The sequence below is a fragment of the Haliotis rubra genome, unplaced genomic scaffold (assembly GCF_003918875.1).
Source record: "Haliotis rubra isolate DU_JTF1 unplaced genomic scaffold, ASM391887v1 Scf104, whole genome shotgun sequence".
Taxonomy (NCBI): Eukaryota; Metazoa; Mollusca; class Gastropoda; order Lepetellida; family Haliotidae; genus Haliotis; species Haliotis rubra.
The window spans coordinates 425,032-549,905 of record NW_025764937.1 but is presented as its reverse complement, the minus strand read 5'-3'; the positions used below and the strand labels follow the sequence as shown (position 1 = coordinate 549,905).

General features: G+C 40.9%; 3 protein-coding genes across 7 annotated transcripts; 1 reads left to right on the top strand and 2 right to left on the bottom strand.

Annotated features, from left to right (window-relative positions):
• The first annotated feature begins 7,575 nt into the window (after positions 1-7,575).
• On the top strand, positions 7,576-33,054 carry LOC124274510. The gene is made up of 14 exons (XM_046709880.1): positions 7,576-7,736; positions 8,731-8,818; positions 10,025-10,170; positions 11,268-11,358; positions 11,599-11,684; positions 12,957-13,083; positions 18,196-18,282; positions 21,654-21,661; positions 24,342-24,429; positions 27,309-27,457; positions 28,742-28,829; positions 29,571-29,665; positions 31,680-31,806; positions 32,690-33,054. The coding sequence occupies exons 1-14, from the start codon at positions 7,576-7,578 to the stop codon at positions 32,744-32,746; spliced, it is 1,398 nt and encodes a 465-aa protein (XP_046565836.1). The 3' UTR covers positions 32,747-33,054.
• Positions 33,055-46,336: 13,282 nt separating this feature from the next.
• LOC124274109 (tetraspanin-18-like) lies at positions 46,337-74,058 on the bottom strand. 2 transcript variants are annotated; one of them, XM_046709431.1, is made up of 9 exons: positions 73,962-74,058; positions 63,665-63,755; positions 60,681-60,947; positions 54,556-54,630; positions 52,695-52,802; positions 51,823-52,014; positions 48,565-48,645; positions 47,880-47,954; positions 46,337-46,789 (listed from the first exon to the last, which is right to left on the bottom strand). In XM_046709431.1, exons 2-8 carry the CDS (start codon positions 63,725-63,727, stop codon positions 47,883-47,885), a joined length of 858 nt encoding a protein of 285 aa, XP_046565387.1. In that variant the 5' UTR covers positions 63,728-63,755; positions 73,962-74,058; the 3' UTR covers positions 46,337-46,789; positions 47,880-47,882. The 2 variants fall into 2 exon arrangements, with proteins under 2 accessions (XP_046565387.1, XP_046565391.1); XM_046709435.1 differs by lacking the exon at positions 73,962-74,058 and adding an exon at positions 71,073-71,173.
• Positions 74,059-80,380: 6,322 nt separating this feature from the next.
• LOC124274079 (tetraspanin-18-like) lies at positions 80,381-107,301 on the bottom strand. Of its 4 annotated transcripts, none has more exons than XM_046709407.1 (9): positions 107,187-107,301; positions 86,932-87,017; positions 85,304-85,576; positions 84,344-84,418; positions 84,034-84,141; positions 83,298-83,483; positions 82,078-82,158; positions 81,225-81,320; positions 80,381-80,600 (listed from the first exon to the last, which is right to left on the bottom strand). In XM_046709407.1, the coding sequence occupies exons 2-8, from the start codon at positions 86,992-86,994 to the stop codon at positions 81,246-81,248; spliced, it is 861 nt and encodes a 286-aa protein (XP_046565363.1). In that variant the 5' UTR covers positions 86,995-87,017; positions 107,187-107,301; the 3' UTR covers positions 80,381-80,600; positions 81,225-81,245. The 4 variants fall into 4 exon arrangements, with proteins under 4 accessions (XP_046565363.1, XP_046565357.1, XP_046565375.1 ...); XM_046709401.1 differs by having other exon boundaries at positions 107,183-107,290; XM_046709419.1 differs by having other exon boundaries at positions 86,932-87,012; positions 107,184-107,290.
• Positions 107,302-124,874: the final 17,573 nt, after the last annotated feature.

Below are 124,874 nucleotides of genomic sequence, written 5' to 3'. Positions count from 1 at the left end.
ATAATCACGTGAGTGTGTACCAATGACCTGATAGCGTGTGATTGACAGGTCAAAGGTTTCATGCGGTCTGATACACAGGTCCGTTATCTGGCGAGAGATTAGCTGAGTCACGTAGCGTCTTGCAGTTTAGTGAGAAGGAAACTTCTGGTATTCTAAAATACCACCACGAAAATACCACTACTGGGTCCCCAACACCTGAGGCGCCCATTTATAGAATGGAATGAACCGTGATTTCTTGTCGTCTGCTTATGCAATGTTCTCTCTCTCTCTGATTACACAAAGCCATTTAGAAAGTGGTCAAATGTAACATACGTTATATTTGGGATTACACTTTCTTAGTAAAGAGCAGATTCTAGTACATTTGTTGGGTTGAGATCCGGGATTCGAATCCACACCCACAGAGGTGCCGGCTTCTGGAGATTCATGAGTGTGTAAGGTAGTGAGACAGAAGGCTATTGAATGTGTAAGGTGTGTGTGTGTGTGTGTGTGTGTGTGTGTGTGTGTGTGTGTGTGTGTGTGTGTGTGTGTGTGTGTGTGTGTGTGTGTGTGTGTGGGTGTGGGTGTGTGTGTTTAAGACCTATGAGTGTGTAAAGAAACAGGAGATTACAGAGGGTGTGTCAAAGCCATGTGTCAAAGAGGATCTCAAGACCTTTACAACACCCACATCCCTTCATAATGAAAATGTTTTATGTCTTTTTGACTTTACTGACATCGATACAAGAAACATTTCAGTGTCATTAAAGCAGATGTGTGTTACTTTTTATGGTTTTGGAAGGTCATTAGATAGTTTACCATTACGTTTCGCAACACCACCCATGGCAACATGTCAATAACGGTCAATAAATTCCATCACAGAGTCACTTCTTACAGATTTAATTCAACCGACCACTTAAAAGGATGTAACCTTATCGAGCGTTGGGCTTTCGTAACACATTCAATAGGTCAATATCTCTCGTTACGTTCAAACGAGGTGCTGCTGTACCAGGATATGAGTACTGCCGAATGCCCCACACATCTGATGAAGCCTGTCAATACAATTCTAAGATGGTATCAAGCACCGAGTCATGTTGGCGAAGGGGTAGCTTATTTGTTACAGCACCGGCTCTTTGAGACTGACATGCTGTTGATCACTGGGTTGTCTGGTCCAGACTAGATTATTTACAGTTAGATGGAATATTGCTGAGAGCGGCGTAAAACCAAACTCACTCACTATGTGACTAATCCAGTTACATAATAATATGGCGTGAACACTTTTTTTCTCTTGGTTCAGTGCCACCGTTGGAATAATGCAATGCGTAATTACTGATACACTCACTCACTCACTCTCTCTCACTCAGTGCCTGTTCCCAGGTTACAGTGAACGAGTGAGTTTATTTAGTTTTACGCCGCTTTTAGCAGTATTCCATCAAAGGGCTTCACCAGAAATGGGCTTCATACATTTTACCCATGTGGGGAATCGAACCCGGGTCTTTGGTGGAACGAGCGAAAGCTTTAACTGCTAGGCTACCCCACCGCCTCCGGGTTAGAATGGGTCCATATTTATCTGTATTGACAGAACCGTGATGACCCGGTTTAGAATTAATCTTCATCAGTCCATCCTTGCCGCAAGAAGCGACTAACGGCATCGGGTGGTCAGACTTGAGTGATGCATGTCTTCGTGTCCCAATTGTGTAGATTGTTGCTCATTGCTTCAATCACTGGATCGTCTGGTCCAAATTCTAACATTTACAGACCGCCGTCTGTTAAGTTGCTGAGTGCGGCGTTAAATAACAACGCACACACACACATATAGACGTGAACGGCAAGAAATTGCATCGGGTGCTCAGGCTCGGCGACTTGACCGTTCAGCCAATGGCTTCGAGAACTGCTCATACCTTCAATCACCGAATTGTCTGGCCCAGACTTTATTACCAATAGCCCACCATCATAAGACTGGGGTGTTGCTGCAAGATGTGTCAAGCAACAAATCATACAGTCTATCTGAAGTACATGAAATCCTTCTCCAAATCAACCTACATGTATTTGAGCCTCATCAACGTATTGTTGGAAATGGAAATGAATTTCGTCAAGAAGGTTAGAATGTTAAATATTCCAGACATCCTAACAAGTAAAACTTGTCAACAACTGAATGGTGCCAATACGCCATCAGAATATGGATCAGAATATCGCAGTGACACGAACGTCACGTTTGTGGAGAGCTTTGTTTCTTTCAAACCAACGTCACAACACAACTGAGCTCAAAATTTTTTATTGCCTGTACTCCGATACACAAGTGCATTCCAACTCACTACAAGGGTCCCCAAATACCAATCATTCAAAGTCTAGTAGACGTAAATATCAATGGGTACACATGTGAAACTTACGTGGTGGGCTATATTATATATAACTATTTAAAAAATCGCTTGACACGAAGACGCATGTCCGGATGCTGAATTCACCAACATCCGGTATACACTGAAGATTGTACCATACTTCGCTCAGAAGAACTTTGTCAAATTTAGTGGGAGATTAATGATGATTTTATGTACGCTGCCATTGGATGTATTTACGTAAGGTTAAACATATCATCAATACATTACTTAAAACGAAAATTTTGTTTCAGTCATATTTATGTTAAACTAATCGGTGCTACGTACCCACACGCTTCATAACCAAATATTCTGTGTTGAGAATAACATCACACTAAACTTCAAGACAAGCAATTGGTTATTCAAACTAAGAGAGTCTACGACCTCAGAAGATTCAGGTGAGAATTGATCTTCAGTAGCCCATGCTAGTCGTAAGGGACGACTAACGGGATCGGGTGGTAAGGCTCGCTGACTTGGTTGACACATGTCATCGTATCCCAATCGATGCTCATGCTGTTGATCACGGGATTGTCTGGTCCAGACTCGATTGTTTACATACCTTCGCAATATAGCTGGAATATAGTTGAGTGCGGCGTTAAACAACAAACCAACCAACCATTTTGAATCTATCATGAACATATCCTCATGGCCATCTCCTCTCTTCGCCCGAAAGGAAATACACACTCTTCCGCTGCTTAAAGATCACATATACTCTACGGGGATACAAATACATAAATCACTAACTGGCATCGCTATAAATGAAACCCTGTCATTAAAACTACTCACTTCGGTCTTTAATTAACTTAAATCGACCTTTTTGACAACAGTGCACAATTCTCACCCGCGAACGAAATTTCAACCAATCAGAGCGGGGCGTCTCTGTGACGTCATATGAGGAATAGATATGAGGGCCGATGCAGAATTCATCTACGTTTCAGGGGGTAAATTATCTTGTTTACAGGTTTGTATAAACCTGAAATCGTGACAACTGTTGTGGAAAATGAAAGCTATATGTTCTCACAATCTACTGTCATTTAATTTTGTCTCCTGCTTTGCCTAGTTTCCGAGTTACTTCTTGTTTTCATAGACGATTCTGTCAAAATCGCTTGGTGTCGTTAGGCCTTATTTGTATAATGACTGATCCAAATTGATCCTATTTCTGTGTTTTTTTTACCTCGATATTTAAGCATGTCATGTAAAAATCTGTTTGTATTCTCAAAACAGTGTCGGCCCATATGTTTTCACATGCAATACAGCAATTAATACTCCCTTGTTGTAACCCGTGTTAGGGGGTATAAACCTACACATGTTATTTGTCATCATTCACTTGATGGTCAGTTAATGAATTTATAACAGGTATAATTAATGGTAACACACTTCAATTACCCGACAAAGGTTCCCATTTGGCATTTCTTGTGTCTGGAGTAAATACTCAACATTATAAACATCGGTCAAAGGATTAACCGATAACACACTGATTGATTAATTACTTTTATCTTACACAGCGGATTTATCAAAAGGTAGTGTTTATGTATGTAGATTTACTAATCTATACTTAATACACTCTGTCGTGTCGGTGTCTGCGTACAAACAACGTCCTTCTTTCAAAGGATTACCCGCCAATACATTGATTGATTGCCCAGTATTGGCTAACTAAATTACTGTTTTTAAAGAAAGGCGGACATTATGCAATTAGTTGCCAGGTGTGCTATCTTGGGTGACCAATGAGACTATACACCAATGTGACATACCTGAAACGATATATCACTTTTTCGTATACTAGACTGTTAAAAGACACATTACCTGGAACAGCTGCAGATGAATGGCATATCACTCGTTTTTGTGGATATTAATGGATACATTCCTCGAGCAAGGTAATAGCCTGACATTGTTCCTATAAATTTAATCTGTTTTAATTTTAATATTTGCATTTTGTTTTTATTCATTTGTCGTAGCATTCAACAGAATCATTGTTTTCGCCGTGAAGTGTATTGAGACAGACAACATACACTAGGGTGTGTGTGTGCGAATTATGATTCACATTGGCAAACTATAAAATGTCTAGATATTACAGTTCTGTTATAAATTCACTATAAGTATCAGCAGATCGTCTGCTTTTTATTTAGTTTCAAAATGCATACAAGTATGATAATAAACTAATTAGGATTATAAGACCAAATATAAAGACGCACATTGACTAGTATCTACATACTGGTGAGTGGACATTAACCATGTGAATGTAACTTTATCGCGCAGTATTGTGACTTCGACCCCCACCTCGCTTCCGTGGAAGAAATCGTTATGTTATAAGTTGTGTCATGCAAAATCCTTTTGGTTATGATTCCAATACATATTTAACTACGAGTAGAAAGTAGTTTTGATTTTCTAACTTGATGAAAACAAACAATAATCTCATTAATTCTAACAGACTTTAGCCCGTCACTTTACGATTTTCAAAAATGGCGGCGCCCTGTCGCGAACATCTGCCAGTCTGAGGATAAATGCTAATTTAGGTTTGTTTTCACCGAGTTACAAAATCAAAACTACTTTCTACTGGTAGTAAAATATGTATTTGATTGATGGCCAATAGGATTTTGCATGACATAGCTTATAACATAACAATTTCTCTCGTGGCAGCGAGGTGGGTGTCAATATAATACTACTTACAATATTATTGTTACTTCGATCACAACCTCGCTTCCGAGGAAGACATCGTTATGTTACAAGTTGTGTCATGGAAAATCTTTATGGTCATCAATCATATACATATTTGACTACAACTAGTAAGTAGTTTTGATTCTTTACCTTCCGTGAAGCGATCTGAACACAAGTAAGATATCGTTTCAGGCTTCCACAACGGTCGCTTCGCACTCACAAACATAACCCATTTAGCACGAACTGCGGGGTCCTGTGGAAATCTGTGCATGGTGACACCATCGCCCGACCCCTAGGAGCAATTGACGACAAAGCAACGATTCGGCATGTCGTCGTTGATGTCGAGAAATCATCAAAATGATGAGCGTGCTGCACACTTTCTATACAACTAACTGAAAATCGTTCCTCATATGACGTCACTGCAGTGCTCTGGCGACAGAGTTACGTAACCTGTCTGTGGTTTCGTTGGCGGGCGAGAGTGAAGCAGGCGACTTTTTGGCAACTTTTAATTAACCACAAGTTTTTTAAGAATAAATTTGGTGTTCCGCATAAGTCTAACCACAAATCTTTCATATGTAATAGTTAAAAGAGTACAAAAAAACAAAGTTTATTTGTTCTTTAAGCATCACTATCATATACTGTTGCTCACTCTACGCATAAGACCCGTGAAGATCCGGGGTAGAATAGGTCTTCAGCAACCCATGTGCTTGCCATAAAAAGGCGACTATCTTGTCGTAAGAGGCGACTAACGGGATCGGGTGGTCAGTTTCGCTGACTTGGTTGACACATGTCATCGGTTCCCAATTGCGCAGATCGATGCTCATGCTGTTGATCACTGGATTGTCTGGTCCAGACTCGATTATTTACAGACCGCCGCCATATAGCTGGAATATTGCTGAGTGCGGCGTAAAACTAAACTCACTCACTCACTCACTCTACGCATAACTTCCACATATTTCTGTAACCTACATTCTTCTACTATAACGGTTCAGTGTCTGTGTTTCCGTTTACAGAGTCCAAACCTATCACGACATTGTCGTAAAAGGGCTTCATCGGGCTAACAGATTTTGCTGATGCGTTTGTGTCATTGAACATAAACAAAACCAACTGTTATCTACTACAATATTCCAATCTCCATTGTATTAGCATCATGATCAACCTTCCAAAACGTTGTGCAATAACTGGAGACAGCATGCAAAGAATGAAATCAATTAAAGGAGATATACAGTAATTGAATCACTTATAAGGCATATCAAAACTAGTAACGTGAAGAACATTTGTTTTCTCAAAAGTCAATATTAATTGAAAAAACTGTTACAAAATACTTGCATTCCGGAAACTACCGAGAGGTAATGAGAATTGTAATCGACTTGTAACAGATCGCTCATTACGTGTAGAATTTGCCTTTACATTTTAGAATACAATGGAAGCACATATGACTTTTGTGTGTGTAAATGTATACTTTGTTTTGATCCTTTATAACACATTTCAAAAAGTAATTATTCAATATGTCTCCTTTAAGGATTAAAATTAGAAACTCATTTTTGCAGGTATGGGTTGTTTTTCAATTTTTGCAATTTCACAAAGAATGTTCCACTTCAACAAGCTACGTCCGGTTTTATCTATCGCCCACCAGGCATGCTGACTGTTCTGGAATCTGTGAATATGTGGGAGTAACTATTGTTTTACGCCGCTTTAATTCCTGTTATACGGTGTCGTGGGACACAAGACATGAGTTTCATACATTGTTAAAGTGTTAGGGATCGAACCCGGGCCTCCGACGTGACGAGAGAACGCTTCCTCAGCAAAGCTACTCCACCGCAACCGTCCTAACTATATATAACTGGACACATACAGATTCAGCGTTTGAATGTTCTTCGGCAACCCATGCTTGTAACGGGATCTGCTGACTTTATTGATGTGTGTCATAATGTCCCATATTATGTCAATCACTAGATTGTCGGGCCCAGACTCGATATTTACAACCGCCGACAACAACGTACAAACATACTCACGTACACACGCAGTCAAGCAATCATATACATATTATATAACTACACACCAACGCACTGGCAGATACACCTGCACACACACGTATACATATGTGATAAAATACACACACGCATACATACACACACAGACGCAGCCACACACGCGCGCACACACACATACATACATACACACACACACACATAATACATACATACATACATACATACATACATACATACATACATACATACATACATACATACATACATACATACATACATACATACATACATACATACATACATACATACATACATACATACATACATACATACATACATACATACATACATACATACAATGGGGGATGGGTTGCGTGGGCCCTGTCCTAATCCTCTGTTGTAATTGATACATTGATACAACTGAAATCAATGCGGCATGCCCATCTCAGTTCATCATCATTAAACCATTCAACTAACAGCCGGTATCAATTCCCATGTGTGAAACTCAAGCCACCTGCTACACACCTCCATCACATGACTCGAACCCTAGGACAGGTCGTTTCAATACCTCTCCCAACATGGCGACTCGTTATCAAGTGATCCTGGCGATTTCATTAACAGTCCTACCCCTGGTCTCGTTCGGAGAAATTACAAAATGTGACAAACTAACATCTTGTTCCTGTAAAACCGACAAAGGTGTGGTGGACTTGACTCCTCTCACAGGCACAAATGGACCCAGGTAATAAACCACTCCTTTACATTCGCCTCGCTTAATACAACCCATGTTCTCAAATCACTGTCTGTGTGCATTTTGTGAATCTCACACTTTAACTATATACGTGATATTTTGCATTAGAGTCAATGGAATTTTCAATCTAATTGTTTTGTTCTTGATAGCTACGTATTTAGAAAGGACGTTTCTTGTAGATTTGAGAGGGTGATAAAATTGAAAGATGCCTGAACCTCTGGAAAGACCCTATTAACAAACAGGTTCAGATATTGTTTGTCAATTCAGTGAACGGGAGTTGAATGTCATTGTACGGACAGTGCTATATCATATAAACAGTGCTGTAACAAGATATACAATCCCACGTCTAGTGTTTACAACCGTCTGCACATTCACATGTCTAGTGTTTACAGTCGTCTCCACATTCACACGTCTAGTGTTTATAGTCGTCTGCACATTCACACGTCTAGTGTTTACAGTCGTCTGCACATTCACACGTCTAGTATTTACAGTCGTCTGCACATTCACACGTCTAGTATTTGCAATAGTCAGCACATTCACACGTCTAGTGTTTACAGTCGTCTGCATATTCACACGTCTAGTGTTTACAGTCGTCTAGTATTTGCATTAGTCAGCACATTCACACGTCTAGTGTTTATAGTCGTCTGCATATTCACACATCTAGTATTTACAGTCGTCTGCACATTCACACGTCTAGTATTTGCATTAGTCAGCACATTCACACGTCTAGTGTTTACAGTCGTCTGCATATTCACACGTCTAGTATTTGCAATAGTCAGCACATTCACACGTCTAGTGTTTACAGTCGTCTGCATATTCACACATCTAGTGTTTACAGTCGTCTGCATATTCACACGTCTAGTATTTACAGTTGTCTGCATATTCACACGTCTAGTGTTAATAGTGATCTGCACATGCCCGCGTCTAGTTTTTCGGTGACACCACCACCACCTTGAACTTGTCCTCATGCATTCCACTGTTGCAGATTTAAAGACTTTCCAGCACCCAGCGGGGACAAGTTCTCCTGGAATCCCTGCAAGCCATTCTCAGAAGGAAAGTGCAAGGGTGTAGCGGTCAGTCACGCTTTTTACGTTTATTAGACTCACCTCATCCAATTTCAACCCCGTGAAACGGCATTGATTGTCGGTACAATCTCCATGAAATGTTAATGCAGCCTCATATATCTGTCCATCAGTTGTAGTAAAATGCAAGTGAGATTTAAACTTACTGACCCATTCCGTGTCACTAACGGGATCGGGGGGTCAAGCTCGCTGACTTGGTTGACACATGGCATCGTATCGTAACTGCGCAGATCGATGCTCATACTGTTGAAGACTGGCTTGTCTGGACCAGATTCGATTATTTACGGACCACCGGCATATAGCTGGAATATTGCTGAGTGCGGCGTAAAACTAAACTTTTTCGCCATTGTGACTGAAGAAGACATGATTTGTTTGTTTCTTTGTTTGCTAGACCGCATCCGTGGTTTAGAGGTAAGAGCGTCCGCCGTGAGAGCGGAAGGTCTCAGGTTCGATCCCCGGCCGCGTACTACCAAAAGACGATAAATATGTTGCTCGTTAGTCCCTGCCTGACGCTCGGCAGTAATGGGTACAACAAGGACTGGTCGGCTCGGGGTATTCATGCTTCACTGCGGCATGGTATCTCAGTGGGCTAGCACTATAAAACCAGCTTCAGTCTGGGCTAGTACAAGCAGCCGCACATACACACACGTATGCACGTCGTCATATGAGCGAAATGTACGACGTTAAATCCCATTTCACCTCACCTCTTTGTTTGTTTGAGGGCAGTCTGTAAATATTCGAGTGATTGACATCATATTATTGATCTGCCCAATTGGGATACGATGACATGTGTTAACCAAGCCTGACCACCTCATTTGGTGGTATTTTGGATAAAAGTATAACTAGAAAACAAATCGCCCGCCGTCTTGCGAATGTGTCCACTGCCATATATTGAACAGACATATAGTGAAGAATAACATGATTTGATTTAGACTTTGACACGGGCGAGTGTACATCCTTGCCTTGCGAAGCGGCTAAATGCGTGTACGGAGTTTCCAACGGTTGGGAGGTTGGGGGGTAGCCTGGTGGTTAAAGCGTTCGCTCGTTACGCCAACCTGGGTTCGATTCCCCACATGGGTACAATATGTGAATCCCATTTCTGGTGTAACCCGCCCTGATATTGCTGGAATATTTCTAAAAGCGGCGCAAAACCTTTCTCACTCACTCACTCCAACGTTTGTGTTGTTTGTCTTTCAGGCTTGTCAAATACAGAATCTCATCCCCCCGTCCTATTTCAACATTGGGTCCCAAGACAGCGCAACCTTCAGTATTGATCAGGGTCTGAAGCTCACCTACAATGCTGACACATTCTTTGATCAACCTGGGGCCCCAAACACAGCCAGGTGAGTATAAACGTAATGCACAATAGGGGCTGTAAAGTCTCGCGAGGCACTACTTCCGGTACTAAGCTGGTTCCCGGCTCCCTTTGCTCGCGCCAACTTGCGATATGCGAGACGGGGCCCAGCTTACTTCCGGTACAAGATTTCTGGTGACAAGCGTATATTCAAGAAGCAGTTCAGGGCCTAGATTTTCGAAGCTCTCTTAGCGCTAAGATAGTCGTAAGTGCCATACCCTAACATTAACTTACGACTATCTTAGCGCTAAGAGAGCTTCGAAAATTTAGGCCCTGGTTCCAAATTGCGCGACCGCCAAATATGACTCTACTAGACCGGACGAAGTGTACAACCATGCTTGGCTGTCACAGCTGTTGACAGTCGTAAGCTATAGTTGGCTAATTTGGGAATGGTTAGATCGGAAATTTGTTATTCCTGCAAGGATTAACGGTTCCTTACTGTCTACTGACAAGCCTGAGACAATTCGAATGGTATGAAACGATGTTTGTCACCGGAAGAACTAAGGTCTCGCGAAGTGCCGTGTCCTTCTTACGGGCCCTATATACGCCGGCAAAGCGAATGACTGCTCTCAGGTTAACCATGCGGTGTGGCTTATTAAAGCTAGCGGCAAAGAGTAGCTGAATGGGTGATGCCCTCGGCAAGCAGACCTACTGATGCCTTCAGTCCCCTTCCGTGATATTGCTGAAATATTGCTTAAAGCGGCGTAAAACTAAACTCACTCACACACTCAATCACTGATGCCCGCAGATTGTATCGCACTTTCTCACATTGAACGAAAGGTAATACAGGATGCCAGCTCCTTTACCCGCTACCCGGGTTCGATTCCCCACATGGGTACAATGTGTCAAGACTATTCCTGGTGTTCCCCGCCGTGATATTGCTGGAATATTGCTAAAAGAACGTGTAAAACCATACTGAGACACGAGCTGTCAATTCGTGGAGAATCCACACTAAGACACGCACGTTTGCCCCTCTGTTTTCGGGAGTCTTAATGAGTGGGCTGCTTTTACTTTAACACCTTAGTTTATGCAGCATAAATCATTTCTTTTGCAGACAATTCTAAATATATACTTCTGCTATTCCAGAACCACCAAAGTATCATTAGTCTGTGACGAAAGCAATGATCCAGGGGAGCTAACCGTTGATGGAGAGACACCAGCCGGAAGTGCAGTTTATGTGAGTTAACGTTAAGTCAATGCACATCGATTTTTGCTTTGAAACATAATATTACTGTGGAACAATATGATGTAATTTGGAATTAAAAGAAAGCGGGGTGGTATTTAAGCGAAAAATTTAGCTTATCCCAGAAAACAAATCGTCCGTGCGGGAACATGCCCATTTTGACCATGATGTTCTCACACAAATCCCTAACCTCTAACGGACCTCTAACGGACCACCACACATTCTTCACTCCAGCTGATGACCCTGACCAGCAAGTACGCATGTGAGGCCATCCCTTCCTCTGAAGGAGGTATCTCTGTCGGCACCGTCCTGGACATCATGTGAGCACCATGAGCTGCGCGGCAGTAGGCGTGGTTACTATACTCAGCGACTTTACTAGGGGGTGTATGTGTGTGTGTGTGTGTGAGGGGGTTGCACGGGAGTGGGGAGGGTACAGGCAAACAAACAGAAAGTGAGAGAGGGAGGGAGACGTACAGAGGAAGATGTAGAGAGAATGGCAGCAAGGTGGATAGGGTGTGAGAGAGAGAAGGAGAGAGAAGGAAATTGAGTCAGAAACACGCGGAAGAGTGGAGAGATAGATAGTGAGACATATAATAGGTCGAAGAGGGAGAGAGAGAAAAAAATTAAGACGGGTAGAGACAATGGGTAGGGCGAGGGAGAGTGAGAGAGGCAGAGAAAGACAGAGTGGGGGAGGGATTTAGAGAAAGGGAGATCGGGTATTGGGAGAGAAGGGAAGACAGAAACGTGAGAGACAGAAGGAGAGAAACAAAATGAGCGGCAGAAAGAGTGAGTGAGTGAGTGAATTCAGCAATTTTCCAGTCTGGAGGCATAAAGAGACAAAGGCGGATAAAGAGGAAAGAGCGGGACAGGGAGAGATCCTAGACCTATTTATCTTGGTTTGTCATCATTTACCCCTGCCGGTGAATTTCACCGCAGTCGTAACTTCGGGCGTTCCTCCCACATGAAGCAGACACGTTGTAATATACCTAGATGAAGCGCAGTCCAAATCGGCGCTAAAATCAACTCAAGACCACACCAACTTACTACACATACATGATCATAATAACAGTTTGTCATCGTGTAATTTAACTTTTAACACGTCACGAGATATCTTGTATAACGCAGCATATCCTCAAACCCTACCCTCACCATCTGACCATGACCAGGGACAGCTTCGCATCAAATGTGTCTTAAATAAGCGTCATTGTTTATTAAAAACAACAAATATACAAGGACTAGGCTCTTGACAAATGGTATGTTTCATTCTGTCCCACATGGTTCGTCGTGACGTGGAGCGGTGGGGTTAACGGTTAAAGCGTTCACACTTCACGCCGAAGGCCCTAGTTCGATTCCCTACATGGGTACAATGTGTGAAGCCCATTTCAGGTGTCCCCCGACGAGAAATTGCTGGAGTTTAAAGCGGTGTAAAACTTAATTCACGCACAACCAAGTGACGAATAATAATTGTGGAGTAAGATTTCTGAAATACGCGCGTCAGTTTGGCGATCTCAAAATACTTTGTTAAGGCCTGTACTACGCTTGAAAGGCAAGCGTGAGGGTCACTCACTAGTAATGCCAATCCTTTGTTGCAGTCTGTTAGTGGGTGCAGCTCTCTATATCTGTGTGGGGGTTGGCTTCCAGAAATACGCGAGGAAGGCAGAAGGGAGAGAGATCTTCCCCAACTATTCGTTCTGGGTAGGTCTACCTGGACTTATCAGGGTGAGTATATAACGGTATTAGCAATGATATATAATGCTGTATACACTGTATACGAATCTCTGATGTACCAGTGAGTGGGTTTAGTTTCACGCCACACCCAGCAACATTCCAGCTATATGGCGGCGGCCTTTAAATAATCGAGTCTGGACCAGACAATCCAGTGATCAAAAGCATGAGCATGATACGATGACATGTATCAACCAAGTCAGCGAGTCGATCCCCTTAGTCGGTTCCTTACAAGCTTGTGTTACTGAAGACCAATTCTAACCCGGATCTTCACTGGTCCTCTCATATACCAAGTGATAGACACCTCACCATGTATTTGGGGCGTTAGGGTGGCCTAGTGGTTTCCAAGCGATCACTCATCATGCAGAAGGCACATTGGTAGACATATGAAGCTCTTCTAAGTGTCCACTGCTGTGATATTGCTGGAATATTGTACCGTAAAATCCTACTCATGCTTGCTTGTCATTAAACCTGGGTGAGACTGAGCTCCTGTCCACATAAATGAGTGGACAATGGGTAGCCGATTTCTCAAAGGTTTCTTTTGGACAACACTTAACACACATTGGTCATTGGTGGTGAAGAAAGAGAAAAGCAGATGAAGTGACATTGGTTTGTGAACTGACATTGTTAGGCAGTAACCCATGCTTGTCGTAAGAGGCGACTAACGGGATCGGGTGACCAGACTCGCTCGTTGACACATGCCATCTATCCCAGATCGATGCTCATGATGTTGATCTCTGGATTGTCTGGTCCAGACTTGATTATTTACACACCGCCGCCATACAGCTGGATATTGCTGAGAACGGCGTAATACTAAACTCACTCATAGCTTTTTCTCTATTATGACAACTGCTTGTCATGACGAGGGTGAATACATTCGACCAGGCACACAATAAGACATGATTTCTTTGTTTCTTTGCTTGACTCGATTATTTACAGACTGTCGCCTTATACCTGGAATATTGTTTGCAACAAACAAACAAACTCCGGCGTAATGTTAAAAGGTGGATGGATTTTGCATGTTTTTCGCCATCACGTCTAAGTGAGTGAGTGAGTTTAGTTTTACACCGCACTCAGCAATATTCCAGCTATATGGCGGCGGTCTGTAAATAATCGAGTCTGGACCAGACAATCCAGTGATCAACAGCATGACCATCGATCTGCGCAATTGGGAACCGATGACATGTGTCAACCAAGTCAGCGAGCCTGACCACCCGATCCGGTTAGTCGCCTCTTACGACAAGCATGGGTTGCTGAAGACCTATTCTACCCCGGATCTCCACTGGCCCCATCACGTCTGAGGCAAAATCATGATGTTGATCACAGGATTGTCTGGCCCTGACTCGATTATTTACAGATCGACATATAGCTGGAATATAGCTGTGTGCGGCGTTACACAACAAACAAACAAATATGCTCATCTGTCGCCTTCAATTGTTTGTACGTGCTTGGTGGATAACAGCTGGACATTAGCACAAACACACTTGACAATTGAAGTCTTTGTGATATCCATGACTCTTAAAATATTTAATTTTGATTGCAGTGTAACATGAAGTTAGTGAACGTTTGGATAATATTATTTTTAGTATTATACAACATGGATAAATAGATTTCTCTTTCTCCTTTAAAGGAAGGTCAGATTTTGTGCAACTCTTGTCAGAATTGTTCCAGTGGCCGATCTCCAAAGATAATAAATAACCTCTGCTCCGTATACGTTTTAGATAACGTACATCGGCAAATATCAACATAACTTTCTCAACGAATATGGGTCATCATGCAACTACAATGTACCATATATTCTATATTTAAAAAGATTCAGAACATCCTCTGATTTTAGGATGGTGCGTTATTCACGGTCAGCCTTTGTGGACGGCGGTCAACCAGCAAGACGTACGACAACATCTAGCTCCTGGCTCCACCCATTGCTCCATTGCTGGCTCCATCTGGGCGCACGGATGCAGCCAATTCCGCGAAATTCGTACCGCTATTTAGGGAACATGGGTTTGAAATTTGACATTTAATCCGACAATGATTACATGGATACTCGTCATACCATCTATAAGAGAGTGAATGGTTTGGTTTTACGCCGCTTTTAGCAATATTCCAGCCAATATCACGGCGGGGAACGCCAGAAATGGGCGTTACACATTGCACCCATGTGGGGAATCGGTGTGACAAGCGAACGCTTTAACCACTAGGCTACCCCGCAGCCTCCTTATATATAAACGGAGTTATTTTGGGGCTCATATGTGATTGGAGGAAAGTGAAGGACAGATCCGTGACCCCCACCTCCACGCAACCAACCACCCAAGCTTGAGTCGACCGCTATTCTAATGTGTATGGGCTAGTCAAATTCTTCGGAGATACTGATGTCAGCTTGTTAATGTTAACTGATGCAGAAATGAGGAAAAGTGTCGGGGAAGGGATAGAAAGGGTCAAAGGGCGTTAACGGTCATACACGCATGGAGACAACACAAATAATTTATTTGAATTTTTCTTAAATACATTTTTCCCCACTTTCTTGGATGTATTTATTACAATGGTAACGCTGGTCACAATACGTCATATTCGCAAGCTGTTGTAGCGGTATAAGCCGTGGTTTTGTTGCCATTACATTTATTTTCATGAGCGAAAGTGTATTTGATCAAGCACAAGAGGTACACGAGAGTCAATACTATTTTCATAGGCATGTAAGCAAAAACCAAAACTATAAAATACCACCGCCCCATAACCAACCAGCTTTACAATAAGTCACAAGAAACTGGAACGTTTTTATCCGGATTATGGGGTTTGTTTGTTTGGTTTTCTGTTGTACTATTTGTTGTACTATTGTTTTCTGTTGTACTATTTGTTGTACTATTGTTTTCTGTTGTACTATTTGTTGTACTATTGTTTTCTGTTGTACTATTTGTTGTACTATTGTTTTCTGTTGCACTATTTTGGGTTTTGGGTTTTGTTTGTTTTGTTGTATTTAATGTGAGCTTCAGGCTAATTCTTGAGACAGTGTCATTGTCACGTTTCCCCGTATGAAAACGTGAAATAAAACAAAGTTTTACATACATTATGTCTTCGTTTCATTGGGGTTTGATCTCTGAGTGAGTGAATATTGTTTTATGTCATGTATCCCTACATCATATCACATCTGTGTGATGGAACCTCACCAGAAAGCCGGAGGCAGAAAATATGTGAGAGTCTGATGAATTACTACACGGAATGGGCACTGGGCCAACGGTCACTTTCACCACACGAAGACCGTTTTTCCCAAATTAACCATGTTTGGAAATGAACGTATCATCCGAGGCCCAAATGATTAACGTTTGGCCGCCCATTTCAACATTTTGGCCGTCATGAAATATCTAACCCGGATCTTCATGGGTTGGGAGACTATGAACAGATATGACAAGGTGTGTTTATATGGCCATCGTTTTTATATATTAATAACATCTGAAATAATTGTAAATGGTGTTCATTTATGACTCTTCTTTAAATACCCTTGAAAATCGTATGACCATGTTTAGATGTATCCCATGTTTTACTCTCTCCTAAATGTTCGGACATAGGTAAATGGGTTATTACTAGTGTTGGGAATTGGTTAAAATCTTATAATTGATGATTGGTTCATTACATCCGATCAATCATCGAAAATAGTTGGTTAGCGTTATTTATCAAATTGACTTGGTTATATTTGTTAATGCACACAAAATGAAGAAAAAAACATGTAGTGCTTTCTGTTGTTTTGGCAAATTTCGTGTCTTTAAAGGATAACTAATATGTTAGGAACATAAATTTCCTGGAGTCTTCAAGATAAATTGTAACCATGACTTGGATCGAGCTTGTAGTGCTTATGAAACGCAACAAACAAAACCAACCTTGTGATAAATATTGTCAATGCAAACAAAGGTTCCAAAATTGTTTGTGTTCGATTATGACAAAAATGTGATCGATTGCTTGGTCGTTTAGTCATTACGACCAATCTTCAATCAATTGGACCACCACTAATTATTACCATATTGACAGAAACTAGCATGTATTTCGGTGGTTTGGTAATGTAACTGCATTATGTTACCAGCAGTGGCTCGTTAGCGTGCAGCGTCCACGTCAGTGACGTAATGACGTAATTGGTAACATATCACGGAGATCCAAGTTTCCACGTACAGTAGAACACGGATATAGCGAACACGGATATAGCGTACAAACGGATATAGCGAACAAATTTAAAAGTCCTGTCAACAGTCCTTTATAATATCATTAAAATTATACGCGAATAACGAACTCGTGAGTAGCGAATTAACGGCTATAGCGTCTCACGACGCCGACCTTTTCGATTTTCCACTAGTCTCAGGACGCCGACCTGCGGTTTTCTTTGAAGTTTAGGTTCTGATTAGGCTTAGGGTAATCTACTCTAGATGTTTTGATAAGGTGAACTCGTCGCACATGCACGGGTCACTTGAGGGTGAACTCATGTCACTTGAAAAGTTTACAATAACACTTAGCAGAGTGCCAATATTGAACAATGTTCATATCTTTGGTATAAATATCTATGGAACGGCCAAAGGATTCACATTCGATTTCGAAATGGCAAATGCACAGCTAGATCAGAGATTCATCCCTACAGCCCGCGGCGGTCGTTACTTGGTTGTTGGCGGGTTCATGTACAGAGTCAGCAAGAGAAAACGAGACTGGATATCTTGGATATGTACTGCAAAAGGCTGCAAATCCACAGCATCAACAACGAATGACATCGTCACCATGGTGAACGATGAACACAATCATCAAGCTGTCACGCGTGATATTAAGGTAAGAGTTTAAATTCTTATATATGTATAAATTTTGTTATTGCCACAGATTTTTATAACAGATGCTTAATAAATGGAAAAGTTTGGAATTTTATAACAGATGCTTAATAAATGGTTAATAATTCTTTGCTTTTTGATGACGAGATCAAGAGGTTCGTCCGGAGATGTGCCGTCTTGCCTTTGGTGCCAGCACAGGAGGTAAGTTATGTTAAAACAAATAGTTAACTCCACCCCAATAGGTTGTGTAACAAAGGTGTTATTTTGCCCTGTATATTCAGTAACATTAATTTATGTATCTTTTCTTCTTCAGGTAGAGGACCTGTGGCTGGATACCTTGGCGACGATGCCAGATGATGACCGGTGCCGACAGCTCGGGGACTACATGACCAACTTCTGGGTGGAGGGAGATCTGCACATGACGCAATGGAACCACCACAACTCAGATGGGCCAAGAACAAACAACCACCTAGAAGGATGGCATTCACGCCTGAAGAAATACGTCGGCAAGGCTCATCCAAACATTTTCGAGATTGTGTCCTTCTTGTCACGTGAACAGACCAACACCGAAAACAAGCTAGTCCAGTATGCTGCTGGCCAGAAGCGTCCCTCCAAAAAGAGGAAATACAGGGATTTGGAGCGACGACTGGATAACATCTGTCACCAGCTTGAACAAGGAACACTGTCCGTGGGGCAGTTTGCTGATTCAGCATCCCACCTATTGCATTTAGGTTAAAATCTTTGAAAAAATGTATGCTATATGAATTTACGATGTATTTATTAAAAATGCTAAAATCTGTCAACTAATAAAAATCTGTCATCTGTTGTCATCTTCTCATTAGGTGCGCTCTCATCCGCATAATCCGGATTATCCTCCTCTAACAACACTTTGATCCTGCATTGTCCTCGTAATCCATTATTAAGTGGCAAAGTGAAACTAGTCTCAGGACGTCGACCTTCAGATTGCACCCAACCGTAAAGTTGAGTCGAAAGGTCGGCGTCGTGAGCCTGAACCAACTGATTTACTACCCCCAAGCCCCAATTAACAACGTGATTAGCGAACTCACTCAGTGTCAGCTCAGTGTCAGCTCAGCAACTTAGCGGTATACATCAACCTTGTTGGCGGCGAATCAACATTGTTCGATGGTCATTAACGTGTTTAACAAAACAAACATGTCGTGTTTAAAAGCTTGACTGGTGTACAGGTCTTCGTTCAGATTGTTGTGATTGTTAAACATGTTCTAGCTAATGTCTGTGAATGATAAATTCAGAATTGTAATGTTATGTCAATGTACATGTACAAGAATAAAGATTTGTAGCCTCAGCATATACGTGTCTCTACATCTCTACAATTCAAAATTGCGAGTTCCAAATATATCATGACGTGACCTTTATCATTATTACAGCTAATTATTAGGAATATGACATCATATCTGTCTTTATATTAGAATCGGGTATTTAATAATCTCCCCTGAAAAATGACTCTACAAAAGAGAATACTCGTCGAAAATTATAAACGCGTTTTGATGCCTTAAAATATTTGAATCCAAAACTTGTTTGAAATTGTTTTCTACTGATAAGGTTTTAGACAAAGTGTATCGAAGCACACTGATGCCATACACAGATAAGCAAGTACAGTTTGTGTCTAAATGTGTTTGCGTTGGGCATTTTTATCATTTTGTTATTAAATATATTATGGAAATGACCATAAAGTAGATATTGAAGCAAGTTACAATGTAGTTCATGAAATGTAATGTGATAACTGTGTCTACCAAACATCACTCATTCTTATTGACAAAAACAACGATTTTAAACAAAGTTGGTATAGATGTAAATGCATTCATTTCCAAGTAATCCACGTCATTGGATTATACTCACATGTTTGCTTTGGATGTATATGTTTGGAAATGTTGCAGAAATGCGCACGTTTACATCAGTATCCTGGCAGGTGTGGTATGTCGTATATGCCAGGGGGTAGCGACATTAAACCAAATTATTGATATTTAATATATATAAATTATTGACATACCATTTGGACTGATTTGGATGGAGACTTAAATTGGGTGACGCATGTGAAATTGTTATTGCTTCAAACTGGATTTTAATACTTCTTTGATTGGCATTCTAGAAGTTGGGTAGATGAGTGAATGAGTGAGTTTAGTTTTACACCGCACTCAGCAATATTCCAGCTATATGGCGGCGGCGGTTTGTAAATAATCGAGTCTGGACAAGACAATCCAGTGCTCAACAGCATGAGCATCGATCTGCGCAATTGGGAACCGATGACATGTGTCAACCAAGTTAGTGAGCCTGACCACCCTAAACCCGTTAGTCGCCTCTTACGACAAGCATAGTCGCCTTTTGTGGCAAACATGAGTTGCTGAAGACCTATTCTACCCCGGATCCTCACGGGTAGTAGGGTAGATGAAGAATTAGGACTATTTTTATGGATATACAACTTCTTTATTCTGTATAGGCGACGTTTCGACATAGATTCTAATGTCGTTGTCAAACAAGTGGTACATGAGAGGTATTATTAGGTGATATATGTACATGAGATATCCCCAAGGCCTATCATCACTTGCTGAATTAATTACATGTAAACCTACTCAGCCATTGTACATTTTCCCTTGTCTAACACTGTACATTATCCATTGTGTAAGCATCACTTCACCACTGGCTTTCCAATAGTCCCTTTATCACTTATGTAAACAACCTATGTACATCATTCACTACTGGCCACCCATCAACATCCTTAATCTCTCATGTAATATACAACCATGTTCATCTCCTTTACTGGCTTCCTATATACCTACTTTATCCTGTGTTATCAACCTCTTCTATTATAAAAACAACTCAATTTCGACTCATCCCTCATCTATTGTTCAAACATATCTCATGTATATATATATATATATCACCCAATATTAACTCTCATGTACCACTTGCTTGACAACGACATTAGAATCTATGTCGAAACGTCGCCTATACAGAATAAAGAAGTTGTATATCCATAAAATAGTCCTCATTCTTCTTCTGGATTTAATATGCATGGGTAGCCACAGAATATGCTGATGAGTTATCATATGAATAATAAGTCATATTACTCGGCAGATACATTGATATTCAAATCCAGACTTGGAATAAAATAATAGATACTCCTGCATTTCACAGATATTCTAGATCATATAAATCATTACTGAGAACGTGGATTATACATTATGTGTAATTTTGAGAAAGATCCAGCCAAATCACGTGGTTTAAACATACAGGTGAAACACTTCAGTAAAACATATGATCCAAAATGCCTAATCTGCGATAAATGTAATTTGATCGAGGACGGATTTAAGTTTGCATAAGTACGTCCTCACTATAAGTCAAGCACAGAGATGTTGTTACTCATATACTATCATCAATATCCATAAAGGCTGAAATTCTGCAAACAAAAAACTTGCCACCTCTGAGCAGTTACCACTTGAGGAGGCCCATGGTTGCTTGTCATGTATGTTTGTGTGTTTCTGTGTATGTGCAGGTAAGACTATATATATAGATGCATACACAGGATAACTTTTGAGACATAATAATTTGAAAACCACACGCCTCACCTCCTACCTTGATAGATCGTGGATCAGACTGACCATGTCTGTACACTGTACCTGTTGATGTGTAACCACCTTTACTTGTCATCTTATGTGAACAACAAGGAGTATGTACAAGCGTTCATATGCATTCTTTATCATGATAGAGACACTCCGGTTTGATTCCCTACAGGGTTCAATGTGAGAACTCGTGAGGATCCGGGTTAGAATTGGCCTTCAGCAACCCATGCTTGTCGTAAGAGGCTACTAACGGATCGGATGGTCAGGCTCGCTGACTTGGTTGACACAAGTCATCGTATCCCATCGTATTCAACACTGAAAGTGGATATTACTGTGAGTTCACTCTTTAATTAACCGTTTAGTACATACCAGTAACAACAACATGAAACATAATCAAAGTCAACTGTATTAGTTATTGTTTCAGGTAAATAATGTATATTAATTTACAAAGCATTTAGTGTAAGTCTAGAACGTTCTGCAAGCGAAGCTAACTCTTCTAAAAAGGATTTTCAGAGGCAGTCAAGGCTAATACATGCACTTACTAGACCCATTTGCCCAAAGGTTGATCGTCTCCCATACTCTAACATAGACATAAGACGGTCTTAAGCGATAAGATCGCTCTGTGCATCTGGGTCCAGATTTACACTTCTCATTATATGCAGAACTTCGAGAAGAACTTCGAGTAGTTCGTAAATATAAACTTACGAAAAAAATATAGCTGCACACTGCCAAATGAAATTAATTTCGTCATTGTCACAAACTAGGTGAAATTATCGATATCTCTTGAAATGTAATATTTCGTATTCAACTATGGTGATGACGTCAAAGTAATTGTGTTACAGTTAATTCACATTTGGACGTTCATTTCAAACAAGTAAAATTGAAGCAAGAAGAGAACAAAATGTAAAATTATTGAGAATTATGTTTCAAACGCAACATGGTGTAGGTCTGAGAGATAAATCCAAACTTGATTCCAGAAGAGATTCCAGAAGTGATTCCGGGAATTGAATCGACAGAAATACATGATTTCTCCAAGACAGAAGTGGATCAGTACGGTATTACGCCGCACTATTCCAGCAATATCATCCGGGGACACCAGAAATGGTCTACACACGTGGCACCAAATGTAGGGAATCGAACCCAGGTCTTCGGCGTGACGAATGAATGCTTCAACCACTAGGCTACCACTGTTCCATAACACAGCTGAATGACTGATTTACGACTCAATGTTGACGGTGTGGTTGATAGCGATCATAAAAGAACAATAGATTTACAGTTTGAGATGATTTCGAAACAAACAATTTCACCTCAATATTATCTAAAAATAGGGGCGGTGGGGTAGCCTAGAGGTTAAGACATTTGCTCGCCGAAGACACGGGTTCGATTCCCACACGGGTACAATGTGTGAAGCCCATTTCTGGTGTCCCCCGCTGTAATATAGCTGGAATATTGCTAAAGGGCGGCGTGAAACTAAACTCACTCACTCACATATAAATATAACTGTTCGGCGACGTTCAGATCCGCCGATAATATTAAAGGTCGTTTTCTAACACGTTAGTAACACCCAGCTCAATGTGAGCGACAAGAATGTACCCGAAATGAACTGTAGCTGTAACCCGAACCTAGTGTTAAGCTATAATCGTCTCAAGTACACTCCCAATTATATGCACTGTAACACGACTCCCAATCATGTACTGCACGTGATCACGTGATCACGTGATCTCACACACCCGCCATCACCTCGAGTGCTAGTCTGGACATCTAACCATGAAACGAGGAATTACCTTTCTCATTGCTATCATACTTTACGTACTTCAAGTTGAATGTATAAAGTCTTGTGCTAAGACGAGCGCATGTTCTTGTATGGGAGACAATGGCATGGTAGACTTATCTCCCTTGGCGAAAAAACGGAGGTCCACAGTGAGTACTCATTCCGCAAATGTGAAACTGTGAATGTCGTTTTACGCCGTTTTAGGAATATTCCCGCTAATTACATGACTGGAAGATGACCACGGTAAGTACTCGCGCCACTAAAGTGAAAGTTTTACGGTTTCAGAAATAGGGCCCGTAAGTAGGTCACGGTAGTTCGCGAGACCTTAGTACTCACGGTGACGAACAACGTACATTTGGCCCGTTCTAGCGGTCGCGCAATTTGGAACGAGAACTGGTTCTTGAATGTATGCTTGTCACCGGAAATCTGGTACCGGAAGTAAGCTGGGCCCCGTCTCGCATGTCGCAAGTTGGCGTGCACAAAGGGAGCCGGGAACCACTAGCAGCGCCTCGCGAGACTTACAGGCCGTATATACCCAGATTGAATCACTCTGCAGGACACCCAAATGTGATTTCACTGTACTCTTATATGGAATCGAAACCGGTCTCCAGTTTGGAGAGCCGACACACCAACTTCTAAGCTACCCAGCCGCCCCTGTGATGAACTGCGGTTGTACTGTATGACATTCTTTGTGAGGGGTGTGGCGTATAAAAGAGAAGCGTTTTATCCTTATAAGAAACCCAAGAGATATTCTCCAGAACTATTCTTATCGGGGAACGGGTGGTCCAGTAGTTTAAGGAGTCGGTTTTCTGAGTAAAGACTTGCGCCCCTTGACGTCCCAGAACCTTATAATCTTGGACTTGAATCCCAGATTCGTCCTCAATTTGTTTCTTGGTTTGTAAGTGGCAGACTGTCCTTGCGGGGTTCATTCACAATATTGGCAAACATGTAAGTCCCGCATCATCTAGAGTTTGATCTACATCACCTGGAACTTACCTCATTAAGCTGCCAGAAAATACATTTCAACTTGTATCAAAACAGTGATAAACTTCCCATATCCGCCAACTAACTCTTGATTCCTGCTGACAGGTTTAAAGACATATCGGCCACGACTGGAGACCAATTTTCCTGGAACCCATGTAAACCGTTCACAGAGGGTGGCTGTAAGAATGTGGCAGTGAGTATCTTATGTTGTTAGCAATCAACCCACAGACAAGCTGGAATACTGTTTCATCCAGCTTGCAGTAGTTTCTGTAATACATGGGTTGGTATATTTTACGTGTGAATAAACTGATGTGTACACTGACTTTCTTACTTAACTGAAAGGTGAAGCAGACTCAATCAACTGTTGTCAGAATATTTCTATTTATCCATCACTCATTCCTGCAACAGATTGTAAAAGGTATTGGGGTCTAAATAGCAGTAAACATAAATGGATTCAATGAAGACTGTGGTAAGAAATTAATCTCCAACCACATGATTCTTACCATGTTAAAAATGTAGCCAATTTGTGAATCAAAAAGCAAATTTATTTATTTTCAAGGGTAACATGTCTGTGGTACCCATCATCAGTGCTGTAAAGGTTGACATATAATTTTTAAAACTAAACAATTGGAAGCATTCATTGAGTGATGACTATGCGTACAGTTTAATATCTGTATAACATGATAGATTTTCTCAAATGAAAATCACATGGGATATAATTATCTTAGAGGTATAAAAAAATTATTTTCCCCTTAGTTCATGTTAAACCATTCTGAGATGCCTTAAGGTGTTTAACGGTTACATTCCAGTAACGGGCATATTTTAACACAAGGTGCGAGGATGACATCCTTCGAATGACATATCAAGAGTATAAATGACATCCGATGTGTCTCCCGATGGTTTGTGTAAGAGTGGTCTTTACGAGAGCAAGACATGATAGTGTCTGACCTGACAAACCACCAACCACCAAAGCCGTAAAGGTGAAGAGCATTAAATGAAAGTTAGCATATGTCACACACAGGATGCAAACCACCTTCAGACTCCGACTACTCTTACCACAAGGATACCAACGGGCATGACATGTGTGTCTGGAATACACAAGGATGATTTGAAACCTCTAAGCCTAACTGTAAACGACGGACGGGGCATGGATTTCGTTGCTTTAGGTTTCCAACCCTTCTAAAGTCCTCACACAATGCTGGATTGGTTGGACTGACATCGTGTGGAAGGCGTCCCCCTGGTGGCTTAAACAGTCCTCCGTCGCAGGGATTTGCATAATGCTTACCAAGTACGTCTTTATTCAAGGTGGGGAGAGGTCGAAACTTGACGATTCCAAATATTGTAAATGCTGAGTGAGTGAGTTTGGTTTTACGCCGCTTTTAGCTATATTCCAGCAAAATCACGGCGGGGGACACCAGAAATGGGCTTCACACATTGTACCCACGTGGTGAATCGAATCCGGGTCCTTGGCGTGACGAGCGAACGCCTTAACCACTAGGCTACCCCACCGCCCCTTGTAAATGCTGAAGATGTTCAAGCAACAATCATGCATTGGCGAGTTGCCTTAGCAGATAAACATGAAATTGATCAGTAATGGTCAGGACTTTCAGAGGGGTTTCCCTCCGGTAGGATTCATTCAGAATTCAAAATCACCGACGCCACCACCTTGACAGCTGATGGACCAAACATTGACTTCGTCGAAGATAGTTCTCCTGCTGTGATTCCCTTTGTCTTTGACACAATCGTGGTTAAAAATCGCTGGCTTAGCTTCAAAACGACGTTACATCTCGTTAGAGATTATGACATTGGAGCGGTTGTGATAAGGAGTCAGACGCCTTGGAACCTAGCCTTCTAAAACCAGTGTCACGCCTAGTTCATTCCTCTAGAACATCCTGAGAGAAGCGGTCACCATGGAGACATAACTGGTTCCACCTACGATACGCACATTCTGCCTTTCGCTATTGCACAAATGGAGAACACATTTAAGGGAGACACCTTTCTGCTGATCTAGCTGCCAACCCTGTCGTCAAGTGAAATACACCGTAGTGTGTTACTGTAGCATGCAAGAATGTCTTCCAAGTGAAGTCTTTTATTTTGTTTGTTAGCAAAACAATCAGTTCCTATTTCTGTTGTATTGATCACTACGATAGTATGCTGCGGTGTTGCATGTCCGACTAGGCCGTGATATTGCTGGAATATTGCTAAAAGCGGCGTAAAACTAAACTCAGTCAGTCAGTCAGTCAGACTAGAAAGCAGCCTGTGAGCATGAACAGTAGCGTACTTAATAAATTCTAAGAGGATGTACTGGATATTCTCCTTCTCATCATTGTGAGCAACCTTAATAGTTCAAACGTCATAAGTGAGTCAGTGAGTGTGTTTAGTTTTAAGCCGCTTTTAGCAATATTGCAGCAATATCACGGCGAAATAGGCTTCACACATTGTAAGGTGAGGTGAGGTGAAATTGGGTTTAACGTCGTGCTTGAGAATATTTCGCTCATATAACGACGTGCATGCGTGTGTATGTGTATGTGCGGCTGCTTGTACTAGCCCAGACTGAAGCTGGTATTATAGTGCTAGCCCACTGAGATACCATGCCGCAGTGAAGCACGAATACCCCACTCAGACACATTATACTGATTCCGAATCGACCAGTCCTTGTTGTACCCATTAATGCCGAGCGCCAGGCAGGGACCATATTTTAACGTCATTTTGGTATGACGCGGTCGTGGAACGAACCCGCGACCTTCAGCTCTCCGGGCGGACGCTCTAACCACTACACCACGGATGCGGTCTTCACACATTGTACCTATGTGGGGAATCGAACCCCGGTCTTTGGCGTGACCAGCGAACGGTTGAACCACGAGGCTACCCCACCGCCCATCAAACGTCATAAGTAGCCATCTGTCCATTAGCAGGCATAACGTATCAAAGATCTTCATACTCAGTATTCACTTCACATTCACCTGATGAAGCAGAATGAATTAGCTCTGAATCGTCGTATAAAGACTAAAAAAAGTTGCTATCCATAAAACGTGTCATGTATTCACAACAAAGATCCGCTTTCCTTCCTAGGCGTGTCAAATCCAGAACGCCAATCCACCTGCCTACTTTAACATCGGCACGCAGGACAGCGCCAAGTTCCAAGTGAAGAATGGAGCGTTGACCTTGACCTACACGGCAACGACGTTCCTTGGATCAGAACTTGAAGCTGGTTTTCTCAGGTACATCTCCGCTTTATACTGTTTGGTAACATGTGTTCTTCCGACAGACGTAAATTTCACTATTGCTTCTTCCTATATGATTGTTTACAAATCTCAGCTCTGATTAATTGGTGTAGGGCGTTTTTGCCTGTTATCCCTACATTTCGTCAAAAACGTGCAGGGATCGGATTCTGTTCGAAAAAAGTTATACTGCTACAATAGTTGTGACTTGAATGAATCAATTTGAATAATTATTGTTATATACCTCATTAGCAATTAGACCGCCTCGGTGGTGTAGTGGTTAGAGCGTCCGCCCGGAGTGCGGAAGGTCGCGGGGTCGACCCCCGACCGCGTCATACCAAAAAAAGACGTTAAAATATGGTACTTGTTGGTACAACAAGGACTGGTCGGCTCGGAGTCAGTATAATGTGTCTGCGTGGGGTATTCATGCTTCGCTGCGGCATGGTATCTCAGTGGGCTAGCACTATAAAACCAGCTTCAGTCTGGGCTAGTACAAGCAGCCGCACATACACATACACACGCATGCACGTCGTCATATGAGCGAAATATTCTCAAGCACGGCGTTGAACCCAATTCCACCACCACCACCATCAGCAATTATAAATTGATCCTTCTGAATCACAAGTAAGTGAGCAGCACGTGAATGAAAGAAGGCATACCAGGCAATATTCCAGCTACATAACTGTGGCCTGTGAAATTAATGATCCAGTGATCAACATTATGAGCATCAACCGGGATACGATGACATGTTTCCACCAAGTCTACGAGCCTGACCATCCGATCCCTTTAGTCACCTACAGCAAGCATGGGTTACTGAAGATTAATTCTAACCCGGATCTTGAGGGGTTCAGCTATATTGACTGTATCTAGGGACCATTTGTGATTCCGGGTTTGGTCAGAAGCAACCTTTTTTCTTGTAACGTGTGCCGCCATGATATTTCTGGAATACTGCTGAGAGCGGCATAAAACTAAAGTCACTCATTTTTGTTGAGGGTGCTAGCGTGATCCCCAGGGATTATTGCTGATAACAGCATTCACAGGATTCTGTTCTGCAATATTGCAGAACCAGAGTCGGTCACATACAGGCCGTTGGTTTAATATCCCATTTGCGTAGATGGATGCTGTTGATCACTGCATTGTCTGGCCCAGATTATTTACAGGTTGCCGTCATATAGCTGGAATATTGCTGAGTGCGACCTTAACTCACAAACAACAAACGCGCACACCGCACACCGTGCAACGCACAACGCATAATGCACACCGTTACATCAAGTCGTCTTGCAGGACTGCCATCATTACCCTGGTGTGTGACAAGACGGTGGAGGGAACACTAAAGGCTACTGGGGAAAAACCAGCCAGTAGCGGAAAATATGTAAGTTCTTCTCAGTAATGTAGAACATGTTTGAACATTCATGTCTCAAAAAAGTATTTCAGTGCCCAGTATATATTGTGTATTTAGTGTTTTGGGTGTTTTTTGGTGTTTTTTGTTTGTTTTTTTGTTTTGTTTTTGTTTTGTTTTTGTTTTTGTTTTGTTTTTGTTGTTTTTTTTGTTTTCTGGGGTGGTGGAGGGTTTTGGGTTTTTTTCGTTATATTCGGGGGGGGGTGTTTTTCTTGTTCTTGTTCTGTTATTTTTTTAGTTAAATCTTTCTGTTTAAGAGTGGAACTTCTTTGATACAACTAAAATAATGGTAAAACATATTCGTTAAAGACCTATTCTAGCGTAATTATTACCAGCTATTCACCTTATATTTCCAAACATCTATATTTCCATATATATCTTAACATGGTTTAAGAATCATGAAATGGATTTATTTTATTGAATATGCAAATAAAATAAATTTTGTTCAGCTACATTAAATCCCAAGGCAGATAGTCAAAAAATTACTTTGAAATATTTCTCTCTCTGAACAGCAGTGTAACTTTGCTGCCATACCCCCAGTGGAATTTTTAAATAATTACGCTGAAAAACATACAAAGGGTCCCAGAAACGTCAGACTAAAATATTTTGTAACTGTCGCGTGAATCACTGGCTGTTTGGAATTATTGCTTATAAGCATTTTAAGAGCAGGTGAACTGCAGTACCTTTATGTCCTCATTAAATATGTTGAAACAGCTCATGACACTTACAAGCAAGTACGCCTGTGAATCATCCGGCTCGGACGTAACGGTAACCTACAGTCTGTCTGTAGGAAGCATCCTCGTTATAACGTGAGTATACAGTTAGGGGGGAAGTCCCTTCCTTCACAATAACAACGTCAATGTGTATTAACGTATACGTGCAAGCATTGGGATTTATCAATCTCTTTGTAGGAAGAAGTGCTAGTTCTTTACGATGTGAAAGATGTCTTGTATTTGTTTCGATCGTGTTGAGCTCGTCAGAAATGAGAAGCACTCGGCATCACTCGGCCCTTTCCGTAACCAGCAACAAGACAAATACAACTGTCGATGAACGTTATGTGCCAACATACGACAAATAATCACAATGAGCATATGACTTATCCTAATCCTTATGTCGTTCCTACCCGTGAAGATCCGGGTTAGAATTAATCTTCAGTAACCCATGCTTGTCGAAAGAGGCGACTAACGGGATCGGGTGGTCAGGCTCGCTGACTTAGTTAACTTCGCATCGTATGATGCTGATGATCACTGGATTGTCTGGTCCATCAGATTTTTTCCAGACCGCCGCCAGTTGGGATATTGTGGCGTCAAAATCAAACAAACCAACGGTAAAAACTCTTGCAGGAATATTTTGTAATGACAAATGTTTGTACTTTAAGTTACTGACGATAAAGTAAAGTGCGTTCAGTCATATTGTATGTCCACTTAAGTCAGATGTGTTATAAAAAACACTTGCAATATATGGCATTTGGGAATGATACAAGAGTATCAATACACACGATTTGGGGTGAGTGAGTTTAATTTTACGCCGCTTTTGGGAATATTCCAGCAATATCACGAAATAGGCTTCACATATTGTGCCCATGTGGGGAATCGAACCCTGCTCTTCGGCGTATTTGTAGCTTTGCTTTTTTTACGCTAAGGCGAAACAACAAATCTTGGGTACGATGGAATGGGGTCGCAGTATCCCAAATGTTTTTACTGTTTGGCAAACGAAAAGTGAAATATATGAAGGTCTGTGTCGCTGTAACAAACTTGTTTCCCCATTTTGCCTGTGCATTAAGCACTCAGACAAGTAACCATTATGACTCCCTTATCACCAGGGGCATCCTCCGTACCTGGGCAAACCAATACCAAGACTGTTCCACAAGGGAATTGATAAAAGCGATGAAACCCGTGAAGATCCGGGTTAGAAATGGTCGTCATCAACTCATGCTTGTCGTAAGAGGCGCCTAAAGGGACCGGGTGATCAGGCTCGCTGACTTGATTGACATGTCATCGTATCCCAGTTGCATAGATCGATGCTCATGCGGTTTGCCACTGGATTGTCTGGTCCAGACACGAGATGTTGCTGTTGATCACTGGATTGTCTGGTCCAGACTCGAGATATTGCTGTTGATCACTGGATTGTCTGGTCCAGGCTCGAGATATTGCTGTTGATCAGTGGATTGTCTGGTCCAGACTCGAGATGTTGATGTTGACCACTAGATTGTCTGGTCCAGACTCGAGATATTGCTGTTGATCACTGGATTGTCTGGTCCAGACTCGAGATATTGATGTTGATCACTGGATTGTCTGGTCCAGACTCGAGATATTGCTGTTGATCACTGGATTGTCTGGTCCAGACTCGAGATGTTGATGTTGATCACTGGATTGTCTGGTCCAGACTCGAGATATTGCTGTTGATCACTGGACTGTCTGGTCCAGACTCGAGATATTGCTGTTGATCACTGGATTGCCTGGTCCAGACTCGAGATATTGCCAAGTGCGGCGTTCAACAACAAGCAAGCAATAGAAAATAGAGTTTTTCGGAGCTGTGTTCTATGGCTTTTGTGACCAACTCGTGTTATTCCGGGAAAAGCCGAATAGGGTTAATGCACTTTACGGAAAGTGGTGGCGAGTGGCGAGTGGTGACGAATGAGTTCTTTTGGGTAGGCCAGAAGAGCTGTACGATTTGCCTTTTTACGAATTAGCAGCCAAGCGGGATGTTTACATCTGTGTCTTCTAGACATGTTCATAATAATGTGTTTGTTTTAGCTTGGCTGGATGAACCCGCACCCGTCTCCAGTGCACTTACTATATATACGATGTGCTGGTGTTCCAGGTTTGTGTCGCTGCTTGTGGTGTACGTTGCTGTCGGTGTCTCTGTGCAGAAGTTCGTGAGGAAAGCGGAGGGCAAGGAGGTTATCCCCAATCTCAATCTGTGGTCCAGCCTCCCAGGTCTCATCAAGGTAGACCCCACACCAAGTACAGTCATGACAAGCTCAGAGCAGTTGTTTGGTTCTTTGTTGTTTGACGCCGCACACAGCAATATTCCAGCTATAAGACGACGGTGTGTAATTAATCGAGTCCAGGCCATACAACCTGGTGATCAACGGCATGAGCATCGATCTACACGTCATCGTATCTTAACTGCGTAGATTGGTGCTCATGATGTTTATCGCTGGTTTGTCTGGTCCAGACTCGATTATTTACAGACCGCCGCCATATAGCTGGAATATTGCTGAGTGCGGCGTCAACAACAAACCAACTAGGGCTGGGACGGGTCCAAATTTTCTACCTGAGTATCCCACCCCTATTATCCTACCCTACCCGGATGCCCGTTATGTTAATTCCTGACATCAAATTTGTAAGAAATGGCAACATATTCTTCAGATCGGAAGCTAAAATTTCGAGTTTTTGCAATATCTTAACCATGTGTTATATTCATAAGAAGTGACTGTAATTACGTCTTAATCTTCATAGCCAATACAACCTTTTAATCATGAAAGAATAACATATTGCATTGTTTGATCTATTAGTCACATGATCACAACGGGTCCGGGTACTGAGACGGGTACCCGGGTCCAACTCATTACCCAGGTATCCGGGTTACCCGTCCCAGCCCTACAACCAACCATTTGTTTTTCGAAGATTATTACAAAATTACCATGATTAGATTTCATCTAATTTACATAATATAATGAAGTGCACTATTTTGGCGTGGCTCTAGCAGAATCTCTGCTGTTTTGTTTAGATTTTCTTGAATAAAAAACATGATTGTGCAGAATGATGTTTTGCAATCCCACACGCATGTGCGATAGCGACCCATGAATTATCTCCCTTGCATTGCAGGCCGGTTTTCTCTTCACTGTAAAGTGTGGTAAAGGAGGTCAGTATGACAATATCTGAGATTTGTGACAGCTTTGGTCGTCATCACGTCACGTCACGTCGGTCATTCTCGTGTCTACAATCACGTGACAGTGTGACGAAATATGGAGCATGACATTCCAAAACTCAATGACGTTCCACCAACAGAAACCACTACGGCATCAAGTCGAGGCTGCCTCGTTTTCAAGCGGACATGAATATTAATTTAGAAGAACCTTCTTGTCTGCTGTTGACGGTGAAGCAGTTTGTTATGTGGGTGATTTAGCAATGCGGTTAATTGTTATAAGTATAAATAATATGTATTGTTTATAAAAAAATTCTAAAAAAGTATGTTGTTTGTCATATGTCTTCCCACAATAATATTTGTGTACAGCTGAGTGATAGTAAATGGATTTGTACGCGACTCATGTTTACATCAAATCAGATTCTTCAAATATTTTAAAATTACATTTTGTTTGTGATTTGTTTCAGTGGATGAAAGTTTTGAGTGGATAAAACGTATGAAGATTACATGATATAGTCTATATAAGAATGTATATTGTGTGTTGTACACAGTCTTCATCATCATGTAATAGCGGTGTATGTAGTAATGGTAGCCGTAGTGGTTGTGGTGGTAGTGATAGTAGTAATGGTAGCCGTAGTAGTTGTGGTGGTAGTGACAGTAGTAATGGTAGCCGTAGTGGTTGTGGTGGTAGTGATAGTAGTAATGGTAGCCATAGTAGTTGTGGTGGTAGTGATAGTAGTAATGGTAGCCGTAGTAGTTGTGGTGGTAGTCATAGTAGTAATGGTAGCCATAGTAGTTGTGGTGGTAGTGATAGTAGTAATGGTAGCCATAGTAGTTGTGGTGGTAGTGATAGTAGTAATGGTAGCCGTAGTGGTTGTGGTGGTAGTGATAGTAGTGATGGTAGCCATAGTAGTTGTGGTGGTAGTGATAGTAGTAATGGTAGCCGTAGTGGTTGTGGTGGTAGTGATAGTAGTAATGGTAGCCGTAGTGGTTGTGGTGGTAGTGATAGTAGTAATGGTACCCGTAGTAGTTGTGGTGGTAGTGATAGTAGTAATGGTAGCCGTAGTGGTTGTGGTGGTAGTGATAGTAGTAATGGTAGCCGTAGTAGTTGTGGTGGTAGTGATAGTAGTAATGGTAGCCGTAGTGGTTGTGGTGGTAGTGATAGTAGTAATGGTAGCCATAGTAGTTGTGGTGGTAGTGATAGTAGTAATGGTAGCCGTAGTAGTTGTGGTGGTAGTCATAGTAGTAATGGTAGCCATAGTAGTTGTGGTGGTAGTGATAGTAGTAATGGTAGCCATAGTAGTTGTGGTGGTAGTGATAGTAGTAATGGTAGCCGTAGTGGTTGTGGTGGTAGTGATAGTAGTGATGGTACCCGTAGTAGTTGTGGTGGTAGTGATAGTAGTAATGGTAGCCGTAGTGGTTGTGGTGGTAGTGATAGTAGTAATGGTAGCCGTAGTGGTTGTGGTGGTAGTGATAGTAGTAATGGTAGCCGTAGTGGTTGTGGTGGTAGTGATAGTAGTAATGGTAGCCGTAGTGGTTGTGGTGGTAGTGATAGTAGTAATGGTAGCCGTAGTAGTTGTGGTGGTAGTGATAGTCATAGTAGTAATGGTAGCCGTAGTAGTTGTGGTGGTAGTGATAGTAGTAATGGTAGCCGTAGTGGTTGTGGTGGTAGTGATAGTAGTAATGGTAGCCGTAGTGGTTGTGGTGGTAGTGATAGTAGTGATGGTAGCCGTAGTAGTTGTGGTGGTAGTGATAGTAGTAATGGTAGCCATAGTGGTTGTGGTGGTAGTGATAGTAGTAATGGTAGCCGTAGTGGTTGTGGTGGTAGTGATAGTAGTAATGGTAGCCGTAGTGTAGTTGTGGTGGTAGTGATAGTAGTAATGGTAGCCGTAGTGGTTGTGGTGGTAGTGATAGTAGTAATGGTAGCCATGAAGTGGTTGTGGCGGTAGTGATAGTAGTGAAGGGTAGCCATAGTGGTTGTGTGGTGGTAGTGATAGTAGTAATGGTAGCCGTAGTGGTTGTGGTGGTAGTGATAGTAGTGATGGTAGCCATAGTAGTTGTGGTGGTAGTGATAGTAGTAATGGTAGCCGTAGTGGTTGTGGTGGTAGTGATAGTAGTAATGGTAGCCGTAGTGGTTGTGGTGGTAGTGATAAGTAGTTATGGTACCCGTAGTAGTTGTGGTGGTAGTGATAAGTAGTAATGGTAGCCGTAGTGGTTGTGGTGGTAGTGATAAAGTAGTAATGGTAGCCGTAGTGGTTGTGGTGGTAGTGATAGTGATAAGTAGTAATGGTAGCCAGAAGAAGTGGTTGTGGTGGTAGTGATATAGTAGTAATGGTAGCCGTAGTGGTTGTGGTGGTAGTGACAGTAGTAAATGGTAGCCGTAGTGGTTGTGGTGGTAGTGATGAAGTAGTAATGGTAGCCGTAGTGATTGTGGTAGTAGTGATGATAGTAGTAATGGTAGCCATAGTAGTTGTGGTTAGTAGTGATAGTAGTAATGGTAGCCGTAGTAGTTGTGGTGGTAGTGATAGTAGTAATGGTAGCCGTAGTGGTTGTGGTGGTAGTGATAGTAGTAATGGTAGCTGTAGTGGTTGTGGTGGTAGTGACAGTAGTAATGGTAGCCGTAGTGGTTGTGGTGGTAGTGATAGTAGTAATGGTAGCATAGTACTTGTGGTGGTAGTGATAGTAGTAATGGTAGCCGTAGTGGTTGTGGTGGTAGTGATAGTAGTAATGGTAGCCGAAGTGGTTGTGGTGGTAGTGACAGTAGTAATGGTAGCCGTAGTGGTTGTGGTGGTAGTGATAAAGTAGTAATGGTAGCCAAGAAGTGGTGTGGTGGTAGTGATAGTAGTAATGGTAGCCGTAGTAGTTGTGCGGTAGTGATAGTAACAATGGTAGCCGTTTGTGGTTGTGGTGGTGAGTGATAGTAACAATGGTAGCCGTAGTGGTTGTAGTGTGGTAGTGATAGAAAGTAGTTATGGTAGCCGTAGTAGTTGTGGTGGTAGTCATAGTAGTAATGGTAGCCATAGTAGTTGTGGTGGTAGTGATAGTAGTAATGGTAGCCATAGTAGTTGTGGTGGTAGTGATAGTAGTAATGGTAGCCGTAGTGGTTGTGGTGGTAGTGATAGTAGTAATGGTAGCCATAGTAGTTGTGGTGGTAGTGATAGTAGTAATGGTAGCCGTAGTGGTTGTGGTGGTAGTGATAGTAGTAATGGTAGCTGTAGTGGTTGTGGTGGTAGTGATAGTAGTAATGGTACCCGTAGTAGTTGTGGTGGTAGTGATAGTAGTAATGGTAGCCGTAGTGGTTGTGGTGGTAGTGATAGTAGTAATGGTAGCCAGGGAAGTGGTTGTGGCGGTAGTGACAGTAGTAATGGTAGCCGTAGTGGTTGTGGTGGTAGTGATAGTAGTAATGGTAGCCGAAGTGGTTGTGGTGGTAGTGATAGTAGTAATGGTAGCCGTAGTAGTTGTGGCGGTAGTGATAGTAACAATGGTAGCCGTTGTGGTTGTGGTGGTAGTGATAGTAACAATGGTAGCCGTAGTGGTTGTGGTGGTAGTGATAGTAGTTATGGTAGCCGTAGTGGTTGTGGTGGTAGTGATAGTAACAATGGTACCCGTAGTGGTTGTGGTGGTAGTGATAGTAACAATGGTAGCCGTTGTGGTTGTGGTGGTAGTGATAGTAACAATGGTAGCCGTTGTGGTTGTGGTGGTAGTGATAGTAACAATGGTAGCCGTTGTGGTTGTAATGGTAGTGATAGTAGTAATGGTAGCCGTAGTAGTTCTGGCGGTAGTGATAGTAACAATGGTAGCCGTTGTGGTTGTGGTGGTAGTGATGGTAGTTATGGTAGCCGTAGTGGTTGTGGTGGCAGTGATAGTAACAATGGTAGCCGTAGCAGTTCTGGCGGTAGTGATAGTAACAATGCTAGCCGTTGTGGTTGTGGTGGTAGTGATAGTAGTTATGGTATCCGTAGTGGTTGTGGTGGTAGTGATAGTAACAATGGTAGCCGTTGTGGTTGTGGTGGTAGTGATGGTAGTTATGGTAGCCGTAGTGGTTGTGGTGGCAGTGATAGTAACAATGGTAGCCGTAGTGGTTGTGGTGGTAGTGATAGTAACAATGGTACCCGTAGTGGTTGTGGTGGTAGTGATAGTAACAATGGTAGCCGAAGTGGTTGTGGTGGTAGTGATAGTAGTAATGGTAGCCGTAGTGGTTGTGGTGGTAGTGATAGTAGTGATGGTAGCCATAGTAGTTGTGGTGGCAGTGATAGTAGTAATGGTAGCCGTAGTGGTTGTGGTGGTAGTGATAGTAGTAATGGTAGCCGTAGTGGTTGTGGTGGTAGTGATAGTAGTAATGGTACCCGTAGTAGTTGTGGTGGTAGTGATAGTAGTAATGGTAGCCGTAGTGGTTGTGGTGGTAGTGATAGTAGTAATGGTAGCCGAAGTGGTTGTGGCGGTAGTGATAGTAGTGATGGTAGCCATAGTAGTTGTGGTGGTAGTGATAGTAGTAATGGTAGCCGTAGTGGTTGTGGTGGTAGTGATAGTAGTGATGGTAGCCATAGTAGTTGTGGTGGTAGTGATAGTACTAATGGTAGCCGTAGTGGTTGTGGTGGTAGTGATAGTAGTAATGGTAGCCGTAGTGGTTGTGGTGGTAGTGATAGTAGTTATGGTAGCCGTAGTAGTTGTGGTGGTAGTGATAGTAGTAATGGTAGCCGTAGTGGTTGTGGTGGTAGTGATAGTAGTAATGGTAGCCGTAGTGGTTGTGGTGGTAGTGATAGTGATAGTAGTAATGGTAGCCGAAGTGGTTGTGGTGGTAGTGATAGTAGTAATGGTAGCCGTAGTGGTTGTGGTGGTAGTGACAGTAGTAATGGTAGCCGTAGTGGTTGTGGTGGTAGTGATAGTAGTAATGGTAGCCGTAGTGGTTGTGGTGGTAGTGATGGTAGTAGTAATGGTAGCCATAGTGGTTGTAATTGGTAGTGATAGTAGTAATGGTATGCGTAGTGGTTGTAGTGGTGGTAGTGATAGTAGTAATGGTAGCCCTAGTGGTTTGTGGTGGTAGTGATAGTAGTAATGGTAGCTGTAGTGGTTGTGGTGGTAGTGACAGTAGTAATGGTGGCTATGTAGTGGTTGTGCTGGTAGTGATGGTAGTAGTAATGGTAGCCATAGTACTTGTGTGAGTGGTAGTGATGAGTAGTAATGGTATGCCGTAGTGGTTGTGGTGGTAGTGATGGTAGTAATGGTAGCCGAAGTGGTTGTGGTGGTAGTGACGAGTAGTAATGGTATGCATGTAGTGGTTGTGGTGGTAGTGATATTAGTAATGGTATCAGAAGACGTGGTTGTGGTGGTAGTGATAGTAGTAATGGTAGCCGTAGTAGTTGTGGCAGTGAGTGATAGTAACAAGTAGCCGTTGTGTGGTTGTGGTGGTAGTGATGGCATCAGTAACAATGGTAGCCGTAGTGGTTGTGGTGGTAGTGATAGTAAGTAATTATGGTAGCCGTAGTAGTTGTGGTGGTAGTCATAGTAGTAATGGTAGCCATAGTAGTTGTAATTTAGTAGTGATAGTAGTAATATAGGTAGCCATAGTAGTTGTGGTGGTAGTGATAGTAGTAATGGTAGCCGTAGTGGTTGTGGTGGTAGTGATAAAGTAGTAATGGTAGCCATAGTAGTTGTGGTGGTAGTGATAGTAGTAATGGTAGCCGTAGTGGTTATTGGTGGTAGTGATAGTAGTAATGGTAGCTAGTGGTTGTGGTGGTAGTGATAGTAGTAATGGTACCCGTAGTAGTTGTGGTGAGTAGTGATAGTAGTAATGGTAGCCATGAGTGTGGTTGTGGTGGTAGTGATGAAGTAGTAATGGTAGCCAGAGTGGTTGTGGCGGTAGTGACAGAGTAGTAATGGTAACCGTAGTGGTTGTGGTGGTAGTGATGAAGTAGTAATGGTAGCCAGGGAAGTGGTTGTGGTGGTAGTGATAGTAGTAATGGTAGCCGTAGTAGTTGTGGCGGTAGTGATAGTAACAATGGTAGCCGTTGTGGTTGTGGTGGTAGTGATAGTAACAATGGTAGCCGTAGTGGTTGTGGTGGTAGTGATAGTAGTTATGGTAGCCGTAGTGGTTGAGGTGGTAGTGATAGTAACAATGGTACCCGTAGTGGTTGTGGTGGTAGTGATAGTAACAATGGTAGCCGTTGTGGTTGTGGTGGTAGTGATAGTAACAATGGTAGCCGTTCTGGTTGTGGTGGTAGTGATAGTAACAATGGTAGCCGTTGTGGTTGTAATGGTAGTGATAGTAAGTAATGAGTATGCGTAGTAGTTCTGGCGGTAGTGATAGTAGTAACAATGGTAGCCGTTGTGGTTGTGGTGTAGTAGTGATGGTAGTTATGGTAGCCGTAGTGGTTGTGGTGGCAGTGATAAGTAACAATGGTAGCCATGTAACAGTTCTGGCGGTAATGATGTAAGTAATGAAATGCTGGCCAGCCGTTGTGGTTGTAATTGGTAGTGATAGTAGTTATGGTATCCGTAGTGGTTGTGGTGGTAGTGATAGTAACAATGGTAGCCGTTGTGGTTGTGGTGGTGAAGTGATGGTAGTTATGGTAGCCGTAGTGGTTGTGGTGGCGATGTGATAAGTAACAATGGTAGCCGTAGTGGTTGTGGTGGTAGTGATAGTAACAATGGGTACGGCACCCGTAGTGGTTGTGGTGGTAGTGATAAAACGAGTAACAATGGTAGCCAGAAGTGGTTGTGGTGGTGGTAGTGATGAAGTAGTAATGGTAGCCGTAGTGGTTGTGGTGTAGTGATATGATAGTAGTGATGGTAGCCATAGTAGTTGTGGTGGCGGTGATGGTAGTAATGGTAGCCATAGTGGTTATTGGTGGTAGTGATAGTAGTGATGGTAGCCATAGTAGTTGTGGTGGTAGTGATGAGTAGTAATGGTAGCCGTAGTGGTTGTGGTGGTAGTGATAGTAGTGATGGTAGCCATAGTAGTTGTGTGGTGGTAGTGATAGTAGTAATGGTAGCCGTAGTGTGGTTGTGGTGGTAGTGATGATAAGTAGTAATGGTAGCCGTAGTGGTTGTGGTGGTAGTGATAGTAGTGATGGGTACCCGTAGTAGTTGTGGTGGTAGTGATAGTAGTAATGGTAGCCGTAGTGGTTTGGTGGTGGTAGTGATAGTGGTAATGGTAGCCGTAGTGGTTGTGGTGGTAGTGATGGTGTAGTGATGGTAGCCATAGTAGTTGTGGTGGCAGTGGTGATAGTAGTAATGGTAGCCGTAGTGGTTGTGGTGGTAGTGATGAGTAGTGATGGTATCCATAGTAGTTGTGGTGGTAGTGATAAAGTAGTAATGGTAGCCGTAGTGGTTGTGGTGGTAGTGATATAGTAGTGATGGTATCCATAGTAGTTGTGGTTGGTAAGTGATAAAGTAGTAATGGTAGCCGTAGTGGTTGTGGTGGTAGTGATAGTGAAAGTAATGGTAGCCGTAGTGTGGTTGTGGTGGTAGTGATAGATAGTAAGTGATGGTAGCCATAGTAGTTGTGAAGTGGTGGTAAGTGATAGTAGTAATGGTAGCCGTAGTGGTTGTGGTGGTAGTGATATGAAGTAAGTGATGGTACCCATAGTAGTTGTGGTGGTAGTGATAAGTAGTAATGGTATGCGTAGTGGTTGTGGTGGTAGTGATAGTAATAATGCGGTATGCGTAGTGGTTGTGGTGGTAGTGATAGTAGTAATGGTACCCGTAGTAGTTGTGGTGGTAGTGAAATGATAGTAGTAATGGTAGCCGTAGTGGTTGTGGTGGTGAGTGATAGTAATAATGGTAGCCGTAGTGGTTTGTGGTAGTAGTGATAGTGATAGTAGTAGTAATGGTAGCCAAGTGGTTGTGGTGGTAGTGATAGTAGTAATGGTAGCTGTGAGTGGTTGTGGTGGTAGTGATAGTAGTAATGGTACCCGTAGTAGTTGTGGTGGTAGTGATAGTAGTAATGGTAGCCATGTAGTGGTTGTGGTGGTAGGTAGTGATAGTAGTAATGGTAGCCAGAAGTGGTTGTGGCGGTAGTGACAGTAGTAATGGTAGCCGTAGTGGTTTGTGGTGGTAGTGATAGTGTAGTAATGGTAGCCAGAAGTGGTTGTGGTGGTAGTGATAGTAGTAATGGTAGCCGTAGTAGTTGTGGCGGTAGTGATAGTAACAATGGTAGCCGTTGTGGTTGTGGTGGTGGTAGTAAATGGTAACAATGGTATGCGTAGTGGTTGTGGTGGTAGTGATAGTAGTTATGGTAGCCGTAGTGGTTGTGGTGGTAGTGATGATAGTAACAATGTTACCCGTAGTGGTTGTGGTGGTAGTGATGAAGTAACAATGGTGCCGTAGTGGTTGTGGTGGTAGTGATGTAAAAGTAACAATGGTAGCCGTTGTGGTTGTGGTGAGTGGTGATAGTAACAATGGTAGCCGTTGTGGTTGTAATGGTAGTGATGAAGTAGTAATGGTAGCCGTAGTAGTTCTGGCGGTAGTGATAGTAACAATGGTAGCCGTTGTGGTTGTGGTGGTAGTGATGGTAGTTATGGTAGCCGTAGTGGTGTGGTGGTGGCGGTGAGTAAGTAACAATGGTAGCCATGGTAGCAGTTCTGGCGGTAATTGATGGTAACAATGCTATGCGTTGTGGTTTGTAATTGGTAGTGATGGTAGTTATGGTATCCGTAGTGGTTGTGGTGGTAGTGATAGTAACAATGGTAGCCGTTGTGGTTGTGGTGGTAGTGAAGGTAGTTATATGGTAGCCGTAGTGGTTTGTGGTGGCGGTGATAGTAACAATGGTAGCCGTAGTGGTTGTGGTGGTGATTGATAAAGTAACAATGGGTACCAAATAGTGGTTGTAATTGGTAGTAGATAGTAACAATGGTAGCCAGAGTGGTTGTAGTGGTGAGTGATAAGTAGTAGTAATGGTAGCCGTAGTGGTTGTGGTGGTAGTGATGAAGTAGTGATGGTAGCCATAGTAGTTGTGGTGGCAGTGATGAAGTAGTAATGGTAGCCGTAGTGGTTGTGGTGGTGAGTGATGATAATGAGTACTGGTAGCCGTAGTGGTTATTAATTGGTAGTGATAGTAATAATGGTACCCGTAGTAGTTGTGGTGGTAGTGATAGTAGTAGTAATGGTAGCCGTGAGTGGTTGTGGTGGTAGTGGTAGTAGTAATGGTAGCCGAAGTGGTTTGTGGCGGTAGTGATAGTAGTGATGGTAGCCATAGTAGTAGTTGTGAATTGGTAGTGATAGTAGTAATGGTAGCCGTAGTGGTTGTGGTGGTAGTGATAGTAGTGATGGTAGCCATAGTAGTTGTGGTGGTAGTGATGAAGTAGTAATGGTAGCCGTAGTGGTTGTGGTGGTAGTAGTGATAGTAGTAATGGTAGCCGTAGTGGTTGTGAAGTGAGTAGTGAGTAGTAGTAATGGGTACCCGTAGTAGTTGTGGTGGTAGTGATGAAAGTAGTAATGGTAGCCGTAGTGGTTGTGGTGGTAGTGATAGTAGTAATGGTAGCCGTAGTGGTTGTGGTGGTAGTGATAGTGATAGTAGTAATGGTAGCCGAAGTGGTTGTGGTGGTAGTGATAGTAGTAATGGTAGCTGTAGTGGTTGTGGTGGTAGTGACAGTAGTAATGGTAGCCGTAGTGGTTGTGGTGGTAGTGATAGTAGTAATGGTAGCCGTAGTGGTTGTGGTGGTAGTGATAGTAGTAATGGTAGCCATAGTAGTTGTGGTGGTAGTGATAGTAGTAATGGTAGCCGTAGTGGTTGTGGTGGTAGTGATAGTAGTAATGGTAGCCGTAGTGGTTGTGGTGGTAGTGATAGTAGTAATGGTAGCTGTAGTGGTTGTGGTGGTAGTGACAGTAGTAATGGTAGCCGTAGTGGTTGTGATGGTAGTGATAGTAGTAATGGTAGCCATAGTACTTGTGGTGGTAGTGATAGTAGTAATGGTAGCCGTAGTGGTTGTGGTGGTAGTGATAGTAGTAATGGTAGCCGAAGTGGTTTGTGGTGGTAGTGACAGTAAGTAATGGTAGCCGTAGTGGTTGTGGTGGTAGTGATGAGTAGTAATGGTAGCCAGAAGTGGTTGTGGTGGTAGTGATAGTAACAATGGTAGCCGTTGTGGTTGTGGTGGTAGTGATAAAGTAACAATGGTAGCCGAAGTAGTGGTTGTGGTGGTGGTGATGAAGTAGTTATGGTAGCCGTAGTAGTTGTGGTGGTAGTCATGAAGTAGTAATTGTAGCCATAGTAGTTGTGTGGTGGTAGTGATGAAGTAGTAATGGTAGCCATAGTAGTTGTGGTGGTAGTGATAGTAGTAATGGTAGCCGTAGTGGTTGTGGTGGTAGTGATAGTAGTAATGGTAGCCATAGTAGTTGTGGTGGTAGTGATAATAGTAATGGTAGCCGTAGTGGTTGTGGTGGTAGTGATAGTAGTAATGGTAGCTGTAGTGGTTGTGGTGGTAGTGATAGTAGTAATGGTACCCGTAGTAGTTGTGGTGGTAGTGATAGTAGTAATGGTAGCCGTAGTGGTTGTGGTGGTAGTGATAGTAGTAATGGTAGCCATAGTAGTTGTGGTGGTAGTGATAGTAGTAATGGTAGCCATAGTAGTTGTGGTGGTAGTGATAGTAGTAATGGTAGCCGTAGTGGTTGTGGTGGTAGTGATAGTAGTGATGGAAGCCATAGTAGTTGTGGTGGTAGTGATAGTAGTAATGGTAGCCGAAGTGGTTGTGGCGGTAGTGATGGTAGTAATGGTAGCCGTAGTGGTTGTGGTGGTAGTGATAGTAGTAATGGTAGCCGAAGTGGTTGTGGTGGTAGTGATAGTAGTAATGGTAGCCGTAGTAGTTGTGGCGGTAGTGATAGTAACAATGGTAGCCGTTGTGGTTGTGGTGGTAGTGATAGTAACAATGGTAGCCGTAGTGGTTGTGGTGGTAGTGATAGTAGTTATGGTAGCCGTAGTGGTTGTGGTGGTAGTGATAGTAACAATGGTACCCGTAGTGGTTGTGGTGGTAGTGATAGTAACAATGGTAGCCGTTGTGGTTGTGGTGGTAGTGATAGTAACAATGGTAGCCGTTGTGGTTGTGGTGGTAGTGATAGTAACAATGGTAGCCGTTGTGGTTGTAATGGTAGTGATAGTAGTAATGGTAGCCGTAGTAGTTCTGGCGGTAGTGATAGTAACAATGGTAGCCGTTGTGGTTGTGGTGGTAGTGATGGTAGTTATGGTAGCCGTAGTGGTTGTGGTGGCAGTGATAGTAGTAATGGTAGCTGTAGTGGTTGTGGTGGTAGTGATAGAAGTAATGGTACCCGTAGTGGTTGTGGTGGTAGTGATAGTAGTAATGGTAGCCGTAGTGGTTGTGGTGGTAGTGATAGTAGTAATGGTAGCTGTAGTGGTTGTGGTGGTAGTGATAGTAGTAATGGTACCCGTAGTGGTTGTGGTGGTAGTGATAGTAGTAATGGTAGCCGTAGTGGTTGTGGTGGTAGTGATAGTAGTAATGGTAGCCGTAGCAGTTCTGGCGGTAGTGTTAGTAACAATGCTAGCCGTTGTGGTTGTGGTGGTAGTGATAGTAGTTATGGTATCCGTAGTGGTTGTGGTGGTAGTGATAGTAACAATGGTAGCCGTTGTGGTTGTGGTGGTAGTGATGGTAGTTATGGTAGCCGTAGTGGTTGTGGTGGCAGTGATAGTAACAATGGTAGCCGTAGCAGTTCTGGCGGTAGTGTTAGTAACAATGCTAGCCGTTGTGGTTGTGGTGGTAGTGATAGTAGTTATGGTATCCGTAGTGGTTGTGGTGGTAGTGATAGTAACAATGGTAGCCGTTGTGGTTGTGGTGGTAGTGATGGTAGTTATGGTAGCCGTAGTGGTTGTGGTGGCAGTGATAGTAACAATGGTAGCCGTAGTGGTTGTGGTGGTAGTGATAGTAACAATGGTACCCGTAGTGGTTGTGGTGGTAGTGATAGTAACAATGGTAGCCGAAGTGGTTGTGGTGGTAGTGATAGTAGTAATGGTAGCCGTAGTAGTTGTGGCGGAAGTGATAGTAACAATGGTAGCCGTAGCAGTTCTGGCGGTAGTGATAGTAACAATGGTAGCCGTTGTGGTTGTGGTGGTAGTGATGGCTAGTTATGGTAGCCGTAGTGGTTGTGGTGGCAGTGATAGTAACAATGGTAGCCGTAGTGGTTGTGGTGGTAGTGATAGTAGTAATGGTACCCGTAGTAGTTGTGGTGGTAGTGATGGTAGTAATGGTAGCCGTAGTGGTTGTGGTGGTAGTGATAGTAGTAATGGTACCCGTAGTAGTTGTGGTGGTAGTGATAGTAACAATGGTAGCCGTTGTGGTTGTGGTGGTAGTGATAGTAGTTATGGTAGCCGTAGTGGTTGTGGTGGTAGTGATAGTAGTAATGGTACCCGTAGTAGTTGTGGTGGTAGTGATGGTAGTAATGGTAGCCGTAGTGGTTGTGGTGGTAGTGATAGTAGTAATGGTACCCGTAGTAGTTGTGGTGGTAGTGATGGTAGTAATGGTAGCCGTAGTGGTTGTGGTGGTAGTGATAGTAACAATGGTAGCCGTAGTGGTTGTGGTGGTAGTGATAGTAGTAATGGTACCCGTAGTAGCTGTGGTGGTAGTGATAGGTGGTGGTCGATGTGGTGTTTAAAAATGTGAAACATATAGGTCTTGCCATGCCCATATAAATGACTATGACTGCCACGTCAGTCTGACTAATGAGAAAACAAGTAACAGAGCAAATAGCATGAGTTGTTTGTTTCTGTCAACAAATATTTGATTCTCGTATACATGAGATATTCTATTCCCAATCATTAACACAGCCATGACAGATGAGATAACTCCTCAGACCAGTTATGACTATTATATTCATGATTCTTCTTCTTGCACTTTTGTATTGAGGATTCAGGTAAGCATATCGACAACACTTCATAATATACGTTCCAAAATAAATAATAATGTCTTTTATGTGCCTTTTGATAAATATGTCATCAGTTACATAACAGCCATGTATACGCTCAGATATAAAAGTAAAGCGAGAAAAGAACAAATATACACCATACGTAATATATAAAGTCACACAAAGAAAACATTATTTATCATACAAGTGTCAAATAAATATATGTACAACGAGTCTGTGCTATAATCTGATTGGTTGACGAAAACATCTCAAAAATCACATGCACAAATCACACTTTTCTTGATAAGGATGGTTTGTCTGTTCAAAGTATGAAAAATGTGCAATTCTGATTGGTGAAATGAATACCGCATTGATTAAATTAAAGTTTACACAATATTTACCATCAAACACCTTTGGACAATTTCGGATGTTTTGCAGTCTCGAAGGTTTTGATTGTATTAAAACAACTTCGATTTTGGTCGATTCTGCCAGAACAATGTTATTCGCTTTCTAAAACGTATTTTCTGCAAATTATATACATACAGACAAGATCTTTTAAAGTTCCATGAATTCACTTCAAAATGTAGAGTCGTATTTACGTCGAAAATAGCTCTCTAAATTAATATCAAATATATAATACATAAATATTTTGCATTCCACCGGTTCTTTGTTGAAGGGGCTTGTTCATGGTTTCAAAAAATGTATTACTCAATCTGCAAACTATCAGTTATCAAATAAAATCCAGTTATAAATTAAACTGGTTTTTAGATTTGCGTATTCTCAACAAAAAAAGTATGAACTAGGTAACATATACTCATGCCAATAATGGTTGTCACCAACTTAATTTTTTAAATTGAGAGGGGGTGTGGGGTGGGGTTGTGAGGTGGGGGTGGGGGTGCGGGGTGGGTTTTTGGGGGTTGACAACCATTATTGGCATGAGTATATTTTAAACAACAGGTCGGTTTTCAACTATACAAATATAATCTAATCCCAAAGTCACTGATTTTCAACATTTCTTCAAAACATGTTAGTTTTTTCGAATACTGTAAAGACTCAAAGACTTAATACTATTTGAAAACAAACTATCTGACAAAACGGTTAGCGCTATTTACATGAAAAATGAACACTCCTTCCTCCTGAGCCTATGGAAGGAGCGTAAAGAATAACCACCTTGAGCATCTTGAGATCACAGATACAGCAGTTCGCCTGGGAATCTGAAATATGTAGCAATACAGCGATTTTAATTAAACTTGGCTTCCAAGTTGAAACTGACAACAGATGCCTAGTTTACACATGTGAGCGACAAATGATATTCTCCAAATTCAGTGAGTTTGTCCTTGTGCTGAAAACTGTTGTATGCCAGAAGGTAGGTCGTAAAGCCCCACCCTGACGCCCCCTGGCCAATGATCGTGTCTCTCTGCTGTGACTGCCCCACAGGATCAATTCATTGCACTCACATCCTTCTTTATGTCCCACAAGGCCGCACAGCTTAATACACCCTGAACTTCGACCCCAACCGCCCCTCGTTGATAATGATGATAATTTGATAATTTTACGTGCGCTTTCTGACATGATACGTATTTTACACACCCGCCAGGCCAGTGAACGATCATACCCATTAACTTGCCTTATGCCCCTTTCACCACTGCAACCATCTCTTCCTCTGCCTCCATCCCTCACCACTCACCAATAACCCACCTCTCCACTCACCAATACCCCACCTCACCAATAACCCCACCTCTCCACTCACCAATACCCAGCCTCACCACTCACCAATACCCAACCTCACCACTCACCAATACCCAACCTTACCACTCACCAATACCCAACCTCACCACTCACCAATACCCAACCTCACCAATACCCCACCTCTCCATTCACCAATACCCAACCTCACCACTCACCAATACCCCACCTCACCACTCACCAATACCCAACCTCTCCACTCACCAATACCCAGCCTCACCACTCACCAATACCCAACCTCACCACTCACTAATACCCAACCTTACCACTCACCAATACCCAACCTCACCACTCACCAATACCCAACCTCGCCAACACCCCACCTTTCCATTCACCAATACCCAACCTCACCACTCACTAATACCCAACCTTACCACTCACCAATACCCCACCTCTCCACTCACCAATACCCAACCTCACCATTCACCAATACCCAGCCTCACCACTCACTAATACCCAACCTTACCACTCACCAATACCCAACCTCACCACTCACCAATACCCAACCTCGCCAACACCCCACCTCTCCATTAACCAATACCCAACCTTACCACTCACCTCCTATGGCCACACTTTGTTTTCCTTCTTGATAATCTCGTGGAGCATGACGGCCGAGAAGAACACCAGTAGGAACTACAACGAGATTCAAGCAGCCTTCACTCGATCTGTATGAGATGCAATGTTGCTTCATTTTCGAAGACGAACAGCTTTGCTACTTTCAGATGAAAAGGTTTACCACAGCTACACGAACAAGACTCGAATCAATGTTACTCGGAGTGTTTGTTTCGTATTCTTTGTTGTTTAACGCAACAAGCAGCATTATTGAATCTACTGAGGTCTGTAAGTAATCATCTGCATCTGCACAAATGGTATACGACTGCTGCAGCAACCAAGTCAGCGAGCCTAAGCATCAAATCTCGTTAGTCGCCTGTTACGACAAGAATTATCTTCGCTAGTGCTGTTGGCATCATCTGGTGCAATCATTATGGAATCAGCCCCCCTGTACCAAATGATCGATTTTACTTCATTAATTTGCAATCAAGTAAAGTCTGTTTAATCGAGAACTGATAATGATACAAAAAACAAAGTAAACACATATTTAACATCATTATACCTGCCGCAAAGCAATCAAAGACCCTATTGACGTAAAGATTTATTTGTAACAAAACCAAACATTGCTCGTGTTCTCTTAACAGCCCTCTTTATCATTGTTACGTTGGTGCAACTGATGACTGATACTCACCAAACCACCAACATCAACACATGCGAAGATGATGAAGGTGTCCCCCTTAAGAACGAAATCCAGGATTGAGTCATAGCATCCCTGGAGAGACAGAAAGCAAACGAAGAACCGTTAAGACGCAATAACAACATTGCGGTGTATACGTACTTGCTTTACAATTGTTCATGAGGATAATTAAACCTAAGAGGCATCGCCAAACTCTAAAAGTCGTGTTGTTGACTAGTCTGCCTCACAGTCCCTGAACTACATTTTTCCCCTTCCGCTTAACCCTTTTTGCATTGCCAAAGCCTTAAATGAAGCAAGTCTAGACTTGCTCTGGTTCAGAATCTCCCTTCTCTCTGGAGCTGCCTTTCAATTTAATTATAATGTGTTTTCTATCAAACTTATATATAGTCAGAGACTAAGCGTAATTTATATGGTAGACGTGTGAAGGTCATTCCCAAATCTGACACATCAGCGACATAAAAACTATGTTTTGACTTGTATCATATTCTCTGTGTTGTTGTATTCTTTTCTAGGGAGAACTATTGACTTGAATTTGATGGGCGCAACCCTAACTGGATTCTGCATTCAGGAGAGATTTGTGGAAACTGCTTTGTCGTATGTATTTGCAATTCTAATTTTGACAGTATCCCCCTTTAAAGGAGAAATCCATTGATTTAAACATATTTATTCAAGAGAATGGATTGGGTACAAGTTATGCCAACTTAGTGAAACCCTCTCCTAATCCATGTTTTTTCACAGTTATGAAGGCTAAATAAAGCAGCACATTGAGCTTCCCACTTGGAGTTGTATCTACCAAAAAAAGGTATACAATACTTCACAGAAGACAGAGACATAACATGTGTATCAATGCGCCTTCAGCACAGGGTATTGAACACAGTATCTGGGTTTCCTGCGTGACACAGACACATGTTATATTGAACACAGTATCTGGGTTTCCGGCGTGACACAGACACATGGTGTATTGAACACAGTATCTGGGTTTCCGGCGTGACACAGACACATGGTGTATTGAACACAGTATCTGGGTTTCCTGCGTGACACAGACACATGTTGTATTGAACACAGTATCTGGGTTTCCGGCGTGACACAGACACATGTTGTATTGAACACAGTATCTTGGTTTCCGGCGTGACACAGACACATGTTGTATTGAACACAGTATCTGGGTTTCCGGTGTGACACAGACACATGGTGTATTGAACACAGTATCTTGGTTTCCGGCGTGACACAGACACATGTTGTATTGAACACAGTATCTGGGTTTCCGGCGTGACACAGACACATGTTGTATTGAACACAGTATCTGGGTTTCCGGCGTGATTGAACACAGTATCTGGGTTTCCGGCGTGACACAGACACATGGTGTTTTGAACACAGTATCTGGCTTTCCGGCGTGACACAAACACATGGTGTATTGAACACAGTATCTGGGTTTCTTGAGTGACACAGACACACAGTGTATTGAATACAGTATCTGGGTTTCCTGCATGACACAGACACACAGTGTATTGAACACAGTATCTGGGTTTCCGGCATGACACAGACACACAGTGTATTGAACACAGTATCTGGGTTTCCGGCGTGACACAGACACACAGTGTATTGAACACAGTATCTGGGTTTCCTGCGTGAGACAAACACACAGTGTATTGAACACAATATCTGGGTTTCCGGCATGACACAGACACATGGTGTATTGAACACAGTACCTGGGTTTCCTGCGTGACACAGACACATGTTGTATTGAACACAGTTTCTGGGTTGCAGGCATGACACAGACACACAGTGTATTGAACACAGTTTCTGGGTTTCAGGCATGACACACAGACACACAGTGTATTGAACACAACATCTCGGTTTCCGGCATGACACAGACACACAGTGTATTGAATACAGTACCTTGTTTTCCTGCATGACACAGTCAGTCAGTGTATTGAACACAACATCTGGGTTTCCGGCATGACACAGACACACAGTGTATTGAACACAGTATCTGGGTTTCCAGCATGACACAGACATACAGTGTATTGAACACAGTATCTGGGTTTCCGGCATGACACAGACACACAGTGTATTGAACACAGTATCTGGGTCCCTGCGTGACACAGACACATGGTGTATTGAACACAGTATCTGGGTTTCCGGCGTGACACAGACACACTGTGTATTGAACACAGTATCTGGGTTCCCGGCGTGACACAGACACACAGTGTATTGAACACAGTATCTGGGTCCCTGCGTGACACAGACACACAGTGTATTGAACACAGTATCTGGGTCCCTGCGTGACACAGACACATGGTGTATTGAACACTGTATTTGGGTTTCCGGCGTGACACAGACACACAGTGTATTGAATACAGTATCTGGGTTTCCGGCGTGACATAGTCACACAGTGTATTGAACACAGTATCTGGGTCCCTGCATGACACAGAGACATGGTTCATTGAACACGGTATCTGGGTCCCTGCGTGACACAGACACACAGTGTATTGAACACAGTATCTGGGTTTCCGGCATGACACTGACACACTGTGTATTGAACACTGTATCTGGGTTTCCGGCGTGACACAGATACACAGTGTATTGAACACAGTATCTGGGTCCCTGCGTGACACAGTAAGTCAGTGTATTGAACACTGTATCTGGGTTTCCGGCGTGACACAGACACACAGTGTATTGAACACAGTATCTGGGTCCCTGCGTGACACAGACACATGGTTCATTGAACACAGTATCTGGGTTTCCGGCATGACACAGACACACAGTGTATTGGTTTCTGACATGACACAGACACACAGTGTATTGAACACAGTATCTGGGTTCCCGGCATGACACAGACACACAGTGTATTGAACACAGTATCTGGGTCCCTGCGTGACACAGAGACATGGTTCATTGAACACAGTATCTGGGTTTCCTGCGTGACACAGACACACAGTGTATTGAACACAGTATCTGGGTCCCAGCGTGACACAGACACATGGTGTATTGAACACAGTATCTGGGTCCCTGCGTGACACAGACACACATTGTATTGAACACAGTATCTGGGTTCCCGGCGTGACACAGACACACAGTGTATTGAACACAGTATCTGGGTCCCTGCGTGACACAGGCACTCATTCTGTATAAGTACACCTTATAACACATTTAATCAGAACCCTCCGAACGCAGCAGGTACAATCAAACTAGGGCTAGTTTTTTTCATAATGAATTGGTCACATCTAAACATATCTTTCACATGACTACCTTGTTAAAATTGCTGTTTACGTCGGTAGGAAGTTTTGCACAGTCATCTCCCGTGGGCGGGCCTGTGTACTTCCCTGCCTTACAGCATGCAACAGGTGTCATGTACAAGATCGGAGACGACATCCCAAAAGTGGTCTGCCACTTCGTGGCAGCATCAAAGTCGCTGCCGTTATTGATGCCGCAACATTCCAGCTGAAACACCAATCTTAAGAATTGTAGAATTATGCTTTCCTGATTAAAGTTTCACTTTAAATTAAAGTTAACATGTACATTTACATTTTATCTTTTGGGGTTCCATTTAGATTATGAATTCTTTTAATGGCCTTAACATGATGATTTCTGGCAGAAACTATTTTTTAGAAACTCAGTACACCGTACAACTTCATGTCTACTGCATTTAGATAACGGTTTCACGATATGAGCATATTCTTTGTGAACAAACATGGCTGAAATTGTATGTGATCAGATCACAAACGAAGCAGGTCAATCATCTGAATCATAAGTGGTTTGAAAATATATCACAGTGAAGGAAAACTTCGATGTAAAGAAGTACATTATGTGTTATCATTATCCGGATTATACTCTCGTGCCTCCGCATCTTATCTATCTCTAAGAAAGATGCTGATGGGTAGAATATTCTCCAAAGACCACTCTCGTCTCATAACCTCTATTTATAACCAGGTTTGGGGAGTGGGGTAGCCTAGTGGTCAAAGTGTTCGCTCGTCACGACGAAGACCCCGGTTCGATTCCCCACATGGGTACAATGCGCGAAGTCCATTTCTGGCGTCACCCGTCGTAATATTGTTGGGATACTGCTAAAAGCGGCGTAAACCAAACTCACTCAGTTACTCTATTTATAATCAGTCATCTACCTGAACCATCAACACATTCAAGGCCAGTGACGTCACATCTGTTCCATTGACGCCTTGGTACTCTTGCTGCAGTGTCGTCTTCAGGGTGTTTCGAGGATAATCTACAATCTGCAGGGACGAAATTAAATATAGAAATGCTGAATTTCGCATCCTCTCAATATCATTTAACGGTAATATAATATCATCGATGACGACAATACATGCTACAATGTCATTCAACAAATTTACATTGGAGTGTCTTCCCGCAACAAATTTACAACAGTCGTGCGATGCTCCCATTCTGCATTTAAAATAGGAATAAATCCTCGTCATATTTACTTATTAAACCTCTCTTGATAATTATTAGATCTACTGATAGCGATAATTACTCAACTGACTTCTATTGATAATGATAATTACTTACAAGACAGCTACTGATAGTGATAATTACTCAACTGACTTCTGTTAATATTGATAATTACTTACAAGACCGCTACTGATAGTGATAATTACTCAACTGACTTTTGTCAATAATGATAATTACTTACAAGACCGCTACTGATAGTGATAATTACTCAACTGACTTCTGTTAATAATGATAATTCCTTACAAGACCGCTACTGATAGTGATAATTACTCAACTGACTTCTGTTAATAATGATACAAATTACTGATAGTGATAATTACTCAACCGACTACTGTTAATAATGATAATTCCTTACAAGACCGCTACTGATAGTGATAATTACTCAACTGACTTCTGTTAATAATGATAATTCCTTACAAGACCGCTACTGATAGTGATAATTACTCAACTGACTTCTGTTAATAATGATAGTTACTAACAAGACCCATACTGATAGAAATAGTTACTTACAAAATTTATATTTATAATTTCTTACAGAGCCTCTATTGATAATGGTAAATATTTACATGGCCTCTACCTACAGTGATGATTGCTTTTATCGCGATAATTACGTACATGACCTATGCTGATAATTGCTTACAGGACCTCTGCCGATAACGATAATTACACACATAACTTATATTGACAGTGATAATTACCCACAGGACCTCTGTTGATACTGATAATTACTTACATAACATATACCGACAGTGACAATTACTTCTTATAATTACCCACAGGACCTCTACTGATAGTGATAATTACTTATATGACATACACCGACACTGACAATTACTTCTCTATAATTACCTACAGACCCCTATTGATAGCAATAATTACTTCCATAACATTTACCGACACTGACAATTACTTCTCTATAATTACCTACAGACCCTATAATTTCCTACAGACCTCTATCGATAGTAATAATTACTTACATAACATTTACCGACAGTGACAGTAACTTCTCTATAATTACCTACAGACCCTATAATTACCTACAGACCTCTATCGATAGCAATAATTACTTACACAACATTTACCGACAGTGACAGTAACTTCTCTATAATTACCTACAGACCCTATAATTACCTACAGACCTCTATTGATAGCAATAATTACTTACATAACATTTCCCGACAGTGACAATTACTTCTCTATAAATACCTACAGACCCTATAATTACCTACATACCTCTATTGATAGCAATAATTACTTACATAACATTTACCGACAGTGACAATTACTTCTCTATAAATACCTACAGACCCTATAATTACCTACATACCTCTGTTGATAGCAATACTTACCAACATAACATATACCGACAATGACAATTACTGCTCTATAATTACCTGCAGGCCTCTATTGATAGTAATAATTACTTACGAAGACCCTATTTATGGTGATAATTACCTACAGAACTTCTATTGATGTTGACAAGTACTTACTCTGTTAATAGTGCGGATTACTTACCAGACCTCTGTTTATGACCAAGATGAGTATCAGGGTGAGCTGGCTGACAAACAGCAGGCTGACTATCACCAGGTACTATAATCAGACACAATAATAATGACTGAATTTATAAAGCGCTAAAATACTCCAGGCACTAAGTGTCTGCTCTAAGCGTTATGATGAATATATGCCCAGTATTCAAAACGAGTAGGAACACGGAAAAGGAATGTGTTTAAATGAGATTTGAAGCTGTCTAGGGTTGATGACAGTCTGATATCATTGGGAAGAAAGTTCCAGAGAGAAGGAGCAGCATAGCTGAATGAGCGGTAGCCAAATGACGTCAGACTTGGTGTCTTCAGAAGATCAAGATTTGATGATCTTAATGTTTTCACAGGATTGTGTTTGGAGAGGTGAGGTGAGGTGAAATTGAGTTTAACGTCGTACTTGAGAATATTTCGCTCATATGACGACGTGCATGCGTGTGTATGTGTATGTGCGGCTGCTTGTACTAGCCCAGACTGAAGCTGGTTTTATAGTGCTAGCCCACTGGGATACCATGCCGCAGTGAAACATGAATACCCCAACTCAGACACATTATACTAACTCTGAGCCGACCAGTCCTTGTTGTACCCATTAATGCCGAGCGCCAGGCAGGGAGCAACAAGTACCATATTTTAGCGTCTTTTGGTATGACGCGGTCGGGGATCGAACCCGCGACCTTCCGCTCTCCGGGCGGACGCTCTAACCACTACACCACAGAGGCGGTTCTTGTTTGGAGAGTATTTGACTTAGGTAACATGGAGCATCGAACACATGGACTACTTAATGCCACAGAAACATCTTCAGTCTGATTTACACCAGTCTAAGTAAACTTAGGCTCAGTATTATTCGTTACACTGCTAAACTGAGTCTAACAAAACCTTGTTAAAGGTCGCGTGAGCTAACCTTTTGGACTGACCAGTCAGAACACAGCTTACCAAATCACGAAAGTTAACATTCGCACATACCTTTTGAACCTTTACCTAAAAAACTCGAACGATTCCGAATGCTATTTTCCGCACGATCGCTTCCGAATGATACACGCAATGAGTAAACAGTCGCTGAAAATAGCGTTTTGTCAATATTCAAGGATGTCATCTTGCGAAAATATAAGCAAATAGTAACCATGTCATTAGAAACCCATAAGCGTATACTAGTATATATTACAGGATATATGTATAATCAGTAAAAATGTATAATTACTGAAAATTTTAGTAATTATGTATAATGTCTGATTCACTCAGGAATTATGTATATTTACTGAACGTTTCAGTAATTATACATAATTCCTGAAATTTGAGAAACATAATTATACATATTTACTGAGATCATTTTGAGTTACTGAAATATTGATATTACTTTTAAAGTCAATCAGACTTTCATAGATATGTCATCTTATGGTATATAAAATACAGCAGGATCAAAGGTTGAGTGTAGTTCAGTCACAACATAATTATACTTATTTATCGAAAAGCATCGTCTTCACGGTATTTAAACAATAAAGGGTTTCAAGCATTTTTAGTAAGAAATACATGTTAAATTATTGAAACCATGGCCTGTGAATACATTACAGCAGCATCAAAGGTTAAGTGCAGTACAGTCACAACATAATTAATTATTGAGTCACATAAATTAATTATTGGTCCTCACGGTATTCATTAACAAGCCGCTGAGGTCCCTAGACGAAGGATATGGACAATGCTAACAGCCTTTAAACAATACAGTTTTGAATCATTTTTGTAAGAAATACATGTTAACTTATTGAAACCATGGCCTGTAAAATCACAGCAGGATCAAATTAATTATTGAGTCACACATAATTAATTAATCACATAAATTAATTATTGGTCCTCACGGTATTCATTAACAAGCCGCTGACGTCCCTAGACGAAGGATATGGACAATGCTAACAGCCTTTAAACAATACAGGGTTTTGAAGCAATTTTTGTAAGAAATACATGTTAACTTATTGAAACCATGGCCTGTAAAATACATTACAGCAGGATCAAAGGTAAACACATCACAACAGGGTTTGAGTCACATAAAAGCACGGTATTCATTTGTCCCTAGACGAAGGATATGGACAAAACAGCCTTTAAACAATACAGGGTTTTGAAGCAATTTTTGTAAGAAATACATGTTAACTTATTAAAAACACGGTCTGTAAATACAATACAGCAGGGTCAAAATGCAGCACAGTCACAACATAATAATAGTTAATTATTGAAAACAAATTAACATAATTAGCACCAGACCAGTATAAATGTTGGTAAATTTGGATCTGCTTCACTTTCCAAACATGGATCAAGAGAAGATTTTCCGAGGAGGACTTTTCATGATTTATGAGACGAACAAACGGGTTCTGATACCAAAGGAAGAATACTACAAGATCATCAGCGACCTCCTAGAAGCATCCAAGACCTCCAAGAAGACTCCCCATCAGTACTATCTTCTTAAGAAGTATGAAGTTCTTCAGTGTGGTGACATTAACAGGCTGATAAGAAGACGTCAGCACGAAGAAGAAACACCCCTGTACTTCATTTCCATAGAAGAGACCCATGAAGTTGTCAAACGGGGTCACATTGCGACGGGCCATGGGGGACGGGACAAAATGGTTCATGAACTGTCCAAGAAGTACGCAAACATAACCATTGAAGCATTGACCCTCTTCGAGAACTTGTGTGTTGAATGCCAGCGGAAGCATAAGAGAGCTACAACAAAAGGGACCGTAGTAAAGCCAATCTTCTCCAAAGACTTCATCTCCAGAGCACGAGTCGATCTTCTCGACATGCAATCCATGACTCCAGGACAGCTCAAATGCATCATGGTATATCCAGACCTTCTGACTAAGTTTTGTGTATTGCGGCCCCTGACTTCTTAACGCGCAGCAGAAGTGGCGTATCAGCTTCTTGACGTCTTCCTCCTCTTCAAAGTGACAATGGATTTGAATTTACTCTGGGCTGAAGATTATTGGTGATGGTACATGGAAAACCAAGACACCTCCAAAGTATGGTGGCTGATTAGGGCCATCGCTTTCTCGCCTTAAAATTCGGAGGCGAGAAAGCGAGAAAGCGATATCACGAGACGAGAAAGCGATAACACGAGACGAGAAAGCGATAACACGAGACGAGAAAGCGATGGCAAGAGACGAGAAAGCGATAACGCGAGACGAGAAAGCGATAACGCGAGACGAGAAAGCGATAGCACGAGACGAGAAAGCGATAGCACGAGACGAGAAAGCGATACCATTACGCGAGAAAGCGATACAGCGAGAAAGCGATAAACCGAGAAAGCGATACAGCGAGAAAGCGATATACCAAGGCGAGAAAGCGATGGCCCTAATCAGCCACCATACCAAAGTCAAGGTTCTGTAGAAAGGGCAAATTGTAACATCAAGGATATGCTTGTTGCTTGGATTGGTGATAATGATACAAGTGATTGGATTGTTGGACTAAAGTTCGTTCAATTTCAGAAGACCTCCAGTCTCCATACCGGAATCAAGCGATCTCCATTTGCGGCGCTGTAAGGGTCTGACGCTGGATTGACATCAACCAGCTTGCCCACTGACATTCTGAAGACTACTGCAGAGATCAGTCAACTAAATGCCATTTTATCCAACCAAGAAGCCATTCAGCTGCAGAGGAAAAGAGCGTGTGAACCTCAAACTGAACAGGCAGAGCGTATGGTACAGAGGAGGTGTACTATAACAGTGAAATGTGTACTATAGCAGTGAAACTACTATAGCAGTGAAATATGTACTATAACAGTGAAATGTGTACTATAGCAGTGAAACTACTATAGCAGTGAAATGTGTACTATAGCAGTGAAATATTGTACTATAGCAGTGAAATGTGTACTATAGCAGTGAAACTACTATAGCAGTGAAATGTGTACTATAACAGTGAAATGTGTACTATAGCAGTGAAATGTGTACTATAGCGGTGAAATGTGTACAATAACAGCGAAATGTGTACTATAATAGTGAAATGTGTACTGTAGCAGTGAAATGTGTACTATAGCAGTGAAATGTTTACTATAGCAGTGAAATGTGTACTATAGCAGTGAAACTACTATAGCAGTGAAATGTGTACTATAGCAGTGAAATGTGTACTATAGCAGTGAAATGTGTACTATAGCAGTGAAATGTGTACTATAGCAGTGAAATGTGTACTATAGCAGTGAAATGTGTACTATAGCAGTGAAATGTGTACTATAGCAGTGAAATGTGTACTATAGCAGTGAAATGTGTACTATAGCAGTGAAATGTTTACTATAGCAGTGAAATGTGTACTATAGCAGTAAAACTACTATAGCAGTGAAATGTTTACTATAGCAGTGGAATGTGTACTATAGCAGTGAAATGTGTACTATAGCAGTTAAAGGTGGTGTAGCAGTATGATATTAGGAAGTATGCTCGTAACCAATTCGACGTGTGTGCTACGAGACTGTACTCTGCAGATGATTTCAACACGGAGAAAACCATTTCCCTTCGGCAAGCTGTTCACCAACGCTCTTACTGTAGTGGACAAGGTTTCACTAAATGCAACTGTGCTGGCTCAAAGCTTTGTGTTACAAGGCAAAGATTGAATGTAGTTCCAGGTGTCACTGAACACTCCCATGTTCAAATAAAAATTCATGAACACAATGAAATAAAATTCATGAAAATCAATGTGCTGTACCTTGTTCCTAAAAATGAAGACATATCTATGAAAATTTGACTGACTGACTGAAAAGTAATATCAATATTTCAGTAATTCAAATGATATCAGTAAATATGTATAATTTTGTTTTTAAATATCAGGAATTATGTATAATGACTGAAAATTTCAGTAAATATACATACTTCCTGAGTGAATCAGACATTATACATAATTACTGAAATTTTCAGTAATTATACATATTTACTTATTATACATATTTCCTGTAACATATACAGCAGGTCAAATATCTGTGTTTTATGCGGATTTTCGATTGTTGGTAGATCGGTTTCAGCGACCAGGGAAAAGAAAATCCAAAAACCGTTTTGTAAGTCCCGCCGAACCCTAACAAGTAGCCGTTGTCTGATTGGTTAAATCCGTTCAGCCGTCTCGCGTTTGATTGGACGGTCATAGGTCCCTCAAAGGTTAGCTGAAGCGACCTTCTACAAGGTTTTGTTAGACTCAGTATAGCAGTGTAACGAATAATACTGAGCCTAAGTTTTTTTAGACTGGATTTACTCCAGCTTTGTTGACATGTAGGAAATGTGAATGATACATATGTACATAGGAAACACATGTACGATTGCAAGCAATGAATCAAAGTCACTTAGTGAATTCTCCTGAGAGGGTATCCGTGAACATCCGGGTTAGAATTGATCTTTAGTAACCCATGCTTGCCGTAAGAGGCGACTAACGGGATCAGGTGGTCAGGCTCGCTGAATAGGTTCCCAATTGCGCAGATCGAATCTCATGATGTTGATCACTGGATTTTCTGGTGCAGACTCGATTATTTACAGACCGCCGCCAGTTTTACGCCGCACTCAGCAATATTCCACCTATATGGCGGCGGTCTATAAATAATCGAGTCTGAACCAGACATCCAGTGCTGCATGAGCATCGATCTAATTGGGAACCGATGACATGTTTCAACCTCAGGCAGCCCGACCGACCCGATCCCGTTAGTCGCCTCTTACGACAAGTTTGGGTTACTGAAGGCTCATTCTAACCCGGACCTTCACGGGTGCAAAGGTGCTGTAAGTCCCCATGGCCCCTAGTAGGATGATCCTCTACCTTCTGGCGATCTGCTGGCGATCTATAGCCCATTTTTATGTTGTAATGTCCTAAATAGTGTATAATTTTGAGTTACATGCTAGTTGTAAATTTGTAACTGTGATATACTAAACGTAGTTGTTTTACTGTTCTTTGGCGACAGATTTTATACAATTATAAAGAATTTACTGTTTCAGTCAAGATTAAAATGTATACATTTTAAGTTATTTGTGTGTGTGCATACATGTGTGTGTGCGTCTGCGTGTGCGTGTGTGTACGCGCGTCTGCGTGTGTATGAACGTGAAAGACAATTATTCAAGGATTTCTGGACAATACATCAACGTTATTGAAACTACTCACACAGATGACCACGCATTTGACCATACAGCAAGCTCCAACGAGGCCGAATATCCCGATGGCCATCATTACCACTCCGAGGACAATAAAGGCAGTAGCTAGACCGCCGAGCAGCTCACTGAGATCGATTTCTGGGAAGGTTGTTGAAGAACCTGTAGCCGTGGAGGCCTGTTGTTCAGCAGCTGCAGTTGCAGACTCCAATAAACCGGATATGTATGGTGATTGCACCTTGACCATGACGCCAGCTGCCAAGATAGCCAAGCCTATGATCTGAAAACAGGAATGTGGAAAAGTTGAGAAAGAAATCTGAACGACCTTTCTGTATGTTACATTATGCTTTTATTTTATTATATTTTTAAGGGTGAAATACTGTAAATATTGGTGAAAATGAAAATGGTATTTTCACTGAGTAGAATAACATGTTATTTCACTGAGTAGAATATCACTTTTGTCTGGAACTACTTTCTGATTAAAGAGTTACCTCCCTTGCGACAGAGTTGGGTTGCGTGATAAAATGCAGACTTACTCGATGCCTCGGTCATTGATAAACAATGATCAAAATATAATAAATAGAATATTTTGCTGATGTTGTCACTCGATGAAATATACATGTTATTTGACAACATTAACAAAAAAAATCCTCTATGTATTTGATGGTAATATGGCGTTTTGTACTCTATTTCATCAGAACTGTGGCCCACTGACTGACTGAGTGAGTTTAGTTTTACGACGCACTCGGCAATATTCCAGCTATATGGCGGCGGTCCGTAAATAATCGAGTCTGGATCAGACAACCCAGTGATCAACAGCTGAGCACCGAACTACACAATTGGGAAGGCTACCATGTCACGACAAGCATGGGTTACTGAAGATCAATTCACGGGATCTTCATGGGTCCAATGGTACAGCTTGACATAATGAGACATTCCATACCACTCAACCTTGCACAGGAGGACTTGTTGATGGTATCAGAAATACTATCTTGCTTTTTGGAACAGGCAGTTTTAGAACAACAGACAAATCATTAGTTTCTGCAGGCGTACTACAGTCCGTTTGAGTCAGAAACGGACCGATGAATTGCAAATGATATCATTGTACAAAATTGCCACATAAATATAAATAGTACACATGTTTATCATTTACTAATACACAACAGCTTTCTCATATTTGAAAATTTTCCGGACTCCACCCAAAAAGTTCTTTAAGAAACTATCATTAAAATTTTGACACAGTTCACTATTTGTTACGAGGGAGGAGTGCAGAGAAAGGGACAGCCAGGTGTTAGAGAAGCACGTGCACAAGTGCCCACCAAGTTATTGATTCATTAGCCTGTGCTGTGCCGTCTCCGTCCTTTCTCGCACACCTGGCTGTCCCTTTCTCTGCACTCCTCCCTCGTAACAAATAGTGAACTGTGTCAAAATTTTAATGATAGTTTCTTAAAGAACTTTTATGTGGCAATTTTGTACAATGATAACATTTGCAATTCATCGATCCGTTTCTGACTCAAACGGACTGTAGTTGATTGTATTTTGAAGAGGAACTTAATCAGCACTTCATTGGTACAGTGGGCGGTGGGGTAGTCTAGTGGTTAAGGCGTTCGCTCGTCACGTCGTAGACCCGAGTTCGATTCCCCACATGGGTACAATGTGTGAAGCCCATTTCTGATGTCCCCCGCCGTCATATTGCTGGAATATTGCTATTGTTAGTTAGTAGGTTGGGCTTACGTAGATTTTGTCATTGTAAGCGATGTCTCGGTGTCGTCCGAAGCGATCTTACTGCCAGGGTCATTATAACTCCCTTGCCTTAACACAGCGCTAAGGATCGTAGAGCTAAGGTGAACTTGTACAACGGCACCCGGCTCGCATTAGTTTAGAGAAAAGATACCACTTGCGACACACATTCCGCTAACATTCTATTGTACTATTAACAACATTAATTCCACGAATTGCTAAATAATTAATGTTTCTTTTAAAATTAAGGACATTAGCAGACTAAAACAGTCTTCATATTCAGGATCTTTTGGAAATGGCGAAACAAGTATTCCTACAAAGATCTCAGAAAAGTAGTTCAAGTAATAATTATTGAAAAACGATAAGTCAATGAATATGTTTAATTTTGATAGAAACATATATTTTCTTAACTCGAAAAGGAGAAGGGAGATTCAGAAATCTAGACTTGCTTCATTTGGGGTCTATAGCATTGCACAAAGCACTGAGAGGAAGAGGAGATGATGCGGCTCAGGGACTGTGAAACAAGCTATTCAAATAACTGACAAGACCTCGACCTTGTTGGGTAGAGAGACCAACGATGATAAACAGCTGAGTGGCTAGCAAATATTCAGTCACGTGATCACTCATCAAGCAAACACCGGTGGGTCGTTTCAGCTCACAATAGGGATCTCTATGGCCTTTTAACAGAGTCATAAATTGCCATACAAGATCTCTTAAACTCCTTTTAGTATCTCCCTTGGATAAACTTGTAAAGTCTTCAGTTTTGCAGTTGTTGTCATTGTTAGGTTGGTGTGTTGTTTAAAGCCGAAGTCAGCAGTATTCCAGCTATATGGCGGCGGTCTGTAAATAATAGAGTCTGGACCAGACAATCCAGCGATCAGCATCATGAGCATCGATCTACGCAATTGGGAACCGATGACATGTGTCAACCAAGTCAGCGAGTCTGACCACCCGATCACGTTAGTCGCCTCTTACGACAAGCATGGGTTGCTGAACACCAATTCTAACCCGGATGTTCACGGGTATGATGTCACTGTTAGGGTATATAGTACCACGATGCACGGGGATGGGTAAGGGGTTCAGTGGACTAGGATGCTGAAACTCCGCGTGCATAGATGCGCCCCTTTGTCCTGTCAAGATCCGCTGCTTCCAATCCAATGCTTGTCATGATTATGATTCTTGGTCACGACCATGCTCGTGGGTCTCACTCACTCACTCACTCCCCCACTCACATACTCACTCACTCGCTGTACGTACCGTGAACACGAGGCTGAGTAACCCAATAAGGATCCGGCCTATGACTGAAAGTACCTGACACATGGTGCCGCTGTAGTTGTAAAACCCGTATCTGCAAATAAAAGTTGTAATTTAATGGCATATATTTAAAACTGAAGAGCTGTTTAAATGCTCCGCAAGTTTCTGTGAAAGGCTGCCCAAAGGATATTTATATTGTTCTGTGGGAAACATTTGTGGGAAAATATAAGGACGGTATACATGTACATTACTCGAACAAAATACAACTTCTATCCCCATCCGCCCTAGAAGTTCAAGGTCATAATTATTGGTACAATGACTGGGTCATGTCTCAAGGTTGTAAACGAAACTACGTACATAACGAACTAACGGATATCTCGAACTGTTTGTGTCTGTGATTATTTGTCCCTGTCACTTGATTTGTATTTTACTCTATATGCGTATAACGAACATTGGCTATAACGAACTGAGATTAGTGTTCCCATCATGTTCGCTGTAACGAACTGAGATTAGTCTTCCTCGTTATAACTGAGATTAGTGTTCCCTCGTTATAACTGAGATTAGTGTTCCCTCGTTATAACTGAGATTAGTGTTACCTCGTTATAACTGAGATAAGTGTTACCTCGTTATAACTGAGATTAGTGTTACCTCGTTATAACTGAGATTAGTGTTACCTCGTTATAACTGAGATTAGTGTTCCCTCGTTATAACTGAGATTAGTGTTCCCTCGTTATAACTGAGATTAGTGTTCCCTCGTTATAACTGAGATTAGTGTTCCCCTCGTTATAACTGAGATTAGTGTTACCCTCGTTATAACTGAGATTAGTGTTGCCTCGTTATAACTGAGGATTAGTGTTACCTCGTTATAACTGAGATTAGTGTTCCCTCGTTATTACTGAGATAAGTGTTCCCCTCGTTATAACTGAGATTAGTGTTACCTCGTTATAACTGAGATTAGTGTTACCTCGTTATAACTGAGATTAGTGTTACCTCGTTATAACTGAGATTAGTGTTCCCTCGTTATAACTGAGATTAGTGTTCCCTCGTTATAACTGAGATTAGTGTTCCCTCGTTATAACTGAGATTAGTGTTACCTCGTTATAACTGAGATTAGTGTTACCTCGTTATAACTGAGATTAGTGTTACCTCGTTATAACTGAGATTAGTGTTCCCTCGTTATTACTGAGATAAGTGTTCCCCTCGTTATAACTGAGATTAGTGTTACCTCGTTATAACTGAGATTAGTGTTACCTCGTTATAACTGAGATTAGTGTTACCTCGTTATAACTGAGATTAGTGTTACCTAGTTATAACTGAGATTAGTGTTCCCTCGTTACAACTGAGATTAGTGTTCCTCGTTATAACTGAGATAGTGTTCCCTCGTTATAACTGAGATTAGTGCTACCTCGTTATAACTGAGATTAGTGTTCCTTCGTTATAACTGAGATTAGTGTTCCTCGTTAGTGTTCCTCGTTAACTGAGATAGTGTTCCTCGTTATAACTGAGAGATTAGTGCTACCTCGTTATAACTGAGATTAGTGCTACATCGTTATAACTGAGATTAGTGTTCCCCTCGTTATAACTGAAATTAGTGTTACCTCGTTATAACTGAGATTAGTGTTACCTCGTTATAACTGAGATTAGTGTTCCCTCGTTATAACTGAGGTTAGTGTTCCTCGTTACAACTGATATTAGTGTTCCCTCGTTATAACTGAGATTAGTGTTACCTCGTTATAACTGAGATTAGTGTTACCTAGTTATAACTGAGATTAGTGTTCCCTCGTTACAACTGAGATTAGTGTTCCTCGTTATAACTGAGATAGTGTTCCCTCGTTATAACTGAGATTAGTGCTACCTCGTTATAACTGAGATTAGTGTTCCTTCGTTATAACTGAGATTAGTGTTCCCTAGTTATAACTGAGATTAGTGTTCCCTCGTTACAACTGAGATTAGTGTTCCTCGTTATAACTGAGATAGTGTTCCCTCGTTATAACTGAGATTAGTGCTACCTCGTTATAACTGAGATTAGTGCTACATCGTTATAACTGAGATTAGTGTTCCTCGTTATAACTGAAATTAGTGTTACCTCGTTATAACTGAGATTAGTGTTACCTCGTTATAACTGAGATTAGTGTTCCCTCGTTATAACTGAGATTAGTGTTCCCTCGTTACAACTGAGATTAGTGTTCCCTCGTTATAACTGAGATTAGTGTTACCTCGTTATAAGCGAAGTTTACTGCATACCAAACACGTGGCCCTTCTGTTCCCACTACTGCTACTTATACTGCTACTGCTACTGCTACTGCTGAATACAATAGTAAGGACGAATTTGTCCATTGAAATCGTGATCTCTTTCGTTTTACAGAATTACACATTCACACAAAAAAACACACCGACAAACACACACAAAAACATATTTAAACAAACATACACACACAGACGCAACCACATATACAAATACACAAACACACATAACACACACGCGCACGCACACATACACACACATACAAACGCACGCACACACACACACAAAACACACAAAGAGTGTGTAGACAGATGTTGATCCTTGGGACCTGTTGGTTACTGACAAGCGACAGTAAGCGCGCGCACGCAGACACACGAACACCCACAACACCGCACACACACGAACACCGTACACACCTACACACTCAGTGTGCAGACATATTGTAATCCTTGTCACCTGACGGTGATTTAACAAGCGACAGCAAGCACGCACACGCACACGCAGACACAGACACACACGCACACACACACACAGACACAGACACACACACACACAGTGTGCAGACATTGTAATCCTTGTCACCTGTCGGTGATTAACAAGCGACAGCAAGCACGCACACGCACACACACACACACACACACACACACACACACACACACAGTGTGCAGACATTGTAATCCTTGTCACCTGTCGGTGATTAACAAGCGACAGCAAGCACGCACACGCACACGCAGACACAGACACACACACACACAGTGTGCAGACATTGTAATCCTTGTCACCTGACAGTGATTAACAAGCGACAGCAAGCACGCGACAACACGCAGACAACCACACACTCACAGTGTGCAGACAGATGGTAATCCTTGTCACCTGTCGGTGATTAACAAGCGACAGCAAGCACGCACACGCAGACACAGACACACAGTGTGCAGACAAGCGACAGTAAAACGGCCGATCCAGGACAGCATGAAAAACACGAGCCAACTGGTTGTTTACTCAATATATTTTGTGAGTATTATATCCCACTTCCTAGCTACGCAACAACACAACCTTCACAGGTAGGTAATAAACTATCCGTTGGACAAGTCACGATTGTCAACAGTGTTGACACTTCCAAGAAAGTTGATCCCTTCTCAGAACACAACCATTGTTCAGGACCTCAAAGGCTGGGTAAATACCCATTAACACAGGTATTCGTCATAACGGGGCAACCATAGGAACGTCACCAGTGTCTATGTGCATACATGAACGGTAGGCTAGCGCTTAGTGTCTGAATATATACAACTCAAAAGAACCCAAGGAACACCTAGGTTTTTTTATTATAAAGAAAACACATATGATACGACGAAATTTTATTGTTGGTTAAGTTCAATGCAGAAACAAAGTCTTCTCGCCGCCTCACGTATGGCAATACCCTCCTGGATCCACCCAATAGCTCTCCCCCTTTCAGCAATGCTTATACGGCGACGTTTTCAACATGTGATTCATCTGTGCTCCAAACGTTGCTTATAAGGGAAATTTGTGCATGATGTTCAGGGAGATTTGCCTTATAACGTGCACTGGCAGGTTTGGGTGTATTCGGGAGAATAAGACCTTTGGAAGCCTCAAATTGCAACTCAAAAATGCGTGAAAATGTCTAATTTCCAACTTGAAACCCTTCAAAATTCTATCGGTTTATCTTCCTAACATAATGTGACCTTTAAACCATTACCAGTTGTCGATCAAATGACATCATTATTTTGCACCCAATCTCTGTGAAGTTTCCAGCATATTATCTAAAACCTTTTGACCCAAAATTACCACTGTTCCTTCGATTCTATTGAGTAGTTTTCTAATTTTGATAGAAACAAACAATTTCTTTCACATTAAAAAGGGGCCCCGGTGAAAAGGGTGATGTAGTACCTGAGGAAATCTAGACTTGCCTGGGGCTCTAGCTTGGCAGAAAGGGCAAGGCAGTAGGGAATATAATGTGGTTCAAGGTATGTGTGACAGCCTAATGAACGGGTTGTAACGTACGTTGTAGCATTACGTGTGGTTTGTATACCCAAAAGCCACTTATGCGTTCGCAAGTTACAAAGAAGCAATATCTCATGTTGAATAATACGCTTATGGTAAACATGTTTATGCACCAAATGAAAACAGCAATGACATCATCAACTATTCATAAGTTTCACATATTTTTAATCTGTGTTTTAGCCTTTTAACAATCGATTTCGTTTTTCACTGTACAACTGCTATGGACGTTCTCCATTCTAGTGAAAACATTGTAAGCATATTGTGTGAAATATATATGTATTGCTGAGTGAAAGTTCGTGTGGGATCCTACAGGGTCAATTCGCATTGCCGCGATGTCAAATTATATTTGTACCCCTTACAAATACCAACAAATATTTCCGTGAGGACCGGGTTTGAATTGGTCTTCAGTAACCCATACTTGTCGTTAGGGGAGACTAACGGGATCGGGTAGCTAGGCTCACTGACTTGGTTGACACATGTCATCGGTTCCAAAATGGGTAGATCAATTCTCATGATGTTGATCACAAGATTGTCTGGTCCAAACTCTATTATGTTCAGAACGCCGCCATATAGCTGGACTATTGCCGTGTGCAGCGTTAGACAACTAATAGTGAGTGAGTGAGTGAGTGAGTGAGTGAGTGAGTGAGTGAGTGAGTGAGTGAGTGGGTGGGTGGGTGTTGAGTGAGTGAGTGAGTGAGTGAGGTGAGTTTAGTTTAGTTTAGTTTTAGTTTGGCCCCGCACTCAGCCTGACCACCCGATCCCTTTAGTCGCCTCTTAGTACAGAACAATCAAAGACACAAACACACTAGCAAAGAGTGTTTTAAATCAGAGCCCAACAACCCAAGGCAACGACAATGCCCCTTAAAGGATTCCATATCTTCGTGTTAGGGTAGGCTATTTAAGGATCTGTACAACCAATACCTCATGACCAGCACGTTCATGGTTGTACTGTGATATATTTAGGTTGGTTTACTTTCAACGTCGGGGTCTGAATAAACAGTAGATTTTGTCATTACTTCCTCGGGGTTATCTGTGACATGTTGAAGACAATCAAATAATCAGATCTAAGTTTAAGACCTAGAGCCAAGACTTAAATCATACTGAAGTTAATATCTGTATACATGCCTCCAAGCAAAATGGGAACCTATGACAACTGTGCTACACTACCGGCCAAAGACGTTTACTGTATTTTTATAGCTACTAATTTAAAAAACTAATTTAAACGACATATTTGCAGCACAGCCTATAATAGCAAACATTTGCGTTTCATCGTTTATTTGATCGGATCTAATAACCGCATACTAATATATAACCTGTCATAAACACATGCAAAGGTTAGTCAATTATTCACACAAAATAACACTAAACCATGTGGTACAGGTCAACAGACATCATTTAGTCACTGGCGCTAAAGTTTTGAAATGTCTTTCACATGTGAACCAAAAACCCATTGAGATATCTTGTTAAGGCTTTGAATGTAATAATCCTTATCATATAACCTTTAGCAAGAGTCTTATCTAAAATATTTAAAATCTTCGTGGAAAGCTCATGCTCGGTTTTTTTCTCAAACGCTGTGAAATGAAGACATATGAAATATGGCTCTCATAAAAGTTGACGTATGGAAAATTAAATATATATATTTTGCAATATAAACTTGTGGAACATTTGTGTCACTGAATCAGCCCTAAGCATGAAACAGACAATGAAAAGCGAATTTGTAATCCGATCAGAAATTCCCTCTGCACATAGACACAACACAGCAAGGAAGGGTGCAGAACGAATGGCCACAGAGAAGCCCGATTCCTGTCAAAATGTCCTAATTACCATATTCCAAACTTACAAATAAATATATATTCAGTAAATATTTAAGGTTTACTTCTATTCGGTAATACAAAACATTCTTTCGAGGTCAATCCTGATAGTTTTCCATCAGTTATAACTGACTGACTGAGTTTGGTTTTACGCCGCTTTTAGCAATATTCCAGCAACATCACGGCGGGGGACACCAGAAAACCATCAGTTATAAATGTTTTCGAATGTCGAATCCATTGTTCTATATCTTTCTTAAAAGAAGAAATGCTTTAACGAAATCTGGCTTTCGTAATTAGATAAATGCTTTCATTACTGTCTGGTGAAATGCTCTAATTCCTATATTTTTATTGATCTTCACATGTATCGATACAGTTGGGGAAACATCGATATATTGATTGAAGCCTTATCACTACTGAGATTAAAGAACACACAAGGCTCATCGAGATAATTCTCAGTGTGATGTATGATCGGAAATAGCAAGCTTGCTACGACCAGATGGCACGTATCCGCCCACGACCACGTTCCACGGTGAGCACCTACACATCAGTAGGAACGTCGTTCATGAAAGCGTTCGTGGAGCTGCAACTGTCCAATTAATGTTACAGTCGTTGTAACTGGACCATTTGCTAGCCAATGTATCTATTATCCCGACCTGGCTTCCTGTCAGTTACGTGAGATCACATGATATCTCCCAGAGGATTGAATCTGTGTCGTAATGCTGTTTCTGACCTCAAGATAATGACATCTTTATCTCTCTGCCGCTGAAGATAGTTAGCTACACTCAAGACACTGGTTATTACTATTATAAATTTCAAAGAATAATTTTGGATGACAAATCCAATTCAACTGCATGTACTTTTTTATATCAAGTCAAGTCGACGAAAGTTAAATATACTCAACAGAATACGTTCCAACTGACCATGAGACGGCCAGTGGGCATCCTAGACACGTCCTCTACCAGATGTCATGTGAAGTTGTGAAGGGAAACATTTAGATCCTCACACCATTTTCCCATTTTCTTACTTTAGACGTGTTCTATATGTTGTTTTCGGTTTCACCGTTAAATCAAATATTTGATATTTCTGAAAAAACACAAGCTCAAATTTGACCATCCCTTTGGTCAATAAATGACTAAAGAACGCCCAACATTTTGGTCGACAACACTCTTTTCACGTTTTTCCCAGCCTCGTATGAAGAGTTAAAGCTACGTTACTTCACGAGACTCAATGTTGTATTCTCCACTATTGCTCTCGTTTACGACATAGGACGAAAAATTGATTTATAGGGAATTCGCAATGTTCATTATACCACAGTCACATTAAATCAGATCGTTACCTTGATACAATATCACTCCGTGTGAAGATCAGACGACGTCTCCACGGGGGGTCGTGGCTGGTGACTTTCGTATCAGTCAATCGGGGAGGCTTCTAAACTCTCGGATCGAGTGGGCCAAGTGTTTATATAAGCATATCAGATTTCTCGCTATGGAAAACAAATGTAAACGGAGATATCCGATAGCAAAATAATAACGCCGAGATATGTTTGCGTATAAATTTTATGCACCCCCTCATTTCAGTTGGGTCTGAAATGTATAGCCTGAGGGTGTGCTAAGAAGGGAGGTGTTTGATTAAAAATATATGTAAAAAAAAGAATGGAGGTGTTTGTGTTTTGGGGCGGGTTTTTTGTGTTTTGTGTTTGTTGTAGTTGTTGTTTTTTTTGGGTTTTTTGTTTTTGGTTTTGTTCTTTTTCAAAGACCGCGATTTCTTAACCGAGGTGGAAGAGAAATAAAGCCGAATTGTTTCTAAAGTTGATTGGCTCCAGAACCTACAGTAATCGTTTGCACAAATCCTCATTTTGAAAGTACACTCAGTGTTCACCAAAGACTGGGAATATTTTCGAGTTCAATTATAGGCATGAAACGTCAATGACGGAACACAGACAGTCTCGACAAGTTTTAAAAAACCAAAGTTTTTTTCTTATATATATAATTATATGATGCTGAGATACTGTTGCCAGAAACGTAACGGACATGATTCTTGTAATTATCTTCATATGGGGGCTGACATACTAGCGGTAAGAACATTAAGTGATTCTGCGTGTCACCATGCTTCTGCGAAGCTAAGTAAGAGTTGAAAAGAATCCTTGGTATTTCCAACCACAAAGCAGGTGTGAGTGAGTTTAGTTTTACGCCGCACTCAGGTATATGACGGCAGGCTGTAAATAAGTCTGCACCAGACAATCCAGTGATCAACAATATGACCATCGTTCTACGCAATTGGGATGCGATGACATGTGCAAGTCAAAACATTGATTACACAACAGTCTCGTTTCCTGCTGACTGCGTTCTGTCCCATTGCGCAACTTCGTACAATAACCAGTCCAAAATTTTGAGACCAACTCATTCAACTGGATATATAAATATTAATCAGTATTATTTGATACATCTAAACACTTGTATATTGCAACACCAGGCTCCTTCTAATCCTTGCAAACACGTCGTGCAGCGTGCTCTGTCATAGAGCCTGCTCTGACAAACGGAAATAGTGGAAATCTCAAAACGAGGCTCGGCCGCTAGAAAGGTTTGGCGGTCTGGTACGGACTTGATATTATATCGATCTTATTATACGTTACAAGAATACACTTAATATGCGCATAGAACACATAACATGTGTAACCAGTGAGCCAGATGAATTGTGAACCATTGAACGACCTCTTCAAACAGGGGCAGTCTGTGACGTCTTAGTTAACGAAATGCTGCCTAAACCTCGACATAGAATATAGAAATACGATTGTTTAAAACTTTGAAATTTAATATTAATTGTAAATACCATTTTGTTATGAAACAAGGAAGAGGAATTCAGTATAACCATAGTTGTTTGTAGTGTCTCTTTTCACTTTCACACGAGAAAATTCGGGTCACAAATCAGTTGAAGTTAAGCAACGTTAAGCAACGTTGAGCGCGGAGAGTTCTTGGATGGGTGACCGTGTTTGGCAGCTTGACTCCTGAGAGTTTCTGAGACTTCAGTCCTCACCCACAACGAAACATGTTGGCACCTTAGGCAAGTGAGTTCACCCAGCAGAAAATAGGTACCCGGTGGGATATGTCATATGACTAAGCTCAGGTTATCCGAGGTAGTAACGTCCATCATGTTATATACAGGTAGAGCATGTCCCAGCGGTGTGGAGTTCAGCGCTATATAAGTGGCCTTATTATCATTATCCATCCAATCCAATGATCTTCACCTCACGAAATATTTTCATGAATTCAAATAAGCTTACGGTAAAAACTATAACATACATCTTTGAAAATTCACCTTTAATTTTTTTCAGTAATGACCCCCATGTCCCCATGGGACCTCATTTACTCATCGGCTGTTTTAAGATACTCATTGAGATGGCGTTGGAAATATCACCTGCGATACCATATACCCTACTGTCCAATAACTATTTCTTGATTGTATCCAATGTAGCTACCGTCAAACACTGTGTATCATTTTTTGTACGACAGTGTAGAACGATATCAACGATATCATATCCAACCAGCTCTAATGACCATAATGTACATATGTCTAGGATGATTTCTAGAATTACGTGTGCCTCTGCAATATGTCTTGTATGTTCTCCGTTTTACTTGCCTTGCCTTTCCATGTGTTGGTTACGAGTTCCGCCGAGGGGAAGGATATGCTCATCTGGTATGATCACTGTATGATAGTGATACACAATTCTTATGATTTAGTTAAAATCGTTCATTGGGCGATTTCCTATGATTATGGAGATGGCTTGTCGGGTTTACCTACCCTGTTCCACAGAGCATAATGACTTAATTAAGAACACACGTTTTTTCATGACATTTAAGTTCCGTACAACGTGAATGTATAAAGAATATTAACTATACTCATGCCAATAATGGTTGTCACCCCCTTCAATTTTTGTTATTGGAGAGGGGGTGTGGGGTGGGGTTGTGGGGTGTGTGTGGGGTTGGGGTGGGGGGGGTGGCAACCATTTATGGCATGAGTATATTTACCCTTAATATTAGAATAATTAAATCCCTTGTCAAACACAACCAGACCTTCACAATTCCCGATTCAATGGCGGCATATTGACGAGCCTGATTTCTGAGCTTCCATTTTCAGTCTTATAAAATCACGATAAACATGACACCGTAACAGGTACCTCAGCGTCATGTAAGACACGGTAAAAGCAAATCTATATAGTAATACTTACCACAATTTAGAATTACTCCGTGTACTAGCGTTACGTCCTGACTTCACGGTATCCACCCGGAGACAGCTTACCTACCCGGATGTTAAAGACCTGTACATTAGCAATTAGACACCCGTCACCAAGGAGTAAGTTGTGAGCGTACGAGAACTTTTGTTCAATTCAGCCATTTGTGAGGCCCGCCCTGCCAAGCAGGGTACATGCTCTTTATAAAGGATTTGAATTGTAATGACATACAAACATTGTGTAGGGGGATTTAATGAATATTCTACACGTTACGACAGTAGCCACTGACATGATATTCGGAATCGTACCAAGGACTTCAAGTTTCCACAAAGCCGTTATGTTGGATTTTCTGTGCAAGAATCAATTTAACTACACGCGGAGCATTTTTAAGGGAAGAATGACAATACAATTTCATGAACGTATCAACCTTTGAAATATTCTATTTCTCGTATTCTAAATCGAACCGAATATTTCAAAGGTTGGTACGTTCATGAAATTGTACTTTCAGTCTTCCCTTAAAAATGCTCCGAAAATATTTCTGATCTCTAACTTGTTTTGTTTGATCATTGCACCCCTGGAATATGGAAGCCATTATGACATTCATTATCTCTGTTATGACATGAAACGTTAAACGTTTTAAGCGTAGCCTATTCCACACACTACAGTATTGGCAGATTATGCGTAACTTTTGTGAAAATAGTCAATAAATGTTATTTCGGAACATGGGCTTTTTACAGTCTCTGTCTTTTCCTTTGACATTACCAAAGAAAATCTATTCTTGTCGTGTTCACATAATGACCTTCTCAGATGAAAAATAACATCAGCAGGTGGTTGAATTTTACACTTGATTGAATGAGTGAGTTTAGTTTTACGCCGCACTCGGCAAAATTCCAGTTATATGGAGGTGGTTACGCTTGATGACAACATATTGTTTTGTTTGTGTTGTGTAACGCCGCACTCAGCAGTATTCCAGATGTATGGCAGCGGTCTGTAAATAATCGAGCCTAGGTCAGACAATCCAGTGATCAACGGCATGAGCACTGATCTACGCAAATGGGATATTGCTGGAAGCGACTTAAAACCCAACTCACTCTGATACTGTAAGGGGCACTGTCCTGATTTACATATTTTAATGGTCTGTTATACTGTAATGTTCGATTACAATAGTTGATGACTTTAATAGGCCGTGCTGTCATGTTTTACTTTTACTGTAACGTTTGCTTACGGAATGGGTTACTGTGCTATAATGATATATAGTTATTGTTTACTGCAGAAACCCAGTATGCTCTAATAGTGTACAGTATTTTCACACTGTAATGCTTTGTTATACTGCTTTTCTTCAATTATGTAATAAAATAATAATGTGTAATAGAAATATTAATATTGTATTTGGTCACTATACTGTAATGTTTGCTTACCGTAATAGGTCGCTTTAGTGCGCTGTTTAATTACTGCAACGATGACTAGACTGTAATGTTTGTAATCATTGTCTGCAATGATGACCAAGTGTAATGTTTGTATTAGTAATTATTTTCCCCAATGATAACCATATGTAATGTTCATAATTACTTCAACCAGTGATGACCAAATGTAATGTTTATAATTACTTCCTCCAATGATGACCAAATGTAATGTTCATAATTACTTCCTCCAATGATGACCATATGTAATGTTTATAATTACTTTCTCCAATGATAACCAAATGTAATGTTTATAATTACTTCCACCAATGATGACCAAATGTTATGTTTATAATTACTTTCTCCAATGATAACCAAATGTAATGTTTATAATTACTTCCACCAATGATGACCAAATGTTATGTTTATAATTACTTTCTACAATGATGACCAAATGTAATGTTTATAATTACTTTCTACAATGATGACCAAATGTAATGTTTGTGATTATTTTCTACAATGATGACCAAATGTAATGTTTATAATTACTCCCTCTAATGATGACCAAATGTAATGTTTATAATTATTTTCTACAATGATGACCATATGTAATGTTTGTGATTATTTTCTACAATGATGACCAAATGTAATGTTTATAATTACTTCCTCAAATGATGACCAAATGTAATGTTTATAATTATTTTCTACAATGATGACCAAATGTAATGTTTGTGATTATTTTCTACAATGATGACCAAATGTAAGGTTTGTGATTATTTTCTACAATGATGACAAAATGTAATGTTTACAATTACTTTGTGCAATGATGACCAAATGTAATGTTTGTGATTATTTTCTACAGAGATGACCAAATGTAATGTTTGTGATTATTTTCTACAATGATGACCAAATGTAATGTTTGTGATTATTTTCTACAATGATGACCAAATGTAATGTTTGTGATTATTTTCTACAATGATGACCAAATGTAATGTTTGTGATTATTTTCTACAATGATGACCAAATGTAATGTTTGTGATTATTTTCTACAATGATGACCAAATGTAATGTTTGTGATTATTTTCTACAATGATGACCAAATGTAATGTTTGTGATTATTTTCTACAGAGATGACCAAATGTAATGTTTGTGATTATTTTCTACAATGATGACCAAATGTAATGTTTACAATTATTTTTTGCAATGATGACCACATGTAATGTTTATAATTACTTTCTGCAATGATGACCAATGTATGTTTTATTTACTTTCTGCAATATTAAGTAGCTGTAAATGTATTCTTGATTTAACATGTAATATATGTTTACTGTACAGCAATTGTTTGCAATAATAATAATGATATTATTTGTATGTGCACTTATACTGCGCCAAACTACAGGCACGGAATGCGTGCTCATGGCGCTACAAACCAAATGGTGTTACGTTTCTTTGCTATCATGTATCGTTTACTATTATGTAACATGCCACTGTATTATTTACTATTTGTTCAAATGATGAGCCAACAATAAGGAGAAATATTGTATTTATTACGACAGCAGGTAAATAGAGTAATCAGATCAACTGTTTACATCTCTAAAGAATCACAACAGGTTCAAAAATGAACAAGAATAAACAGAATATATCAATACAAATCTGGTCAACAGCAAGTTTTCATAATATACTCATGCCAGTATTGGTTGTCACCCCTCCCCACCCCAACCCCACACACACCTCACACACCCCACCCCACACCCCATCTCCTATTAAAAAAATTGAAGGGGGTGACAACCATTATTGGCATGAGTATAGATACAAAAATATACGTCTAAAGGAACGGACGGATAGATTAAATGGACATTTGGACGGAATCTCATGCATTCAGAGACAAGGAAACCCCGTTAATGCACATGGTTTCTCTTTATATATATATCACTTGTGAGCACAATCTGTTTTAACGGGGTTCATTGTCCTGTACCGCCGTGTATATTGGAAGGAACAAGACCTGTTTATTATTCAGAAACATATTCAATATTTTGAACGTTTTCATTCAATTATAGAACATATAGAATTGTCCTTTTGTAACCCAGACAATGTGGTCTTGTCCTCAAAATCTGACGTCAACAAACACGTCATCAATTACGTCAACAAACAAGAGACAGGAAGGAAATAAAATACATATTTTACATTTGTAAACATTTATGACTCCAAGCAAAAGGAAAGCAGTTGATGATGGTGTTTTGTTGGGAAATACTACTTCGTTATGAAATACTAACAGTGCTTCACAAACATGTTCAGTTGTGTGTGGATGTTCATCATGTTGTCAGCCAACATGGGAACAACCATTTAGCAACGTTGTTAACCTAACTCTACAACGTCCTTGCAACATCTCCGACAAGATGTTAACCTAACTCGACAACGTCCTTTCAACATCTCCTACAAGAACACCGTGACACTTCCTTACAGCAACCACGCTGTCAGTTTTCTATGTACAGCCCACAACATACATAATATATGAATGTAATATAAAGTTGCAAATCGGGTTGTTCAACAGTTAAAGTCAGCCGTTGTAATACAGTCATTCTGATAGTTCCTGTTTCACTTGTACTATGTTTCGAGTTAATGGTAAAGTTCAGAGAATTTGAAATTTCAATTTCGGATGAATATGTTAATTAGAATTTAGAATTGTTTTACTACCAAACAAAAATGTTTTCAATGCATTTATTGTTCAAATTTATGCCTTGTTGCGTCCCATTTGTCAGGGTAGCAGGAAGTGTTGAAACATCTATCAAATACGAGATAGATTCGTGACAGTACAAACTTTAGGGCTATATTATTTCTGAAGCCCTTTAGTCTCGATACGACCTTCGTTCAATATCGGTATGTGTCATCACTTTGAAGATGCCACTATTTTAACAAAAGGTGAGGGGATACATCTCAAGATTTTTATCCGACAAATTGTAAACGCCATCTTTAAAACATGTACATTAACCAAGAAACGGCCATGACATTACAGTTACATAACAATTCTGTCAGTCATGAAATAATTCCTCTGAAATTCGAGACAACCATACATATCAGCATACCGAAATTCATCAATATAATTGTGTGATCTATTTCATATACAATGTTGCCCTTCTTAGGTAATATGTACATAGTGTCAACAAAGGAGAGCAAATTATCCAACAGGTGTCTTTCTCAGCTTATAAATTATCCTCGGTACAAAACTGGCACTTCTCCAAAACAGATGGCACGACATCGAAACAAATAGATCACAGTACATAGTAATATATAATATATATATATACAAATTTTATGGTATAATATACAAGATAATACTGAAATATCTGTATTCACTAGAACTTGCCTCCTGGTATTTGAAGAAATTTATTCCAATATAGACCCTAGGGGAACATGCTATAACGGGGACGAATATTTGATATTTTTTAGTGCCGTTAAAAGCATGCATTGTACTTTACTGGTTAATATATTTTAGTGGTTTGTTGATTACAGTATTTTGTCACTTCAATAAATCCCTGTACTGTTATTGTTTAGTATAACTGTCACGTTTACGTATGTAATGGTTTACTTTCTATAATGTTTGTTTACTGCAGTAACCCTGTGTGCTCTAATAATATATTGTATTTCAACACTGTCACAGACACGTTATAACGGGGGCGTATATTTGATACATTTTAGTATCGTATTGCAAAGGACTGGGCACAAAGGCATGTATTGTACTTCAATTGTATAACGTAGTTATCATAAATCATCATTCAACCATAGTGTGAATACAATGAACCCCGTTAAACCGGACACTCGAATTCCGGGCAACTATTCCGTAATCCAGGTAACCCCTTCTACTCTTTGTGCATCGGTCCGGATTAACGAGGTTCTACTGTATGCAGTGTATATATCTTATATTGAAACTATACTGAAACGGTTATGTTATGTACAAACAATCGGACTTACTGTTATAAGGTTTATATACACTCACAAATTCCTTATGAACATTCGAACAATAAGAACTGCCATCAGCTACGAACAACCTACATCTTAATGTTTTCATTCATATTCATATTTTAGGGTCCTTATGTGATTTGGAAAGGTATGGAATGTGATAGAAACAGATACGTTAAAACCCTTTTCACATCCGTCAAAAACTCTAAAAGCGGAGTCGATTGTACAATTGTGAATATATCATGAGTATGTGTTTGTTTCACATCGCGTTCAGCAGTATTACAGTGAGTGAGTGAGTTAGATTTTACGCTGATTTAAGCAATATTCCAGCAATATCACGGCGGGGGACACTAGAAATGGGCTTCACACATTGTACCCATGTGGGGAATCGAACCCGGGTCTTAAGCGTGACGAGCAAACGCCTTAACCACTAGGCTACCCCGCCGCCCCAGTATTACAGCTGTATGTGAACAATTGAGTCTGCACAAGACAATACACTGATTGACAGAATGAGATACGATTGCAGAGCACGTGTTTATGAATCACTTTCAAATAGTGATGATACCAGGGCCCAATTTCTCGAAACTAACTTAAGTTTTTACTCAAATTCCAAACTGAATTTGACAATTTGAAACAGCTAAGTTTCCAACTCAGTCGCATTTCTAAAACCAAAAAGACAAAACAACTCATGTAACCCGTCTACCTAACTCAAATTGTCTACTAAGTTGGAGTTTTATATCCATTTCAGTTTATTCTGGGAAATGAATGTTCCTGATTTTGCTCTAAAAACTGCACCTAAAGTCAAAACCCAGACTTAAGTTTGTTTCGAGAAATCGGGGCCAGGTGTTCGCATCTAGGTGAGCGTATCCTGCCTCACCGGTGGCACCAGTAACCAGTCATAAACACACGCAAAGACTAGTCAATTGTTCACCTGAAACATCGGGAATTAATGGTACAAGTCAAATTAGGGAATTGTATCGGATATCAGTTTTGTTACTGACGCATCAAATTTTGAAATGTCCTCCACATATCTACCATAAAACATTCTGAAAACTTTCCTTGGGGCTGTGAATGTTGATTGTGATGGAAACCATGGCATCCCTTTCCCTATATCTGTAAATGATGTCAGGATTGGAATGTCTTGGAATATCTCCCAACAATAATCAAGAGTCATTTTTAACATAATGTACAATAAAAATACTTCTTCACGTTAATACAGCAAGATTCTACAGACTTCCGCCTCGGAGGTAGATCACAGCATTGCTCAGGGTGTGGGTTTCTGCAAGATTAACACATGGAGATTAACACATATTCTTGTGCTGGTGGGTGGTTGATAAAGTATAGGGATTGGTAATGATGGTAGTCAGTAACTTCAATTCTATCAATAACTTCAATTCAACGATCATCATAGGTCTGCTTCTGAAACTGTCATGTACATTTAGACAGATCTAATCTTAATATGCCGAAATAATGACAAGGTGTAACAACGATAAACCTCATTTTATCTCATCTCACCTTGTAAATATCTAGCCAAATTTATGTTTAACCTCGACTATGGAATGTCTCATCTCAGACTAGATGTAACAACGATAAACCTCAAATTATCTCCTCTCACCTTGTAAATATCTAGCCAAATTTATGTTTAACCTCGACTATGGAATGTCTCATCTCAGACTAGATGTAACAACGATCAACCTCAAATTATCTCCTCTCACCTTGTAAATATCTAGCCAAATTTATGTTTAACCTCGACTATGGAATTTCTCATCTCTGACTAGATGTAACAACGATAAACCTCAAATATCTCCTCAAATGTCAATCTCTCACAAATTCATGTTTAACATCGTAATGTCTCATCTATCTAGCCGAATTCATGTTTAACATCGACAATGGAATAACTCACCTCTGTCTAGATGTGATCTGTCTAGGCCATGCTGCCGACTTTGTTTTTCTGAAGGATCTGGTACAGGATAATACCGGCGAAGATTGACAGGAGGGCCTGTGAAAGCAAACATTATTTCTTAAATTTACTTTTGATAAGAAACAAAGATTGTTTATAACAAAATCCAATATAGTTCATGTAGGTTTACTTATTTCTATTCAAAGAAAACATCACGTGTGAACCATATACACCTCATATCATGAAAGGCTAGCATAATTCCAATTTTTTCAATGAAATATTATCTGATTTAAATTATTATAATCGAAAATGTCATAACAAACTAACAACATACAAATATTGTAATTTATAAGTCAATGAAGACAAATACAATGTTATACCAATTTGTGATTAATATAGTAAACTCAGAAGCAAATACATAACAAGTTATTTTACGAAACAACCTTCCAAGCATCAGTTTAAGCAGCTATTGTAAACGGTTCATAGAATATTGATTAAAAATATTGCTTTGTTCATTAATCATGATCTCATGAAGAAAGTGATTCCAGCAATATCACGGCGGAGGACACCAGAAATGGGCTTCACATATTGCACCTATGTGAATAGACTAAGGCTTAGTCTCTGAATATATATAACTTTGATAGTAACAAACAAGCCCATTTAAATTGAAAAGGAGCCCTAGGGAGACCAGAGATTCAGATCCTGAACCTCGGGAAATCTAGACTTGCTTCGTTTAGGGCTTTAGCACTACAGGGAAGGCTAGGCTGTAGGGAAAATAATGTGGTTCAGGGACTGTGAGACAGACTACCATGTGGGGTATGAATTGATATTGAGTTGAATGAGTGAGTTTACTTACGAAACCACCAATGTCAGCGCACGCAAAAATGATGAAAGTTGTGCCTTTGAAGATAAAGTCCCATATCATCTCATAGCATCCCTGAAATAAAAAAGTCATAATAAAAATATAATGATCATATATGCACGCACACACACGCACAGAATAGATCATGTGCATCGATGCTAAGCTAAAATGGTCGATTGTAGAGAACAATTTTGTTTGGCTGTAGTTTAACGCCGCACTCAGCAACATTCCATCTCCATGGCGGCGGTCTGTATATAATCGAGTCTGGACCAGATAATCCAGTGATCAACAGCATGAGCACTGATCTACGCCACTGGGTTACGATGACATGTGTCAACCAAGTCAGCGAGCCTGACCACCCGATCCCGTTGGCCGACTCTTGAGACAAGCATGGGTTACTGAAGATCAATTCTAACCCTGATCTTCAGGGATTTCTTTGGTTACAAAACAATACAGTACTCGTGCCACGTATATCATTCATCTTACAACTCGTTGTTTCAAGACATTTCCTTTTGCAACAACTCGTTGTGATATCAATGGCTTCTGACTAAGGGCCTGTTCAATTATTGCGAAATTGTTTTGGTTTCTGAAACTGGTTTCTCCTGTTATAAACGAGTGTCTAGTTTCGGATACATGGTTTCAAAGTGAAACTAGTGTCTAGTTTTATAAACGAGTGGATGGTTTCACCATCAGGTTTCAAAATGGATACCAAAAAACTGTCTCAGCTATTATATATGTGAAACGAATTGAATGACAGCATTGCCGAAGGAAATATTTTTTTGTCATTTTATCAGGGAATTAAGAAATAATAAAGAGATGAGATGCTTTTGGAGGTAAATATTTGCGTATATGTAATTATACTGTTACAAGTAATTATATGTAAACAAGTTACATAAAATAGTCATGTTCAATACACTGGGGTTTTAAATAATATTTTCCTAGTTTTTAGTTGATTTCTATCATTATTTTGGTTAGAGAGACTGCTGCTCTTTTTGCCACCAAGATCAGTTGAACTTCGTTTCCACCATGTTAATTGTGAGAGAACGCGAAACCGAAACTGCGAAACCTGCCTCGGAGATGGTTTCGAAGTTTCAGAACCCGGTTTTAGGTTTCGACATAATCGAGTGCATGGTTTTCCAGAAACCAAAACCGGTTTAGCATAATCGAATAGGCCCAAACACTACCACAATGGACTCCATGTATGGATAACTCACGCTGTCCTTGTTATTGTTGGATGTTGTCGGGGCCGTCGCACATGTCTGGTCACTGCTGGTGAACTGACCCGACTTACAGCATGCTGCCGGTGTCTGGAAGTTGGCCGTTGTCCCAGGGCCCCAGACACTTGTCCATTTGGTTGCTGAAGTGAAGTCCTGTGAGTTGTCGATGCCGCAACATTGCAGCTGAATAGGAAGAAAAAACTGGCTAACATCACTGGTTTCATGAATTTATATATATACCATTGTGTCGAATTTTGTGTCAAGAGGTTTCTCGAAGTAAGAGCTTGTCCTTTTGTATCTCTCGTTATTCAATTTCGTCGTTATGTCGGATTTCGGATAACCCGAAGTGAGTGCATGAGTGAGTTAGTTTTGTTTTACCAGGCTTTCAGCAACATTCCAGCAATATCACAGCAGGGGACACCAGAAATGGGCTTTACACATTGTATCCATGTGGGAATCGGACCCGGGTCTTCGGCGTGACGAGCTAACGCTTTAACCACTGGGCTACTCCACCGCCCTGATAACTCGAAGTATTTACGCAGGTCCCTTAAGTTCGACACAATTATGTTTGTAAAAAATCAATAAGCGTCACTGTGAAAAGCATCACTTTAAATGTATATTGTTTTGCTGTGCATCAGAGGTGTTTATAACTACTATGATATTCTGCTATTGTCGATCTATATTACAGTGTTAAACTAAACATTTAGTTGATCAGCGCCGTACGGCGTCTCACCCCGTTCATGACGACGTTCCACAAGAGGGAGGTCACGTCGGTGCCGTTCACGCCTTGGTATTCCTGTTGCAGAGACGACTTCAGCCCAGCTTTTGGAGGTTCGGTGATCTGAGAGAAACATGGAATTATGTTACGGCTGTGACACCACCGTTGAATATAACATTCATATGTAAAAGTGATATAAATCTACGGGGTGTTTTAGAGTACGTCGTTTATTCATGATCAATGATAATGGGTTTTATGTGTACATTGTTAATACTATTTTATAAAAAGAAATATAATATACACGTGTTTGGTTTAATTCACTTACGATGCTTCTGTTGGATGCGACGATGGCGACTAGAGCAATCTGGCTGATGAGGAAGATGACGTTAACGATGAGATACTGAAACATATAAAACAGCATCAGCAACGCCTTCCAATGCAACAACTCCAAGCAGACACTGCTGAATACAATGTACACTATACGTCTATATGTGAAATGTACTTGTGTAACTATTGTGTACATGTTAATGAATGACAAACGTACTTTTATTATCAGTATGTAGCTTTCAATGTATGTCCAACGTTCTTATATGAATATTATTTAGCTTTTAATTGTGTACCTGTATGGATAATATTCAGCTTACAGCGTTTGCCAAACGTACTTGTATATGGATAATATCTAGCTTTCAATGTACGTCAAACGTTCTTGCATGAATATTATCTAGCTTTCAATGTACGTCAAACGTACTTGTATTACCATTGTTTACCTTTCAATGTACGTCAAACGTACTTGTATTACCATTGTTTACCTTTCAATGTACGTCAAACGTACTTGTATTACCATTGTTTACCTTTCAATGTACGTCAAACGTACTTGTATTACCATTGTTTACCTTTCAATGTACGTCAAACGTACTTGTATGACTACTATTTACCTTTCAATGTACGTCAAACCTACTTGTATGAATATTATTTAGCCTTCAATATACGTCAAACGTACTTGCCTGACCGTGTATAGCTGCCAATTTACGTATCTGTATAAACATTATTTAGCCTTCAATATACATGTACATGTACGTCATACGTATTTGTACGACCGCTGTTGAGCTATCAATGTACGTACGGGTATGGCATGTATTAATTTCAATATAAGTACTTGAATAACCAGTGTTGAAGTCATTATAGTAATCACACGGACGTTTACTAATGTATCTTGTAATCGGTATACGTCCAAATGAACTTGTATGACCAAGGTGAAAACTTCGTACCCAACAAATCAACTCACCAACACAATCATACACTTCACCATGCAGCACGCTCCTGCTATGCCAAGTACTCCAATAAACAGCATGATAATACCGATGATGATGAAGACGATAGCGAGGCCGCCCACAAGGTCGTTGATGTTGAAGTTGTCGGTAGGCAGATCGAAACCGGAGCCTATGGCAGCCGAAGCCTGTTCTTTCGCCATAGTAATGAGCGTTTGGAACAAATTCTGTATGACATCTGATTGCACCTTCACCATAATACCAAATACCAGCAGCACGAAACCCAGGATCTGCAACACGACACATGAACATACATATACATACCACTTGGTACGTCATATACTTGGGTTACAATATGCACATATATACCACAGGTAAAGGTGCATTAAAAGTAAACGACATATTTGACTCTTAAAATAAGTACATCAGATATACATTCCTTCCTGTTAGTTGCAGCTGTTAATAACATATAGCAGTACATTTAGTTCCGGTATCTGGGCAACGGTTATGCATACAATTCACTTCAGTTAGTTGTTCAGTAAGTGCAACGATTATGTATACATTTCACTGCAGTTAGTTCCTCTGTGAGTGCAACGGTTATGTATACATTTCACGGCAGTTAGATCCTCTATAAGTGCAACGGTTATGTATACATTTCACTGCAGTTATTTCCTCTGTGAGTGCAACGGTTATGTATACATTTCACTGCAGTTAGTTCCTCTGTAAGTGCAACGGTTATGTATACATTTCACTGTAGTTAGTTCCTCTGTAAGTGCAACGGTTATGTATACATTTCACTGCAGTTAGTTCCTCTGTAAGTGCAACGGTTATGTATACATTTCACTGTAGTTAGTTCCTCTGTAAGTGCAACGGTTAATTATGTATACATTTCACTGTAGTTAGTTCCTCTGTAAGTACAACAATTATGTATACATTTCACTGCAGTTAGTTCCTCAGTGCAAATGCATTTCATTTCACTGCAGTTAGTTCCTCTGTAAGTGCAACGGTTATGTATACATTTCACTGCAGTAGTTAGTTCCTCTGTAAGTACAACGGTTATGTATACATTTCACTGCAGTTAGTTCCTCTGTAAGTACAACGGTTATGTACATTACAGTTAAAGTTCCTCTGTAAGTGCAACAGTTTACCTCTATAAGTACAACGGTTATGTATACATTTCACTACATGTGCAGTTAGTTCCTCTATATGTATACAACGATTCCTCTGTATGCAACGGTTATGCATTTCACTACATTTATTTCCTTTATATAGTGCAACGGTATGTATACATTTCACTACATATAGTTCCTCTGTATTACAATGGGTGTATACATTTCACTACATATAGTTCTATAAGTACAACGGTTATGTATACATTTCACTACATGTACTTCCTCTATAAGTACAACGATTATATATGCATTTCACTACATTTATTTCCTTTATATATGCAACGGTTTTTTACTTTTCACTACATATACTTCCCTCTATAAGTACAACGGTTATGTATACATTTCACTACATATACTTCCCTCTATAAGTACAACGGTTATGTATACATTTCACTACATATACATCCCTCTATAAGTACAACTGTTATGCATGCATTTCACTTATATCCTGTACAAGATCAACGGTTACTTACGGCGAAGATGACGCTGAGGATGCCGATGACAATCCTGCCGATGACCTCGAAACACTTACACATGATTGCGGCTTACGTGTGAGTACCTGTAACACAAGTTTAAGGCCATGATGAAGCTGTTACAACAAAATCTGTTTTTGCAAAACATTTTCACTAAACCACGGTGAGCTTCGTTTCAGGATCCGGGTGAGTTTCTTTCTGGAAGCCAGATGAGCTTTCGCTTGGTTGCGAAGGTGAGGTTTCATTCTGGGAGATACTACACTGCCGGCCAAAAGAAAATATTCACTTGAAAACGGAATTTGACAATACAATTACAAATGTTATCCAAACGTTACTAGGTTAAAATCTGTCACCGAATCGGTGCAAACTTAAAGTCCAAAACACAACTATGATATGAGATACCCATATCAAATGCGTGTACATCGTATAACGATTATATATTTGTTTCATATATACTCATGGAAACGAATAAGAGAACACCTGAAAGTACAGGTGTTCCTTTATTCTTTTTCAGGTTTCTTCACAAGCTTTGTATAGCACTGTGGGTGAAATTCTGGAAAAGAATAAAGGAACACCTCAACTTTCAGGTGTTCCCGTCGGACATTGGTGAATACTTTCTTTTGCGCGATAGTTTATTACAACGAACAGATCTAGATTATAGTCTGTTCCTTGAAGTGAAGTCCTTCTTTCACCAAGGACAAGAGATGAAAGATTACAGTGTGTTTCTTCATACAAATGAAAATGCCGTAAAGTAAGTATTAAGAGACAACTTGTTCTCCTCACTTCACTCATCCAGTAAAGTGCTTTACACGTGAGACTAGATACGTTCCCACCTCATACATATCTGTAATATTGTTTCAGGACATACAGTAAACTAAAACTTATAACGAACTCGAAGGGAACACTTATTTAAGTTCGTTATAACCGTAGTAATACCCACTTCGACACAAATCAACAGCAATTTACGTAGTTACAGTATTACCACTTTTTTAAACTTCAGTAGAAACCCATTTCATTGATAGGTAACAAGTGTTGTGAAGATGAGTTATTAGTGAGTGAGTGATTGAGTATGGTTTTACGCCGCTTTTAGCAATATTCCGGTTGGTGGGGGTAGCCTAGTGGTTAAAGTGTTGGCTCGTCACCGCGAAGACCTGGGTTCGATTCCCCACATGGGTACAATGTGTGAAGCCCATTTCTGGTGTCCCCCGCCGTGATATTGCTGGAATATTGCTAAAAGCGGCGTAAAACCATACTCACTCACTCATTTAGCTAAATTCCAGCAATATCACGGCGGGGGACACCAGAAATGGGCTTCACACATTGTACCCATGTGGGGAATCGAACCCGGGTTTTGGCGTGATGAGCGGACGCTTTAACCACTAGGACTACCGCCCTGACCCAGATGTGTAATATTTCCAGTACAACAGATGGATACTGATCAAAGTATCAATACATATGTATTGAGTCGTTCCCTGCAGTACCTCCACAGCAGATTTAAAAGTTTTGAGATTATCAGAGTTCCCCGAACTGATAACTAAACGTATAATATACAAATGGAGTGGAGTGGTATATAGGGAAAGGCTCACTTCACATGACGTCAGTGATGACGCTAAGAATGACGACATAGTGTTAAATCGGTTACTCCTGCCCTTCGCCTTATAGATGGTCAACACCTTTGTATAGAAGGACAGCTGACAAGCTAACAGATCATTGCTGTATATTTGTCGTCTCAGTTTGAAACTCCCATTGAGAACCTCCTGAAGGGCCCTTTGAAAATCTCTTCATGATTTACAAACAGTTCCAATCGAGTCATGATTGAGTTATATATCACGGTCAGCGAGTGACTCAAATCCAAAAATAGTCGTGTATTGGTACAGCGACACAAACATAAAGGTTTGGCATTCTATCAAACACGACACAATACGGGGAATATACTCGGCAGTGTGTTGCCAAGTACTAAGTCCGACCACTTGATAATAGTTTGATGTCAACGTGTTAGAACTGCTGACTGGAAAGAGCGAGCGTAGGGGCACCGCGTTCTGAATTGTCATTGTTGTTCGAACACATGGTCGTCACTGCCGCGTGTTTAAGCTATTGTCGGAAGCTATGGAGATTGGGCTGTTTGTATGTGTTGATTCCACTCCCAGTGCTAATGACCTTAAGGTACAAAGCCACAACGACTTACCCGTATAAACGTTTCGCGGAATGACTTTATCTAGAAATCTCAGCCTAAAAACTCATGAGCCTCTTAAGAAATAATATCCGAGCTTTTTGTGAGATCCTGTTCACTCGGAAATATTACTCAGCAAATCGTTAAGGTTGTTTCAGAATCACGTGATGATGTCACTCTTAATCGGTCGGCCGGTCTATCGAACCACGTTAATCCGCTTATCATGATGAACAATTGATTTGTTACGTCACAACCTTTGTACACTTTGTAGACGTTTCGAAACCAGCAAACGTTCGCTTGTTTTATTTTTGGACTAACAAATGTAATTTAGATAGTTAATTATAAATAATAAACTTTGCTGTTCGTATGCCAAGTAGCTTGATAACTGTCAGCATGAAACCTCTACCAGGAATCGTTAAGGGGTCTGCTGCTGTTCATGGGGGCTTGGTGAGTGGGTGGGGTGGGGGTGGGGGTGAATGCGGATGTTGTTTGTTAGAAAGTGAGCGAGTAGGGTTTAAAAGCAAATATTTCGTGGTGTAGCATATTATTGGAGGTAACCTCGAATTGATGCAACTTGGACGGGTTGAATCTCATCCGGGATTCGAACCCACATTCTCAGAGTCAGACACCTAATCGGCAGTGCACAAACTCAGCCATCTAACCCACTCAGCCACCGCAGCTTCCACATGTAATAATGATTACCATCTACTCTTGGACTTAGTTTCATCATAAACTTTGAGAAATGCAGGGGTTGCCATTTTCCTGGAGTCTCGTTCATCTTTAACTGGCCACAACGACGAGCCTGTACTATTCACCATTTCACTCGTCAGTTCTATTTCACTCATTATCCCCGGGGTACATTCAGCTGACAATGACATCAGAGTCGATTACAACATTCCTTCAGAATAATAAAGCAGCTTGAGTTATGTTAATTTATCACCACTCGAGTGGAAATCAGAAATCATTATTTCATTCACCTCCCGTAAGGAGGATTTACTGTCGTGGTTGTCTTCCAAAGCCATATACAGAAATACAACCTGCATTCAACCGTACAAAAAGTACAACCCATCAATACAGGTTCACATAACTCTTTTTTATTAGCAACTCAGACAGAAAGGCGATGAAATTATTGTATAACTGTCCACGTAATAATACACATCTGCACATTGCGTATGAGAAGGGTCTCAATGGGTATGTAAATCGATCAAATTGTATTATCACTCTGCTCAATTTTCAACTTACCTGTACACAAAACGTTTAGGATATATTCCGTCAGGGTCGCCGCAGGTGAACGGTGTTTTGTGTGTGTGCTGGTGTCTCACCGCGGTTATATAGCCGGGTATGTTGTAAAATAGTACCTCGACTGACCTCGTGACGTCAACAACTGTCACACCTGATTGAACCCTATCAACACGATCTGTATTCACCGCTGAAGCTATTAGGTGCTGTGGACAACGACAGTGGTTCACTGTGGACGTACTTTTAGCATGCTTGAAGTAAACAAACCTTAAAACGCTAATGCTACGCACGAGTATCTGTTGACGTTTTTGCCTAAAGATATGAGTATATATTATTGCACTACTATTCTATTCAAAGGGAATAGTACATAGAACGTCATTGCCTTAAATAACGGTATCAATATGAATAGTATTGTGATCATGATTTTAAAGGGGGGGTGGGGGGGTCACCCATTTTGTTCTGGGGAGCTAGGGGTTCAGCAATTTTGTGCACATGTACTAGGGGGGTAGCAATTTTGTACATAAGAGTATGTTTAATATTAGGAAGGGGAGGGGAGGTCATTAATTTTGTACATGACAAGCAGGGGGTCACTTATTTTGTACATAAATTTTGGGTGGGGACATTCACATTGTACATGCTTCTCCATGAAAATCATCAACATCACCCCACCCTCCACCCCATCCCAACCATAAATTATGAACGGTCCCTAATTGTAAAAATATAATAGATTTTAAATGTTAGTGTTTATTATTCATATTTTATCTGTAATAATGTGAGAAACGATAAGAAAGACTGCAAGTTGCCAAGTTAATGTCCTGAAATAGAACTTATCAGTATACCTCAGATATGTGTTTCTATCCACGGTACGCAAGGTAAGATATGACATTATTGTGTGAACGCATGTAAGTTTACATGTATTGAATATTTACTGAAATTCAAGCGTACTTGTACGCAATAGACATGGTAGGGATTGAGTTCTCACATAAATATTTGCAGAATTTACGCAGATACGCAGCCTATCTGTACCTCTGATCACATTTTGATAGTCATCCATGAATACATGTTTACGATACAACCAGAATCGTACAAAAAAACTTAGTTATGATTATGAATTGTAATCAAATTGTTTAAACCATTTTTAAAAAGGCAGGTTGTGGGGTGTATGTTTCCGTGAAATTATCACGGAATAATATGGAACTAAATTATATAAAGTTTCGATGTTGTGCTTTGTTAGCCGTAGGTTCATTACGTTCCATTTCAATTTTGGGAACCCATTTGTTCGATTCCGGGTTTATAAATCACTGTAGGTGATTCCATAGCACAATTTGTGTATCTTGTATTCAATAATTACAGCTTCAAAGATTTCTTTGTGCAAAAGAAGGGTCTGCCACATTTTGTTGTAATGAGACTTTTTGATTATACTTGTAGTTACACTTTTCAAAAAGCCTCATTGGAACAAAATGTGGCAGAGGTGATTATTTTCAACAGGATAGAATGAATGAATGAATGTAAAGAGAAATACCGATGAATGAAAGAAAGAATGAATGAATGGACGGAGAAATACCGATACTACACATGTAAATGACATACGTCGTTGTATAACCACAGCCATTCCTGCTATACCCGATATTAGCTGTACCTTTTGCATTTTGCCTGGGTCTTCGTTGTACCATAAATATTGTACCCGATTGTTATGTTTAGCTCTCTGGTTATACCAGGGTGTCTGTATGCCTCTCTTGTAACACCGGGTGTTTCTGATACATCTCTTGTTACACCGGGTGTTCGCTGTACGCCTCTTGTTAAATCCAGATATTCGCAATAACACCTATTATTGTAGAAGGATAGCAATATGTGGATGAACAGCGTCTTTATCACAGTGGGAGCGACGTGTCGGTGTAGGTTCAAGTACCATTTGTTGTCTTTCTTAGAGCCCCAACTTTTAAATCCCTCTCAAGAAAACCTTATTATTCCCTTGGGGCGATGGGGTAGCCTAGTGGTTAAAGCGTTCCAGGTCTTCGGCACATTGAATCTGGTGTCCCCACCGTGATATTGGAAATGTTACTAACAGCGGCGGTCTTCGGCATGAGAATTGTGAAACCCATTTCGGGTGTCCCCACCGTGATATTGATGGAATGTTACTAAAAGCGGCGTAAAATCATTTGCTTACAAGTCACTCCTTATTATTATCACATCTTTAAAAGTGCTATCTCATCTCTTCCAAAAAGTTTTCAGATTACTCTAATTCAGGTTGTTTCATCTACTTAAAATGTGGAGTTTGAATCAAATCTGTTATTATATCGTCGGGTGCTATCTATATGAAGAGTTGTTTCATCTACTTAAAATATTGGTCAACATATATTGACCAATAAGAGGAAACATTATGCAAGGTTTAATTCCCAAAGCCCTATAATCGATTATACGTGAGTCCTTAGTGTAAACGTACCAGCGTACCTCGGACGGTCTGTCACGGAAGCGCATTAAAAAGATGAATTATTAACAAAGATTCTTCAGAAATCGATAACGATGTTTTGACCAGATATGAGAAACGCCCGAAAGGTCGTGTGTTTACTTTACCATGGAGAAATCAATGAAATAACCAGTGGACGATTTTAGCCTTGGGATTGAACGTCATGCTCCTACGTGCATTGATTATGTACCCTTCACGGGTAATAGATCCCCATGCTGGCTCCCCACACCATTGAATGCAGACGTTAACGGGTTCATATGGTCTAATGTCGTCCACAATACAGAACGCCCGTCTATATAAAGACCAGGTTTAATCTCAATAATGGTATTATCGAGAACGCCGAGTCATTAAGCACTCGGATAATGCGGATATACCTTCACATAGCCGGTACATGCTAATAGCAAATGAGAAGGTATTTACGAACAGGGTTTTGGTATATGACAGAGCATAGCTGTCTGTTTTGGTCTTTGACGAAGACGGAGTATAAAGGAACTGTAGAATGGTTTATACCATGTGATTGTCAGTGGCATACGTCACGTGATTGGGTACGTTGGATGAGTCACATATCCAGTGGTTCGAGTATTTCACAATATTTCATTCATTCATTCATTCATAATTTATTTATTTCATTTTTTTATTCCTGTAAAGATGCTAGATGAGGCATACATGATGTATATCCATTGTACAGGAATTGAGAAAAATAAACAAATTAAAAAAACTAAAAACTAAAATAATAAAAAGTTATATAAAAAAATAATTCATTCTTTCACACATTCATACCCAATAAGTGATTAAACCATGTCTTTTCATGACTTAAGTTTCGATACATGGCCCATTTCTTTTCAAAATCATTAAGATATTTGAATATTTGAATTGAATATTTCATTTATACCACGGTCAGTTGAAAATGGGAGGAAAGCCCGAAGTTTCCCAGGTCTTGCGTGTGTTTGTAATTTCGGTGAAATCATGAGGATATATTTGATGCTTAAAACCCTTGAATGAGAATAAGGTATAACCATCTATCAGGATAATATAATGGTATTCCAACATAGGAGCATGAGATTCTGGTATGTCCAAGGAACGCAACTCTGTACGAGTGTGGCTCATCATCGCCCCAGATTCCTCGGCTTCATTCTATCGCACGAGTACATGTATTTATAATATGTTGAGGTGTGGGTATCGCCTTGGTTATCAAAAGTTTAGACTCGCTTAAAGCACTCACTATATGTTATGCATATATGTGAGGTTACATCAAAGATGAATTTCTACACTAACTTCGGGGAACCAACTGGATCATGGATTAAATTGCTGAAAAACATGTGCAAATATAGTGTATGTGAACAGCTGTGTTGTGGTGTAACTTTTGTTTAAATTTCGCCAATTTTCACTCAGTTTCATCATTGTTTTAACTCATGACAATAATCTTTTCAAAGTCACGAATTTGTTTTACAATACATCAGTTCATGTGTAAACAGTTCCTTTAAACAGTATGGAATATTTTGCAAAATTTAGTTTAGAGTGAGTTGACTGAAGTATGTGTCTATATTTACACTAGTGAGTCTAAACTTTTGATGGGGAGAATATATTGCTTAAAGGGAAAACCTAAAATGAGTGAGTGAGTATAGTTTTACGCCGCACTCAGCAATATTCCAGCTATGTGGTGGCGGTCTGTAAATAATCGAGTCTGGACCAAACAATCCAGTGATCAGCAGCATGAGCATCGATCTACGCAATTGGGAACCAATGACATGTGTCAACCAAGTCAGCGAGCATTTCCACCCGATCCCGTTAGTCGCCTCTTACGACAAGCATGGGTTACTGAAGATCAATTCTAACCCGGATCTTCACGGGTAGGAAATCTTCGAAACTTCTCGAAATGATCATTATCTATTGTAATTAAAAGAGAGGCTATACTTTTAGAAAAAATTCAACCTGTTTTTGAGACACAAAACGGGTAAATATGGAAATTCGTTCGTTTACCGCAACACAGGAAAAGAACTGATTGTGTTTATTGACGTCACATCGACGTTGTGTCCAGTCTCTGCTGGTGTTCGTAATGAATAGAGAAGCTAAACGAGACGTGCGTGTCGGTGCCCGCTTTGCCACAAATGCTTATTGTGAAATAAACCGCTCAGGTTCACACAATAAAGCCTGTTATCCGGGGTAGTGTCACGTGTACCATTACCAGTCGACTGGTGTTCACGTCTAAGTTGGATAATATCTGAACAACTTCTTCGTAGACTGTACCTATGTGTAAATACAGTACCGGACAGAAGAAAGTATACATATACAATTAACAAATGTTATATTTAGGATTACACATTCTCACTAAAGTACTGATACACAAGTCGCGATGACTTAGTGGTTAGACGGCTGACTTTGTGTGCTGGCGATTAGGTGAGTGAGTGGGTGCGCCGGTGAGTGAGTGAGTGAGTGAGTGAGTGAGTGAGTGAGTGAGTGAGTGAGTGAGTGAGTGAGTGAGTGAGTGGGTGGGTATTGGTGAGTGAGTTTAGTTTTACGCCGCCTTCAGCAATATTCCAGCAATATCACGGCAGGGGTCACAAGGTACGGGATTCACACATTGTACCCATGTGGGGAATCGAACCCGGGTCTTCGGCTTGACGAGAAAACGCTTTAACCATTAGGCTACCCCACCGCCCGAGTGAGTGAGTGACTGACTGAGTTACTGAGTGAGTAAGGTTTACGCTTATATTCCAACCAATAACTATGTAGCAGCAATACCACGTGACGTGACGTGACATGAGGCAGGTTTGTATCCATCACGTCATGCTCATGAATCTCACCTAAGTGATTGACTCCTCACAGACAGTGAGTGAGTGAGTCTTGTTTTACGCCACTTTTAGCAATATTCCAGTAATATCACGGCGAGGGGCACCAAAAATGGGCTTCACACATTGTACCCATTTGGGGAATCAAACCCGGGTCTTTGGCGTGACGAGCGAACGCTTTAACCACTAGGCTACCCCACCGCCCCACATACAGACAGTGATGTAGAAGAAAAAAACTGTTTCAGCAACAACGAACTCATTCAGCCTCAGGTATCACTTAAATAGATTCTGCCATACCGGAAACAAGCACTGGAATATTCGATCTGCGGTTGTTAGGCACGGATCAGTGATAGTCTACCAAAGCACCGTGTGTAAATCTGAAGTGTCAATTCAACAGTTATAAAAATCATTAAATGATCATTAAGAGTTAACAATTGCTACCATTGACAGTCTGACAGGCATTCCACAGAGCGGGAGGCCGCTTACACATAGTATGATTGATGTTCCTGGAATTATTCGAAGAGTCCTATGCGTGAGGCGTGCTTGGTAAAATTCCACCCGTAACGGAGGTGCTATGTAACACGCTCTTTATTACATGACTCCCCAGAAATGTCTTGTGTATCTGCTAATGTGTGAACTACCCAACCACTAGAATAGATTTTGGCTTAGTATATTTTTCATGCCAATAATTTGAAAACAATAAATATAAAATGTGAAACAAGCAAAGTGTAAACATGTGATGGAACGATGGTCTACTCGTCGTGAATATATGATGACGATGGTGATCATTAAACCACGTGGTTGTGTACAGTCAGTACAAGCGACAATAGCTGTCTAACAATTTAATCTAAATAAATCATGAAAGCAAATTGTACATTATTATAAAACAGGTTTATGGCTGTTAAAATACTTTTCCATCATCATGATCATGACGATGGACACGTTTATTAACAGCCCAAATTTTGATCCTAATCATGATGATGGAAAAGTTTTTTAGGAGCATTACTTTGATCATGATGATGGAAACGGTCATTAACAGCTTCAATTTTGATGATGATCATGATGATGGAAACGGTTATAACAGCCTAAATTTTGATGATGATATTGATGATGGAAATGTTTTAGAAGCATTCATTTTGACCATGATCATGATGATGGAAACGGTTATTAACTGCTTCAGTTTTGATCGTGATCAGTTTGATGGAACTGTTTATTAATAGCTTCAAGATTGATCGTAATCATGACGATGGAAATGTTTATACCAGCCGTAATTTTGTTTTATGATAATGTAAAATGCGTTTCCATGTCAGTCGTATTTGGAGTAAAGGCAGTTGTTATATAACGTTTCACATGGTGAGATAGATTTCAGATTAGAAAACAAGATGGTAACATATTTCAATCGTTGTTCATTTCTGAATGAATTTAATTAAAACTTCTTGAAACCGTGTCGAAATGACATTTTTGTGCTGATGTCGTCTTATTATAGTAATGGCATTTGTCACATATCAAATAACGACACAGACTTCAGGCGAGAATGATTTATTCAGATAGACTTGTAAAGCCAGTGGTCGCTTGTATTACACGTACACTACCACGTTGATCAATGTCTCTCCTTCATCTATTATACAGTGTTATTGCTGGTGTTGTGCAATGGAGATCCCGTTCAGGGACAAAGAGGGTAATTGTGTCTCTGTATTCCGTAGTGGGCTCCCTGTTGTAGTGTGATGATGAACGTGAATTATTTGTAATATTGACACATATACCTGTTTACTTGTATTTAGTGAAGAACTCAGATGAAGTACTGTGTGATTTGTTTGTTTTGTTAAAAAAGAACAGAATCTCGTGTGAAGTAACATGGATATTTTGTTTAAATAATATGTTTACGTTTCTACCCATGTTTGTGTCACAGAGAAAAACGGAAAGAGACAATGTTTCTCGCTCTCTTGCGTGCGCTCGCTCGCGCGTGCGTGCGTGCATGCGTGCATGTGTATGTGCCTCCGTGTGTGCGTCTCCGTGTGTGCGTGGTGGGGAGTCTGTTTGTTTATATTAATGTGTTGGCGTATGTGTGTGTGCGTGCGTGTGCGTGCGTGTGCGTGGGGCTGTTTGTTAATATTTATGTGTGTGCGTGTGTGTCTGTTTGTGTCTGTGTTTTGTGAGTACTTATGTATTGTACAATTTCACATTTCATCCGAGCCCTCATCCAATGCAAATCATCATCATCCTATCAACAAATTGTAGACCTGTCAAAGCCGAACTACTACTGTGTGTCATACTGTTTACATGACTTTACATTATATTTGTGTAAATCCATAACGTCACATGCAGAGATGTACAGGAAACCGACACAAAAGACGTATAGAATATGACTATTAAAAGTAAAAGATGTTTAAGCGGTTTAACTTTGAATCATCAAATGTTCTCATCACTAAAACAGTCGGGATTAAAAACAAATAATTCAAGATGTCACACAACAAACATCTAAAAATATAACTGAATACGTCACTCCAGCGAAATCCAAGTAAGAGTTTCTGCCGGAACTATTTTCAGGCGTCATAATTAACCTCGTGATATTTAGATTAAATTCTGAACGACAGGTGACCTTTGTATTTGAGGTAAAGACAAATATAACATCATCATCATTATCATCATCATCATCATCATCATCATCATCATGATGATGGCTCGTTTTATAATAATGGAGAAAAATGTCTTCACGTCAGTCATATTGAGGTAAAGACAGTTGTAACATTTCAAATAATGAGACAGACTTCAGTTCAGAAGACAAGGCGAGAATGATCTATTCAGATTGACTTGTAAGACCAGTATTCAGCTCCCTGTAATGAATGTACACTACCACGTTGATCAATGTCTCTTCATCTATTATACAGTGTTATTGCGGATGTTGTGCAATGGAGATCCCGTTCAGGGACAAAGAGGGTAATTGTGTCTCTGTATTCCGTAGTGGGTTCCCTGTTGTAGAGTGATGATGAACGTGAATTATTTGTAAGATTGACACATATACTTGTCTACCTGCATTTATTGAGGAAGTACGGTATTGTTAAAGAACATCTATCACAGGAGTGACGTAACATGGATTTCTTTCCAATGATATCTTTATGTTTCTACCCTCATGAAAATATTGTTTGTGTCACAGAGAGAGTGTGTTTGTCTGTCTGTCTGTGGTGTGTTGTGTGTGTGCTCCTGTGTTGTTGTTGTTGTTGTTGTTGTTGTTGTTGTTGTTGTTGTTGTTGTTTTGTTTTTTGTTGGTTTTTTGTCTATGTGCGTGTATGTGTCTGTCTGTCTGTCTGGCCGGCTGGCTGTGGAGTTTTGTGTGTGCTTCTATGTTTTTGTTGTTGTATGTTTTTTGTATATGTGCGTGTGTGTGTGTGTGTGTGTGTGTGTGTGTGTGTGTGTGTGTGTGTGTGTGTGTGTGTGTGTGTGTGTGTGTGTGTGTCTGTCTGTCTGTCTGTCTGTCTGTGTGTCTGTGTATTTCTGTGTGTGTGCTTATATTTTGCACAATTTTACATTTCACGGGGTCCTCCTCCAATGCTCGGGGCGGTGGGGTAGCCTAGTGGTTAAAGCGTTCGCTCGTCACGCCGAAGGCCCGGGTTCGAATCCCCACATGGGTACAATTTGTGAAGCCCATTTCTGGTGTCCCCCGCCATGATATTGCTGGAATATTGCTAAAAACGGCGTAAAACCATACTCAGTCAGTCAGTCAGTCCTCCAATGCTCATCATCCTATCAACAGGACGTGTCAAAGCGCAACTCTTACTGCGTGTCATGTACACATGATTTTACATTACATCTATATACATCCTCAGTGACACATACAGATTGGGATAGGAACCTGTCACAAATGACATTCAGAAAATTACTATTAAAACTAAAATATGTTTCACGGTTACTACGCATATGTCGACAGAATGAGCTAGACACGAGACCCTGAACCATTAAATGTCCCCATAAATAAATCAGACAAGAATAAATCCATATTCAAGATGTAACACGATATGGATCTCAAAATACAACTCAGTAGGTCACTCTAGTAAAATACGTGTAATGATTTCTGCCGGAACTATTTTCAACCGCCATCGTGACTTTCAGATTAAACAACAGGTGACCTTGAAAACTAAGACTTGCATATTGTGCATAGTCTAACGTCTATCAATAAGCTAACTTGGGTAGTAAAAATGGCATTTGTTTAAAAAAGCGCATTGCACTACGCGTATATCATCTCAGAAACATCAATACCCTTGCCATTACGTCCCCACAAACATAAAAGACTAAGTATATAAGTATATACACACAAACCCCCTCCAAGTTAAACAGAACACACAGGCAGACAATGTGATGTACTTAGTATGTTATACAAATCAATTACCTGACAATAAATCAACAAGCAAATGGTACAGACGTCCTGACTAGTAGCATTCAAGACATATTGTATTACACCTGGGACGCTGACGTGACATGAACTGCTAGAGGTATGTCGGCATGTGTTGTACCGGGTGGCCTGGTTTGTGTTTACCGTGCATGACAGGATGTTTGTCACGAATCCCGTCAATTAAATATTTACCTCCGTGCATGTTTGATCATAACTCATCTTGTGTCTGTGTGTGTACAGAGATCGCCTTTTTCTGTGGGTACCGTTATATCTAGCGAAAATGTCCGCGTTCACTAATTTTGGGATAAACAAACATATAGTCTTGGAGGGGCATTTAGAAGGAATACACATAAAGGCGAGAAGTTTATGGATGTCAGCTTCTATATATGGATGTCAGCTTCTATATATGGATGTCAGCTTCTATATATGGATGTCAGCTTCTATATATGGATGTCAGCTTCTTTATTGTGATGGACAAGACGTTTCGGAGTATATTCTTTCTCCTTCATCAGGTGAAAGGAGGATTAGGAAACAGGCAGCCTTTGAACATATGGCAGTCAAGTAGGGGATTGGTGACTTGAACCACAAACGCGCACCATCGTGTGTGTGCGTGCGTGCGTGCGTGTGTGCGTGCGTGTTTGAGTTCATGTTCATGTTTAGATATGGGGTTGTTGAGATCCCAGTTCATGTGGTATGTAAACATTTCTATTCATCATTGGGGTACAATAATGTTAGAGCGCCCGCGCGTCACGCTGAAGACCAAATTCCCTACATGAGCACAATGTATGAAGCCCATGTTGGAAATCCAACCCGGGTCTTCGGCGTGACGCGGGAACACCTGAACCACTAGGCCACCTCACCGCCCCTCACAGCAGATGAACTGTATGTAGGATTCATACAGAATCCCTAGGATCGAACTAGGAAGATTCAGGAGTTCCCTATACCTTTCGAGGATCGAATTTGCAAATGTGTTGAAGATGAATTTCATTTCCCGATGAAACACCGTTATCAAGCAAATGAGTGAGTGAGTGCGTGAGTTAATATTTAACGTCACATCGGCAATATTTCAGCCATATCGTGACGAGAACATTTGATATTGAAATGAAATATATGTATATTATAAAAAACCTGCCGACAAAGGACAGTAAAACAACTAGAATATCACATATATGTATGTAAAACTAGTAATTAAATCTAAAACGTTTTAACTATAGGAGAAAAACAAGACAGTGTAAAAATGGGCTATAAATCGCCAATAACTGAAGGTAGATCACCATACCAGGGACCATGGGGACTTACATTACTTTTGCTACCTGCATGGACCCTAGTTGGATTTACACCATCCCTTCAGCCATTGGCGACAGAAGAGAAATCTAGCCATAAATTAAAAGCACACATATTCTACGATTAAAAACCTGGCAAGCCTAAATTTACTCTAAATGTGTTGGGACTTACGTACCCTCTCAGGAGGACAATAATTTTACAATACTTCAAACCCCTTTGAGGGTACAGCCACTAACAATCGAAGTTGATAATCTAAACTACCAATTATAAAACCTTATCTATTTACAAAACATATATCATTATCAAGCACATGAAGAAGCCGAGCATCTATTGCAATAACATAGTTGTCTATCCATAAAGAGTGTTCCTCTTCATCATACCAGCTTCTAAATGTCACTTAAGGAGGCGATGAAATGTAGTCTTTATGAAGATATCCGTGTTGATATGATTAATACAATTAACAATAATTCATTGTCACTACTGTCTCCTCCAGACCTTTTTTTTTTGCTATAATGCAAAATAATATTTTTAATAAGGCGGCAGGTGTTTTAACATGTATGAAAGGCGGCTCAAATACCGTACTTAACCCTAATAATTAACTCAACTCAATCGTGGTATCGTATTTTATTCATGTATTATATACTGTATACTCGTGTCTCATAGGTCTAAATTGACGGATATTTCTTTTAACTAAAAGTCTTGTATTATGAAGGGGTACTACGGTAATAAACTAATTTTCTTCTTCTTCCTATCAAGTTAGTGGCGCGTGTTTATGTACCCAGATAAAACCTCGTTGTGTGGTTCATTACAGCAGCAAAACAGGTATACAGAGCCAGCTAATAGAGGAATACCCCGAAACATATCATATGACAGAGTCATTAACGTGGTACGAACCCGACACTCTCCATCGCACCTAATAATTTATGCTTTACAGATAATAGGCCACGTGTTCTGCTGGCTGAACTAATTGCCTGTTCTATATGGATGCAACCTAAAATACGTGTTATGCTACAGTAAGCATAGATTACAATAATTCTCTCAGACTGTATGACACCAGTATGAAAATATACAGCCTGTTCTCGTAACTAATATATAACAAACCACCCTTGATTCATTATTCTTGCTATAGGTTAACCGTCAGGAATAATGGGTGTTCGGACTACTAGGGTTATGTTAAACCCTGTATGTCCTAAGTTAATTCATTTACAATTTATTTACAGTTTAATATTTATGTACAGATATTTTGCAAGTCGTAACTTACCAGATACGTGGGTTTTGGAAGTATATTCCTGTTGCATATATTCCTCTATTTAACGGTGTTTTACCCTCCTCGCGACATGGCGGTTTGGTTACTTGGCCTAGTGGGTGAGGTGGTGAGGTAAGTGGGTGAGGTAGGGTGAAGTTCAACGTCAGATTTAAGACTGAAACATCTGTTATATAGACAACAAGTGGAAGCCTGTCAACTATATATAGTAGTCTAAACTGACGTTTAAAAGAAAGTACACACCTGGTGTTTTGGGATTATTTGAAAAGTGTTGTGATTTTGACTGGCAACTTCGCAATTGGGTACGATATCTGTGGTGTTTTGGCAACATAATAGGAATATCTGTGACTTATATATCACTGTAAAAACTCTTTTCCAAACATTTACGTCGATTTTGGGAAAGTAATCCAAAAGCACCAGATGTGTCACTTTAGATCAAGTCCTTTTGGAAACATCTGACAACTCGGGCTTAGTAATATGTTTAAGATTGGTCCACTTACATATCAGCGCAGTGCTGGTCCACTAACATGCTACACCAAGTGGGTACCAAACTAAACCATTATTTAGAATCCAAACAGACTAGGCCTTTTTTTCCACTTAGCACCATTTAACGCGTTTTGACGTCTTTTGGTAAGGTGCGACCAGAGAATCGAACTACCGACCAATCTTCGAGCAGACACCCCATCCACTGCACCACCATACGGTCTGACTAAATACGAAAAGTTCGTAAAACTGTCTCATCCCAAGTACTGCAACTAACGAAAGCCGCTTTGCATGTCATATTATTAACAAAAATACACCAATAATAATTTTTAATGTTTATTATATCTGACAATACTTTTGAAAGTGCACAAATATAATTACACATTAGCTGTCTAATAGGACGTTGATAGGCCAGTGGTTTGCGTGTTCGTCTCTACACAGACAATCAGATATCAATTATGAGCACGAATAGGTGTAATGCTGTAGTGTCGTTAAAAGTGCCTTAATAATGTCACTACCTCATATAATACCATTTAGAATAAAATATAAAACATTTGCATAATACACGTGTGAATGTATGAACGCTTTCGTTTAAAGACAATTTATTCATAAGTTCGCAGGACTCGGGAACACTTAACTAGGCTGAATGTTGGCAGTTTCGCAGCCCTAATACCGCAAAGAAACCCCTTAACAATGAAAGACAAGGGTATCGATACAACCGAACTGAGTGACTGCATAACGCTACCACAAGTTTCATGCAAGCCTCACGAATATCAGTGTTTACTGCCTTTAAGTAAACACACGACTGTATATGAACGGGGCAATTGACGTTAGAAACAATCACGCACCGTGTTTACCTACAAGTGCATGTTTGTGTAGTTTGGGGATTAGCTATGTATAACAGATCAAAGCATGGAAACCGGGTCTCTGACGCATGGGCAGGTGGGGTTGAGAATTGAAGAGGGTGGTTCAGATTTCGCCAAACCCATATAGCAGTTTGTTTGTTTTGCTTGTTTGTTTAACGCCGCACTCGACAATATTATATATGACGTGGGCTGTAAATAATCGTGTCTAGAGTATATTATACACTGATTGACATGTGGGACATCGGCCTGTGGTCACATACATCCACCGAGTCAATGAGCTTGACCACCCGATCCCGTTAGTCGCCGCCTAAGGCAAACATAGGACATCTGGAGTGAGTGAGTTTAGTTTTACGCCGCTTTCAGCAATATCCCAGCAATATCACGGTAGGGGACGCCAGAAATGGGCTTCACACGCTGTACCCATGTGGGGAATCGAACCAGGATCCTCGGCGTGACGAGAGAACGCTTCAACCACTAGGCTACCACACCGCCCCTGGAACCTTCTTACCCGGTTCTTCACAGGACACATTAAGCAGTCTGTACAGTGGGTGATAAAGGGGTGGTATTGTAACACCATTTTAATACTGCGCTTATATTTTGGATCGGAAAGAAACTTCATGTTTACCAACATTGTACATAAACTGTCAACTCCATGTATTATAACGTGGACGCTTGCTGATAAATCTACATAATTCATGAATGTTAAGTCTCGATTAATGTTACGACCGTTGCATACAAAACGGAGCAAATGCAACATTTTGATCTACACAAATCCAATACTTGTTTTAATAATAATAATAATAATAATAATAATAATAGTGCCTATTTATAGTGCGCACAAATCCACACTCGTAAGCATGCTCATGGCGCTACAATTAAAACAATATGTACAGTAAGAGTGAGCTGTCATAGAACTGAATGAAAAGGTGCGTTTTGAGATGGCTTTTAAAGGAGTCCAGAGTTGGTGCGAGCTATTTTAACTGTTGTAGATAGTAGTATATTTACCATTCCGCTCAAATGAACAAGGAATGTTTGATGAAAATACATAAACATCTTTTTTCAGAATGAAAGACAATTCACAGCTATTATGACAGTGACTCTCCACCAGTGCGACGTGGAAATGTAAAGAAAAAAATTAAAACCCGTAGAAGCCTCGAAATATCACAGGACGACATGGAGAAACATTACCCTATCTACATAATATGACATAAATGTACATGTATGTTTGCTCATCATCATCATCATAATCATCATCATCATTATCATCATCATCCTTGTTTTGTTATTCACATGCAGATGAGGAATCATTTACACACCATCTACAATACTTTGTTAACTTGTTTTTGTTTCTAACGCCGCATTCAGCAATAATCAGGCCATCTGACAAAAAAATCCAATCTGGACCCGACAATCCAGTGATTGACATCATGAGCATCGGTCTACATAGTTAACCTACGATGACATATATCAACCAAGTCAGTGAGAGTGGCCATCCGATCCCGTTAGTCGTCTCTGGGGACAAACATCAGGTTGCTGAAGATTAATTTTACCGTCATCTTCAAGGGTTCAGTATACAAAACAACACCGCCCCACACGGTTGGCACGCACCATTCTATTGATTGCAACAATAGCCGAAGTGTCCCTACATAATTCATCGCTTCTTGGAAAGAATGTCTGCATCAGTGACAAATATCGGGCTGAGAAACACGCCCCTTTCAATGTCTCTCGTTCTGTGCTGATGATCATACACTGACATACATTTCAATCCGTAACGATCTGTCAAGTTTGTGATTTTATCAATACAACGGTATTGACACAGGTTTCTCTTTGCGTTGTTAAAACCGCTTGACGAAGATTACCGAAACAAGTATGGATTTAAAGTTATGTTGCGCGTGACGATAACGGTAATGCATATGTGCTTGTTGATGAAACGTTGCCATGGTAGCAGTTAGACGACACTGATCATGTGTTGTGAAGCTGTGTTATAACGGGAACAGTGTCATATAGAGCAAGCGAAGGAACGACAACTGACATTGTTTGAAGAATGAGGACATTTTTTATGGATATACAGCTTCTTTATTCTGCAAAGGCGACGTTTATACATCATAAAGAACATGCATATCCATTAAAATTGTCCTCATTCTTCGTTTCCTAAACTTCCAGAATGCCAATCAAAGAAGATGTCCTTGCTTGGTTCAATACTGTAGCCAAGGTTAGGGACCGTTCATATTTCATGGCTAGGGGTGATGGTGATGTTCAGGGGTGGGGTGGGGGTGGGGATTCACCCATAATGCTCTGGGAGGTTGAGGTGGGGATGGGGGTGTCCATCAATTTTCTACATAAAAATATTAAAAAGTTATGCTTAAAAATTATGGGGGGTGGGGGCATAGATTTTGTACAAGACAAAGGGGGGGACTAACTTGTTCATACAACGTAGGGGGGGTCATTCACATTGTATACATGCTTCTCCATAAAATCATCATCAGACCCCCCCAACCATAAATCACGAACGGTCCCCTCATATTGGGAAGACAAGCGGTATAAAGAGGTACGTATGTCTGTGAACACGGCACAAGTTACGTACAGTCTGTAGATACAATGTGAGGGGGGTGCGGCGTAGTTTTTCGGGGTATATTGAAGTGTTACTGAAACACGCCACAAGAGGATTACGATTATGTACCTACATACTTATACGGCTTATGTCAATCTCATTGCGGCCATGCCAATGCAATGACATTTATTGTTAACAGTTTTTGACATGTTTAAACAGGTGAATTTAGTCATATCGTGCCAATATCTTTACTTCGGTTAGAATTCAGTTAAGCACACTGACTATCCGACATATAAAAATATAACATTCATCTCGGGACGGTGGCCCCCTTGATTAATGTTGAGGTGATGGTTAAGTCAAGTATATCGATTTTAAAGGTGGTTCCTTGTCCTGAGCAAGGAGCACCCTCTCCCTCTCTCTCTCTCTGTCTGTCTCTCTCTCTCTTTCTCTCTAGCATTTTCTTGTCATAAATATTAGGTACATGCCATAGCATTAATTACATATTATACACAGGTAAAAACACATGTATGTTCCGCGTATAACGATCGTCCCCAAACCGCAGAGTTATCGGGTATCCCAGGTGATCTATTTAGGTCATGCTGCTCCGTGTCTCGACTACCTACGTTCGAGGGATGATCAATCGTCATCTCTACCTGTATCTTCTGTCTATATCTTCACCTCGTTTTGTCGGTAACATCAAAGGATGCCACACAGGTAGACTGACACAACGTACCATAAGCTAAACGTGAACTTACCTTTGTCGAAAATCTGCTCAGAATAACTCCAAGATGGGTCTGACCATTCCTTGTCAAGTCCACACAACAATGCTGGCGCTAACGACGTTCCAATTAGTTCTGCGCATGTGCGAATCGGTCGATAATCAAGGGATTGATTGTATCAAGGCTTAAGACCCCCAGCGGAGAACCAACCTGTTGTCAAATTAATGCATGAACATAACACAATAGGTATTTCGCGGAATAAGAGTGTGTTGGGACATGCGGTGTTCAAACGAGACGGAGTCGTGTTGATGGTTCGAGAGTCTTCGGCGGTGTAACATCACTGACCTAGTCAATGCCTTGTTTGCAAAGGAAGACAAAACTGTTTCACAGCTTTATTGAATGGCCAACAAATATCACACGGGCCAGACGTGTTCATTGTTTTCCTTTTGTGTCAAAATTCATGCCAGAATTAAGGTGTGAAACAGTATACAACAGAAAATACATATAACGCTATGGTCCAATTTAGATATTGTGACTTGAAGTGAAGGCCAACACCTAGCCTGAAATATACATATTTTACAGAAATAGTTCCTAAATTAAATAGATAAAATATAACAAAAAGGCGCCCAGTGACTTTCTTCATTTTCTAGAAACTGTGGAAATCAAAAATTGCCACACATTCTAGACTTGCATGGGCTTTATTAGGTATATGTATTTCAGGGTCTGTACGATAGATTACATCAAGTTTTATTATCGCTTGTCTGGTCAGTTCGACTCCGTTTCATAATGCGTATTTATTTGCATTATTTGGGGAAAAGATTAATATTTTTATTTGTTGTTTTTGTACATTTCATTCTTTTACTACCAATTTTAAATGGGTGATTGAATCTTGTTTAACGGCGCTTTGAACATCAGTTACTCATATCATGAGGACAGCTTGTTGGGGTGAAAAGTTAGTTAGTTTAGTTTTACGCCGCACTCAGCAATATTCCAGCTACTAGTATATGGCGGCGGTCTGTAAATAATCGAACTGGACCAAACAATCCAGTGATCAACAGCATGAGCATCAATCTACGCAATTGGGACATATATCAACCAAGTCAGCGAGCCTGACCACCCGATCCCGTTAGTCGCCTCTTATGACAAGCATGGGTTACTGAAGATCAATTCTAACCCGGATCTGCACGTGTCTGGGGTGAAAAGTGGGAATGATTCATGATCTTCATCATGAAAAACCCACCGCTGAGATGACACAACCAGACACAAAAACAGAGCGATCACATTTTAAAAATTCACCAGCCTTACTTGGAAGTTGGTAGGTAACCGGATGGTGTGTTTGATTCTCTCACAGTAGGTCCGGGTTCATGTCCCCTATGCGGTTCGACGTGGCAATATTCAACTGACATATGATATAGTTATTACGTTTATTTACATACAAGTAATGAAGCCTACAACAAATGGACAATTAATATAGTTTGAGATATATTTCGTATGAATGTGATGCTTGTTTATCGGTCCTTTAATAACAACAATTATTGTTCACAACCACAGAACAATTATGTGTTGTTAACACTATGCCATGTCTTGATGAAATAACAAATAGACCCCGATATATTTCCTAGTTTCGATTTTAAGGGTTTTGCTTCTGAGCTTAAGGGAGTCATGGTGCCCTAAACCCTTTTAAATATGTGTGTGTGTGCGTGTGTGTGTATCCCAAGTAACCTCATTTATCCAGACACCACTGAACTTGTCCTTAGAACATAACATTACGTTCCTAAGGGCAACTGCCCGTAAAAGAAGCAACCGGATTAATGGCGTTCCACAGAGTCAGTATAATTATTAATTAGGTTCTATACTTTGCGGTCTTATGACGTAAGAGCTCCGTTACATAACAGAGACCACAGCCACCTTTGTCCCCTAATCAGGGGTATTGTATACCGTTGCCAGTACAGTAAAAGTCAATTACACGTACCTGGTATACGATAGTGTATCTTTCAACAGTGTTGTGCGTAACATTTGACCATTAGTAGACAATCTGGGGTGTGCGGCAGCTGGGTTTATTCACAACCTTTTGTTTCTATTTACAGTTGTGGTCGTTCGTTGTTTACCCCAAGAGGCCTTCCATGGGAAATAGAGTATAAATTAGCCAATAGTTAGAATATTTATGACTTTGTTAATGTGCCTTGCGTTGACCTACAACATATTCGGCGCCTATTATTTCAGCTTGACTAGAGTGATTGGTTCAGTGAACTGTTGAATGACGCAGATGTATGAAGTAGACACGATATACAATTCCTTTGCTTCATCAGACAGTGTGTACAAGTCATACCATGGTTTAATCAGACATTGTGTCCAGGTTATACCATGGTTTAACCAGGCATTGTGTACAAGTCATACGACGGTTTAATCAGAAATTGTGTACAAAATAATACCATGGTTAATCAGACATTGTGTATAAGTCATACCATGGTTTAATTAGACATTGTGTACAAGTCATACCATGGTTTAATCAGACATTGTGTACAAGTCATACCATGGTTTTTTAATTAGACATTATGTACAAGTCATACCATGGTTTAACCAGGCATTGTGAACAAGTCATACCATGGTTTAATCAGACATTGTGTACAAGTCATACCATGGTTTAATTAGGCATTGGGTACAAGTCATACCATGGTTTAACTAGGCATTTTGTACAAGACATACCATGGTTTAATCAGACATTGTGTACAAGTCATACCATGTTTTTTAATTAGACATTGGGTACAAGTCATACCATGGTTTAATCAGACATTGTGTACAAGTCATACCATGGTTTAATCAGACATTGTGCACAAGTCATACCATGGTTTAATTAGACATTGAGTACAAGTCATACCATGGTTTAACTAGGCATTTTGTACAAGTCATACCATGGTTTAACTAGACATTTTGTACAAGTCATACCATGGTTTAATCAGACATTGTGTACAAGTCATACTATGGTTTTTAATTAGACATTATGTACAAGTCATATCATGGTTTAATCAGACATTGTGTACAAGTCATACCATGGTTTAATCAGACATTGTGTACAAGTCATACCATGGTTTAATCAGGCATTGTGTACAAGTCATACCATGGTTTTTTAATCAGACATTGTGTACAAGTCATACCATGGTTTTTAATCATACATGGTTTAATCAGATATTGTGTACAAGTCATACCATGGTTAAATCAGACATTGTGTACAAGTCATACCATGGTTTAACCAGGCATTGTGTACAAGTCATACCATGGTTAAATCAGACATTGTGTACAAGTCATTCGACGGTTTAATCAGACATTGTGTACAAGTCATACCATATGGTTTAATCAGACATTGTATACAAGTCACACAATGGTTTAATTAGACATTGTGTACAAGTCATACCATGGTTTAACCAGGCATTGTGTACAAGTCATACCATGGTTTAACCAGGCATTGTGTACAAGTCATACCATGGTTTAATCAGACAGTGTGTACAAGTCATACCATGGTTTAATCAGACATTGTGTACAAGTCATACAATGGTTTAACCAGGCATTGTGTACAAATCATACCATGGTTTAATCAGACATTGTGTACAAGTCATACCATGGTTTAATCAGACATTGTGTACAAATCATACCATTGTTTAATCAGACATTGTGTACAAGTCATACCATTGTTTAATCAGACATTGTGTACAAATCATACCATGGTTTGTGTACAAGTCATACCATGGTTTAATTAGACATTGTGTACAAGTCATACCATGGTTTAATCAGACATAGTGTACAAGTCATACCATGGTTTAATCAGACATTGTGTACAAGACATATCCTACCTGAATCTTTGATAAATCGCTTCGTAGAACGGGACCTAGACCTTCAAAACATACCCTGCTTGAGTCAGATACGTTTGTTGATCTGTGGGTTTGTTTACTGGAGGATCAATCTGTTGAGATTACACAGTTAACCAAGATTGTCAAGTGTTCTATCTATGGAAACGAATTAGTGCCATTGACGAAAAACAATTCACCATCTGCATTTTTGTCTGTTTGTTGTTTATATTTCAACTATATGGCAGTGGTTTGTACATACCCGAGTTTGTATCAGACAATCCAGTGATCAACAGCATCAGCATCGATCAAGGCAACTGGGATACGTCGACGTGTCAACCAACCCAGCGAGCCTGACCACCAGATCCGGTTAGTCACCTCTTCGAATTAGCATATGTTGCTGAAGATCAATTCTAACCAGGATCTTCACGGGTTAATCTTCGCAGACGATACATTCATCTACGTAGATGGTACTTAAATCTACGCAGAACATACTTTCGTCAACGCAGTTGATACTTCCATCTTCATATATGATATCATAATCGTGCGTGCCGATACTCAGGCTGTGATATTGTCATGTGAAGTTGTAACCTAGTTGGATATAGCTTAAAAATAACCCCCTAAGTAGAAGTAAAGTGCCATCAACGTAGATGAAAGTATCGTCTTCGTCGAACTAAAGTGTCATCAACGAAGATGAAAGTATCGTCTACGTGGAAGTAACGTATCATCAACGTAGATGAAAGTATTGTCTACGTGGAAGTAACGTATCATCAACGTAGATGAAAGTATTGTCTACGTGGAAGTAACGTATCATCAACGTAGATGAAAGTATCGTCTACGTGGAAGTAACGTATCATCAACGTAGATGAAAGTATCGTCTACGTGGAAGTAACGTATCATCAACGTAGATGAAAGTATCGTCTACGCAGAAATACGGTGTCATTTACGAAGATGAAAGTATCGTCTACGTAGTAGTAAAGTGTCAACTACGTAGACGTAAGTATTGTCTAAGTAGATTATTGGTCTTTAAACTCTGGTACTAATACGCTTCTCTACGTCCTCATTTTACGAGTACCATTTCATCCCTGTCAGCTGTGCCTTCTCCGACTTAAGAAAACAATATATTGATTATAAATAGTGTAGTAACCCCTCATTTGAAACGTTTGTTCGACTTATGTTTTCAAATCACCAACTTACTTCTGTGAAGTTGTCTAAATATATATATTTTGCTATGTAATTGCATGAATGACCTCAGTTGTAATGACACTATTGAAACGTTATGTACTAGGGGTGGGTATTGTAGAGAATTTTCATATTGCGATATATTGCGATGCGAAAGCGTATATTGCGATATGTATTGCAATATATTGCATGAAGTATTTTTACACAAAAAACTACTTATAATCGAGTTACTGCTTGATTTATAGAGCAAAAACACAACAAAATCACCATGCTTGGTTAAGTTTCAATAACAAATTTTAATCATGATAAAATAAAAATGTGAATAATATTTGGCACAAATGAAACAAGGAAATATCCGAAGATTTCCGAGTGTTACGACGTTTTCCGAATGCAAGTCAAAATACCGGTCTTCGATCAGCGTATCGCAATACGTATCGTTTTCATGTCTGAACCGGTAAATACCGGTATACCGGTTATATTGCGCAGCCCTATTATGTACTGTGGGCCTGTGGCCTAGAAAAATACGAATACAACTTTTCTCCTACCATGACCAGTATGCATGCGGTACCATACACTGACACAGTAGCAAACAAACATCCGTTGTCAAGGCACCGTCTACCAATTTCACCTCAACAAGTTCCAGGTCTTAGCAAATAATTCATAAAAGTCACTTAGCGTGAATATTGAGCCTCGTTGTCCGGTAGCGGGAGTGGTATGACTGTGTACACTTACCTTCCTGTTGTTGTGGTACAGCAACACGAGGTTTTATCATTAATCGCACATTAATTGTTGTAGAGCCGATAATATCAATACATACACACCGGACTTTCAGAAGCACAGACTGGACATACAGTCAGTATGAATTTGATCTATGGTACATATATTTACAGAAATGTTGTTGTGGTTTGCTGTTGTTGTTGCTGTAGTTGCTGTTGTTTATTGTTTAACGCGGCACTCGGCAATATTCCAGGCAACAATGCAGTGATCAACAGCATGAGCATCAATCTACGCAATTGAGATACGATGACATGTGTCAACCACGTCAGCGAGCCTGACCACCCGATCCCGTTAGTCGCCCCTTACGGCAAGCATGGGTTGCTGAAGACTAATTCTAACCCGCATCTTCACGGGTGATTCTTAAAGGCTGGAAGACCTAAACTAGCACGTGACATTCACGTCGTATTCTGCGCATGAGTACCGGTAAGGCAGTGTGTTTAGGAAAAGAAACATCGATGTTTTTAAAAAGGCTTCGTTTTCCGGATAATAATAATAAATACAGCGATGGAGCAAACCAGGTGAAGTCCTTCGCCAAGTCTGCCCAGAGTCGGTCATTTGTGGAGAAGCTTTCTGAGAAACTATTGCATCGTGTGTACATGCAGTGTGTGGAACAGAATAGCAATCCTACCGACTCCTTCGCCTGGATGAAGTCGGCTGGTCTTAAATGTGAAACTGAGGGCTTCCTTTTTGCTGCTCAGAACCAGTCACTTCCCACTCGCAATCGCCTAAATGTGATTTTGAAAGAAAATGTCAATATGACATGTCGACTTAGCAATGAATTTACAGAGACTGTCCAACACCTTGTCAGTGGATGCCCTTCATTGGAACAAACAGCATATCTTAAACGACATGATGGCATGGCTCGTTGCTTTTACTACCGTCTCCGACATGCCTGTGGCTTTGACTCTGAGGTCAATCCATGGTATGACCCTGAACATGTCAGGGCGTCATGGAAAATGATGCTTTCAAACTTCTTTTGAATAGGTCCAAATAAAGCCTCAGAAGAATTCCAGCCAACAAATCTGATCTTGTCCTTTTTGATAAAGCCAATTAATTTATTTATATCATTGAATTTTCTGTCCCTTTTGCCAGCAATGTGACTGGCAAGATTCAGGAAAAGCATGATAAATATGCGAACGTCGTCTTTGAAATGTCTTGCTTGCATCCCAAGTACACTGTCGTCAGGCTCCCCTTTGTTCTCGGTGCCCTTGGTTTGGTACCTCTTGATCTCTTGGCGCAGATTAGGAGAGTGCCCGGGTTCTCCACCGGGAGCACAGCCCTTCTGACACTCTGGGTAATGCAGAAGGCTGCAGTGTTGGGGAGCCCTCATATTCTCCGGAAAGTTCTTAGTGGGCTCGACTAGGCAGTGTTTCCTGGGAGAAGTCCCATTCGCTGTCTGGGCTGCGTGTAGAGGTGCAAGGGCACTGAGCTGATGATGAGCCTTACCAGCCTGACTGCCAGGATCACCCGAACCCTCTCTGCTGCATTTTCATCTTTAATCTGTAAAACACAATAATGAGTCCATCTATATAACGCCAACTCCATACACTATGTGTATGCTCATAGCGCTATAGATATATTACAATATCAAGTTTAACTCTGTCAATGAGGACACAAGCACAAGGCTGTAGATTTTAATCCAGGTATGGCTGTCGGAAGAGATATGTTTTTAGCTTCGACTTGAAAAGCGAGAGTGTTTCGAGTTCTTTGACTTCAGTTTAGAGTTTGTTCCTTAGAACTGCAGAATTACAATTGAAAGATCTTCTACCAAATCGTTTCAAGTTAGTCTTTGGAATGTTGAAGAGATGCTGGTCTGCTGAACGAAGGGCTCTGGGCGATTTATACATTTGTGTGAGTTCGACAAGATATGATGGGGCTGATCGATGGTAACATTGCCCAATACCTTGAACTGCACACGTGCTTGCACTGGCAGCCAATGTAAATTGATGAGCACAGGAGTGACTTCTTTGTCCTAGACACAATCCTTTCCGCCATGTTCTGTATTCTCTGTAGTCGGGAGAACTGTTCCTGTGAGATGTTAACCAGCAGACTATTACAGTTTTGATGGGACTAGGCTTCTGACCAGCATGTGAGCGGCGTTAGTGGCCAGGAGATGCTGATGCTGCCAATATTTCTCTGATTTCTCAGGAATAACCCACGCTTGGAATCGTCTCCCAATGGCTTCCTGTAAAGTGTTGGTTCGATTCTCCACACACGTTTCCACAATATTCGAATATCCTTTCTTAATGCCCCTGAACATGACACAGGCATGCATGACAATGTGAGATTAATCTGTGTTTACCATTTGACAGAACTTATAAAATTCCAAGTATGCTATTTTCAACATACAGTGGAAACCTGATAAGTAAAATTTCAAGGGACTCGCCAAAATTGTTTACTTATCAGGTATTTTACTTATCCAAACTTATAAAAACCTGCAAATGACAACCATATGCATGTATATGTATGCATATGTAACAATGAACTACTTATCAGGGCTGGCCTCCAGTTGTCAGTGTATTGTCAACTGCGTGCTGCCAGTGAGCTATAAGTAGGATGTTTGTTTAGCTGGAGACTGACATGTGCCCCTCATGAAGGATTATGTGGTGATCACTAATTTAGTTATCCATCTCTTTTGTTAAGTAATTTACTTCCAGGGCGTTATATGTTATATTTGGGATTACACTTTCTCAGTCAAAGTACATCTTCTAGTCCATTTGGGGTTGAGTTCCATCCTGGATCCGAACCCACACTCTCAGAGTACACCTAACCCCCTCAGCAACCGTGGCGTCCAACGCGTGGAAGTCTGACAATTTGTAATAATTTGTGTACCCCTCTGAAAAGTACATTGTTCGATTGGCAGCTTGACCCTTGAGAATTTCTAGGACTTCTGTCCTGACCTACAACAAAACACGTGTGGTCTCACCTTAAGTATGTGAGTGTGTTCAAAATTGACTCAATTGTGTGTATTGGCACCTTGACCCTTGAGAATTTCTACGACTTTCGTCCTGCCCCACAACAAAACACGTGTGGTCTAAGGCAAGTGAGTTTGTTCAAAATTGCCTCTGTTCACCCAGCAGAAAATGGGTACCCGGTGGGATAAGTCATAAGTGACCGTTAACCTTGCCGAGTCTTTCTGGACAAATGGGTTTCCAGATTGCGACATGTTTAATAAGATTACAGACTATTGATGTTCCCATGTTCTAACATTTGCAAAATAAATAATTAACAGTCTTCCTGCTACACTAGTCGATACTAACACTCGTCAGAGGGGATTGGTGTGCTTCGGAGAAGTATTGATTTCAATTTTCAAAATCGATCGTTCCAATATCACGATCAGTAATTATTCTTTTGTCATGAAGATAATATTACACGGGAAATAATTGGCATGAGAGCCCGTCATAATAACTTAGATGTTATCTAGATCTTAGCATAAGATTTAGAGAGACAAAAATCCTCTCTTCAGTAGTGCACAACAAGACTTCAACATTTTAATCGTTAAACTTCTTTTTATTTCGAGCAGTATTCCAGCGGCTTGAACCTTTGGTATCTCATCATGTCACAGTGTAATCGAGCATTTCTTTCAATGAAGATCTCAAAAGGTGTCATACGAACCTTGATCAAAACTAGTTTGATCACTGTTACAACTTTTACTGGTTTGGGTAATCCAGGTTCAAACAAGTAGCAACCGTGAGATAGCAGCATTAGCAATGATATCTAAGACCCCAGAAAGTGTCAACATGTTTGATGGTAAACATGTGGTGAACGTTTCCAAATTTGAGGAATCGGTGACCAAAGTGCCAGATGCAAGTCTCCATGTTTACTTGTACTATGCTCGTATGTTTTAAAGGTGGAAAAAATTGCATGTCGCTGCATGTGTTTGGGACGTTTTCTACCTTTAGAACAGAGTGCGCTCACCATTCATGAACACCTGATATTGTCACTGTTAGATAATGATATCCAAAACACGCTTATCATCATATTGTCAGGCCATAACCTGTTTTCAGATTCCTTGTGATTACAGAAAGTAAAATGTCGCTATATTTTAAGATAGGAATATATCAATATGATGACGGCATTAAAGGCAATGAATGTACTTTCGAATTAGTTGTCTAACAGAACGGAAACCATGATTAATGTCTAGGTGATGTTAAGTCAAGTATATCGATTTTAAAAGTGGTTCCTTGTCCTGAGCAACATTTGCCATTATTGGAGTTCCAAGCCCACCTCACCTCCTCTCTCTCTCCACTCCTCTCTCCTCTCCCTCTCTCTCCCTCTCTCTCTCTCTCTCTCTCTCTCTCTCTCTCTCTCTCTCTCTCTCTCTCTCTCCCTCTCTCTGCACAATAGGTAAAGTAGTTTTCAATCATCTCAGCTACAGATCGTGACTTGGGCACAGTGTTTATATGTTACCCCCATCAACTCTCGTCTTAACCTGGATGAGTGTCACTGAGACAAACTCTATTTCGACATTGTCACCAATGTTTGTTTGTTTGTTTTTTTGTCACGCCGTCGCCTCCATTACAAATTCACACGGCTTCAGCTCGCATGAATATCGCTGTTTGATCGTCGGCTCATACATCATTCAGCCCTATCTAGTTAATGCGACTACTTCAGACAAACAAAGCAAACCGAAACATGATGGTCATAAAATATTCAAAATGAATTATACACTTCAATTAGTTTTTATTTTAACATGGTTTTTTTCAAAAAGACTAATTAGTCTACGGTTTCTTTTTACCGCTACTGAAGAGGTCGTAGAGGGCTGCTATATCGGGCATGACCATCAAGGAATACGTGGGTTATCCGAATCACAGGATGGAGAGAGAGGGACATATCAGGGAGGGAGACACATATCAGAGCGGGGACATGAAGCACATTGATGCGGCAGGGGGCAAATCGGGGGTGAGGGTCGAACATATGTCAGAGAAGTGGGAACAAATGTGGAAGAAGAAGGGACACATACTAGACGGGGTAAAAAGTGGAACACATGTCAGAGCGGAGGACACATGTTATAGGGGGAGAAGGTGGAGCAGGTGTCAGAGTGGGAGACATATGTTATAGGGAGATAAGGTGGTACACATGTCAGCAGGGAGGACACATGTTATAGGGAGAGAAGGTGGAACAGGTGTCAGAGTGGGTGTTATAGGGACAGAAGGTGGAACCGGTCTCAGAGAGGAGGCCACATGTTATAGGGAGTGAAGGTGGAACAGGTATCAGAGAGGAGGACACATGTTATAGGGAGAGAAGGTGGAACATGTGTCAGAGTGGAGGACACATGTTATAGGGAGAGAAGGTGGAACAGGTGTCAGAGTGGAGGCCACATGTTATAGGGAGAGAAGGTGGAACATGTGTCAGAGTGGGTGTTATAGGGAGAGAAGGTGGAACCGGTCTCAGAGAGGAAGACACATGTTATAGGGAGAGAAGGTGGAACATGTGTCAGAGAGGAGGCCACATGTTATAGGGAGAGAAGGTGGAACCGGTCTCAGAGTGGAAGACACATGTAATAGGGAGAGAAGGTGGAACAGGTGTCAGAGTGGAGGCCACATGTTATAAGGAGATAAGATGGAACAGGTATCAGAGAGGAGGCCACATGTTATAGGGAGAGAAGGTGGAACCGGTCTCAGAGAGGAGGACACATGTTATAGGGAGAGAAGGTGGAACATGTGCCAGAGAGGAGGACACATGTTATAGGGAGAGAAGGTGGAACCGGTCTCAGAGTGGAAGACACATGTTATAGGGAGAGAAGGTGGAACATGTGTCAGAGAGGAGGCCACATGTTATAGGGAGAGAAGGTGGAAAAGGTCTCAGAGCGGAAGACACATGTTATAGGGAGAGAAGGTGGAACATGTGTCAGAACGGAGGCCACATGTTATAGGGAGAGAAGGTGGAAAAGGTCTCAGAGCGGAAGACACATGTTATAGGGAGAGAAGGTGGAACCGGTCTCAGAGCGGAAGACACATGTTATAGGGAGAGAAGGTGGAACCGGTCTCAGAGAGGAGGACACATGTTATAGGGAGACAAGGTGGAAAAGGTCTCAGAGCGGAAGACACATGTTATAGGGAGAGAAGGTGGAACATGTGTCAGAACGGAGGCCACATGTTATAGGGAGAGAAGGTGGAAAAGGTCTCAGAGTGGAAGACACATGTTATAGGGAGAGAAGGTGGAACATGTGTCAGAACGGAGGCCACATGTTATAGGGAGAGAAGGTGGAAAAGGTCTCAGAGCGGAAGACACATGTTATAGGGAGAGAAGGTGGAACCGGTCTCAGAGAGGAGGACACATGTTATAGGGAGAGAAGGTGGAAAAGGTCTCAGAGCGGAAGACACATGTTATAGGGAGAGAAGGTGGAACATGTGTCAGAACGGAGGCCACATGTTATAGGGAGAGAAGGTGGAAAAGGTCTCAGAGTGGAAGACACATGTTATAGGGAGAGAAGGTGGAACATGTGTCAGAACGGGAGGCCACATGTTATAGGGAGAGAAGGTGGAAAGGTCTCAGAGCGGAAGACACATGTTATAGGGAGAGAAGGTGGAACATGTGTCAGAACGGAGGCCACATGTTATAGGGAGAGAAGGTGGAAAAGGTCTCAGAGCGGAAGACACATGTTATAGGGAGAGAAGGTGGAAAAGGTCTCAGAGCGGAAGACACATGTTATAGGGAGACAAGGTGGAACCGGTCTCAGAGAGGAGGACACATGTTATAGGGAGAGAAGGTGGAACCGGTCTCAGAGTGGAAGACACATGTTATAGGGAGAGAAGGTGGAACATGTGTCAGAGTGGAGACCACATGTTATAGGGAGAGAAGGTGGAACAGGTCTCAGAGCGGAAGACACATGTTATAGGGAGAGAAGGTGGAACAGGTGTCAGAGTGGAGGCCACATGTTATAAGGAGATAAGGTGGAACAGGTCTCAGAGAGGAGGACACATGTTATAGGGAGAGAAGGTGGAACATGTGTCAGAGTGGAGGCCACATGTTATAAGGAGAGAAGGTGGAAGAGGTATCAGAGAGGAGGCCACATGTTACAGGTGGAGAAGGTGGAACACACGTCAGAGTGGGGGACACATGTTATAGGGAGAGAAGGTGGAGCAGGTGTCAGAGTGGAAGACACATGTTATAGGGAGAGAAGGTGGAACCGGTCTCAGAGTGGAAGACACATGTTATAGGGAGAGAAGGTGGAACATGTGTCAGAGTGGAGGCCACATGTTATAGGGAGAGAAGGTGGAACCGGTCTCAGAGAGGAAGACACATGTTATAGGGAGAGAAGGTGGAACATATGTCAGAGTGGAGGCCACATGTTATAAGGAGAGAAGGTGGAAGATGTATCAGAGAGGAGGCCACATGTTATAGGGAGAGAAGGTGGAACAGGTGTCAGAGTGGAAGACACATGTTATAAGGAGATAAGGTGGAAGAGGTATCAGAGAGGAGGCCACATGTTACAGGTGGAGAAGGTGGAACACACGTCAGAGTGGGGGACACATGTTATAGGGAGAGAAGGTGGAACATGTGTCAGAGCGGAAGACACATGTTATAGGGAGAGTAGGTGGAACAGGTGTCAGAGTGGGTGTTATAGGAGAGAAGGTGGAACCGGTCTCAGATGGGAGGCCACATGTTATAGGGAGAGAAGGTGGAACATGTGTCAGAGTGGGTGTTACAGGGAGAGAAGGTGGAACCGGTCTCAGAGAGGAGGCCACATGTTATAGGGAGAGAACGTGAAACATGTGTCAGAGTGGAGGCCACATGTTATAGGGAGAGAAGGTGGAACATGTGTCAGAGTGGAAGACACATGTTATAGGGAGAGAAGGTGGAACATGTGTCAGAGTGGAGGACACATGTTATAGGGAGAGAAGGTGGAACATGTGTCAGAGTGGAAGACACATGTTATAGGGAGAGAAGGTGGAACCGGTCTCAGAGTTGTTGACACATGTTATAGGGAGAGAAGGTGGAACATGTGTCAGAGTGGAGGCCACATGTTATAGGGAGAGAAGGTGGAACCGGTCTCAGAGTGGAAGACACATGTTATAGGGAGAGAAGGTGGAACAGATGTCAGAGTGGAGGCCACATGTTATAAGGAGATAAGGTGGAACAGGTATCAGAGAGGAGAACACATGTTATATGGAGAGAAGGTGGAACATGTGTCAGAGTGGAGGCCACATGTTATAGGGAGAGAAGGTGGAACATGTGTCAGAGTGGAGGCCACATGTTATAGGGAGAGAAGGTGGAAGATGTATCAGAGAGGAGGCCACATGTTACAGGTGGAGAAGGTGGAACACACGTCAGAGTTGTTTACACATGTTATAGGGAGAGAAGGTGGAACATGTGTCAGAGCGGGGCCACATGTTACAGGCAGAGAAAGTGGAACACACGTCAGAGTGGGGGACACATGTTATAGGGAGAGAAGGTGGAACATGTGTCAGAGTGGAGGCCACATGCTATAAGGAGAGAAGGTGGAAGAGGTATCAGAGAGGAGGACACATGTTATAGGGAGAGAAGGTGGAACATGTGTCAGAGCGGGGGACACATGTTATAGGGAGAGGAGATGGAGCATATGTCAGAGCGACATATTACAGAGTGGAAGAAATATTTTGAATGGAGAGAAGGTGGAACACATGTCAGAGTGGAAGAAATATTTTAAAGGGAGAGAAGGTGGAACACATGTCAGAGTGGAAGAAATAAGGAGGAGAAAGTGCAACAAATATCAAAGAGGGGAAATATAATACAGGGGGAGAAACCGAACCACATATGAGAAGGCGAAACATGTAAAGTTGAACACATGACACATGGCACATTGAGAAGGGAGGGCGCAGGTAGAATACTTTTCTGGGGATGTTGATGGCGTTAGATATAGGTCAGAGAGTGAGTGAGTGAGTTTAGTTTTACGCCGCACTCAGCTATATTCCAGCTATATGGCGGCGTAGGTCAGAGAGCGTGGACCCATATCGGAATGGGTGGGTACACATCCGACGGGGAGGAAGTGGAACACATTTAGGACTGGGGACACTTGGAGTGAGTGAGAGAGTTTAAGTTTTACGCCGCTTTTAGCAATATTCCAGCAATATCACGGCGGGGGACACCAGAAATGGGCTTCACACATTGTACCCAAGAGGGGAATCGAACCCGGATCTTCGGCGTCAGGAGCGCAGGCTTTAACCACTGGGCTACCCCGCCGCCCGGGGACACTTGGAGGTTAGTGACAGAGTAGGTCGTACTAGTGAAACATCATTACAACTGCAGAAGTGCAACATGTTCAACATAGACACACTATGAAGTTATGGTGCTATCTGATGGCATTTACAGACTCTTTTCTATAGAAATATCATTGATTGTTTTGTATACCTTGTATGTCAGCCCAATTCTACCTATCATCGTCACACATTGACTACATGTACTGTACTTATAAATAAGCGAAAAAATGGTAAAACTTTTTTTTATAAAATATGCGTTTCAGAATATGTTCCTATTTCTATAGATATAAACAGTTTTCTTAATACATGCATAAAACGTTGTATAGATTTGCGATGAAAACGCAAAATGGATATCTCATTATTTATACATTAAATGTAGTTAATAACATATCAGAATATCCGATTCCGTTTATTTTCTCCACACGCTGCTAAATATAACAATACGGTCTCAGTTTTCAGTATTCCGAGAATAACAAATTCGTTGCCATACAAATTTGAGAGTATGACGTTAATATATACTATTTTTGTACCCAGGCAGCAACTTTTAATAATCTTCTCAACCTCTCTAAGATGCCGTTTGACTGTGGGTCCTGATTATTAATATCGTTCATTATGAAATATACACAGTACCGCAACACCCCATGTGTTTCATAACAGCCATATGTGACGGTCACGTGGGGTGGCCCAGTGGTTAAAGCGTTCGCTCGTCACGACGAAGACCCGGGTTCGATTCCCAACATGGGTACAATGTGTGAAGCCAGTTCTGGTGTCCCAGTCGTGATATTGCTGGAATATTGCGAAAAGCGACGTAAAACCATACTCACTGGTACCATCACGGCAAAGCCAAATGATCACAGCAACGGAACTTATCCATACTTCAGTTTACTATGTGGATAAATTAACCCTCAAGTAATACTTAAATGGGAAAAGAACGAAAAACTGTAGTTTATTCAGAAAAGCAAATATGCCCAAAAAAATGACATTTTTACGTAGTTCTGGTAACAATGGTTATGTTCAAGATTTTGGCATACAATCATTACGGAATCAGTGAAAAAACTATCGATAACCGAGCGTAATAGCAACATCAGTTGTAACCTCCGCCAACAGCCCTGGGTCCAGACCCACAAGCGTTCGAAACGTTACGACCTATCTTAACTACGTCCATGGCTTACGCTAGACGTAATGCTACGAATGCTTTGTGGATACGATCCCTGACTCTCCACCTCTTTTCTGACTGCATCCGACGTTGCATTGGACTTTGGGGCATTCCGCTCCATTCTTGATGGGGTTGGTGGCGTAACCTTGTGGTTCAAGCGTTCGCTCGCTATGCCGAAGGCTCGGGTTCGATTCCCCACATGGGTACAATTTGTGAAGCCCATTTCTGGGGTCCCCCGCCGTGGTATTGCTGAAATATTGCAAAAAGAGGCGTAAAACTAAACTCGCTCGCTCGATTGATGGTAGGGGACTTGTTCCAGTACATCAAGGTTTCGTACTGGAAGATCTCGTAGGTGTATTTTGCGACCCATAGTGTCCAAGACATGCTTTGAGGGAACATTACATGTTTTACGACCTGCTTTTGATGAAGCAGACTTGACCAAGGCTGATGACAGCTTGTTCAGGTCACCTAGAATCATGCGTGATGGGGATGAGCTGATTTAGCGCAGTTAAACTGAGACATTTTGTCTGACCAAACTAGTTAGCTTGTCGTGGTACACACTCACCAGTCACATATCAACCATCCATCATTTCAAAGTGGTATTGGTTCTGGTCCCATGGGTAAAAACGTCTGCGTGTAGTTTGGCAGCTGTATCTGGGAGCCATGACTGTTGCGACAGCCTTCTGATATTATCTTGAGTGTGAACCTGTCTTGTGTATTGCAATTAAAATATGGCAAATATTCGTAAAATATATGATAGACGAAGGAACTCTGGATTTATATAGTTGTTATCTGCAGTCCAGATGGTTCTACTCCTACACCCTCTGTGAGTGAGTCATAGTAGAGATTGTTGTTGCAGGGAAGCTAGGTACAGTCAGCAGATCTGGACTCCTGGCGGGCCAAGGGAGAGTTGCCACCGCCTCTTGATGTAAGAAATCACCAACGGCACGTGCATAACGTGGCCTAGCATTGACTGGCCTTGTGTTCAGAGGATGGTCATCTGAATGTTGAACAACAACGCGACCTAGGATGTCAGTGACGTACCGTTGACCAGAAATATTTTGTGTGATCGTCACAAGGTTATGTTTGCAGTCATGTAAGAGGCACCCCACACCATCAATGAACCCCCGCTAACGGTACTTGTACAAGAAGTTCCCTTGAGCATATGCAGTGATCCTGTGGCGCCAAACACGAGCTCGGGTATCAGTTTTGAATACATAAATTCGGCTTTCGTCGTACCAGAGGAACCTTCCTCAGAACGTCAAATTCCACTGACGTCGCGATTGACACCAAGCTAGTCCTGCTGCTTTGGACTCTGGGGATCAACGGATATCTGACCGGTCTACCACTATACCCGGCCGATTGTAAGCGATTTCGGACCGTTCCGAACGACAATGTGGAAACCACAGTGATCTTAAGACGCCAATTACATGACCGGATGTATCTGGTCAACTGGCTGATAGTCGATGGATGACAACCAGCACTTCTTGCCAATAACTCTCTGTGACACGCCAGAATTCCACACACCAATAACCTGCAATCTTTGAGCATTTGTCAGTTGAGGAGGCCCACATATGCCTATCAA

Coding starts and splice junctions, on each gene's coding strand:
- LOC124274510 (XM_046709880.1), top strand. CDS start 7,576: ATGGCGACTCGTTATCAAGTGATCCTGGCGATTTCATTAACAGTCCTA. Junction 13,084..18,195: donor GTCTACCTGGACTTATCAGG/GTGAGTATATAA, acceptor TTTCTTCTTCAG/GTAGAGGACCTGTGGCTGGA. Junction 31,807..32,689: donor GCCTCCCAGGTCTCATCAAG/GTAGACCCCACA, acceptor CTTGCATTGCAG/GCCGGTTTTCTCTTCACTGT.
- LOC124274109 (XM_046709431.1), bottom strand. CDS start 63,727: ATGTGTCAGGTACTTTCAGTCATAGGCCGGATCCTTATTGGGTTACTC. Junction 60,948..63,664: donor TACTCAGCCTCGTGTTCACG/GTACGTACAGCG, acceptor TCCTGTTTTCAG/ATCATAGGCTTGGCTATCTT. Junction 47,955..48,564: donor GTGTTGATGTTGGTGGTTTG/GTGAGTATCAGT, acceptor ATCTCGTTGTAG/TTCCTACTGGTGTTCTTCTC.
- LOC124274079 (XM_046709407.1), bottom strand. CDS start 86,994: ATGTGTAAGTGTTTCGAGGTCATCGGCAGGATTGTCATCGGCATCCTC. Junction 85,577..86,931: donor TCCTCAGCGTCATCTTCGCC/GTAAGTAACCGT, acceptor GTCGTGTTGCAG/ATCCTGGGTTTCGTGCTGCT. Junction 84,142..84,343: donor TCGCATCCAACAGAAGCATC/GTAAGTGAATTA, acceptor TGTTTCTCTCAG/ATCACCGAACCTCCAAAAGC.